Source organism: Carassius auratus, chromosome 6 (genome assembly GCF_003368295.1).
Source record: "Carassius auratus strain Wakin chromosome 6, ASM336829v1, whole genome shotgun sequence".
Classification (NCBI taxonomy): Eukaryota; Metazoa; Chordata; class Actinopteri; order Cypriniformes; family Cyprinidae; genus Carassius; species Carassius auratus.
In genome coordinates this window covers 27,386,621-27,509,825 of record NC_039248.1, presented here as the reverse complement: position 1 = coordinate 27,509,825, position 123,205 = coordinate 27,386,621, and the positions used below count along the sequence as shown (strand labels likewise).

Sequence of the window (123,205 nt, the reverse complement as noted above, 5' to 3'; positions counted from 1 at the left end):
CTGCATCGGGCTCCGCCTCGGGAACTGCATCGGGCACCGCCTCGGGAACTGCATCGGGCACCGCCTCGGAAACAGCATCGGGCACCGCCTCGGGAACTGCATCGGGCTTCGCCTCGGGAACAGCATCGGGCACCACCTCGGGAACGACCTCGGCCTCGGGAACAGCATCGGGCTCCGCCTCGGGAACTGCCTCGGCCTCGGCCTCGGGAACAGCATCGGGCACCGCCTCGGGAACTGCCTCGGGAACTGCATCGGGCTTCGCCTCGGGAACTGCATCGGGCACCGCCTCGGGAACTGCATCGGGCACCGCCTCGGGAACTGCATCGGGCACCGCCTCGGGAACTGCATCGGGCACCGCCTCGGGAACAGCATCGGGCACCGCCTCGGGAACTGCATCGGGCTCCGCCTCGGGAACTGCATCGGGCTCCGCCTCGGGAACTGCATCGGGCACCGCCTCGGAAACAGCATCGGGCACCGCCTCGGAAACAGCATCGGGCACCGCCTCGGGAACTGCATCGGGCTTCGCCTCGGGAACAGCATCGGGCACCACCTCGGGAACGACCTCGGCCTCGGGAACAGCATCGGGCACCGCCTCGGGAACTGCATCGGGCTCCGCCTCGGGAACAGCATCGGGCTCCGCCTCGGGAACAGCATCGGGCACCACCTCGGGAACGACCTCGGCCTCGGGAACAGCATCGGGCACCGCCTCGGGAACTGCATCGGGCTCCGCCTCGGGAACAGCATCGGGCTCCGCCTCGGGAACAGCATCGGGCACCGCCTCGGGAACTGCATCGGGCACCACCTCGGGAACGACCTCGGCCTCGGGAACAGCATCGGGCACCGCCTCGGGAACTGCATCGGGCTCCGCCTCGGGAACTGCATCGGGCTCCGCCTCGGGAACAGCATCGGGCACCGCCTCGGGAACTGCATCGGGCACCGCCTCGGAAACTGCATCGGGCACCGCCTCGGGAACTGCATCGAGCACCGCCTCGGGAACTGCATCGGGCACCGCCTCGGAAACTGCATCGGGCACCGCCTCGGGAACTGCATCGGGCTCCGCCTCGGGAACTGCATCGGGCACCGCCTCGGAAACAGCATCGGGCACCGCCTCGGGCACCGCCTCGGGAACTGCATCGGGCACCGCCTCGGAAACAGCATCGGGCACCGCCTCGGGAACTGCATCGGGCACCGCCTCGGGAACTGCATCGGGCTCCGCCTTGGGAACAGCAGCTGCCTGTCTCCTCCTCCGCCCTCTACGATGGGGAGTCGGTGGCGTTGAGTCGGCCATCTTGTGCTGTGGTGCTGGGCTGGCGGCCATCTTGGGCTGTGACGCTAGGTTGGCGGCCATCTTGGGCTGTGGGGCTGGGCTGGTGGCCATCTTGGGTTGTGGGGCTGGGTTGGCGGCCATCCTGTGCTGTGGGGTTGGGCTGGCGCCCATCTTGTGCTGTGGGGCTGAGCTGGCAGCCTTGTCTGGACACTCTGGTGTGGTTGTTGCATCCCACTGGGCACGATGGTGCAGGTAATTGGTAAACCCCCAAAAGTCCAGTATCTCTAACCCCTTCATCTCCCATGAAGGTAAAGGATCATCCAGGCAATTATTAAATAAATCCTTTAGTGCTGCATCATTGTAACCTAGCCCGACTGCCATAGTCCAAAACAATTGCGCCAGGCCACCCACCTTACTTCCCTCTTGATGAAGGGTGATTAAGTTCTGGTATCTCCCCCTCCGTTCCTCCATGGTGGCTGGGGAACCGATTCGAAATCCCACACCGCTGGATCTAGGCATGACGGAGTCCTTCTGTCACGATAGGTATTGGGGAAAAACACAAAGAGAGGGTAGATCCAAATGCAGGTAAGGGTTTTATTTAAACAGAGGGGTAAATACAAAATAAACAGTCATGAGAGACAAATCAAACAAAAAGGGAACCGGATGAAACGGGGAACTCGGAAGAACGGAAAGGTAGAGGAAGTCTGGTGGAACGAGAGAATGAGACACATAGGGTAAGACAAAGCAAGACTGATGGACCTGAAACACAATGACATCAGACAAGGACTCCGTAACATAGACTAAGACAGACTGGGTATTTATACACAGAAGGATAATTGGGAAACAGGAGACAGGTGGGGTGAACAATCAAACACGTAACAAGGAGGAAGGTGACCATAAAAGGGAACAGGAAGTGATCTGGGACAGACACCGTGAGAAGGAGGACATCTAGTGGAACCCCGGGGAACAACAACCCAGACACTGTGACACCAACATTTTTAATCAATCCTTGAGCACACAGTGAATCCAAAGACTGAATGAGTACACCGATATAAATTTCAAAAGTTTATAGATGGAGAAAAAAGTCAGAAAGAATACTGCAATACATGCAAGTTGGTGTGAAACAGCTTGTTCTGGGAAATGTGCCCTAAAAATATCAGCCCAAGCTTTCCAGCTATAAATAATCAAACAGGAGGGGCACTGCTACCTTCAGGCCCCATTAGTTTCAGATGTAACTCAGTTTAAACCTTGATTCTAATACTCTTTTTTGCATGCCAGATTACTTCTGCTTAACCAATGCAAACATCAGCGGTGTTGTGGGGCGACTCTGCTGCTGTACAATAGGCTGGCCAGATGGCTCCACAGTGTGAGACTGATACAAGTGTAAACGACTCTGGAGAGCTGGCGCGCACCTGTGAGAACTGTTGCGGAACTAATTAAGACGGGTGGCTGCGCTAACAGGCTGCTTCCAAAACTGGCAGGTACGGAGAGATCGCTTCCAAAATAGGTGGAAATCCTAGGTGGATATGGTCTGTTTTATTAGGAAATCTTTAGCTGAGGGAGTGACACTACTATAACAGGACGAGTGTCTCTCAAATAAATTAGAAGGACAGTCCCACAACCTCTATATGAAAACATTCTCTGTCTCTATTTATAGGGGCTTTTACTAATTTATACTGTCTGAGTGATGCTCTGGACAACATCCAGAACCCTTTATAGGCTCGATCCCTCTGGGCGAGCGGATCATTTCTGGCCTCATCGGGAACCCGCTGCTCAATCCTTTAATGGGTGTGATGCAGCAATGCAAACGAAGCAACTGTAGCCGGCTCCTCGTTACTTAAGGCAATTAAAAAGTAAAAGAGGGGGCGCACAGTATCAGAATACAAATAAAATAAAATAATTTTCTCATTTTAAACAGAAAAATAGGCCTGCATATATAAATAAGAAGTCTCTTATACTCACCAAAAATGCATTAGTTGGTTTAAAAATACTGTAAAAACAGGAATATTTTGAAATTTTACAAAAATGTAAAAAGTCAATTAAAAAGAAAAAAGTCAAAATCCTATTTGAATTGATATATTTAATTAATATTTTATTGTATTTGACTGAAATAGTAAACTGTACTATTGTCTAGAGTGGTTTATCATAAGAACATTATACATATACAAACATAATTGTAACATACTAATATTTTTTATTGCTTATGACTGAATATATATGTGATGTGTGCTCATATAATAGATTATGTATATTCATATTATATTATATTATATATAATAATTATAATTTTAATGAAAATCCTTTACATACCATCTCAAGACAGGAAAAACATCAAAATACTAACACTCACAAAACATCAGTTCACCAACCCTATCCATTATGATTTTCATCAAAAACATTCACTTTTGACTGTAGGAGTTTCCCTCATTTACTGTTTCTGTCTGGCACGATTGCAGTAGACTTACGGTTACATTCTTTCTCGTTTTTATCTCTTTCTGTCTCCCGTCTCAAATTCATGGCTGGCCGTTCATTCTGTTAATCTGGCGAACCCTCGCCTGCTGGCACCGGTTCTGCTTAAGTTGGCAAGTACGTCAAGAATGATTTACAGTCAGCCTTCCGGTGCAGGAAACTTGGGATGTAGAAAGAGGGATTCTGCTCTTACATGGAATATGACACTGCACTAATTGCCCCTCACAGTCCTCTATATGCCATTACCATATGCATAGACAAGCTCAAATGAATTCTCAATAACTACTTTAGTTGACATAAAAACTGCCAAGTGTGTTTGAATCAGCTTAGACGAAATTTGATTCATGACTGTTTTTCCCAGGTGTGGTTATTGTGCAGCAAACAAAAGTCATTTGTTGTTTTAAAGCACATATATTGAAAACAACAACAAGAATTGGGAACCTCAGCTATACAATGAATGGCACTTTTTTCGAGCCATATGCACATTATGAAGGAGAACAAGACTACTGAATCAATTCTGGTATTATGTAACAAAATGAGCGCCGGCAGAAGGATTAGTTCTCTAGTACTCTGTGTATACAGACCTGTGCGGTCCTTCAAATGCAGTGGGCAACAAATAGGAAATATTCTTAATAATATTGACTGTAATTTTGACAATATTATGTTTCCCCATAGTTTCAGTAATGCAGTTTTGCACACAGAGATTTTTGTAAATTGTTGCAGCTTAATCTGTCCCAGAACTACCCAAACAGACATGAAGAGTCAAAACAGTTTTGAAAGGTTTTGTCATTTTAGACTAAGATTAGAGCCAAAATAAAACTCTTTTAAACACGCCACTTCAGAGATGCAAAGTTCCAAAAGTGTTGCTAGTATCAGCTGGAGATATGCAAAACAACACACTACTGTTTAGGACCAGTAAAGATTTCTTGATAGAAGCCTCTTAAAATTAACAAGGCTACTTTTATTTAATCAAAAATACAGTAAAGAAAAAAACGAAATATTGTGAAACATTAAAAATTATTATTTTTTTTTTTTTTTTTTTTTTTGTGGAAACTGTGATATATTGTTTTTTAAATAATATATTTTTTATATATAATATAAATTGTATGCCAACACACACACACACACACACACACACAAGAACAGCATTTATTTCAAATATAATTTTTCTCTATTCTCTTAAAATTATTTTTTAAATAAACTAGTCCCATTAAGATTCCCACTGAGTTATAAAAAAAAAAACATTGGTTATGAGAGTGTTAAGGGAAGATTCTATTCCATTATTTTGCAAACATATTGGGAATCTTACTTTTTTGTTTTTCTGAACATAAGACACAAATATAAGCATTAACAAAATTGTTTAACAAAATCATGGTCTAACTAAAGTGTTTCAATAAAAAAAAGCTGCATGAGAGATATATAAATAATGTTTTTATGTTATTATCATTTTGAGAACATTCTAAAATACCTTGCAATATTGAAAAAACATTCTATTAATGTTACTGGAAGATAATTTGTTCATAATTTTGAGAGAATCTTTTCAGAACATTAGCCAAAGTTCAGAGAGCATTCCCTGTTAGCTAAGAGCCTGTTACATACCTTTGTAAATATAAGATGTCATGTTAAAAACCTGGGCACAAACTCTCACAAAGTGTGATAGCCAGCCATTGTTGTGTGCAACATGCATCAGGCGGTCCATGAACGATCCGTGGATGTGTCGTTCCTGAAACTAAAGCATGACATGAACATTGTTCAAGTATGATGGGTTAGCACATATCCAATCAACTGATACAGTGAACACTTAGGCCACCAATGTCTCGTTGTCTTCCGTCAATCAATAATTGGGTGACATTCAACTTCTCCTCACCTTTTGTTTGAGTTCCACATTGGATCATTCAGCACTTTTGCGACCTACTCAAAACCCTTACTCAGGCCTTGCTGTACATTTATAGAGACACGCAGATTGTTGGAACCAAATCAGTGTCCTGCAGCACTTAGATACATTCTTACCTTTTTGTATGTCTCATTTGCAGTTTCTAGACATCAGCAAGAGGCTAAAAGAAGACTTGATGAATGGCCCCTTTCACTTCTGCCTCTGGACCCTAAACAGAATTGCACTGGATCTCCTGTATAAGCAGTTTAACGTTCTGGACTGTGCCGTGTAGCTGAATCGCTGCTGAGCTCTGCTGCAGATGTTTGTGTGTGTGTATGTGTGCATGCTTGTGTGTGTTTGACAGTGATACTGGGTGCCGAGTCAGGTCCCCTGAGCTGATGGGGAGGAAGGAGCCCGAGATGTATGTGATGTGATTTGTGTGCGTTTCTATGTGAGTTAAAGTGTGTGTAAATGTGTGTGCTTATGTGTTTGACAGTGATGCCAATTCAGGTCCCATGAGCTGATACGATGGAAACAGGCCAGAACATATGTGATGTGTGCATTATACAAAAAGTGTGGAAATGTTCAGCATAGAATATAGCTTACTACTTACAGAACACTATATACTGTATACTTGTTAAAAGTGGAAAAAAAAGTGTCACATGTCACAATAGTGTCACATGACATTATACATTTATGTATAATTCAGTGAAGTGGCTTTGGAATTGTTTGTATTTTTAATACAATTATACATTACCATTTTTAAAAAAAAGAAGAAGAAGAAATGAATACTAAATTAAGCTGTTCTTTTGAGCTATATATTTATCAAAGTATCCTGAAGAAAAATGTATCATGGTTATTTCTTGCGGTACATTTAGGTAAAAAATTCTAGTCTAGAAAACTTCATTAAGATGTACTTTTTTAAAAAATGTATATTTTTGTTTTGCAAAGATGCATTTAATTGATCAAAAGTGACAGTAAAGACTTATAATTTAACAAAAGATTTCGGTCTCAAATAAATGCTCTTTTAAACTTTCGATTAATCATAGAATCCTTAAAAAAGTGAAATATTGTTTTTAGAAAAATATTAAGCAGCAAAACTGTTTTCATTGTTATTAAGAATAAATGTTTCTTGAGCAGCAAATCAGCATATTAGAATGATTTCAAAACAATCATGTGACACTTGATGGAATAAAGATGCTTAAAATTTAGCTGTGCATCACAGGAATAAATTACATTTTATAATTCTGTAATATAATATGATAGAAAACAGACATTTTTAAATTATAATAATATTTCACAGTATTAACATCTTTACTGTATATCTGATCAAATAAATTTTAACTCATTGAAACAATGTATTTGCTTTAAAGTCATTAACTTGTTAATCTCTTTCAATGCCCACAATGAAGTCCGACACTGAGTGCCATTCCATAGCACTTTTCCATGTGTAAAGTTAAAAAAAATGTCAACATTTCGAATTTGTCTTCCAAGTACTCTACACATTAGCATACTATACTGTACATATACTGTAACAGTATTATTAGTATGGTACTCCAAACATAGGTTTAGTGTCTGTGTAACTGCATAAGTCTATGCAACTTGCGAGTGTGAGTAAGAGTAATTGTAAGTCTGTGAGCGCGTGTATGTGTGTGTGTTTGTGCTATCGCGCCCTGGAGATGTTGCTCTGTTTGCTTACTCGGCAGGAGCTCAGGTCCTGCCATCCTTTACTCCTCGATGTTTGCCCTGCAGAGCTCTTGCCGGCTCCGGCACCGTGGGGTCCTCCTCTGACACCCCAACACTTCAGCACCTGAGCAGGCAGAAAAGCAAGAGAGACGCACACAGAAAGGAGAACCCTGTCTAAGGTTTAAAAAGCCATGCCAGATGCGAAAGGTAAGGTGTGTGTGTGTGTGCGTGTGTGTGTGTGAGTGCGTGCGTCTCCCTGATGGCAGCCTTGGGTCTCAAGTTACTCAGTAGGCATAAGATTACTGAAAGAGAGAGAGCTTAAACAGAACACAAGGGTGTGCAGAAATCTGATTGTAATGCAGGCTAAGAAGAGGAGCAAGGCTAGAGAGGGACAGAGGCGAAAAGAGGAGCCCCACTCTTCCTGGATCACAGCACTCACAGAAGGACCGTCCTGCTCCAGAGGTTTTCCCTGGTGGGTATTTCACCGAGCGTTTGTCTTTGTTTGGTTTTATCGATGGGCTTAAGCATGTACTTTTGGATTGTGGTTTAAAAAGGATAGAAGTACGGGTCGAAGTAAGTCTTTGGATCAAATTTGGATCTACATGAATTTACTGGATGTGAATGGAGCTGTTACAAAAGTTTAGAAAGATAAAATACAGTAAGATGTTGTTATTTGTTATCTTCGGCGAGCCACATTGTTTCATACAGTACAGTATGTGCTCAAAGACTGTTTTTAGTTTTAACTGTATTTAGCTTTAAGAACTGAGGAGTGAGATAAACATTAGAAATAGTTTGTTGTTTGATATGATATTGATTTTTGGAATAGAATAGAATAGAATAGAGTTTATGACTAATGTACGTATGTGGGCATTTGTGCAGTTTTAGATATCTGTGTTAGATATCGTTGAATTATGCGATTCATTATAATAAAGGGATATTGACCTTTTATCAGATAAGACATTCTGACCTGAATCGTAGTAGCACAGAAGTTATACATTTTCAATTTAAAGGGATAATTACTGAAACATTTAAATTCTGTCATCATTTATTCAACCTGATGTCTTTACAGCTTGCATGACTTATTCTTTCGTGGAACATAACAGTTATTTTGAAGCATGTCTTTGTGACCATGGACTTCCATTGTATAGACAAAAAAAAAGAAATTTCTCTAAATATTTTCTTTTGTTTTTCACAAAGGAAAGAAACCCCTACAGGTTTGGAATGACACAAGAGTAAATAAGCGATGACAGAGTTTGAATTTTTTGGGTTAAGGGTCACTTTAAGTTGAAAATTTATATGTTAGACTTTCTGTGCTGCTACCAATCAGATTTGGAAACTAAGACAGCTATAGCTGTGATTCAAGCAAGAGGGACGATTTGTGCTGATTCGGATATATGAAACCGCATTTTCCCAGAATTAAGAACACAATCTAGCACATACAATACAAAACTTATACAATGTGCCTTTACATGTGCACATGGTAGTGTCCTGCCCCTGAGGTGCTTGATACAAAACAATGGCTTTGTACCTGTGATGCATGCGGGGAAACTTTCCCACACGTTGGTGATCGATCTTCTAGACACAGGCGAGCGTACACACACACACACACTGCTGAAGGATATAGATGTCATCTCTGTCCATGGTGCATTTTCACATCTTCAGCATTTTCCCCAGACGAAGCACTGCAGGATAACAATGGAAGCTTCTGTCACTTGTAACCTTTGTCCATCCTGCCCTCGCTACATAACTGTACCCTCATATGTGGATCTGTAAACCCTGCAGTTGTGCTAATAACACAGAAAAAAATGGTGTAGAAACAATTTTCACTCAGAAGTTGCTATTTAAATGGCGTTTAACAAGTTAAATGTGAAATTCAGAAGTAGAAAACCTTTTATATTTACTAGGTGTAGAGTATATAGTTAATACTTAGCATATATAATGTATCAGATAAGCTTCTTACGGTCATTGAACAGGCATAATGAGGTTAGTTTCCTTTTCTTTCACAAGGTCGTTGCAGTTACAGTTGAATAATGTAGGAAATAAATAAATATAAAGAAGTTCAATAAATAATAAATAAACAAAAGGTGCAGAGTGCATGGGATACAGTTAACAAAGGCAGTGCAGAATATTACAATTGTGTAACATAAGTCTTTATGAGAAGATTATACTTTAAACAGAGGCAGCAGAACCATGTAAGGTGCAGAATTGGTAAAAATATATATTTTAAATATAATATTTGTAAAGGCATAGTTCACACAAATGTAAATTCTGATTATCTGATTCAACTTCAAGTTGGCTAAAACCCTTTATTTGTTCTTCTGTAGGACACAAAAGAAAACAAAGAAATAAAGATGGGCTCTAAACAACTTAGAATAATCACAATATCTTCATTGTATTACACAGAAGTAAGAAATGCATACAGGTATGGAAAAATATAAGGATGAATAAATTATTTTTGGGTGACCTATCCAACTATCCCTTTAAGTTATGCAAATATTGTACAGAATCATACTGTATATGGCCAGTATAGCTGGGTATATAACAATTTAAGCAGTACGATGCTATCATTATTCCTTGGACACTGGTCAACTTTTCTTTAAAAACTAAACACCAGCACTTTTCATATAAATAAGGCCATCTTGCCGCTGCTGTAAAAATGTGGCCACATGAAACAGACTGCCTGTGTAACCCACCCATCCAACAATACTCCTCTGACAATGGAAAAGATAGGCCCTGCTGTATACTAATAGGGTCAATGGAATATAACGCGGAGCGAAGGTGAGAGGTGTGCGTTACCTTCCAGTGCAGCCACACAAGCTGTCATGGAGCCAGAAGCTTTTCTCTTTGGTGGCTGTGGGTTCTATGGTGTCAAGTGGTACGAGGGGTAGCTCTTTAAATCCTCTGTTCAGGTGATGGTTACCTGTCTCCATTAAACTCTCTGGAAAATAGAACGCTGTAGATAAGAGGACCCTAGAGGACATAACCCTAACCCTAAACTGGACCTTTGACCTGCACCTTTAACCCCAAGAGGAACAGCACTGGAATCCAAAAGCTGTTTTAGTTGGATTTGGAATAAAGTGTGTTGAGTGTGTATATAAAAAGAACTTAAACAGTGTTAAACTGTCACAGATGCTTTCAGTTAATGCAGAAACTAACAACTAACCCATCAGATTGTACAAATTCAAAATACTTTTACAGTAATATTGTGCCATAGTGCTCTTCCAATTGGTTTAAATAATTCAAGCATAGTATGTTTGCAGAAATTAAACTGTAACACATTAATTATAAATATCATTCATTAACATTCTAAAAAACACCCATCATTTGCACAGACATGCCTAATGAACTATTTCGTTGCAACAGATGAATGCTACTCTGCGCAGGAGAGAACAATGCAGCATAATTAAAATGGATATTAATGGAGCATTTTCAATAGAATCATTTCTAAATAAGATTAGTGTAATTACTTACTAACATTATCTATGCAAATTATAACCTAGAACATATTTTGTGAACATGTAAATCTTGTAAACAGAGTAGCATTCACTCGATGTGTGCAAGGATAAAAGAACAGGAAGTGATGTAACAATGTGTTGCTTACCTGAAACTCCACCTAAAAGATTTACAACCTTAACTTTAATCTACCTAGTGGAGCATAGTCCCACAGATAAAAGTCTGATTGAACCAATTTTAAAACTCAAATACTACATTTTGGAAACAATTCAATTAATCTGTATTTTTTGTTAAACAATAATATTAATAATGCTAATCATTTATAAGCAAATACATTATTGTTTTTTTTTTTTTTACATTTAAAAATTTTTTTTTCACTATCTGTGGGAATTGATTGTTTCAGATGTCAAAACTTAGAGTTCAACTTATATTATGCAACTTATATTACACTCTCTCCCAAAAATCATGCTAAATGGGTCTGCAACCAATTTCTGGATCCTTTTGTTAAGCATTATTAATTCCATATGCAATGCAACCGTGTGAGTACAGCTCTATTGCTGTAAATGCTTGTACTACAATACAGAAGATGTCAATTAAAATGTGTGTGCATCTCGCTACAAGAGGCCATAAGGGAGAAATGATGATAAAGTGCAGATCTCAGCTCTCAAGCACACTTGGCAGTAGATACAGAGGACAGAAAAACATGTTCAGTTTCAATTCATTATTTGTGTTTGTTTAGGCACATTCAAGGAGTTTTCAAGGAGAGACTAAATGCAATCTGTTATTTGTAAAGTATATCCTTACAGGATATTGACTGTGCCAAGCTTGTCTAACTTCATATAAAAATGTCCCTCATTTAAAGTATTATTCACTAAAAACCATGACATGAGTTTATGAAAAAAGCAGAGACGACTGTAGAGGTGCTGGATTCATTCTCATCTCTGTTGAATTGTTTTGGGTAAATATTTTGTATTTAATTGACAGATTTAGCTAACAAGACAGGTTTGAATGATTGTTTTAGATCATTTGTTTGTTTAGACCATTAGACAGATCTGATGAGTGTTAGACTCACTGTACAATTTCAGTGTTCTTTGTACAAAGCTATCATACAGTGTCAGAACATTTGGAATATACTGTATTAGCACATCTTTCATTATATTTTAATAGTAGTTTTGAAAGCCTTGAAAAGGAGATTATACAGGTATTAAACAACAAAAGGGTAAACAAATTATGACACTCTTAATTTTGTTGCAATCGTGGCCATCATATCAGCCTACATTTTATTCTTCGAGTAAAATAATTGAGCTTAAAAATTAAATTTCAGTTTGTTCCCTTTTCATTGTCTTGTGGTAGAGTTTATATTACTTTATATCACTTTAATTGTTTCCTAGCCTAAGGTGCAACCCTACCTTCCATGCAGTAACACAACTGTTTTGTTCCCTTTGTTTTTATCTGCAGATCAAGTGACAGTATCCTGGGATTCGGCTCTCTGCTTCAGAACTAGCCTGAATCTTCTCTGATCTCTTGGCACTTTGAGGTGCAGAGTGGGCTTGCTGGTTGGCCTGTGCTTTTGGTTGCCCCACTGTCATTTCATCCTGGGTTAGGAGCCTGAGCTCTGCCCCAGGGAGGGGAGGGAGGCCATGGAGGTTCCTCTGGTCAACTTTGAGAACCTGGATGACATCGGAATCAACCTGGGAGACCCAAGTGACTCGGGATATCCGAACTCTCCCACCTCAGATACCCCGGAACCAAACCAGGGGACCCGTGGCATAAACTCACCCACACACTCACCTCAGAGAGGAAGACAGCCGAGGCACTCACTGGCCTCTCCACCAACACTAAGCAAGAAAGGAACATCAAGCTGTAACAGCCTGATCTCCAACTGGAAGGTTCTGATGAACAGCGAGGGCAGTCCCAATGAGGCTCTCCTAGGAAAAGTAGCCAAGGATTGTTGCGAGGACTACTTTGCTGAAAAGGAGAAATTTGAGGAGGGCGAACAAAAAGTGGTTATCAATGTCTCAGGGATGATGTACGAAACAACACTTAAAACTTTAAATCAGTTCCCAGATACCTTGCTGGGAGACCCCATGAGGAGGATTGACTACTTTGACCACATGAAGAACGAGTATTTCTTTGACCGCAACCGCCCGAGCTTCGATGGAATCTTGTATTTCTATCAGTCCGGAGGCAAGATTCGGAGGCCAGCAAACGTGCCATTGGATGTATTTGCGGATGAGATAGTGTTCTATCGACTGGGGCATGAGGTCATGGAACAGTTCAGGGAGGATGAAGGTTTCATCAAAGACCCTGAGCCTCAACTCCCAACCAGTGAGATTCACCGTCAATTTTGGCTGCTCTTTGAGTACCCAGAGAGCTCCAGTGCTGCCAGGTCAGTGGCCTTAGTGTCTGTTTTTGTCATCACTATATCTATTTGTATCTTCTGCCTGGAGACGCTCCCGGAATTCCGCGATGAGCGTGAATTTACACCTGCATTCGTCAACCTAACCCGTGACGCCAACGGCACACTTCTGTCCCCTACCCCTCATCCTAAGGCCGTGCTCTCTGTCTTTACTGACCCTTTCTTTGTGGTGGAGACCATCTGCATTGTTTGGTTCTGTTTTGAGCTTGTAGTACGTTTCATAGTGTGCCCCAGCAAGAGCGAGTTTTTCAGCAATATCATGAATGTCATTGACATTGTGTCCATTATGCCCTACTTCATCACTGTTATAACAGAACTGATGGCCACCCACGAGGAAGACCCCACCGCCAACCAGAACATGTCTCTGGCCACACTACGTGTCATCCGATTAGTGCGTGTCTTCAGGATTTTCAAGCTTTCCCGCCATTCCAAGGGCCTCCAGATTCTAGGCCAAACCCTGAAGGCCAGCATGAGGGAGCTAGGCTTGCTTATTTTCTTCCTCTTCATAGGCGTCATCCTCTTCTCCAGTGCCATTTACTTTGCTGAGGTTGACGAACCTGATACTCAGTTCGTGAGCATCCCGGAAGGATTCTGGTGGGCTGTGGTCACAATGACGACAGTCGGCTACGGCGACATGTGCCCTATCACTTTGGGGGGAAAGATGGTTGGGATCCTCTGTGCCATCGCTGGTGTGCTTACCATTGCACTTCCTGTTCCTGTCATAGTCTCCAACTTCAACTACTTCTACCATCGTGAAACTGAGCAAGCGGAGAAACAGATGATTGACGCTGCTACTGAAGCTGCTGCAAATCAGAAAAGCAGTTCTGAAGAGAAGTATGAAAGCAATTACTCGCTGGACAAGAGCAATGGGAACTGGCAGACAGGGAAAAATGGCATTCCATAAGGATTGGTATATTTCACATGACTAGCAATAATGACTGTACAACAATGCACTTAGAAACTCTTGTTTTTATGGTTTGAAAACTGCTTAATTAAGAGTTCTACATATGTACCTAATGCTATGCATATACAAACAGTACCTTTACAAAACATGCTGTTTCAAAGGGAGACCTCAAACAGGACGCTGTTTTAGCCAAAGGCTGCTAAAAACACCTTTGATGGATGACTATAACCTCAGAAGCACTATCTACTAAAAGGAAGCAAAATATATTGTAAGGGACATCCCTTTAAGGCTTTACAGTAATACAAACTGAAATGCACTGAAAGGAAAAAGGAATATGAAACTCGGGAAGACAAAAAAAAGTACTCATGTCATCATTTCGAGGCAAACGGCTGCGTTTGACTGAGGTCAAAACAAGCATTTAATTAATCGCGATTAAGTGCCTGTGTTGCCGAGTCCCTCAAATTAATGCCGAGGAATCATGAATCTGCACTCTGAGCATCCACCCAGCACCACCTTTTGCTGATGTTGCCGTTCCTTTAGAGTTTTGCACTGACATCACCTTTTGTCCCTGCTGCTTGTAAAAGAAAAAGCTTATGCCAAACTGTTATCCATCCTTCAATGTCACTGAATGTCTCCTCTAACAGTCCTGGTAGTTGTTATACATAATCAGGCCCATTTGGAATTTAAATACAGTATCCTACGCATGCAAGTATGTTATATTTGGATGACCCGCCGTTCTGTGGCAGCATCTGCTTGCTGCTCGTCCCACATTTTCTTCTGGTGTTTCTATTCTTGTCAACATACACACAGAATGAGACGCTAGAACTCTATCTTTAGAGTGAGATTTTTTTTTCGTATTTCTATGCTGAGTGAGTTCAAGTTTTGGTACACACCTTTGCTTGGCCATTCCATTCAATTCGTTTTACGTCATATCTTGTCTCTTGTTTGACCGACTGTATATAACGAGCATTGACAATAGCTAGTAGGATGCACTCACTTCTTTACATACAGCTTAATTGGCCTACTATCAGCCTTACTCATTATGCACATGGATATGTATGGCTGGAAAACGCACAAGAATTTAAGCATGGATTTATATGAGTTACCCACTTAAAACAATACTTATCTGTCAAACTGTGGACATATATAAAAACAAACAAAAAAAAAAAAACTTTAATTTAGGTTGGTTCTGTTGGTGGAGTAATATGTGTTATTTTTCCATCATACTAGTTAATGCTGACTTGACAAGCCAATGAAAGCAGAGAGCATGTTCACACAGAGAATGTACTGTAATAGTGAAACCAATGAATGATTAGCCACTTCAAAAGATTGAAAAGTTTGCAGCAAATATATCATCTGATCCAGCCTAACAACTTATTTGTAAATGTTTGCAACATCAGGAAATTTCTTGTGGATTTATCTTATAAACAGAACAGGGAGAATCATTATCTTACAAGCATTTTAATAACATTCATTAGCATATAAAAGAAATTACACAAAGTTTTTTCATGCAATAATGCACACATGTCTGCGTGTCTTTGTCCAGGATTTGAATCGATGATATGTTTTATTTCACTTATAAGATATTATTGTCTTTCAGAGGAGTATGATTTATTTCTTTGAAATAAGAGTAAGATGTGTTATGCTCATCACATGACATCATTTTTCAGTGATTTCATTATGCTTACAGAAATCTGTGTTTGCATAACTTGAGGTTTCTTTATTGTAAGGAATTCCCTTTTATGAGCGAATATTTCATGCTTTATTTGCAATAAAAATACTGCACATTTGCATGTTTTTGTAAAAAGCAAAGTTGAAAAAAAAAGAGAGAGAAAAAATATGTTTCCAAAGCAAATTTTGATTGTAGCATTTCAGCACAGACTAAAGCAAAGCAATAAAGCACTTTACAGGGAAGCTAAAATAAGTTTTCCAGTAAGCTTGAAAATGAACTTATGCCAGCAGGTAACATTGCATTTTTCAGACACTTAATGTATAACTGCAATATAGATCTTAAAATGCTTTTTATCATGCTGTTGTAAATTTTAAAAGATGCATGTAAACACTGAGATTAAAGAATTTGTTAAAATGACCATGCTTTGAATAGAGGTAGAAAAAATATATTTAAATCATCCCTCTATTGCGTCAATGGAAAAATCTGAAGTATATTCCCTTGTGCATGCATTTTATGTCATAGTATGGTGTAATATCAATAGTAATATTGAAAGTCATTGTTCAAAAAATCCTGAGAGTTCTATATTGATTTCTTACAATTATCCCACTGACGAAGGTGATAATGCCAGTGTTATGTGATCAATTTGGCGTTTAGCATCTCATGAATGTATGCTATTGCTGTATGATATATTTTGATTGTTTAAGCACTACATTTTATTCATGATATTCTGAGTGCCTTTTATTAAATAAATATTCAATTTATTGGCTCCAGCTTTGTGTGATTTCACAAGGACACATACATTCTCATTGTATGATTATGGAGACTCAATACAAAATAAAATATGCTTACTGTAAAAAAAAAAAAATAAAAAAAAAATAAATCCATAAAATAAAACATTGAAGACAGAAAAGTTGGTGCGTTGAAAAAATTTGCTCCTGTTTTTAATTCATTGCACTTTTTGCAACCAAAAACACTGTGCTCAGCAGAGCTACATGTAACATACATTCAATGTAGCTTGGGTCAATTTTTCTTGATTATTTTTTCCCAGAAAAAGACCAGCTGTCATTACAAGCTATTCTTCTCATCTGTGGTTTTGCAGTATTGTTATTCATAAATCATGATATCAACTCTTAGTATCTGAAAGGGTGATGGTGTGTGGTACATTAGGTTTTAATACAGTATAAGAGAGGTTAAAAAGTTCATCTCAGGTCACTGAGACAGGTGAGCTACCATGATTTGTTGGCACGACCTGTGGAGTTTTTCAGGGAAGGAAGACTAAACAGTGCAAGATCGACAATGAGAGCACATTAATCTTTAAGGCCATTTTGTTTGTGTATGTGTGCATGCATTAATGTTTCAAAAGCAAGGCAAGGCAAGTTTATTTATATAGCACATTTCGTACACAATGGTAATTCAAAGTGCTTTACATAAAAGAAAGTAAAATAATTTTACAACTTTTAAAATGATTAAAACAATTAAAAACAGTTTAAAAAAACATAATAATAATAAAACAGTGAAAATATAGTGCAATCAGTTTGGACATTGCACAGTGCTCATTCAACAAATGCACAGCTAAAAAGATGCGTTTTGCATCTTTTTAGATGAAACCTCACCGTCTATGTGCACCGGGTTGTTAGTAGATATGTAAAGTAAGTTGGTCATTCCTCAATAGTCTCAATACCTTTCCTCACTTTCATCAACTGATCTGAATTACCATCTTAAAATCAAATATTTTGGCTTGAATATTTGGTTTGATCTTCACTAAATCCTTACCAAATACTTTTGTCCCAAAAAATACCAATTTTGCTTTCCATATTTATCTGTTTATTCAGTTGAGCTGTGATTTAAAATCTATACTGAAAAAATGGTGTAGAAACAATTCTCACTCACTCTTATAGTAAAATTCAAAAGTAGAAGAACTTTAAGAGTATTTACTTGTAAAAATATTCTAATAATACCTGTTCTGTTTAAAGGATTTTTTCACCCAAAATTTTAATTTAGCCCATGTTTTACTCACCCTCAAGGCATCCTAGGTATTTATGACTTTCTTCTTTCAGATGAATCCAATCAGACTTATATTAAAAATGATAGGCGGGTGTTTTTGTTCAAAAGTCTAAAAGAAGTCAAATAAAGTGCATCCATCCATAATAAGATGTTCCTCCCACAGCTTTGGGGGGTAAATAAAGGACTCCTGTAGTGAACGGATGCATTTTTGTAAGAAAAATATCCATATTTAAAATGTTATAAACACCTTTCTCTCACTTCCACTGTGCAAGCCGTTTCAGATGGATGACCACTGCCTTCTAAAGTCTGGAAGAGCAAGGACCTTTTTTAATACAACTGTTATGTTGATTGGATTATTCTGAAAGAAGAAAGTCATATACTACACTAAGGATGCCTTGAGGGTAAGTAAAGCATAGGCTAATTTTATTTTTTTATTTATTTTTTATTTAACCCTTTAAAGCTTCAAAAAACTCAAAATGTACATCCAAATATTTACACATCTTAAACGTTTTTAAAGAGAACCTGAATTTGGAATGAATTAAGTATATGAATACACCCTAACTATTTGAATTGCATTCAATCAGCATTTGTTCTGATTGCTTTGCCTGTACGGTTATTTCAAGACGTGATGATTTCAATCATTTGAAAGGCAGAAGCACTTTTGTCTAGAGGGGAGTGTCCAGTTGAGATACTAAAATATTAAGCAGTGAGACAGCAAAGTAACCAAATACTGAACTATGTACAGTATATAGTATGTAAGAGAATGCTGTTACGTGTTTTGTGGTTATGTAAGAGGAATGCTAGGTATTATATGACTGTCATTTGAGTGGTGTCATTTCTGAAGTTTGATATCGCAATATTTGTTTGTCATAATAAAAATATAGTTAGGTGTATTTAGGTATGTGAAAACACAAGGGTTCCAAGCAAATCAATCAAATAGTTTAATAATATATTTTCATATATGTTAATTTAAGTAAATAGTTTAATGCGAATGGTCAAACTAGAAAATTAAATTGTGAAACAAATCCTTTGTAGAAAGAAATACTGGAAAATAGTTTTTCAATTAAACATACTTAAAATAAATAGTAAAAACTCCTCAGCAGTTACACTGGTCACACAGCAGTCCGGACTAGGTGCCTAATGATGTGTCTTAATTTTATCTGCTTTTATCTCTAGAGCCCGACCCTACACTGATAACCACTGGTAGGACCAATTAGGAGATTGGGGAAAGAAAAATCACACAAAGCACGCAAAGTCCTCCATACCCTGGAGATACCCTCGGTCACATATATACTTAACTGGTCAGGTGCATGGTAAGGTCAAACAGGTATGGAGAGAGATGTGGTTATAAACAATTAATGACCAGCCATTTTGTTCTAGTCTTGCACTATTTAGACCGTTCAGGTCTCTCTAGCTCTGTGGCTGGAAAACTTTACTAGCAAGTTAAGGCTTGGGTAAGACTGATTACATCTACAACAGGCAGAAAGCGAAAGAAACTGACCCCTATAACCCGAGCGTGGCTCGATTTGTACTTTCACGCAATCCTGATTACTGCGGTAACTTTAGTATGCAGACCAGATGATATTTGAGGTGATTGCAGGTTTAATCAAAGAAAGGTGACACTTACTAATTTGGGTATTATAGTTACTTACAAGCATTTTCACTTGAGATTTGAATTCATGCCAAAGTCATGGGTTCAATTCCCATACTTTCAGGAAAAAGCATACAGAATTGTCACTTGGGCAGTACCCTTTCAAAAAGTACTATTGTGTACACTTTAGGTACAAATATGTACCATTTAGGGTATAGAAATGCACAATCCTAATAACAGCTTTGTACCTTGTATGTATGTTTATTTTGAATGCACTATATAAAACTGTATTGCAATACTTTTTCTTAGACATATTTAGTCATGCTAAATTAAACATCCAGGTTAATACTTACAGGTGCATCTCAATAATGTAGAATGTAGTGGAAAAGTTCATTTATTTAAGTAATTCCACTTAAATTGACTAAAGTAGTTTACTTTTATCTGGTCATTGGTTTCTATTTTCCTTTTGTCTTGGGTTTAACTTGTGTTTCTGTGGAGCGTTGTCTTGTGTTAGAGTTCCTGATCTGTTCCTGTGTGTCCTGCATCTGGTTCTACCTGCCTGGCTCATGTCTGCTTCAGAGTCGGCGGTCATCAAGTATCTGAGCTCTGCTCTATAGTGCCTTGTGTGGTCTTCTCCATCAGCTTGGATTTGCCGCCCCCTCTGTTGCCATGGCATTCTTCCAGTAGATGTCTGAAACTGACCCAGTGGCCTTCCCTAACTGTTTCTCTTTACTGCGTTCCTGTTGTGGTATCTATTGTGCACTTTACTACCCTCTTGTATCAGTCTGTTGTCAATAAACCCTTGTTGTCTTACACTGCAATTGGGTCCTCCTTCCAAATCCCTGACAAAAAGTCTCCTGAGCCTTCAAAATGGTCTCTCAGTTTGGTTCCCTTGGTAACACAATCATGGTGAAGACTGCTGATCTGATAGTTGTCCAGAAGACAATTATTGAAACCCTTCACAAGGAAGGTAAGCCACAAACATTCATTGCCATAGAAGCAAGAGTACACAGAGTGCTGTATCCAAGCATGTTAAAAGAAAGTTGAGGAAGGAAAAATTGTGGACGAAAAAGATGCACAACCAACCGAGAGAACTGAAGCCTTATGAGGATTGTCAAGCAAAATCGATTAAAGAATTTGAGTGAACTTCACAAGGAATGGACTGAGGCCGGGGTCAAAGCATCAAGAGCCACAACACACAGACGTTTCAAGGAATTTGGCTGCAGTTGTCGTATTCTTCTTGTTAAGCCACTCCTGAACCACAGACAACATCAGAGGCATCTTACCTGGGCTCAAAAAAACTGGACTGTTGCCCAGTGGTCCAAAGTCCTCTTTTCAGATGAGAGCAAGTTTTTTATTTCATTTGGAAACCAAGGTCCTAGAATCTGGAGGAAGGATGGAGAAGCTCATAGCCCAAGTTGCTTGAAGTCCAGTGTTAAGTTTCCACAGTCTGTGATGATTTGGGGTGCAATTTCATCTGCTGGTCCATTGTGTTTTTACCAAGAAATTTGGAGCATGTCATGCTTCCTTCTGCTGACCAACTTTTTGAAGAAGCTGATTTCATCTACCCACACTGCCAAAAGCACCAAAAGTTGGTTAAATGACCATGGTGTTGGTGTGCTTGACTGGCCAGCAAACTCACCAGACCAGAGAATCTATGGGGTATTGTCAAGAGGAAAATGAGAAACAAGAGACAAGAAAATGCAGATGAGCTGAAACCCAGTGTCAAAGAAACCTGGGCTTTCATACCACCTCAGCAGTGCCACAAACTGATCACTTCCATGCCACACCGAATTGAGGCAGTAATTAAATCAAAAGGAGCCCCTACCAAGTGCTGAGTAAATGTACAGTAAATGAACATACTTTCCAGAATGCCAACAATTCACAAAATGTTTTTATTATTATTGGTCTTACGAAGTATTCTAATTGGTTGAGATCGTGAATTGGTGGGTTTTTGTTAAATGAGCCAAAATCATCATAATTAAAAGAACCAAAGGCTTAAAACTATACTTCAGCATGTGTGCATTGAATTTATTTAATACACGAGTATCACAATTTGAGTTGAATTACTGAAATAAATGAACTTTTTCACAACATTTATTGAGATGCTCCTGTAGGCCTATGATATTAACGTTCAGTTGGTATTCTCCAAAATAGCACCAGGATGATGCGAAGAAGACAAATTAATTAATAAAGTCTTTTTTTTCTTTTGCACACAAACCGTTTTCTCATATCTTCGTAAAATTATAGTTGAACCTCTGATGTCACATTGATTATTTTACCGATGCCCTTGCTACGTTTCTGGACTCTGATCGTGTAAGGACACTTGCTGTCTATGGGAGGGTCAGAGTTTACGGGTGCATCAAAAATATCTTAATTTGTGTTATGAAGATGAGGTCTTACAAGTTTGGAACAACATGATGGTGAGAAAATAATGACATAATTTAAATTTTTGAGTGAGCTATCCCTTTAAACTGTAATAATATTTTTTAAGCATTTACATTTTTAGTGACAATGATTTTGAGGCATTTTTATTTGCAACAAAAAAGTGACCAAACATCATTCACTTTCAGTGGCTCCCAAACAGAGGTTAACTTCATGCAAATAAATTATATATAAAAATAAATAGAAAAAACAATGCAATACGTTTTTTTTGGGTCTAGGCTATATGAGGCTCAGGTGTGGCTCAGATTTGGGGATTATTGTTTACTTAAGGCTGAGAATTGGCACCAATAATAAAAACCTGTTTTGGCCCAGTTCATGGCCAGCTAAGGCTGATTTACTGGCTGAGATTCGGGCCTGTTATGGCCCATGTGTGGCCCGAGTCTTTAATCCAGTCCTGGGCCACTTCCGGGCCATCATTCTTTGTGGTACTTGGCCCAGATCTGCGCCACAAGACATTTACTATGTGGGAAAGAACTGACCTACCTCTTCCACTCATATAGACCCCTTAATCGCCTACATCATTGTGACGTCACCTCTGTAGCTGGAGGCAAAACATAAGGAAGAACTCATAGCAGGTGCGCTAAAAGTTTGAGGTTTTGACTTTAAAATAGCATGTTGTTTTTGTTTTTGGCTGCCAGAATAGAAGGAACAGCATTTTTGTTTCAAAACTAAAGTTTTACCGGATCCCGACAGACATGCATTCACAGAAATCAAGAAGACAATTGTGCTTGAATGTGTACAGAGTGGACGGAGACGATCATAAATAATGGTCGTGTTTGCAGTGCACACTTCATTATCAGGTAAAATAATCTATGTATATGTACTGGTGTGTTGGTTTAATCTAATACAAATCAGCAAGTTTCTGTTTTATAGGCACTAGCTAGTTTAAATGTTAAACAAACATTCAGCGATAGATGTGTCTACCATCCTTTGAATGTTCCCTTAAAATAATCCACATTGCTAATCATAGTTAGCCCAGTGATAGGTTACATTAGACAATAAGCCTTGACAAAATTCCCCAAACCACCCGAAAGTAATTCATATGGCTGTATGGCATATGTGTCAGACAGCCTGTTTCCATCTGCGAGAGTTAATTTACAAAAATAGCTGTCACGGTCCTGCGAGTCAGTGACTGTATATATTCGGACAGTTCCAAACCTTCTTCTGCATCCATGTTTAATAAATCCCTCCTAAAACGTGCTAGCTTATGCTTGTCAACATTGTGTCCGTGCCTCTTTTTGCTTCCAGCTAAACCCGCCCACACAGAGACATTAGGCGTTTCTCAATGTCAAGGATACTTCCTTGGTAGGACTGATCCTTCCAAGTCACTTCTTTCAGAGGCTAGGTGAGACTCCTCTTTAGCATTCGGAGAACACCTAAATGGAACAGGCTAGCAAGTGCACGTAATTGCGTCATTACGTCAGTGAAAAGGTCCATTTGAATAATGCTGTGAATGGTATCATTAAATTACTTTTGACAACTTAACTAGTTATTTATAAAAGAAATGCCGATGACGCAACCAATTGTTAAATGACAGGTCCGGTTCAGTTAAACATTTGTATTTGTATAATTTACAATATCAATACGGTAGTAATTTGTACTGGCATTTAAACGTCAAACTTTACTTATATTTACTACAGTTATAACAAATGTTTGGTAATGTAAATAAAAACCTTTAACGCTCCGACTACGTTAACGTTCGACAATTTTATTTTTTAACTAACGTTAGATAGCAAAGCTGCGCGCATAGGATTGTGGGTGATTTGAGAGCCCGAAGAGCGCGAAGGACACACATATGCATCCTTTCCTGTGTATATTCACCCAGTAGATCACCCAGTTATGACATCGATTGTTGTAATTACAGTAACATGACTATGGGAATATTCTCCACCTGTGTTCACCTGGTGAACGTGCCGTTCTCCCTTCATCTTTAGCTGTAAAACAGATAATGAATGTTACTCATCCCATGAGGGATTTCCCCTATTGCTTCATGTCTGTCCCTCCAACTCTCTATTACCCAGCTTTGTTACACCCTCTTCATACATTATTTACATGATGTTTTGGTCTCACTCAATAATTCAAAATAGTCACATGATGGTGTAATAACTGGAGTGAAGTTCAGAATAAAATAAATATTATATCATTAATATGATGACACTCTCATGGTTGACTTGACAGTGACCAGAAGACATGCATATGAAAAAATAATAAGGACAAATGGGTGAAAAATGGCTAATGAACTTTCCGTTATGCATTCATACCCATTTAAACGTAACCTTCCCACATAATTTGCCACCTATCAACATACACAAGCACTGCCTTCAAAGATATTGAATGTTTTTTATTGGTTTTTAATTTTTGCATCATTAAGGTGTATCAAATAAACAGATTCAGTTTATACAGTAGTATTTTTAGTTATAAAAAAAAAAAAACTTCATTACAGAGCAGTTTAAAGAAAAACATTAGCAAGCATGTGTATTTTTAGCAGCAATATGCAGCAAACATTAATCATCTGTCTGAGAACATATGTGTGTTTGGAAGGTGAGCTTCCTGCCAGCTGTGCATTGTTAACCAAGGAGATACTTTTTCTTCTTTATATCCCTACATGTCCTTGACTGGACACTGAAACCTCCAAATCACAAATGCACTGTGAAGAATAATTTTTCTGTTTGTTTTCATGTTGTGCCTTCAAATAGATTGTCATATTTATTACAAATAAATATTAATCTAGCCGACACCAGAATTTGCATTAGATCAGCCTATTACCTGTTTGTCTCAATAGCTCAATGGGGAAATTTAAAAGAAAATTTAATTCTAAATATTGTGTCTTTAAGGTTTCAGCAACAGATGAGAGCACAGTCATCAGTCATAAATCAAAATCACATCTTCCAAAAAAAAATTATGCAAAGAGGAACTTCCTTATACATTGTTGTCTGATATGCATGGTGAATTTCTCATGAACCACATCACTGAAAGCCAGATCTGGTTTGCATATTGCTTACAGTGTCATAATTATTGTACCTGTGAATCATAAAGGTTCTTTCCCATGAATTATGTGTGTAGCCTGAAAGGCTTTAAAGGTGTGTGCAGGAATGAAGCCGTCATTCAGTGTAAAGTAGGTGAAAAGTCAATAATCTTCCTTCCAGGAAACTGTCTAAATAATTTCAGTAAAGCAGCCAAGGTCTGCCCCCACACATCCTTCAGATGACCTCTAGTGGACATATTATTGAACTGTTTAGTGTAAATGGACCACATAGAGAAAATACCCCAAAGATACATTACTTAATTCATCTTTCGTATATGAAAATAGATGTATGTGATATGCAGAAAAATAAATCAAGACAGAATGGCATTGTATCTTTACAGGATATGGCATATGTAAGCCATACAGGAAATATAGCATGTGATATGCTATTAAAAAATGTATCTGTCATCATTTACTGGATACACTGTAATGTACGCCTACACTGTCTGTATTGGTACTGTATACAAAAGAAAAATAATCCCCTTGGTAATTTTATTATCATCAATATAGACCTATGCACTCCCATAGCATGTTTCTTTTTTTTTTTTTTTTTTTTTTTTTTTGAAAGTAAGGAATTGTCTGCTTTAAAAAATACATTTAATTAATATGTATGTGGTTGTTACTGACGTTATCTAGCTATTTGTGCATTTATGTATTACATAATTCAGTCAGCTATGAATACAAAAAAATAGCAACAGACTATACAAATATGGGTGAATAGTGAAAGTAAAAAGAGCTAATGTCCTTTTTTGGTGACAAGCGGTCTGTAAACAAAGGGATAATTCTGCTGACAAACTGGTTTGACTTTAAAGGGATTTTCCTTTGTCTCATTTTAATGCAAACAAAAAATTTGACAATGTTTTAAAGTCCAATTTTTGGTCAATGTATGTATAACATTTCACTTTTCCCCTGATATTTATCTGTTTGCATTTCAGTGTATTCTTTGATATTAATTATTTATCACAATATCAGAAATGTCAGTCCCAGAAAATGTCTTTATATCGCAACACCTGAATTTTTGCATATTCACTTGTCTAGATTTCATTCCCATGTCTTATCTTAGACCTCCACAAAATGAAGGGTTCAGGAACTTACTGATATCATAAATAATTTAGTGTACATGTCATCTAACATAAAACACAGTGGCTTACTGGCTGCAGAATGATGAAATCTTTTCTTCATGTCACACAAATGCCTAACTCTTGGAAAAATAAATTAAGAATTCTTATTTCACAGCTACTTCAACTCAAACTCAACTGGGACTATAGGTTAAGTTTCGTTTAATAAATTATTTCGTGGTGCCATTCCCTTTTTCATCTTGACATTGAGAGAAAACATACCTCGAAACTGTAAACATCACCTGACGAACCTTTTCCCAGACTACCTGAATGACGTCAACCCCGGCTGCAACGTCTGCTGATAGGTGTTTTCAAAATGGGCGTCTTCTAACGTCGCTTACACGTCCAAGGTTCCTTAAAGACTTTGCACAAACAGTTGATCACAGCTGAAGATCGAAACAACATCGTAAAGTGGGAGAAATAGTAAGACAAAATCAATGTTTATTTCAATAATTTTCAAAAGTTCGTCTTATAATATCGTTTTGAGTTTGTGTTTTCGCTGTAAGCTGATTGCACGTTACCACGGTATTCAAAATGATTTTAAGGTCGACGGTTCTTAAAGGAATAGTTCCCTTAAAAACAAAACATATCGTCTCCTTTATGTTAAGGGGTGAAAATAGTGTAAACCGGTGTATTTCTTCCGAGCAACAGAAAAAAGGATTTGGTACAATAATAATGAATGGTGACATTCTGCCCACAGTAATATATAGCGATTAATCGGACGATATTTGACCGATTTTTTTGCATTGGACAATTGTCTGCAGATAATTACTTTTTTCTGTTTTCATTAGTTAATTTTTATTCAAATGTTTTGTAATATAAGTGTTAATGTACAGTTCAGCAATTTTGTTGCTCTCTCTTTCTCTGTCTATATATATATATATATATATATATATGTATGTATGTATGTATATATTAGATTATATTAGCTATCGGCCTTCTTGCTCACTAGATATAAGCATTAAAAGAAACACATATTAGTCAGTCACTAATAAAAATCTGTATGCATTTTATTGCAGTATGACCAGTATGGCATCCATTTCGGCTGACCAGAATTCACAGCCCACCCCTCAGCTGCTGTCAGTGGGAGAAAAGGACAGGAAACGGCTGCTGGAGGTGTATGTAAAGCGAAGTCTCAGCCTTAACGATGGATCCCAATGTCCGCTGAGACAGGAGCACAGAACACGCAAATGGGTTCCCATCACAGAGCGCAAGACAAGACATCGCAAGCATTCCAGTGATACATCTCTGAACTTGACTTCACAAGCCTCCTTCTCAGATGAAGACATTAGATACGAGACCTTCCCTGAACCGCAAATGGATAAAAAGGAGAGGTCATCTGAGAAGAAATCCAAAAAGTGGAGTTTTAAAGGGAATCTGCGCCTCAACGATGGCTCTAATGCATCGCAAAAGTCCAATAGCAAACCCAAAAAGAAGTTTCTACTTTTGGATAAGGGCAAGGAGGAAGGTGGGCAGAACATTGATTCTTTATCCTCCAAAACAAGTGCAGATACTGCTGGAAATAGGCATTCAAATGTGCAAGAAAATCTGGAGACTTCTACAATGGAAAAGAAGGACAAAGAAGGAAAGAAGACAAAGAAACCCACTATATGGAAGAGTTTCTTGAGCTGGTTTTCCAGGGGAAATGTTGAAAAGGAGCAAAATCTTCAGAGAACCGAAGAACAGCTCCCTCTTTCCCATCCCTCAACACCCCAAATCTCTTGTTTGCCTTTAGCTGACGCCCTATCAAAAGGCGATATCAACCTGCGCCGTTCAAAATCAACGAAAAAGAAATCATTCCACAGGAGGTCATTAAAATGGAGGCGAAGTGGAGATATGTCCACTGAAAAATGTATGTATCTCAGATGTATCTTTATTATGTATGTTCTTTGTATTAGTCTGAAGTTTGCATTTATTGGGGGGAAAAACTAGTTCTAATAATGTTTGATTTTTAGCAGCTGTTGAGATAGTGGAACCCACTAACTCATACTATGAGAAAATGTCAGAGGAACTGGAGAAAATTGTGCATGAAGTGAAAGACAGTCCAGCTGATGACAATGCCAATCAAATAACAGACCAGAATGGTGGAAATGGTGAGTGTTATTATAGTAGACTATTTGAATGATGCAAAAGAGGTGGGTTAAATATTACATACAGAGCAATACAAACTAGTGTGGGTCCAATGTCTAAATTACAACAGAATATGGCTGAGTTTAATGGATAGGATAGTTTACCTCAAAAATGAAAATGCTGTTATCATTTACTTATGGTCATGTTGTTCCAAAATCTTTTCTTTCTTTCGTAAAGCATAAAATATATTTGAAGGAGAAAATTCTCCTTTCCAATATTGATTGATTAAAGACATTCTTCAAAAAATCTGCTTTTGTGTTTCACCAAAGAAAGAATTGACCAATTGCATTTACTTAAACAATAATGCTTATTTTAGTAATACTTTAAAGAAATTCTATAACCATTGCTATGTTGTTCTAAAACCATATGCTGTTACAGTATTTTTTGTCGAACACCAGAGTGACCATGAAAGACAAAAATCTTATGAAGTGCCGTTAAAAGAGTCCATTATTTTTTAAGTAATACTAATTATCAATTAGTTATGAGCTTCCCCTCTTCTTTCTCAAATATCATTTTCCATTCTGCAGATTCTCACACAAAGTCTTCAGAAGTCTTTGAATACAACACGCGCATTATATGAACTACTTTTATGGTGTTTTATGTCCTGACAGACATCATCAACATGATCTGTCATTGTACAGAAAAGATGGATGAAAATGATTCCAAAATACTTTTTCTTTGGTGTTCTGCAAAAAAGTAACCAGGATACTGGTTTTGAATGATGAGTAAATAGACATTAGCCTCAGGTTGTAATTTGTTCTTGTGATTTTCTTCTTGCTACAGTATATAGAAACTATATATTTGCTAATTGTTTCTATCATATTTCTCAAACTAGTCTCACAAGAAGAGGTTACCAGGAAAATCATAGAACTTATAAAGCAGCAAGGAGACATAATAGATATCAAGGTAAGTGTGTCTCATCCCTTCTGAAATCACTAAATATTACTGAGACATTTTATAAGTATTGTAGATGATTGGCTCAGTTTTAAACAGGTATGAAATGTTTAAAACAACCCAAGTGTTGCCATTTTTTTGCAAATGTGTTATTTTAAAGAGATCCACTGATTGTCTTTAGATCACTAATGTTTTCTGGTCTCCTCCTCCTCCCTCCCCCCAGCTGAAGGAGAACAGCACCGTAACCACTTATCTGAATGGAATCACCTATAGATCCTTCCGGCAGATGGCTGATCAATACGTGCAGTCAGAAGTTCCCAATAAGAAAACCCAGCCGCCTGTCGTGGCACCAGAGCTGGTGAAGTTCGCCTTCACTCTGGATTTCACAGCCAGAGTGGCTAATCTACACCGCCAATCCACGGGCCAAATCATGGGCTTTGGGAACCAGTATCTCCAAGATCACTTCACTCACATGAGCGAGAGCCATCCGCACCTCTCTGACATTAAAGCAGAGGATCAGAAAACACAGAACTTTGATCAAGAATACATAAGCTTGTAGAAGCATGAGCTTCTAGTTGACTTAATTTTACTGCTTCATTTACCTTTGAAATGTAGCAACTCAAAACGAGCCATTGAAGGATTTATTAGAAGGATAATTCTGATATATTTGCACAACTGCAATCATTATGTTTTATTTACATGATGCATTTTTAATTTATATATTATAACTCAAATTTATATGCTTTACTCACTATATATATTTTAGATATGTTGTAACTGTATATGCAGGCATATGCAGAATGTTTACTAATAAATATTGACCATATTGAATAAATATGTTTTGTCAAGTGTTGTTGATTTCATTTATTTCCTTCTAAAATTAAGTAAAAATTATGGAAAATTGTAATAAAAACATAGGTATTGTTACATTAAAATATTTATGTATATTTTTATATACCAAATAATGATCAATTTAAGTTATTCAAGATTTTTAAAAATGAGCATGGCAAATTTATTAATGACAAAAATATTACAATATTATTAGAGCCAACTATTGGCTGATATAGCCTAGTTTATTGCTAATTTATAGAATGTTATTTTCATTGCTCTATATTTGATCCATCCTTGAATGATTTTTCTTTATATTTAACAATATGCACAGTGAAACAAGTCTGTCCAACATGATAATGCATTTATTAGATTAAAAAAATGCATAAAACGAAATATCACTATGGCCTTTTTATTATATTCTTACTACATTCAATGATTTTTATTGAATTATTTATTTATATTATTATTTCTTTATAGATTTTTAGTAATTTTAGTATTTTAGTAACTTTAATTTGCAAAGCAACATTTTCATTTTTATTCTTGTTAGGTTTATCAAAAATTTTCCAATTAATTATAATAACAGCACTGATATAAATACATTGGCATATTCAGAGTATTCACCGCATATTCAACTATTCTGCAGTAGAGACTTTTGTTTGCAATATAACACACACAGTCATTTAATCTTCCTCTTGTACATCCATGTCAGAAATAAAAGGAGAAGAGAGATTCTCGTCTACTTCTGTGTTTAGTAATAGACTTCCCTCACAATCAAGCCTGTCCTTCTGAAGCTGTAGTGGTTCACGATGGCTGTCCATTTCTAACTCTATGTTGAGCTGAAGGAAGAAGGCTGAAGATAGTGGCTCTGCATCTGTAAGGATGTCAGCTGTCTTTTTGGTAAAACCGCCGGATCCGGTGAACTGGAAGCAGAGGAGAGATCGTCGTCTAGACCAGAGAGGCTGAGTCTGGATCCTGCGCTCAGGCTGTTTCTTTGAGGTTGAAGTGGAGAGACACCGTGGCAGAAAACGCAAAGCAAGAGAAAGTAAAGGAACCAAAGGAGCAAAGGACTGAGGAAGGAAAGTAAAAGGAAGAGATGGGAAACAGGACCAGGGTGCAAGAAACAGAGCAAGCATGGAGTGCAAAGTTGGAATTTGCAAAAGCAGGAATCTGGAAAAAATCAGGAACATCTAAAATTGGTAAGAAGTTAAAAATCTGCAATCTAAATATGTATTCAAATTGTTCAGAAATAAGGTCAGATTATGGCAGTTAAATGGTTTACTGATGTCATTTCATGTTGATTAAATGGGTGCAAAACTTTGCTCTACTCGTTTTACCTGTTTGGCAAAAGTCCCCTCAAGTGTGTAAAGACTAACCGAGGATGTGCCATCACTTCCTGTTTGAATTCCCTGCCTGCATTCAGAGCCTGGTGGGGAATTTTCTTCACCCAAAACAAAAATCTGTTTGGAGTCCAAACAAATGCAAGGAAAAAAAAACAAGATTGACAATAGGCACTTACATATATATCTTCGTATCTCATGTACTGATAATATACATAGAAATGAGAAACACAAGCAACATATTTAGACTAAAGATCTGACCCATAGATGAATGAGATGACAGCTGAAGCAGGCAGAGTGTACGGCAGTAGGGTGTAGGATATGAGACGACACGGCAGGATGTAGTTGTGAAAGGCCCAGATGCCAAATCGCTCAGCTAAGTTACAAAGCAGAGCTGAAGAGAGATATCGCTTTAGCATGTGCATTTTTACATACAGCAAAGATGAAAGCAATGTATCAAAGTATAATTCTGATAATTATATTATTGTTTAATCATTGTGCATTATACAGCTGCCTCAAAGTATTAAATAGCTCCTGTGTTAAATAATGTCTCATTAAATAATATCAAACCAAGTGTTATCTGCAAAAGAAATATATATATTATTCTCAAAAATAATGTTTCTGAGCCATCTTTGCAAAAAAAAAAAGAAAAAAAGCCTGCAATATTTGATAAAAAAAAAATACAATTAAAACAATGATATTGTTTTACAATTTAAAATAACTGATTGTAAATTGCAATTGATCCCTGTGATGCAAAGCTGAAGTTTCAGCATCATTACATGATCTTTCAGAAGTAATATTCATTTGCTCCTCAAGAAACTTTTTTCTTATGTCATGCAGTAAATTTTTTTTCACTTTTATGAAAATAAAGTTCAAAAGATCCGACTTTACTAGCTGTTGCTTTTGGTCAATTTAATGTATGCTTGATGACTAAACGTATATATTTCTTTAAAAAACCTTTTGCTTAGATATTTTTTAGCATACTGCATTGATACAGCATTATGAACATGACTTTGCTCTTTAAATACTTTTCAGGCCTGTACATCACTAGATACTGTATATATTTCAGTCATGAACAACTGGTACCACAAAAACATTTGCCCGACATGATCCTTCTGTAGAGCAGATGGATATAAGGGGCGTAATAAGGGTAAGAGTGATGGAGGGCTGCCCGCTGGCCCTCATAAAACTCTGATTCAAGGACTCCTGCAGAACACCAATGAAAGCTGATGTCATTAACTAAAGCTGGAAGTGCACTGAATCTTCTTGAGTGATCATGTATGTTATTGGGCCACTCGCCTCTTTGAATCCCTGCTGGCAGGCTGATATAAAGTAACTGCTCCAGTGAGTTCAGGCTCCAGGGTAAATCCTCAAGCCCGTGATAGTACTCCTCTGGTAACTCAGTATCCGCTTTTATTTCTTCAAAACGCTCTGCTTTGTCCCACCTTTTCTCTTCTCCTTTATTTATCTTATTTCCTCTGAATTGAGCTCTCTTCATCTTCACATCCTCAAGTAGGATTGTGTTAGATCATACCTCCACACCAGAGCGATCAGATCCAGCCCCGGATGTCAGATCCTGTCAGCAAATATCTGTTTTTGTCTGGTAAAAGATCAACTAGTCAGCAAAGTTGTCTAATACAGACTTACTCAGACTGACTGTTAACAAGAAGTTGACTGAGTAAAGCCAGTGTTGAGCAGAAGCAGAAGATGAAGTGATGATAAAAAAGAGCAGACTGACCAGTACAAATCTAACAAATGTAATTATTCCACAAGCAATGGGAAATTACTGCTTCACGACATCCCATGATGTAAAAAAAAAAACTTGAAATGTCTGGTGGAATATATCATTGTAGCAAGCAGATTGCAAGCTTGTTGTCTTTCATAAGGACGAACAAATTAAAATATTAAAAACTTAAAGGGACAGTTCACCCAAAACTGAAAATTGCAGTTATTTACTCACCCTGAAGTTGTTCCAAATCTGTATGAGTTTCATTTTTTTTATAACACTAATTTTGAAGAATGTTGGTAACCTGATTTCAAAATATCTTCTTCTGTGTTCAAGAAAGAAATTCTTATTAGGGCCAGTAAATTGTGACCATTTTTTTCAAGTGAACTGTTAACCCTTAACTTAATACCTTTTTAGCCCCCCCCCCCCCCCACCACCTTTATTTAAACCTGTAAACCCTGATTATTACATACATTATTATGTTTTTAAAGAACTATAAATGTTCATTTTAAATGGAACCGATTACAAATGTTGACAAGAAAGACCTCCAAAATATATACTCTTTATATTTCACATAGAAACTGCCAGATAGTCTCAGTTACCCTCAAAAAACTTGAGAACGAACCAATGTGTAAAATTTACTTACATAACAGTTCATAACATCTTTCATGTCCAGAGAGAGAGGAGAGTAGCAGAAGCTCTACTGAAAGCCTGATTTTGCCTGAGCAGTGAATTAAGCTCAAGCTTATTTGAGAGAGAGAGAGACAGTGGGCAGTGAGCATGACAAAGCATTGGCAGTTTATATTATTTGGCCACCTGGGCCTATTTTTATACACCACAGACTAGTGATTGATGGCTGCAATAATGCAATCGACTTCTGACCAGCGTATGCTCAGAGGCTTTTGCCAGGCACTCGTGTTTTTCTCTAAGCAACATGTCTTATTTTAGAAAAGTCACCCTGACCTTCCTCCAATGGCTTATTTAATATATTTTCTCTTATCTCAGTTTAATGGTTTAATTATCATGGTTTTCTTGATTATTCTGACATGACAATTAGCTCAATTAATGCTATGAATTTGGAGCAAACGAGTAGAAATGATGAAAAAAAAATCCCCTGCCCATTTAAAAAAAAAAAATGCATTATTATTGAAGACCAATTCCACTGAGTACTGAGTAAAACAATTCAAAGTAATTCTGACCATGACTTTCAACTTAAGATTTTCTTAATTATGAATTAGATTTTGCAGCATGCCTTCATATTTCGTAACTGTCGATTTACAATGGTTTACAATGTGACTTTAATGTGACAACCATAATACCATATTATTCTTAGAGAAAACATTGAGTTGAATTCAGAACCTTTTTTATGAGATCTATTCAACTATATATATAGTGTATATGTATATAATAATAATAATAAAAACAAAGTACCATTTTGCAGACAAATTATCATTGCAGGCAGCTGTAAACACAAATGTTTTCCTTTTTTTATTGTATTTTTACAGGTACAAAAGAAAAATTAATCAAAGAGGCCAAAGCCCATGTCTTCATCAGACTCTTCAGATTCTTCTTTCTTCTCTTCCTTTTTCTCTTCCGCTGAAAGGTAAACATGCAAATGTGAAATTACACACCACAAAGCTCCCTGCTAATTTCTGACTTCAACCACAAAGTACATAATAAGTGGACCAGATCAGCCTGTCTGTAATTAAAGTTTGGACTGCCGCAATTTAGCATGAGGGAAGGCGGCAGGAATGCTGCTATCTGATCAGATAGATTACAAACTAATCAGTGTGTAATGAATGACGTTCAACTACTAATGAAAAACAGATCACTCACACCAGGAAACGGATCCGAAACGGTGCAAGGGGACATTTTGCTAACAATTAAAGTGTAATGCATCTGGAAAACTAAACAATTACATATTGTTTTGTAGAACCTATATGATCAAATTAGAATGAAATAATTATTTGTACATGAACAAACTGGTGTCAGTACCAGACAGTGTTATTTTTTTGATAAGATACTATTACAGTTGTATTCGTTTTTATTTCAGTTAAAATAAAATATAAATATTTGTCATTTAAAAAAAAAAATCCTCAATGTCTACATAGTTGTGATTAATTTCTGTTTCAGTTTTAGCTTTAATTAAATGAAATTAGAAATGTTTACAGTTTTCTGGTTTTAACATAGTTTTTGGTTTAATGGTTTCAGTTTCAGTTTTTCGATAAAAACCTTGGTAGCAGGTTGATTGAACTACCCACCTGCAGGTGCTTCCCCAGCGGGAGCGCCACCACCGCCACCAGCGGCAGCAGCAGACACCACCACTGCACCACCCGCTGGAACGGAGGCTAACTTAGAGAGGCCTGTGGCAAAATAATAAACAAAGTGAGACTTCTGAAGAAATCCTGCTCACGAGATTTTCATATTATGTAGGTCAAACAGTAAATGCAAACCAGCCTTACCGGAATTCATGACTTCATTGATGTCTTTGCCATTCAGTTCACTGATGACCTGTTGAGTAACATCAGAGACTGAATCATTTGGGGAATTCGATGCTTATGTGAGCATTCATCTAAATGATTAAGAACGAGGAAAAAAAAGCAACAGAGTTGCATGTGCAAAACCACCAGAACTGTACTGAAGTCCTTATAATAGCTAATAACTCAATAGAATATTCCCAAGAGATTTACTTAATAGACCTTTTTCTTTTTACATTTCCAGGTTTCTCAGTAGCAAAAGTCATCATAATTGGGTTAACTTCAAGAGCAGTGAATGGAAGGCTACCACAAATATAAGTTTTGCATTCCTGCACGATAGTGTTTTCAAGAATTAAAAGAAAAAGCAAAACAGAATTGAGAGACTGATAGCAGTGGTCAGGAGAGAAACTGGTTAACTAGTTCTGTTGTAATTTGATGCAAAGATGATTTAATGCAAAATATAGTGTTATAAATATATACATAAAACTTTTGAAGGTTTACGACGCTGATGACCATTTGAATGCATCATCAGTCTTGGGAAAAGGGTCCATTTGGCTCCTGACCATAAATGTAGGTGGAGCAGTTTTTAGGTCATATCCATGAGTGCACAGGGAACTGGGTTATTTGACAAAACAAACACAAACAAACTATTTACAGGCGATTTTTTATTTTTATAATTGTTTATTTATTGTTGCTGATATCATTCATTTTATTTGTAGGCCTACTGAGCACGTCTGAACTGAAGAATTTATGCTTTCATACTAATTTGATGAAATTTATTTTGATAAGATTTTGGCATGCTGTTTTTCAATGACTTCTTTCTTGAATTCTGGGATCTCGTGTGTTTTTCTACCGAAAACATCAGCAAAGCATTTTTCCTGGGTCAGAGTGTTTCGCAGAAATGTCTTAATTCGTTTAAGTGAAGAGAGAAACATCTCTCAGACTCGATGGTTGTCACTGGAGCTGTGATCGGAATGCGTAGGAGTTTCAGTGTTTCTGCGAGCACATCGTTCAAGTTATTTCTGTTTATAAATGTGAAAAATGTGGTTGCACCTCCACACGCACAGAAGTTTGGATCGTTATAAATCAGCGAGAGCTCTGTGTGGAGACGTGGTACATTTACCACAGGGTGCGCATCTACAGACCTTTTCAAGATCACTTATGCAATTTTTTTTTATTCACAGTAACGCACATTGTCAAATAAGATCGCAGCCGACAGATGACCTGAGAAATCAAATCTCTCTTTGTCATTGGCTATTACAGTGTAGCAAACTTCATGTGCAATCTGCTGTAAATTGGGTGTGCGCTTTCGTTTAGGCTGACCGTGGTAGCCATTTCCCTACTATTTCATCCAGAACTGCTGTTCTTTTTGGCGATCTCGAAAAAAAAGATGAAAAACCACCAAGTTCAGAGAAGAAACATTTGACAGGTCCCATTCCAGAAACAGCATGCTCTATTATAAAATGTAACTGTTGTACATAGCAATGCACAAAATGTTCATTCGGATAAATGTCCTTTACTTTCTTACGCACTTCTCCAGATGCTCCTCTCATCACACTTGTATATTATATTCATTCATTACACACAGACTGATATATTTCAAATGAGGTAGAAAAAATGTACAAGCAATATGGATAACCGCACCCTGGAGAGGATTGTGAAAGAACCACTATGCACAGACGTATATGCAAAACATGGGTTTCAGCTGTCGCATTCCTTGTGTCAAGCCATTCTTGAACAGCAGACAGCGTCAGAAGCATCTAAAGATAAAAAGGACCGGACTGCTGCTGAGTGGTCCAAAGTTATGTTCTCTGATTAAACTAAATTTAGCATTTCCTTTGGAAATCAGGGTCCCAGAGTCTGGAGGAAGAGAGGAGAGGCACAAAATCCACGTTGCTTGAGGCCCAGTGTAAAGTTTCCACAGTCAGTGATGGTTTGCGGTCCAATGTCATCTGCTGGTGTTGGTCCATTGTGTTTTCTAAGGTCCAAGGTCAACCCAGCCTTATACCAGGAAGTTTTAGAGCACTTCATGCTTCCTGCTGCTGACTAACTTTATAGAGATGCAGATTTCATTTTCCAACAGGACTTGGCACCTGCACACAGTTCCAAAGCTTCCAGTACCTGGTTTAAGGACCATGGTATACCGTTTTTTAACTGGCCAGCGAACTCGCCTAACCTTAATCCCATAGAAAATCTATGGGGTATTGTGAAGAGGAAGATGCGATATACCAGACCCAAGAATGCAGAAGAGCTGAACGCCACTATCAGAGCAACCTGGGCTCTCATAAAGCAGTGCCACAGACTGATCGACTCCATCTCACGCCACATTACTGCAGTAATTCAGGCAAAAGGAGCCCCAACTAAGTATTGAGTGCTGTACATGCTCATACTTTTCATGTTCATACTTTTCAGTTGGCCAAGATTTCTAAAAATCCTTACTTTGTATTGGTTTTAAGTAATATTCTAATTTTCTGAGATACTGAATTTGGGATTTTTCCTCAGTTGTCTGTTATAATCATCTAAATTAAAAGAAATAAACATTTGAAATATGTCAGTCTGTGTGTAATGAATGAATATAATATACAAGTTTCACTTTTTGAATGGAATTAGTGAAATAAATACTTTTTGATGATATTCTAATTATATGACCAGCACCTGTATACAGCCCTTAACCGAAGTAATGCGCTAAATTTCAAAATATCCATCTCACTTTATGACTTTAACTAGTAGAAACTCTGAAAAATTCATTTAAGACTGGTTCAGTTCATGTAGAGCTCTATGTTTTTAAGCGGCTGAATTTTTTGCCTGGGTTGTAAGGCAAAAAACCATTTAACCGTTAGTGTCAAGAAGTTGAATTATAAATAATCTGTTAAATTGAGATGAAGATTAAAACACTGGTTTATTAACCTTGTTAAGACGCTCATCATCGACCTCAATTCCAACACTCCCCAGGATGTTCTTGATGTCTTTGGCGGATGGGTTGTTGTTGCCACCCAGAACAGCCAACAGGTAAGCGGCCACGTAACGCATTCTAGAAGAAAGTTACAAATATTACAACTGTTTAATGGGTTTGTTTGTAGTTAACTTTTATTCATATAATCTAAAGTACAATTTTCTTATATAAATAGTTCATTAGATTTTAAAATGCAGCTCCAGTAGATTTTTACATTTATGCATTTAGCAGACGCTTTTATCCAAAGCGACTTACAGAGCATTCAGACTAACATTTTCTACCTAACATGTATACCCTGGGAATTGAACCCACAATCTTTGCGCTGCTAATGCAATGCTCTACCACTGAGCCACAGGAACACATAAAAAACAAAAAATATTTAAATTGAGAATTAAGTTTTTGGTCCAACAGCAGGTACTAGAATTATGAAATCAAGATATTAATTTACAAATAAAATATGTCTTATATATTGTAACCTAATGAAAATTAACTTCTATACTGTCCCAAAGACTGAAAAAAGCCTCCAAGTCAAGTCAAGTCATATTTTAAGTTGAAATTCAAATATACAGAACATTTTTCAAACCTTTATTTTTCAAAACTTATGTTTTAATAATTATAATTATTCTAATCAGGAGCGCAAGGAAACAAAATGGAGTAACGTTATGGCTATATCACTTGATAACATGTGCCTACAGAGGGGGAAGTTTTTTTTATCACAAATTCTACTTAAATATAGTTTAACACATTCAACATATAAACGAGAACTCAACTCAGGATTTAGCGTTAAAATGTTAAGAAAAACATACTTTAAGTCTGCGAAAGACACGAAACGTCGGTCACGCTGCAATTTCCGGAAAAGAGAGGACGAGTAGAAGGAAATAGCTGAAGAATGCAGCAGTATGCGATGATCTGATTGGCTGCATGGTGCGCCCTGTCAAAATGGCAAACATTGATTGGCCACTATTTGTTCCTCGTTTATGGCGTGCTCTCAGTGCAGTGAGCTGGCTGTGAGTCAGTCATCTATTATTTTAGGGATTTGTACCTCTATGAAGGCGTTTTCCGTTACAAAAAGAGGAATAAAATTTATGCCAAACTTGATTGAACTAAATATGAATTTTCTTGACAATTGTGGTTCATTAACCATCTCTCTTTTTTCAATTTAAATGTTTTAAGCTACACATTCAACAACACCTCTTATAACTTAGCGAACTAAATCTGAAAAAAAGTCAATATGAAAATAAAAAAAGTTGAACTTCTATGATTTTGTCTTTTGTCACTAATGGCCTTAACCCTTATTAAGTTTTATTAATTGCATCCCTTTCTAGTAGAGGCAAATATGAAAGGAATGAGGGATGACATATCTCCATATGCTGATGTAAAGAACCCTTTCTTTGTATACACTGACAGAGCAATCTCTTGTAATGACATGACATCATAGCCAAATAAAAGAATAGCACCTATTTAGTAAGTAAAACAAACAGTTCCTGACATGACCACATTAAAAGAATACAAAATGAATAGACATAGAAGCTTTTTATTTACAGTAACAAAAGCTCACGATGGGAAACACAAACACTGACTCAGAATATTAAACAGATTTCACAATTGTACAGGTAATCTTTTATATTTTACTGAAAGGGTTTCAGCTCCATCTTGATGTAGAAAGCAGTGGAACTCTGATCAAGGAAAACCAATGTGAATTTGAGAAACGTCTACAGTTCTATTAGCTCTTCATCCTTCTCTTGTGTGAAGAGGTAGGACAGGGTTTCCAGAATGAACTCCAGGGTTTTCCTCCAGTTGGTCACATACCAGATCTTATACAGGAATTCTCCGAAAAGCACCAGCAAAAAGAGTACCATGAAACTCAGGAAGATGCGATCGATGTGGTAGAGCACCCTCTCTTTGAATGTGCGTTGCTCCCATGGCAGTGAGGCCCGAGCCTCACTGTATTGGCCGAAATGGAGGAAGGCTTCCTCATCACTGTTTATCTCCTGTGCCTCCATCTCCTGCTGCTCCACAACTCCGTCACCTTCTGCCATCCTGCTTAAAGCTCCCCAAAAGTCAGGCCTTTGGAAATTGCTTCTGTAATGAAGTTTCCAATTTGTGGAGACAGGCCTCTTCCTGGCGCGTTCTCTTTTGTTGGTCTTCCCTGGGCGCAGCTGAAGAATAAAGCCTCAAGTAATTGAATTGGCAGCAGCTTGATTAGTTCTCAGTCTCTTTTAATACCTGAAGTTTGAGAAAATACAAAGGATGCCTTATTTAAATGATTTGAATGAAACTAATTAATTAACTGTAGCCATTTTAATTGAGTTGGTTCATTTCCATTGTCCTCGTCAAGGCTGCTGTGCGTATCTGACTGAATAAGGCAGATGATTATGAACTCACACCTCACTAAGGAGATCACTGGGACTTAGTGACGCTCAGCACTTTTCAAAATCCTACAGGAACAGATGGCAAATAAGTACAATAGTGCTACACGATGCTGAAAAAAAGGCATCGTTGAAATACTTGTCCATTAGAAACTTTCAACTGTTATTTATTCTGTAATTTGACTTATTTAAACTGTATTTGAGAGAAGTTAATTTAAGTAACACTGGACTTTAAGTGTTACTTTTCCACCTGAGAGTGACTAAAGGAGTTTGGATGCAATTATGTGCATTTACAAGTGCACAAATATTTATAGAACAAATGGGTATATTACTTATTATATGCAGAAAATCTCGAAGTCACAATCTTCAGATTATGACATACTGTGATTGTTCTAACAAAGTTAGAGCTGCAGTTGTACAATCCTGAATTTAGTACACCCGAGTTCATATAAACATAAAGCAAGTTACCTTATGCGTATAGTTTTAAGATCATAACATGGAGTCTGTCCGGTTCATTATGAGTAATATAAACTAGCAACAAGCTGAATGGATGACATTTATTCAGATGAGCAGTTATTTAAAATATGAATGTTATTTCATTGAAGTATCTTAAAACATCACATAATTAACTTATTTTTAATATTTTCAGTACATAATATTACATTTTAGATTTGTTTCATATAATTAGAATGTAGCCATCACTTAACACTTTTGCTTTTATTATTCCTAACAGCTAAAATAATTAAGACCTTATAAGGGAAATATTAACTAAAATAAAATATTAAGACCATCTCAAAACCACATTTTGTTATGTAAAATAAAACTGGGTGTATGTTTATCTATTATAACAACAGAAAATTCTAAATAAGTTTAATCATTGATTATAAAATAAAAAGTGAAGGATTTAGAATTAAAGTGGACAGAGCTCCAAAATCAAACTACACAGAAGTAACAAATGCACTCAAACCATCATGCAGCAACAATCAAAATAATGAAACATCAGGACCTGTTTTAGATGGTTTTTTATTTGTCTGCATTAAAATGCACAGAATGTGATGGCTGATTTGCTTCACATGGGCTTTGCAGGAGCTCTTGGTGGAGCACCCTGCAGGAGAAAGGAAAACAGAAATGCTGAGATGCACATTAAACACCAAGCAACAAAACACAATGCATGCACTTTAACCCTACTAATAAATATTCAGTAACTTTCAGCCAAACAGAGTTTGATTGTACTTACACCAGGCCTGAAGCGGGGAGGTGGTGTTCGATCCTTGCGGGCCTCCCGGGATCTGTTTCTCACCACCTTGCTGTGGATGGCACAGCTAACACAGTAATGCAGCTTCACGTACAGCTTGGGCAATACGTATGCTACACAGGAGAAGGAACAGGTATATATATAAAAAAATTGAAATTACACAAAACAGCACACATGAGGACTTTAACAATGTTTTGGTAGTTAAAGCAGTCACTTACAGTCAAACACACTAGCTTCTGAGATGTCCCTCACAGCGGCCGCCTCCACAATGTTCCTGATGACAAACTTCTTGATGGCCTTATCCTTGGGAACACAGCGGGCACAGTTGGTGCAGCGGATGGGCTGGACATGACCACGGCCCTTCTTTGCGCGTCCGTTGTTCCTTCTCTTCTTAGTCTGTCAATTAAAAATGGAAATATTGAATCATTAGGTGTATAGATTCAATTCAACATACTACAGCTGCCAGCATTTGCACAATGAATCTACAGAAATGTTCCAGTTGTTCACAACAATGTAAACATTCCATAATATAAACGTAGTTTTTACACAAACCTATTCTAGAACCATTTCTTGCTTATGCTAAAATTAAATAACTTATTAATTTGAATTCATCAGAAATTCACATTTTTCAGTTTTCCAAAGATTTTTAAATTTAGATGGAAAACTATTAAAAATTTAATATGAGCTCTGTATGCAGTTTGCATAATAATAAATCAGAAGTCTTAAAAAGCTTTATGGCCAAGTATGTTTGCACTTTGCACATACAAGGAATTTGTTTTGATGTCTCAAGCTTCCAGTAGAGATGACAGAAACAGAGACAATAACACAGATAATAAAAAATATATAAATTATCATAAATAAATAACGAAAATATTAATACATTGAAAAATAAAATACATTTTATGTACAATTCTGCAAATATAAGGAAACGATAATATTTTTTTTCTCCAGGATTTTTCCTTTACTATAGAAACCACTTTCAAATCTCAATTTAAATGTTAATTTTATTTTATTTTCAATGTAAATAAACAACCAGTCAGTAAATAAAAATAAAATAAAATGTAGAACGTTTTAATTTCCAGGATTTTCATTACTGGCATGACATTTCATTTTATTTATTATTATTTTATTCATTTTTAGACATTTAAAAATTGGGTTTTCCCAGGTCTTCAATTACCATAGGTACTAACGTTACGTATAGATTTTTATTTCATTTCCAAAGAACAGACACATAAATATTGGTATTTTGAACAAATCAAATTAAATTGCTGCCAAAAGTACTAAAACAATCACCTTGTCAATTTACTATTGCGTGTTTACTACACTAAAATATCTAATTATATCTTCATGTCAGCTCAGTTTACACTCGAGCATTATGACAATAACTTATACGCTAGATAACGACTATAACACAACCATTATCAGTACGCTGAAGAAAAAATGAAGACAAGCATAGAATGGAAGTGTTTTATTTCATATAAACAGAGCAGGCAGCCTGTCCATGCCGCGTGTTACAGCACATGCTAGCCACCTTCGCAAACGTCTTACTAAAAAGCGGTTTAATAACCTGATACAGAGAACCACATTTTTATAAAATCAAATACGTTACTAACTATACTTTGCTATCACACCGTCTTCTTCAGTGTATAAAAGAGATTTCGTACACTGAAACATATTCACGCATCAATCGCGAAGGCTCGCGACTCACCATCTTGAGCGGGAGGCAGGAAAAAGGACCGGAAAAGGCGAACCGGAGGTAAAATGTCTCTCTGCTACACAACAAAAGTCTTTTGAACGGGAAAATACTGCTTTAATGCGATGCAAACGTATATATAAACGTTTAATATAGGTATTCAATATACATTTATAATTTAAGTACATATGTCACTACATGATTATGGGGCTAGTTTAGTCATAATAGGGAACTAGTTTACTGCGGAAGGATATCGGAGCTGATGGCGAAGGCAGCGTAAAAGTCATGTAATAATTATTATAAACGACAAAGACTAAATTTCATTAATGTTTTTTTCTCTCTCTTAAATGTATAAAACAACATTTCATTAAGTTATATGTAATAAGTAAAAACTTTTGAAAACATGTTTACAATAAGTCCAAATGTACAGCAAATGTTAACTGTACTTTAAATATTACAATAATGAAAGAATGCGCTTTCTTAATATGTAAAGTGCAAAAGAATACGTTGATTTGGTGATTTCTAGCTGAACTGTCTACAGAATAAAAAGCACAATTGAGAAATGATTTCAAATGTATATTATTTTAATTAATGAATACTAAAAATAACAATACATAAAATGTATTTAAAGCAGATGTACAGAAAATTACAAAGGTTGTAACCTGAAAGGTTAGGATATAAAATCTTTGAACATGATACACTGAGAAGATTAAAAGGGGGCAAAAGAATCGAATCAGATGCTTGTATCATAATATTGTAACATTACTGGAAATCTACTGGATCGGTACATGTGCACAGTTTGAAGTGGTTTAGTTGACACATCAGTGATGTCAGTGCCTCAGTAAATCACACAGGAGAATTTATTGGGGAAAATATAACAATCTAACAAAATATATATCTACTTTCAACATGGTCCATACGGGATTGAAAACAAAAAGGACAAACAGCCACACACAGATGCATGCAGACACACAAACACACATGGGAACACAGAGAAAACAACTTCTCCCGCTATATAATTCCACACCAAATATCGCCATAGGAAAAAAGACTGGCCTTGACTCCTGTAGATATCATCAATAAAATCATATTATAAATTTGTTTACAGGCTGTAGTTCAATTTTTTTAACCATTCCATATAAACAATCCATAAACATATTCCATATACACATCTTTGAGAATAAATGCAACGGATCCGAGCACCACTTGAGTTTGGTCAAGAAAGTTGCCTTATTTTGAAAATCTGAACCACTGATTTATCATGATTCCCCCATTCCAACAGATTTATTTATTAATTATTATACTGTATAAAACAAGGACCTGCAATTCTCTATCCATTGAACCCTTAATAGTAAAGTGCTCTTGGCAAAGTTTGCCTTTACATGCTGATGTGTGTCCAGTCCTCCTAATTTAAATATATAAACCATAAAAACAGGCATACTGATAACCGATCAGCAGCTAGACGTGAGTTAACTGATGCCAAGAGCAGCACAACCATGCTTTGTAAAAACGAATGGTCCGTCAAATCAACTTCAAGCACAAAATAGCTTATAAATAGCAAATTTGTGCGTGCTTTGATTAACTAGTGCAAATCTGAATAAACCGTGTCAGAAGTGTGGCGTTTTCCACAGACAACCAAACAGCGCTCTCTGCAGGTCAGGCCCTCTTTGCTCTGAATTAACCAATCAAGATTTCATTAATGTTTTAATGTTAATTTCGTCGGACAAGAGGATTTTCAATCTAAATGTCATCTAGTGGCTGTAAAGTTTGCTTGAAAAGCAACTCCTGACACCACTCTAAAATACTGGCCCCTTATATTTATAAAACGGTGAGGAAAAAAAACAATCTCCACCAATCAGGGAAGACGAGGAGGTTATGTACAACTAGACCACACTCAAAACACGCAGAAAAAACATGTACATTAAAACAAAGCGAATTCTTGTGAGCTACAAAAGGTTAGAGCAAAAAGAGAGGGAGGTCTTCAGCTCCTGAGCTGCAAAAATTCGCTCATTTGCCATTTTTAAACACCGTTTCCTGCAACGATCTGGGTGGATCCTGAGGGACAGGTAAATGAGAGATTGGTAAATGCAGCAAAAGTTCTGCAGCATCACTTGGGCTCAGCTTGAAAGCATTTTGTGGCATTGCAGCTTTAAAAAAAAAAAATCTGAATATCAGGTCTCCCTGAGTTAGTAGCACTTCACTGTGTCAGTCTGCTTATGCATTCTTAGTCCTTTTTGTTTCAAGAAATCCACAAGAAAAGGAAATGGAGAAAAAGTAGCTTTGGAGGGGCAGCTGATAGCATCTCAACGGTCTGATGAAGAGGAAGATGCATCTTGTGTCTCCAAATACTTTCTGCTGCCGCGAAGGTGCAAAAAAAAAAAAAATCTTGCACCGTTCAGAGAGGTGAGATGGTTATTCTGTGTTTGAAAGTGTGTGTGTGTTTGGGTGGTAAAACCGAGGCTGTGTAAGGGAGAGGTTGAGTGGTCCTTGACTTTGTAATTGTAATTTGTAATTGCTTGACAAGGCAATCTCACAATTTAATAATCTAAATGGTAAAAACCACTGTGGAAGATCAAATTTGCAAGGCTATATTAGTCGTATTACCATAAATACGCACACATTTGCATATTTTAAGGATCCAATTTAAGATTTAGCTAGCTACATCAGTAGAAACGTTTTACAAATGAGCCGTTTTGTGTATACATGCATACTATATGAATGCACTGTCAAATGTGGAGCGTATCAGGAGAGCATAAGGATACACTGTGTGTGTGAAGGTCTTTGTCAGTAGTTCCTATTTGTAAACACTTCGATTCATTTAGTGTTGTTCCTGCTGGTGCTTGTTCTTGTGTGCGGGCAGTACATGGTGCTAAATTAACGCTGCTGTGTCCATGACGTTTCTGTTGGGATCCAGTGTGGCGAAGAACCGCACGTCCCTGTCCTTGTCCATCCTTAGCTCAGACAGAGCCTCTTCCAGCTCATCCGAGTAAGCGCTGCCTGGGTCCTTGAAGTATGCTGAATCAGAGCACAGACATAGGGGATTAGAAAGAGTGACTAATAGTGACATTGTGATTAAAGTTATGTTAAATGGTCACTAGCCTACACTAAAGTTAAAACAAAAGAACTACAAGAACTTCAGATAAAAGAAGAAACAATATGCTAAAAATATAATAAAAATACAAAAACTGAACTAAAAATAAAATAAATAAATAGAAGAAACAACGATAAAAACAAAACCATGCAAAAAAAAACAAAAAATGCAATAAATCAAAACACACACACAAAGAAAATAATAATTCTAAATAAATGACCTTTACTTTAAGTGCAACTACACTTGAAAACTTGCACTTTGGACATTCTAGAAAGCATTTCACTGGACAAAGATAAGTATACATCCTGTGCAGGAAACTACTTGTAAATATAGTCCATTAATTTAATTTAAGCCCTTGGAGGGCCTAATGACGGAGTGGATGCATGCATAACATCCTGTAATGCAGGCATCTTCTAACTTGTCTTTATAATGTGTTAGTGTGCCTTACGTTTTTCCAACACACTCTGCCGTAACGCCTTGGCCACCAGCACACGTACGTTGGGTACAGGATCTGATGAGAGGCTGAGCAGACTGGGTAGAAGGTGCTGTGCAAACTGGTCCATGGGCATACAGTCCTCCTCCACAATGGCCTATGTGAAAACGTAAGAAATGAATGAATCACTCTCACATATTGTTAGATATAACATGATGGATTTAACATCCAAGAGTCCACAGTGTCTGACTTTGGTTCTCTTTTGAAAATGCTGCATATTGCACAAAACAAAACAAATATAAGCAAACAAATGTTTGCTTCAACTTGACTGGTTAAAGTTATTTGAAAAACAGTTTGTTATTCTGATATCATCTATTTCAGAATTAGTAATCCCACAGTGCCTTGAAAAAGATGATGTAAATTTTACCTGGCAAATGAATGCAAATGCCTGACGTCCGACCCATTTGGGACAGTGGCAAAATCTCATAATGAGCTCATTAATGAAATTCAGACCTAGATCATGAGCTTCACAGGCATACAACTTCTGCAGGATCTCCACCACCTACACACATTCACAAGACAAAACTTGTCACTAAACGCAGGTCTGGATGGTAATAATAGGTGTAAACAGCCTATGAGCCAAGGTTAAAACTGTCCAGTGGAGTTACTAAAAGCAGAAAACAAACTAAAACAATACAGCTAGTGAAAGGTATTGTAATGTTGTTGCTATTTCTGGCAACAAGCTGAAGGCCACATGACTCACCAGTTTATAGGAGATCCATCGCACTTCTGACACTTTGTCAGAGCAAAGGTTAAGTGCGATCTGTCTGAGGTAGTCATACACATCGCTGTGGCTGTACAACTCAATGATCAGGATGAGCTGCCTGAAACACAGACACAGACAAATGCCACCAGAGTGAGATCACACTTCAGAGCTACAAAAGCTACATTGTCAATGAAGCACTTACTCAGCTAGCTCATAGCGGAATCTCCAATTTCGGCTGTTGTCCGTCACCATGAACTCCTGCAGCTGATACAGATACTCCCGACGCTTATCAGCATGAAGAAGCTACAAAAGACGACACAGAAAGATCTGTTAGAGCAAGTGTTGTTGAGGCCATTTTTAACTAAAACAAAATTAATACAAAAACAAAAAAATTGTAATTGAAATAGAAATGAAATATAAATATTAGATGAGAAATGTTGCATCGGCAGCTAACTGAAATAAATAAGGTTAAGATGAAAGAATTATTAAAAAAGAAAAATGAATAAAAATGACAAAGGCCCATTACAAAATTATTTAAAGCCGCGGTCCGTAATTTTTGCCTCTTTGTCAAAATCTCTGTTTGATAACCCCCAATTGCAGCGGTTTGTAGAATTATCTTCCTCGTGTGGGTTGTGCGCCGACACAGCTTCGGTGCAGATGAATTTAATGTTTTGAAAAGTATGTGTGTGGATATTTACTGTACTTCACAATCACAGATTCTAGCCTATGTCTTGGAATTTATGACCAAAATAAGCATTTTCACCGTATATTGACATCTGAACAAGCAAGTAACAAGTCTGCCACGTTTGTTCTGACCAACCGAGGAAAAAAGCATTACTATAAATTGGTGATTAAACTACATTGGTGATTAAATCTAACGATCGATTAGCTCATATCACATCAAACCATGTAAATTATTATTGTTATTCTTTAATCTCAAATTATTAATGTTAACAACATCAGCATTGCCTATAGTGTGTATTAGTGTGTAGATTAAAATTTCTGTACAGCCTAATCTCTAATTGTCATACCTCTCAAATTTCATATAATAAAATTATTTTAACCCAAAAACCAAATTATGCTCCCTTCAAACTGGTTGTCTTTAAAATACAAATCTTGTGTAATCCCAGGCTGATCTGTAATCAGAAACTGGAATATAATTTAATTTCCTTCACACATTTCATCTTTTCTGGATTACAATCCGCCATTAAAATAATACATTTATTTACACTAGCTGATGTGAGAAAAGGCTAGAAACGATCCGCCACCTGCAGGATCCTCACATGCGACAGCCTACTAGCAGTGACAGCTTCTTTATGTTTACAGAAGTGACGTAATGACGCAGCAGCATGCTTGAATATCCAGCAAAAACCAACCCGTACCACTCAAACGAGAAAACATTATTATAAGATAACCTGTGAATCAGGCTAAAGTACGGCAATTGGCTGGTTATGTATTTGCTCAAATATTTATTTAGTATCATTTTTAACCCCCCAAAAAAGTTACAGACTGCAGCTTTAAACTAAAATAAAATAAATAAATTATATATCTAAAATAAATAAATAAATAATAGTATATAAAAAAAATACTAAAATAACACTGTTTGGGACAGCCATGACTAAAAAAAACTATTAAACATTTATAAAAAAAAATCATATTTTCACCTTCAAGAAATCATACAGGTGTTTGAGGACTCCTATCCGCACCTCATCGAGATCTTTGAGGAAGCCGTTAAATATGGGCACCAGGTCAGCTGCAGTCAGCTGATCTCCCAGAATCACTGCCAACTCGTGGATAGAGAACGCCAGCGTCCGCCGCACCTTCCACTGTAACATTCAATAGCATTTCATTTAACAACTAGATAAACTTCACAAAATAAAGACAAACAATAACAAACTAGAATGATATGGTACAGAGAAAATATTGTTTCATTAACAACTATAAAGTAAAGTGTTACAGTACTGTACTTACATTTGACACAGAGTTTTGTTAGACCTTTCCAACAAATAAAATCAGCATATAGACTGAGAGGATTTTACCTGTACGTCTGTAGCAAGGGTCTCATATGTGTCTTTGAGGCAGTGCCAGTTCTGTCTGCCCAGAGTTAGGGCAACACCTGGCAAGCTGAATGCACAGTGTTTGGCGATCTCAGTGTCTACGGTCTGAGCTCGAGCGGGGTCTGTCATGGACAGATACTGATCCAGCAACTGCTGTGGAATTACATTCTGAGAAAGAATGATTGTTAGGAAACATCATAGATTTAATAAACTACTGTGAACAGTCTGAAATAGTATGTTATTTATAAAGGAGTTTCTTTGAACATTTAATGTGCTATTGTCATGAATAATTCATTAATGACTTCAAATAACACCTTAAGGATTGTTGTTTGTGCAACTACCTCAATATCAAGGCCAGTGGAAAGCTCGCAGATTTTTATGTTAAGACATGCAAAGATTTTTTTAATTCTGCTTTAGTCACTGTATATATCCAGAGCAGCACATTACCTGAAATTTAGACTTCTCCTCTTCACACATTTTAGCTGTGTCTGAATCTTTGTCCTCCTCCACATTTTCTATTAGGACTGACTCCTGTGTGCACACACATAACTGCATATATAATGAACTTTCTACTGTAGAGTTACTTTGCCAGCACTTCCTTCTAATGACATTTGCATAAACAGATTTACATAAAAATGCAGATGGAGAATTGCAAAGGCATGTCAAATAATGGCAGCAGTTTAAAAAAAACATTTAAAGCAACATTATTCTCCCTGCATTATTGTTATAACTTCGTATTAACTGACATAGTATTACACAGAATATTTTTTCAACAATAATGTAGATTCTTCATTTGGGGGCTTTTCTTAGCAAATACTTCTATGGAATTAATCTGATTAAATATCTATTAATAATAACACTCAAAATACTAATCATCAAGATATTATATTAATACCAAGGAAATTTAAACTATAATCTTAACATAAAAAAGGGTTTTTTTTTTTCATTTGAATTATCAATAAATCGAATGTAGTAATTATTTTATTTATAATCTTTTAAATATTTTATAATATAAAATTGTATTATTATTAGGGCTGTGAAAAGATAAAAACTTTAAATTTAATTACATATACTGACAGTATAAAAACAAGCCAAACTTTTTAAACATTGTAAGCATTATTACATTAATTCACTTTTATAAAACATGTAAGAATAGTTAAATTGCTGAAATCACTTTTATAGTTTAGTAACTATAAATTTGTCCTCTCACCTCAGGGCTGTGTTCAGAGTCGTCTACCGGCACTGGTGAACTGGAGGGTAAATCTGAGGTCTCTGCGTCTGTCAGTGAGAGTTCACTCATGGCACTGAGCTCATCAGATGTCGGGGAGCCTGTGGAACCATTATTCTCTGACACAGACTCATCGGCATCTTCTGTCTCACTCTCTAGTTGGGCAGCTTTCAGCGCAGCGGACAACACCTTCACTTGAGCTGCGAGTGGAAAGCACACAGGGAAATAAATAACTATGTCCTTATGTGGAAAAGATCTAAAGAACATGGGCTCTTTATGCAATCACCTTGCACATCAGGATCATCCAGGTGAGGCTGAAGACAGTCCAAAACCTTCTGGATCTGAGAGCTGGTGGCTGGGCCTTGTGAATCTAAACTTGGCACGTCTTCTTTCCCCTCACCTTCCGTCTCCCTCATGGTCTCATCTCGTTTCTCTATCACCTCATCTCTTTTCTCTTCTTGTAAGAGTTCCAGCTCTTCAGTGATGTCAGGTAGTGAGGCTCTCCAGAAGTTGAATGAATTGAACATTGTGCACTCGTCCGTCTGCTGGTGGGACAGAGGGGCTGAGTGTTCAGGGTGGCCCAGTCTGATCCCATCTTCTTGGGTTTGGGTAGAGGAACTGCCTTCTGGAGGATGTGATGGTGGACCCGTCAGAACTGGAGTGGATTGTTGCTGCTCTGAATGGGACTGAATGAGACTGTGTGGAGAACCATCGATGGAGGCATTGCGGCTGTTACTGGAGTTGCTGGTGGTCATTTCTTGTCTGTGGCTACAAAGACATTTAAAAAATATATATATTCATTATAAAGTAGTAACTAACATTTGCAGTTTCCAAGAGTTCTTAATGTTTTTGATAGAAGTCCCTTACATTCACCAAGGCTGACTACAACAACTAGTCAATTATAAACATGTATTTTTGCCCTACGAACCCAGTCACAAGAATGTGCATTTACCTCCCTGAGCAGATCTTCTGTATCTCACGGAGAGTTCCATCCTCACAGAAATGCAATCCTGTGATCGAAGGGTTGGCAAATGTGGAGATGAAACGACCTAGAGACTGGAACGCAGCCTGGCGTACCTGAAAAAGAAAAGAATATAAGCAGATGTTCCATTCCCTTTAAAAATTATTTAATTTGAAATGTAAAGAGATTTCCTAAAACAGGTGGAAAAACAAAGTCAGATGTTGACTTACTAAGCATCAAATAATTACGTTCACTTTCAGAGAGGACAAATTACATGCTGAGTTATGGTACGTTAGAACACAGTGTCAGTGTGTGTGTTTCTTTGCTCTTACCCAGCGTGACTGATCACTAATGAGGTTGATGAACAAGGGGGACAGTTTAGTACGCCGCACCTCTGGAGAAGTGCAGTTTGAAACAACCATGAAGCACTCAGCACAGGCTTTCCGAATACCCCACAGACTGTCTGAGCACAGGTCGAAAAACTTGGGCATCTGAGGTGAGGACAAAGAGAGAGTGCTGGTTAACACATTTGCATGTCGTGTCAACCAAAATCTGCACAAAGACACAAACAGACTTTAAGGCTTTATAAGATGAAAGGGGTTTTCTGGGCCTAGCACTCAGATATAATTAAATGCATTCATTCTGGCTGTGACTGCAGTATTGTTCTAAATAAAAGCACAAGAGGAACGCTGCAAGTCTCACCAGAAGTTTCTCTGTGGCTTCCTGGCCAACAATAGAACAGAACTCGCCAAAGTTTGCAGCACAAACCTGACGGTGGGAAAAAAATAGAAGTGTATTAGAAGTTTTAGACATTTGCAATGAGGTCAAATTCAGTCTTCTGTTATGTTGTAAACAGAGGCCTGTTGCAACTCAAGCAACACTGCTTCTTGCCAACCCAGCACGAGTTGCAAAAGTAGATTAACATTCTTCACAACTTCTTCTACACAGTGTACGCCTGAGCTTTATTACTGCGGTTATTTGAATGACAAAACAGTTGCAAACATGTGCATGTACCAGAACACAACTTCACTGTGTCAAGGCTTCTCATTTTTGGAAGCCATTTCTGTCCACTGTGTTCTGTGGATTGTTACTTATTTGTCTCATGATACTGATATAATATAATAATACACAGACTTGACATTTCCATGCTTTAGTAATAAGGGAAATACGCTAATGTTCAAAAGTTTGGGTCAGCAAGTTAATATGATTTCTGAAGGATCAGCATATTGGAATGATTTCTGAAGAATCTTGTGACACTGAGAATGCTGAAAATGATGCTTCGCAATCACAGGAATAAATGTATTCAAATAGAAAACAGCTAAACACTGTAGTATTTCACAATATTATTGCTTTTACTGTAAGCAAGAGTCTCTCTCTCTTTTTTTTTTTGAAACATTAATACATTTTACCAACCACAAGCTTTTGAATAGTATTTTATATTTTAATGTCACTGTATTAGGAACAAATTAACAAATGTGACCCTGTACCGCTGGGGTATATTTGTAGCAATAGCCAACAATACATTATATCTGTCAAGATTATCTTTTTCTTTTTTTTTTTAAGTAAAGATCATGTTCCAAGAAGATATTTAGTAAATTTCCTACAATAAATATATCAAAACTTAACTTTTTAATTAGTACTATGCATTGTCATGGACTTTGCAAACTTTTTTTTGTACCCTCTAGATTTTCAAATAGCTGTATCTCGGACAAATTTAGTCCAGTCCTAACAAACAATACATCAATGGAAACTTATTTATTCAGATTTTGTATTAATCTCAATTTCAAATTGACCCTTTGGAAAATTAAAAAGTCACCAATTGTCACCTGCAAACAAATTCTTATGTAACTTCCCTTTTTGAGTCATTTCTGGTGATTATTTTTGTAAGTATAGCATATGACTTTCACAAACAGTACAGTTCATCACATCAAGTATGACCATGTTCCACAAAGACATGTTCCAAAAAACAGTTCTAAGCTCTTCCACAAATTCCGAAACAGAGAGTATCATTCATTACCTTGCGGACTTGAAATAGTTTGACGTCACTGCAGAGTTCACAAAAGCGCAGCAATAAAAGGTGTTCCACCGTGTCTTTAGTTAACATGGTCACCAGCTTGCACATGATCTGCAACAAAACATTACTCCCCATCAACACAGAGATAAAAACATGAACGTTCAACACAACCCACAAAACAATTAACACCGTAAGACAGTATCATCCACACAGATAAGCATTCCGTCATAGATGGAACGAAGTTATGACAGGAAGTATAACAAGTTGTTATCTTTTCAGTCCTATGAAAGCTCGTGGCTTACATATTTTTATGATGAGTTTTTTTCCACATCCAGCAATCAGCAGCGCATTCTCTTAAACACAAAGACTCACCGCGACTGCTTCGATCTTGTAATCATCGTCACTGCTGGGTTCAGTGAGCTCCAGAATCACAGGGCAGACCTTTCCCTCCATATCTGCCTTACTCATCAGACCCTGTTCAAGTAGCACTAGCAGAGCAGCCTGGCTCGTCTTTCGCACCTACAGGAAAAGCACAGACAAAACTGACTTGGTGGGTTGTCTGAACAGCTCAATTATTAGTTGGTGTAACCCTCAATTAGGCTTCAGGATCAATACAACACCTAATACTGATGATATATATGGACACCAAACATGAAAGCGACACATTTAACAAACCAATAGGCTAAACAACAAATACTACACAAAATGATCTTAAGCTGTGTCCAAATTCAGGGTCTACATCCTTCGGAGTACTCATTTGAAGGATGTTACGTCACAGCACCGCGACGAAGGCTGTCCAAATTCGTAGGATCCTTCAAACGCGCCCCACAAATGCGTCCTCCTTTTCCCCGAATTGGAAGGATGGGTGTGGGGGATCCTTTCGCGTCCTACCTATCCCATAATTCTTTTCGGCAGGACGAAGCGAGCGGTAGCGGAGTGGGGGAGGAGTATTATTTTCGATGTTTTTTTAAAAACTGGCTTTTCAAAAATATATATTTTCAGTGGTTTTCTAGTTAGGCATTTTGTTTTAGCGTTAAGCATTTTTTTTTTTGCATTTGTACGTGTATATGTAAAAAAAAAAAACGTTTACTTTCGTAAACTAGCTTCTTCCTTACTGCCTGTGTGAATATCCCCTTACACACAGCTTATTTGTTAGTGATTGAAGCTGTTTTTAACGCTTCTAAGGACGAAAGAGCAGACAGAAGTGTTTATAAAGCTCCGGGGAGAGAACGATGAGCTCTTCACCCGCGTCTTGCTTAGCGCTGTCACGGTTGCTAGGCGACATGATATGAGCAACGGGTAAGGGAGGGAACTGAAAGAAGGGTAGGCTGTACAAATTCACAAACACTGACTTCCGGTTTTTGCGGTCGTCGGAGGACCCCTCCTCCTTCAACCAGGTAGGAAGGATCCTAAGGAGGATGCAGACCCTGAATTTGGACACAGCTATAGTCTTCACTGAAAAAAGGAAGCCTAATGATCATGCAAAATAATAGGACCATTACTTAAGCAATCTGATAATTGTTGTGAAACTTACTGTAAATATTACAAAAAAGCTTTTTAGATGGCACCGTGAGTATTACAGAATAAACGATAAAATGGTTTGAATTTAGAATTGATATATATTGTTATTCATTTATTTGCTAGTGCTAGAAGGTTGACTTGTTTAACCCCTTTAAACTCATCCCTACAAAAATATCTGTCATCATTACCTATTCAGATAAACAATTCAAAGAAGAGGCAGTTTCTAAAAAGTATAACTCACCTGGTTATTAGGGTCTGTTAGATACCGGACCACAATGGGTACCAGATACCGTGAGAAGGCTTCGGGGAAATTGGGCCGATTTTCATGAAGGAACATGGCAATGTTTGGTATCTGTTCCATCAGCTCTGCTCGCACTGACGGTTCTGTAACATCACGTTACATTCACAATATTACGTACAGTTGAGTCATTCTGAACAAGTCAAATACAGTCAAAAGTCATACAAACCTCCATCCTCAGACATTCTGGCAACTGTTTCCATGACGCTGATAAAGTCATTTTCATTATCACTGAACTCCCGGAGCACATCCAGCAATCCACGAGCCACAATTTGCCTGAAAATAAACATCAAACGTATCAAGCACACCATAACAGTCCACATCACATGGGCCTTTACAATTTAGATGAACAAAACTATTTGAGAAAAAAAAGAGACCATTTTATCACACAATTTTCCAGATGAATGTTTATAATGCTTCCAGCCGATATATATCAGAAATCACCAAAGAAACGTTCAGTCTAAGCCAAGTTCTTCTACAATGACAAGTTTTGCTCCTTACTAAGTATTTCTGGTCCAACATCATATCAGGTTCGCTTTAAGCCATTAAACTTTTAAAATTATATATATAATGTTCCACCACTGTGCCATAAAAAAAAGTTATCCTCATATTTTCTGTATCAAATCTCACTTATATTCCAGTGATAGTTACAAGATGGACATATACAATTTTACACTACTCCTAAGAAAACACTGAGTATTGCATTTCAGAAGAAAAAAAAAACAGCCTGAAATCCATCTCACATAACATGTCTGATATTATATTTATATTACATGCCTTTTTATATTACAGACCACACGCTTTACATCTCACCTGTTGAAGACGTTTTCACTGAAAGCATATTTCTCCAGCCGACCCAGAGGGGTGAGATTATCCTGGCCTGCATCCAGGAATGCTGTTATCCGAATCCCATCACACTCTGAACCATAGTCATCGAATCCAACTGCAAGACAGATTCATACGGACATAATGACAGAGTATAAATGAATGTTGAGATTGCTAGTACAATATATTAATTTGTATTTGTATTATTTTTAAGGTAATCCTCTTACTAATATATATATATATATATATATATATATATATATATATATATATATATATATATATACACACACACACACACACACACGACTTTGACATGTTCTTGAGAGGTTTTATATGATTCACCCAGTCACAATGATGAAGACATATCGATATGTAAAGGTGTTGAAGATTTCTGTATACTTACAGTCATCTAAATCATCATGACCATCTTCAAAATACAAAGACAGACCTGAGGAAACATAAACCATAAACTGAAGATCAAAGACCTACAAGTGTCTAGTAGATAAACTGACAGGTTCAAGCCATGCTGCAGTGACACATGAAGCTCGGCTGTGACTCACAACTTAGTACTCTACCTTACTTAACACTATTTTTTGGTCTTTTCATTGCAAGAACGTTGAGTGCATGTTCTGTTAGGTAACAGTTAGACTGCTCACTAGGTTTTGACACAGAGCCTTGGTATGTATCGAAGTGTTAGCTTTTATCTCACGTATGTCAACTCAGGCTTGTCTACATCACATAACCTGCTTACTAGGCGAAGATGTCTGTCAAACACCTTTTCTATTGTATTGTGCAATAACATACAAACATCTCTTGAGTTATGATAATTTAGAAATACATTTTAAAAAGTGACCAGTTGATCAAATGTGTTATCTTGAATCGACCCCGGTCAGGCTGGCTAACAAAATGACAGTCCAGCTCTTGTCAGCTCAGTTATGTTCTCTTCATTATTTACTCAAATGTATTATATAATTTCCAACCTAAAGTATTTAATACAACATAAATAATCTTAGTTCTTTATCACAGTTTGTACTTTTTATAATATCCCAGTTGGTCCTGCTAGCTCCACAACTCGCAACTAGTGTTAATCCACTTAAAAATTCACCAGGCTCATGACCTTTTGTCTAAAATACATCAGAAAATTTGAAAAGGCATTACGCGTCATGAAAGTCTACAATGATAACGAAGCCGATTCTATTTAAAACGCCTCATAACGCTTTAAATAAATGTACTAAAGCACGTTACCTGCCATCTTGATTTACAGCGGGGCTGTCACTCCACTTCCTCAAAAGATTTCCTGCTCTTATTTCAATCCCGGCATCTATATGAATATCAAATACTTAAAAAACAAACATAAACTCATCGAAACAAAACACTTTTGCGCGCGGAAATATCGCAAATATTCGTTTCGTTCAACCGAACGCTCGATGAGAAAAAATAAGACAATGTCGATCACGTGACTAGTCTAGCGACGTTCGATTCGTGTATGAATTGTTTACGTAGAGTCGGATCTTTTTAGTGAATCAATAGAACCGGTTCAAAAAAATTGACTGAATGATTCTTTCATGAAAAGCCACGGTTTCATGAGCTGAATCAGGATTGTGACTTTTTAAAAATTAATTCCATTATTCTCTTTGGCAATTCTCTTATTACCATAGAGTTTATTAAAAATTAATAATATAACTCATTAATTCAAAATGTAAAAAATGCATTATTTCTTTGCATTATAATACTAATGATTTGTGGAGTAAATGTGCTTAATTTATATTATTCATATACATTTACCTTAATAATGGAGATATATTTTAAACTTTATTTTATATTTTAAACGTTATTTTTATGTGTCTTGTGTTTTTTAGTAACCACGAGATGATGTAATTAGTTACTTTGCTGAAACAACAGTTTTTGAACGGTTCAATGAAACGAACTGTTCGAAAGAACCGATTCGCGGGAATCACTTCCCTTAACTAGACTCGTCAATCGGAGTTCAAGATGGCGATCAGCGAGCTGCTAATATCGCAACTTATCGATCATTAATATAGCATCTAAGTCATCATACTATTATAAACCATACGCGTTATGTCAGTATTTCAAATCAGCTTCTTATACCGTCCTAAAGCAGTGGATATCCGACACTAGTGTCTAGAGAAAGATTGTGTTTGTTGTTTTTTAGCTTACGTCAAATAGAAATAGTTGCTGATCAGCTTTATGAAACTGTTTGGAATGATTGGGAAGTTTTCATTAGTTTGGAGGTCAACATGTCGCTAAGAGAGTTAAAAGTATGCCTTCTTGGGGTAAGATTTTTTATTTGCTTTTTATGACTTTACGTGTATTGCAGTTTGGGTGCGTATTTAATGTTTTATCACTATGTTTATGTTCTGTCATAAATGTTATTGCATGCTATAAATAGCAATAAAGTGTGCCGGTGGTTTTACCTATTGTTCAAGCTTTGATGATCTCTTTTAAAGTGTTCAGTAATATTTCTGGGCTGGTGACGTATTTAACCACCCATTCAGATGTGGATGATAAATGTCTAGAGAATTTGAGAAGTTACATTTTGTTCAGTACATACATTGGATATATTTATATAGTTAAGGTAGTGTTGTCAAATTAAATCTTCTGGCATAAGGATTTCATATGGCACAATATGATATTTTTTACCTAACCCGAAGCCATTTTTTGTGACTATGACGATTACTTTATTTAACATGTGGTTTTGACCTCATATTCCAAACTTTTGACAAAAACTTTGTACAAAACACAGATATATGCATTTTAACTATACATAATGTATATGTATGTATATGTATATGTATATGTATATATATATATATATATATATATATATATATATATATATATATATATATATATATAATTAGTTTAATAGGTTTGTGTATTTTGTGACTGATTTTGATATTGTGTCTTAGGATACAGGGGTTGGAAAGTCAAGTATCGTATGGAGATTTGTGGAGGATAATTTTGATCCCAACATTAATCCCACAATTGGGTAAGCAAACTGCAAAGCAAACTCAGTGGGGTCAAGCAGACTGTGATGCAGGTTTTTCTGATTTCTAACGTGCAAATTGTGAAGGATCGGCACATAGCAAACACAGCAAGTGGTGACATGCACTGAAATGAAAGCTGTTTCAAGCAAACAAAATTGATACATAGCTTGTTGAAATGTCCTAAGGATTAGTGTCAGAAAGCACTGTAACAAAAAACAACTTGATTTATTATTCTTAAAACAAATAATCTTAGTAATAATAACTCAATATCTTATGAAAAAAATGTAAATCAGCATCTGGAACTAGTTACTCCAGCTGACCTGTTGTTGCTGATAAGTCTGAATGTAATAGAGATTCACATTGCATTAAGCGATTTAATATACCACATTGATTGTATAATACATGTTGCATCACAATGTGTTAAAGATTTAAACTGTGACCCCTTTTAATTAAGTTACATAAGTGTGAATCCAATTGACACTTATTTTAGGGCTCAAAACAAAAACGATTTTTCTGCTGTCCCAGTCCGACCAGTCATTCAGATTTATGACCCTGGACTACAAAACCAGCCATAAGGGTCAATTTTAATAAAATGGAGATTTAGACATGATATGAAAGCTGAATGAATAAGCTTTCCATTGATGTATGGTTTGTTAGCATATGATAATATTTGGTTGAGATACAATTTTTTTGGAAATCTTGAATCTGAGGGTGCAAATTAATCAAAATACTGAGAAAATTATGCATTTACAATTCAACAACTATGAATCCACAAAGAAACTTTTTGGCATACGGTGGCATAGGTTGTTCAGTGATTGCAAGACACAAAATTAATTCTAATAATAATTCACCACAACATCTGTTACATAACACAGAACCTGGTTTTTAAGCTTGCAGGGGCAAAACAACACCATAAGACGTTTACAAACAACAGGCAATCCTTATATAACTCATTCATGTCTCGCGTTTGTTTTGTGTGTATTTGCACCCGGCAAGACATTTGGAAACCCTGCATGACATCTACACGTTTTCATAATATATTGCTTAGATTTTGGGAGGGGGGGCAGTCTGGATCTATTATGGTAAAATACATTAAACAAAAACTGAGAGAGTTATTGTAAAATAAATGCATTGTAAAGACTTCTGAAATATTTAATAAACAAGATCAGCAGATGTCTCGGATTCCAAGCCAACTTATCTATTGTATCCCTAATGTTAACATTGATCGTGCCAATTTTTTTTTCAGAGCATCATTTATGACGAAGACTGTGCAGTACCAAAACGAGCTTCACAAATTCCTCATTTGGGACACAGCGGGACAAGAAAGGGTAAACAGTAACAATTAGTACAAGAACTGGGGTGACACATACACAAGCTGACTGCCATGAAATACAATGTTTCTGCTTTCACTTCTGTTTTTGCAGTGTCTTTTCTATTCAGACAGGGGGCAGTATTGCATGCACACATGTATTTGTGTGCATACAAGAGGGGTAAATTAAATTGGAAGGGGGACATGTATCTTTACATGCTCTGTATCTTTACATTTACATTTATGTGTTTAGTGAGACGCTTTTATCCAAAGCGACTTACAGGACATTCAGGCTATACAAATGTTATTTATTTATTTATTTATTTTTAACCAGCATGTGTGTTCCCTGGGAATTGAACCCACAACCTTTTGCGGTGCTAACACAATGCTCTACCACTGAGCCACAGGATCTTTACACGCTTCCCTCCCAAAACGCTCTACTACGTTAGTTAGGACAGCTGAAGTGTATGGGTGACATTGCGTAGTTTGAGTTGTTTATCACCGCTCATGATTTGACTGCACTCTTGAGGCTGTTTGGAATATGATCTCCTCTTATGTTTGTCTGTGATGTTATGTGATGCTAAATGTAGAATGCCAAGCGGCCCACACAAGCTGCTAGAAAAAATAGTATCATACCAAGTGTTAAGGAATAGCTTGTCTCTTTTATGCAACTCCATCGAAGATATAGGACTTTTTTACATGTAAAGCAGGAAAACAAAAAGAAAATGAACTGGAAAATAAATGTTTTGCACTATGTTTAAGTCTGCTCAATATGAGAGAATGAACATATGGGAAAGTCTGACTTATCTAGCCTCTTTACCCTCATCTGGTTCTGTTTAGCGCTTTGATGTATTCCCACCGGTAAATATGGTGCAAGTTCATCATCATGGCCTTTGAGTTGTTAAAGAGGTCAGGTTTTCTTTGCTTTTCTTTGCTTTGTTCGGGATGCTCTAGAGCCTGATGGGATGAAATGCTAGGCCATGTCAGAGATAGCGGTTTTTAGAAGAGCAATCAAAGGCAGAATCTCTCTCTCTCTCCCTTCCTACCTCTTAGTGTCTTTCTTCTTTCTATTCGAACTTCAAGCTCTATTGTGATTTTGAGAAGAGAAGACAGTTTTGTCCACAGATTCCCATATTCCAGTGGGAGCTGTGATCAGGCTTTTCACTGCATGTCAAGTTCTTGATTAGTTAATTATCCCACACATTGCTTTTTAGAACAGCATTATAGAAACCTGCCTTGTTTTGTAATCTTTGGTTTTTGCTTTAGTGGTTTTGTGGGTGCATTAAATTGATCAAAATAGACAGAAAATACTTTCAAGTTAATGCTGTTCATTTGAACTTCCTGTTCATCGAAGAATCCTGGGGGGAAATGCATTATGGTTTGCACAAAAATATTAAGAGGCGCAACTGTTTTCAACATTGATAATAATAAGAAATCAAGACATTCCTTGAGCAGCAAATCAGCATATTAGACTAATTTCTGAAGAATCATGTGACACTGAAGACTGGAGTAATGATGCTGAAAATTCAGCTTTGGATCCCCATAATAAATGACATTTTAAAATATATTAAAATAGAAATGTATTTTCAATTGTAACAATATTTGAAAAAATAAATGCATTCTTAGTTGAGCATATGAGGGTTTTGTTTTTTTAAAACATATATACATTAGATATAGGCAGAAATAAAAAATTGCATATAGCCAGCAAAGCGATTTCATGAGGTCTTTAAAACCGACAAATCGACTTAATGGCAAGAGTAATTTGACTGGAGGAAGTTGGATGAGAGAAAATGCAGGAGCAGAGTTGGAGAGAGACCACACAGTCTGGAATCCTGGGATATGTCTGAGGAGACATCCTGCAATTTTAGTCAAAATCTAAACTGAAGCATTTCCTCTTCCTTGTGCAGCGAGCTTTGCCAAAAACAGCTATAAATGTGAGAAACCGTGTCAGTCAAACTTGATTTATTCATTTTATTGGCGAAAAAGATGGATAAAGCAGAGCTCCGACCTGTTTTCTTAACTTAAATCCAATTTATATTGGATTTCTACAGCGTTTTCATGAATTAAATAATAAACTTTGAATGGTGTCAAATGAATCAGTAGAATAGTTATTAATAAATGTGATCTCACTTAGTACTGATGCAGTGATCAGCAAAACCAGTTAAGAACTACAGGTTCGAGTTCCGATTGGTTTTAGATATTATTTGTAAACTATGTCTGTTCACGCATATTGCTTTATTGACTTTTATTGATGAAAACTAGCAGTTCATACAATTTTGCAAATATATTACTGTGCACCAATTTGCAGCTCATATTGGTTAATTGTTAAGATTTCAGTAATTTGAAAAATACATTTCTAAACTGTGTATTTGATTTGAAGACTATTGCTCAGGGTAGCTCACACCTAAATTTACGAAAGTATGTAAAAAACTAAACTGCCAAGGCTTCTTGCCATGTCTACTTTCCCTACCCTGTCTCTCTCTTAATCACTCACTTTCTAATGCACTTTTCCCCTCTTTTAGCTTTTTTTTTTCTTTTCTTTTTTTTCTCAGATGAATGGCATACTGGATCCAGCTTGTTTTTATTAATCAGAGCCTTTTTGGTCTATTTTTGATGACCGGGGTCGAACAGCCCAACTACGCTATTTTATAATGATTAAACGCTAACTTCTTCTGACACGTCGCGCTCATCTTTCCCCTGATGGCTCCCACATGTGTTGATACGCCTTTCCATGCAGTTCCTCAACTCAAGCCCCCTTGGCATGGCCGTCTGAAACACAATTCTCCTTTAGGTTTTAACAGTGGCTCACGTCTAGGGTTTTTCACCGTGGTTTTCCCTAACCGCCGCCTAGAGTTCTGTTTGAACGGAACAAGTTAGAATAACATGCGTTTGTTTGTGTTTTAGTTGTCCATTTAATTCTGCATGAAACTCGAAGGAGACCTCTGCCAAAGCGAACAAATTCCTTCAAAGCTTTGAAATAAGCATACGCAGGTTGAAATCACCCGGTCGGGCCCTAAGAAGGGATGTTGAGATGTTATCAGTGATGATTAAGTCTTATTATATATATATATATAGTAGAGGCCATCATTTTTCTCTCACATCTGCATGTTATCTGTTTCGCTCTTAGTTTCGTGCCCTGGCTCCCATGTACTACAGAGGCTCTGCTGCGGCTATCATTGTGTATGACATCACTAAAGAGGTACTGAAATATTTCTTCATTATTACTTCACAAATCTTTCTGCTGGTAAAGCCATTAAAGGTATAGTTCACCCCAAAATGTAAGTTCTGTCATCATCTACTCAACTTCATGTCGCCTGAACTATGTGGAACAATAAAGGAGTTACTGGATGAGTTAAGACTTTTAGTGAGTAGTGGGTTAAATGTCAGTCTGTTCCTCACATAAGGCTATCATATGGCTTTTGAAGACATGATATATCATGCACAAGTCATACAGACTAATTTTATGGTGCTTGACAGCCGCTAGTTTGCACTCACGTTCAATTAATGGAAAAGGGCAGCTTAGACAGTCTGCTAGGTAACTCCTTTTCCGTTCAACGGAAGAACTGTTACCACACAGGTTTTGAGCAACATCAGTAGATAACGACCTTAAAGGCTTATGATTTAGCATTGTTGCTTGTCTTAAAGATCTCTCCATCTTTCACCCAGGAATCATTCCAGACGTTGAAGAATTGGGTGAAGGAGCTTCGCCAGCACGGACCACCCAACATAGTGGTGGCTATCGCTGGCAACAAATGCGATCTCTCCGATGCCAGGTGAATTCCACCATTCCTTGCCACAAAAGACTCCGCATCCTGTCATCTCTTTTCAGTTTGAAGGGATGCACCCGCGGTGGCTGTCAACTCAATTTGACGTTGGGAAAAGACCCGCATATTTGCTGTCAACTTGTCTCGACTCATTGAAAACAAGCTCACACACGTACCGTTACCATAAGCATAACTTGTGATGAAAAAGAAATCCACTCTTCAGTGGTCTGTAATTTATCTTTCCACTTTAAATTGCTTCACTCTTCCCACAGGTCCAATGATGTGTCTTGGTTCACCATTGCTTTCTTTGGCAGTATAGTCGGCTGTCAGTGCGGTTGTATTTTACTCTTCGAAACCATACAGACCGAGACATCGAACCTGAGGAATAGCGATCGCACCGCAAGCCATTCAGGCAATAAATATCAGGGAAAATTCTTGCAATTGTTCTGTCTGGCACATAAAGCTTAGATATTTGGTTGTCTGGCACAGCTGGTCCTGTTCTCGGTAATCCACAGCCATCATTTACTTCACTTTTAAACATTGAGTTAATTGTTTCTTAATCTTTTTTTTTTTAATCTATGTTAAAGAGATAAAAATCTATAATGATACTGATAACATTACCCAACTTAGAAATCCTAACCCTAACCCTAAATTAAACTCTATTAAAAGCATAAGTAAAACAGGCAACTTTATTTTAAGGTCCAATTCTCGCTATGAATAAACAATTAACTATGGCTTTTACCTCAATAATCTCATAATTTGCTGCTAATTTATATTTAGCAAGGTTGTTGTTAAGTTTTGGAATTGGGTAGGATTATGGATGTAAATTAAAATTCATTTTTTAGGGATATGGAATATAGTCATGCAGTATGTACTTTTATAAATACTAACAAATAGGGAATATTTGAATAATAGACATGCTAATAAGCAACTAGTTAATAGTGAGAATTGGTCCCTATACTGAAGTCTTACCAAAGCATTACTTAGTAGATATTTTATTGGATTTTTCCACATTTGTTGGCACAAATCCCATAAACCTGCGTTGAACGAACCCTATTTATGCCTAGTAGACAAGCACTTACTAGCGATCACAAACTTAAGCATTTACCCTAGTTACAACAGTCACCCAAAACATCCTAGCAAGGTGGCAGGCACTTTTCCACAAACAACCAGCAAAACTCATGTTAATTGAAATGTTTAGAGAAAACATCACCAGCTGGGCAGTTGATGTAAGAGAGAGCGAAGCGTCAATGGAAAATTGATCCATTGTCAGTGTGACCGGCCTGATACATGTACGTGTGTAATGTGATCAGCACCTGTGATCAGGTGACAGGTGCACAGAGAACCGGCACACAATAGTTTACCTCCTACATGCTGCCGTGTTCTAGTTAAACACCACCATCATGAAAAAATACGTGAGTTTTACAAGGTTCTGCCCACTCAGATAATCTCCCACACATGTTCGGTGTCAGTTTAAATCTTTGTAGTTGAAAATCTCCAGAAAAACACTGACATGCAAGTGTTGTTGAGAGTTTTAAATGTTAGATTTGTTCATTTATGAAACTGATGACCAATTAGTGTGGTATTAGTGTTGCAAAATAAGCTGCTACTCTTTCTTTTTTTTTTTTTTTTTTTTACTCCACTCTCTTATTTCACCTATTTTCCAATGTTCTATCCTTTTGTTTTCCAGAGAGGTGTCAGAGAAGGATGCCAAGGACTACGCTGACTCCATTCATGCCATATTTGTAGAAACCAGTGCCAAAAATGCCATTAACATCAATGAGATCTTCATTCAGATAAGTGAGTAAACTAACTATTCATCAGTGGTATGTAATTGACAGGGCTGTAGAAATCCAGAATCACTCATTTAGGCCCCTGTGATTTTAGATTGTTTTGTCTTCCCTTGATTTTGATTCTTAATCAAGCAGGTTTAGTTTGAATAAATGCTGTTTATTGCAACACAGTATATTCTTAAAATGATAATGAATGCATGATCTATAATTGATCCTGATGGTGGTGAGAATAGTGCTTCAGTGGATACTTGTTCTTGCCACTTGGACCCGGGGCAGTGGATGAGTTACAGTAGATACAGATCTTTTACCATGGAGCTTGGCAGTGGCCCCATTGAGGAGCAGGCTTTCTTGCAGGTGCATGATACTGTGCTTGTTACTTTTGAGGAGGAACTGAAACAGCAAATCGATTTTGCTTTATGTTTTTTTCGTATATGTTTTGTATTGCTCATTTTCATTTTTATTTGATTTCCTTTACAGGTCAAAGGATCCCAGGTATAGACGCGGGTGGCGGGTCTGCAGTCAAGGGCTTCAAACTTCGTGGCCAGCCATCAGAGTCGACCAGGGAACGCAATTGCTGTTGATGTAGCCGTAAACAATTTGGCCAGATCCTCTCCAGCCGCTTGTTTTATTTTCGATTAGTAACCAAGCAGATGACGAATGTGATGTCATAGGGGAAGTTACGTAACTTCCTTTTGGAGCCAAAAACAAAGTTCAGTTAAGAATCGAATTAGATATATACAGCAGTATGAATCCTGATGCAATTCCTAGAGAAAGGAAGTCGTTGTACCTTATCTTGCCTGTCTTCAGCCCCCCGTTCAAATGTCTTTGGGGATCCATTTCTGTTGTAGATCACTGCTCAGAAACAGACAGCAACTAAAAACACCTGCTTAACAGATCAGATACTGTCCTGTCTTGCTCTCTTTCTCTCTCGTTCATTCTCATCCCTGTGCACCAACCACTGCAAAACTATATGACGATTCCAGGTGAAGCTGTTGTCTGTCCATCTGTACATTTTCAGATTTTCAGCAATCCTAATGCAAGCAACACGGCGTTCTTGTCTCACTATTTGCAGATTTTTAGTGTGTTTGATAAAAAATTTTTTTTTTAAATTCAGGTCTCACTTCAGTCAGGTCAAGTGGAAAAAAATAGGAAATTATATTTAGCAAAAAGTGAAGGTAAAGTCCATTCTTATGACTATTAAGATGTTTTTCATTTTGTAAAAGTATAAAATTAATTTCAACTCTAAAACAGTACCTAATATAGCTGTATTGCATTAATGATGAATGCAGAAACACATTATAAAAGTGTGCTTAATTGTCCTAAAAGTAATGTAACAAAATGCTCTTAAAAATAATCCTCATTATCGCTCCTTTTTATTGTGATTATGAGGGTAAAATGACATGGACATGTTTTCAGTGACATTTACTCAAACACAGATTTACTATTATAAATATCAAAATATGTTTGTATTTCTGTTACACAGGACCAGACATGAGGTCGTGAGCACTTCTGTCTTTCCTATATTTTGTATATGAAAAAAAAATATATAATCATTGGTAGTACTAAAAATATAAATAAAGATTTAGCAAGAGATGTCTGAGCCTTGGCCAGAAGCCCTATTTTGAGATTAGTTTATTAAATAATATATGAAGAATGTGCCAAATCTTTTTTGTGACATAGAGTTGCAGATCAATAGGTCGGTCAGCGTGTTTGAGTTCAGCAAAACCTTCTGCTTATCAGTTTGCAAGTCAAGATAACAGTAGTAACACATTCTTTGCTCGAATAAGCCACATACTGGGTTGCCAGATTCTTAGCTACAGATCCAGCCTGTTCTTGGATTAACAAACAGTTAGAATGGACTCTTATGTTTGACGATAAATGTCCGTTGTTACCACTTGCAGTGCATTATCGTGGCATTAGAGAAGTTCAACGCTCTTGATTTAAAGCTAAAGTTGTCCAGTCTTCTAGAATGCTGACAAGAATAGCAGATTCAAAGTGTTAGATTTGATAACTTTTCCAACTGTTCACATGTTTTTCATTTCAGAAATTTAATGTTAGTGGGAAGGAGCCATTGCTGGAATTCTGTTACACGAAGTGGTGCAATTTAGGCGTTTGTCCAAGACTTCGTGAAGTGTGCATTATGTCCGAAAAACGTTGCATTTTAACCATTTGTGTTAGTTGGCAGTTGTTTGCTTCAGATCCCTTGCCGTTCCATTTTGTGACATTTTACTGGATTGAATGATTTTATGACATTTTGCTGGATTGAGTGATTTTGTGAGGACCTGCCAAATGGCCTAATTGTCTCATAAACATTTTTCATCTTTCTCATTCTTTCACTGGCCTGCACATCCAACATGCTTTTATTATCTGGACAGGGATAAAAAAGGAGCATATCTGGAACCTAGTTTAAAGAGACTATGCTATACCAAATATTCTGCTTTGATTTTTTTCCTCTAACTCATTTTTGAGCCTAAATGTTTTCTTTAGAGCTCTACTGTCCGTTTTGTTGAAGAAATACACTTAATTTGGGAGAAAAAGTCTTAAGAATTGCAGAAAACACCTGAGAAACTAGCATTTAAATGATTTGGAGTAATGTACACACTATTCATTCAAAACCCTTAAGATAATGTGGTTGAGTTGCTCTTTTTGTATACATCATGTAGAATTTACATTGAGGTTTATTCAACCAAAATGTAACATTATCTTTTACAGTTTGTCATATATGTGAATATAGAATACATACATTATGATTTCTTAACTGCATATACCCACAATGTCAGTTTTAAGGGTAAAATGTGCTTAAAATGTGTTTCATCTACTTGTACATCAGTATAAAATGACATCATCTCTGTTGTTTTTAAAAATAAGTATGTGGCTTGTGTAATTTGTCTTATGATGGTACTTTAAAAGTATGTCATATATTATCACATATGCTTTTGACACATGAAATTGGCAATATAGGAGTGTTTAGTGAATCAGAATGTATATTATGGGCATCGTCAAAGTCTTGCGTTTCTTTTGCCGTGATTTATCCTGTAATTTTATATGCAGTGATGCCAATTCAACATAATGTTTTCAGGAATTCACAAGTGCAATAATAATACTTTTCCCCTCCAAAATGTGTGCTGTCAGTAATAATAGCTGAGAGATTTATAGACTTATTACAGTAATTGTACTTAATCCATGAATTTTAACACAACAATATTTTCCTTTAGAAGACAGTGCTTGTTAAATGGAAAAAAGGGATTACTTGGAACAATACTTAGGGGATAAAATTGTTTTTTATTTTTCAGAATTGATATGTGGCTTTCGCCCTTGTTGAAACAACTTGGAAAAATAACAGTCCTAAGCCATTTCTATTGATGTTTACACAGAGAATAACATTCAAATTGATTCTTCCAGTGTCTGTAATATACCGTACTGCGAAGTAAAAGTATCTTTCACTCAAACCAGAATCTTAAACTTTTTTTTGTTCTGTCATGTCAAACTAATTGGAGAAGGAAACAGTTAAACTAATGTCACGTCATGTTAGTAAACTCACTGTAGGGTCTTTACAATGTATGGAAATACATTACTAGCTCTAAATGTTTTTAGAATAGCTGTTTTTTGTCTTATGCAAAGCCTGTGATCCACAAGGAGACCAAATGTCTCGTTTAGTCTGGTTGAAGTTCTTGACTTCTTAGCCAATTGAAAAGGACTTGCTGAATTGCTTGTCCTCTTGCTAGGGAGCACAGGCTTTGCGTTAATGCCTTTGATGGGAACTACATGCTACACTTGAGTCAGGAGTATATGATATGCTGTCTGTTGTGGTTTGCAGTGGTGTTTAGGATGAAAAACAATGCCAACAGTCTTGGGCTGGCCCCAAGAAAGTTGTCAAATTCTGCTTATGTACTTTATGTCCTTGTTTATACCACACAGATGAATTGTGTAAATTAAGTACGGAGTCTTTTAATGTCAATGTCATACTTACCATTGTAATTCAGTATACACAAAAGTAATTTAACCCAATCATTAAGTATTCTTGCTATTTAGCTTTTCTCTTTTATTATTTTGTTATACTATTAAGGCTTGAAAATAACATTTTATTTGTTCATTTGTGAATGTGCAAAGGGGGAATTGTAAGCTTTTTATTAGTAATAAAATTATACAAAATCTGTTTTAATTTTTTATGTTATGTAATCAACATACAGCTTTCCTGGTTTGTGATCAGGGACAAGTTACTCCTAATTATTCTAGTTTTAGTTAAAAATAAAAATGGTGTAAATGTCTGCCTGCAGTTTAGAAGGATTGAGAATCTGTTGGGAGCAGGTGATGGTTCCTCCTGAACTGATGAGCTATATATATAAATATGACACTTGTGGTATGTGTCTCCTTTGGCAGGGGGTCCCTGCTGAACCTTTAATTGTGCTGAGGAAAGTAAAACGACCCTCTATGAGCTTGTGTTCAACTGCCAAGCTGAGCATAAATTAACTCACCTAATTCAACTTGATGCAAGTACAATGTGATCCAGAAACTTGGCTGAGGATTAAGTAATTCATTGTAATTCTTAGTTTCCCCATGTATTCATTTGAATTTATTCACTGTATTTGAGTAATAGACTTAGATTTCCTCCTCTAACATTATTATTTGTGTGCTACCGGTACATTATGATTAAGTATAATCTAAAAACACATTCTAAAATCTACATACAAGTCAAAATCCATGTCTCGTGTATCAGAGCATTGGAAGTTGGCATATAGCCTTTTTTGGGGGGTAGTTAATTAGATATTTAACTATTTTGATCTGCCTTTAAGTTTTTTTTTACTGTGCCAATTATGATTATAGCGTGTTTTATTTGAATTAATATAATTATAACTATATGTGTGTGTGTGTGTGTGTGTGTGAATGTTATATTATTAATATAATTAAAATTCTATAATTAAATATTATATTTTGTAAGTATATCATTTTAAAAGTATTTCATTATTACCTTTTTAAACTTTTTGCTGTATCAAATACCTTTTTGAGGTACAAAAACATTTTTTACATTATATTATTTTTTATATTAATCTATTTATTTTATTTTTTAATGTCCCTTATATTTAAGACATTGAAAAAAAGATTGTCTTATGTCTTCATTATATTATATTATGTATTATAACAGTTGTTAGCTATAACAGATGTTATTAAAAGTTTACCTTTTTGTTAATATATAACTTAATATCATTCATATGTATATATATATGTATATAAACTGCAAAATAGTTTCATTTTCTTTAATGGTCATTGCATGTACACAAATGTGAAAATACCACTGTAAAGTTACCATAACATGGTTGAAGATGAAGACTGATGACCCATAAAGACCACCCCCACCCTCAATCTACACCCTTCTCCTCACATCAGTCGCCACTACTCAGTGCATACTGCAGGGGCAGTGACGTCACGGCCAGCCTCTCTCTCTCTTTCTCTCCCACTGTCCCTTCCTGCTGCATCACAACAGTCGCTAGTGGATCGGGTAACACTGAGCTATTTCCACTGCCTTGTGGAGTTTTTATTTCAATAAATGTAACAGAAGTCCTCAACGACAGCCTCAACCGTCAAGCCCGTCCCCGTCAGTTCTAGCGGACGTCAGCGCAGCAGTCGAGTAGTTTGAAGCGGTGGGAGATGGCCAGGCAAGAGCAGGTCCTGCTTCTTGAACCGCAGCACGAACTGAGGTTCCGAGGTGAGCTCAGAGACTGACAAGGCCGTGAACTATCATCTATAACGCCCAGCACAAAGAGGGAGGGTCAACCGACGTGTTTTTTAGGGGCTAAGGGCAGAAAGAGGCGGTGAGGTGGCGTTTCTGACAGGCCTCAGTCCTTGAAATAATAATAATAATATGGCGCAGAACCGTAATGGTGAATTATTTTAGACTCCAAACTCGCATATAAATATCCTTCATGTGACAACGACGGGTTAATCAAGTGTTTCTCGTTTTAGCTGAAGACTGACAAGCACGTTAGCTCGAGCGAGCCTGTATTAGGCCTTGACATACAGGCTGTTTTGATGGGCTGGTTAATTCGGTTAGTATGAATCGGTGCAACCGGTGTTGCCAGGTCCGCTTATTATTAGCGACGCTGCGTTACATTTGTAAAATAAGAGTCGCTTATAGAAACGGGCTGTCGTGTTTTTTTATGAGGTTATTTTCAGAATACAACAGGGTCTTTTGTATGTTAGTGTTTAGCTTTTATACAAAGTTTGTATGTCGTTATTTAATGTGATATTTCTATGTCACTAACGCTACGTGACTTAATTTCTCTGTTTGAATGAATGCTGTGAGTAAACTTTCAAAGTCGAGCTTCATTTCTCCTCGTGTTTATATGAACAGAAGGAGAAGTAGTTCCTATATTAAACAAGAAAACCGTAGTCGCTTATTTTGTCTTCTTTTGGTGGAGCAAGCTGATTAATTTTGGTTTATTTTATCACAACTGGTAGCTTTTTTTCTAGCAAAATCTGGCAACACTGACGCCTACCTTGAATCTGCTTCTAGTCAGGAAGTCTCTAGCCCCAATGAGAAATATTTGACACTTCTATTATTTTACTGCCATTGTTCATAGTTCCACCTGACATAGACATAATTATTATAATTATGTGGTAAAATGACTTATGTTGGGATTTTTGTGAAAACACATAATGTTTTATTGAAACTGCATTTCACAGATGTCTGGAAGGTTTGGGACTTTTAGTTCATGTTCATATGCAATTTAATGTTTACCCAGTTTTAGTGTAAAAGATATACGTATCACCAATTGCTATCAACCGCGGACCAATGCTATATTGTTGTATGTTTACAGCATATGCCTAATATTTATTAAAGTAGGCATGAAAATAAATCCATTTTCTAAATGCATATTATTGATTATATGATTAATTTAAAATATATTATCCTTTAGCTGTAAGCTCACATTCATCCGCCTCCTATTTTTAAATGCAATTTCCATATCTCAAAATCCAATCAACATTTAATGAAAGAAACAAGTCCCCACCCTATGATTTTTTTTCTTTCAGTAATCCATCACATCCATTTCAGATCTATCATCACTAAATCTGTTTCATCACAACTTTAAAATCAAATAAGCGTCATTATGTATATATTTTTCCTTTACACTCCAACAATCAATATTTGCTAGTATTAACAACTATTCATATATTATTAATAGTAACCAGTCCATTAGTCAAGAAATCTTCTGTATACACTTCATCTGTAAGTGGTTTCCGGAGCGGAAATGAACTTGCTTAAACTGCTTCTTCCACAAATATCTGAGTGGGTATGTAATTAGTTAGTCGGTACAATTCCACTAGTATGACCCATTCAGGCTGATTTTGTGAACATTATAAGCAGCACAACATATCACATTGACAGGATATTCAGCCAATATGATGCACAACTTAAAGGGATAGTTCACTCAAAAAGGAAATGATCATTTACTCATTCCCAATCAATCCGAAATGATTATGTTTTATGTGATATAAGATACATTTCTTTTTTTTTTCATACAGTGGAAATCAGTGGGCTCAGATATTGTTTTGTTCCCACCATTTTTCAAAATACCTTCTTTGTGTTCTACCAGATAAAGACAGTTATACAGTTAGGCCAATATAATTTTCGGGTGAACTTTAGGGAGCTCAGTGCAGATATAGTGAGCTCAACTTTAAATTCACATTCATGCATTTGGCTGAATCTTTTAAACAAAGCATCTGGTATATTGCGTTTAAGCTATATGTATATTTTATATACTACTAGGGCTGCACGTTTTCAAGTTTTTCATTAACCGTTAACCGAGGCCCTTAGCGGTTAATAATCGGTTAACCATAGTGTGCGCCAGGGTTTCCGTTGTCCGGTAATTTCCAGACATTGGCAAAAAAAAAAAAAAAAATGTCCGACAAAATTTAATCTCTCCGGTCAAATTGTCCTATTAAAACTACCTAATAATCCCGCCCACTAACACAATCTGAATTTGAGAATAAGCCTAAAATGTATAAAGCAAATATACACCGACCTTTGGCTATGTTATAAAGGAACAGGCTCTAGTAATGGTTATGTAACTTTCCGTGTTTAGGCGAAGGTAACAAGCAGGCTCCGCGGCCGCCTCGCTAAGGCTATGACTATGATATGTTTGACAGGTACAATATTTGAAAATCGATAATTATTTTTTTTAATTACATTTATATCTGAATTTATGTCAACCTATAGACTTTAAAATATCAAAATGTCATGAATTAATATGTATTTGTGTACAAAATGACATATAAACATATTTTCCTATTATATTTTGCCTGGAAACGCTTCCAACAAGGCGTCAGTTCTATTTCAAGCATGCACGCGTCGAGCCGGGCCTGAGCCGCGCGTCTCACGCAGGCAGTCGGCAAGCTCTAACCTGTTAACATGGGAGCCGAATTAAAAACAGACACGCCACGCAGCTGAGATGCTTTCGCTCATCGCCACGCATCCAGTGTGTCCTGACCGGCCTAATGATGCCCGGGTGTTGGCTGTTGAGATTACAACAACGAGGTTGTACTTGAAGTATATCTAAGCACTGTATTGCAATACTTGCATTTTGCCCCGTCACTCTCAATTTTAAAGTGCTCCAACGCTGTACTTTTTTTTGCCCGCTTCATATTAGAAAAATGACTTCTTCTTGTGGACATTACAAATGTCTGGGAGCGCTCTGGCGGTCTCTGGTGGTGCAAAAATGTATTACAACTAAATTCAATGCACGCCATTGACGTCACTTAACCGAGCAAAATGTTTCACTCGGTTACGCAATTTTTAACGGTTAATCGGTTAACCGGTTAACCATGGACACCCCTATATACTACATATAAAAACTTTTTTTTTTCTCGGTTAGGCTAACCAAGACTTGTCACAGCAGCACTTACATATTATTGCTCTTTTGTTGGTTTCGACTGCTTCTATTGTCATCACTTGTAAGTCTCTTTGGATAAAAGCGTCTGCTAAATGACCAAATGTAATTGTAATGTAAATGTGAATCTGTCTTAGCAATGCTGGGAATGGGTGAAAGAGGCTTTTCCTCCCTCTGAAACTTTGCTGAAAATAAGTACGTTATAAACTAGTTGATCTCAAAATATTTCTCATTTTATTATTTTGCTATTGATTATATTCTCGCCTAGAATTTCTCATCCCTGGGCCATTTCTGTCATGCTTTATTCTGCTTTGAATTCTGTAAAAATTTAATATGCTTGACAATTCTGATCTAAGGACGTATTAGTATGCGTAATGGAAACAAGTGCTTGCGGTGTTTGGCCAATCACAATGCACTGGGTCAGTTGGCCAATCAGAGCAGACTGTGCTTGTCTGAAGGAGGGACTTTGTAGAAAATTACATGTTTGAGAGAGGCGAGGCATAGAAGACCTACAATAATGTACAGTATTTGAAAAATAATGTGTTTTGAACATTAAAGCATGTCAACACATATGACAAAATAATGCTCTTTAAAAAAGCATAATTTGACCCCTTTAAATTTTGGGCAAATCAACTTGCAATATCAGTGAATTAGTTCTCCTTCTCCACAGAGTCTTCCTTTTTTAGTCATTTATCAGGACATGCCTTGTAAATTGTCTTGGGTTAACTGGGACATTTTGTAAACCTAATGTTGTAAATGTTATTATTGTTCATGACGGGATAGTCTTTGGTTCATTGTTTAGGCTAAACGTTTTTAGGCTAAACAGTTCCCCTACTGCTTGTGAGGTGACTTTAGACATGTTCTTGGCTGCAGGATATATATATCGATGCCATTTGCTCTCCCCAGTGTATTTAGTTTGTAGTCAAAATACTTATCGTTAACTGTTTAATCTAGTGGTTTCCTGTCTAAAGCTTGTCTTATGTTAATTTATGAATAAACTAAAAAGAACAGCTCACACACAAAGTCCTTGACGAGCCATGCATGAGCTTTGCTTATCAACAGCCAAACCTTTCATAAGCACTGATATTCAAGGCTAATGAGTGTGCACCTTTTTATTGCTTAGTTTTCCTTTGGTGATCTTGCTGGTTGAGCAATAATGTTCTTGTGTACAGTTCCTCTGAAACGATTTTTTTCAACTGATGTCACCTAAGCCACAAGGATATTTGGTCAATGCGAAAATCTTTAAAAGTGAGTGCAATGTTGATTCAAGCATTGCTCGTTTAGTGTGAATGCTTATTTATGTTGAATCATTCAAGTATTTGCCAGAAATAGTAAAATGCTCTTCTAGGTTTCGTTTTGGTTTTTAATCATACACTATAATTGAGGAAGAAGAGACTAAGTCAGTTCCACTGTGGGGCATGACCAGTTTAAAAATGCTTAAAAATTAGTAGTGCACATTTACAGGGAAATTGTTGCCTGATGTCATTGTCAAACTTTTTTTTTTCTCTGACAGGTTTTTAGGTCTGCTATTGTTTTTTTTTTTCTATTCAGACAATGATTGTGATTTACTAGATTAATCAAAATATAAAAAGCCTTAGGAAAAAGCAAGGTTATAAGGGCTGTGCTGCATAAGTCATTTTCACTATATTTTTGTCTTGATTTCCACTAACAATATCCATAAATGATAAATTTACTTGAAAAGCAATATAACATTAAATATAAAGTCTTATGTTCAGAGAAATCATATGTAATTTAGTTAGGTTTATGCTTAATCAAGGAAACAAATATATTGCTTGGGTTAAGGACAATAAACGTATGCAAAAGAGAACAAGCTAATTTTTTTAAACCACTTTGGATAAGTAAGAACCATTGTTTGCATAATTTTAAAGATGCAGTTCATTTAACCAACTTTACATTAAAGCATTCTAACACAGCTGTGGAGATCTCAAATCCATTGTGTAGTTGTTAGGTGTAGTTTTAAAGCACAGTTGCAGATTTATGTTTTATATTGAGGTATAATGCGTTTATTTCTCAGCACTGGACATGGCTTTTCCCCCTGAGGAGGCTTCTAGAATGGGTTGTTTGCCATAAAGGAGCCAAAGCAAAATAAGACCATGCCTCCTGTCTCAAACTCGGCCCACTACAATATACTTCATTGAAAAGTCTGTGATGCTCTGGATTGGCATGTAACCTCAGGTAACAACCCATCTGTCCAGACATGCCACTTTGCATTTAAAGCATCTGAAGCAGAGACTCATCTGAGGAGTTCAGGAAGTAGCCCCCGCCAGTAATTACATGGAAGTATAAAAGGCGGTTTGATCCCTCTGAGATTTTAAGGTGACCCAGTTGTAGTAGTAATGTGGCAAAGCTGTTAAAATATGGTGATGTCTGTTTGATTTAGCAGGGCTGCACCTTTTTGGCCTATTAATACCTTGACCTACGTGGCGAAATTACATAAGTGCTCATTGATTCAGACCTTGGATAACTGAATTATTATAATGATCGTGAAACGGTCGTGTAATAAATATGTTTTAGGGCTATCAAGCAGGGTGTAAATGAGAGGCAGATGTTGAAATGCAGAGTTGGAAAGACGAGTCACATCTGCACACGTGCGGATGCCAAGTATCTCTCTGTGCAGATGAACGCTGCATCACTGCAGACAGATGTGTTGGGTATTTCCGAGCCGTACGAAAGGCACACATTATCGCTTGAGGCTTTTCCGCCGCTGTACCTTGTTTGGCAGAAAAACTTCTTCAGCAGTAAATGATGTGTACAATGATTTTTTTATTTTTTTTTAGTTTCTCAAGAGAACATGTTTTGTGTCTGCAGAATATCCTAGAACTTTCTTGACACTCAGCCTGACTGCGAAGGTCAAACTGAAGATCTTAAGAAAAAATATGTATTAATTAAATGAGACTACGCAATTACTTTATTTATGATAGCATACTCGGTATTACTTAATATCAGCAATTTTTTGTATATATGATTTATATATTATTTTTTTGTTTATCAATGCATATTGCATTATTTTTCTAAATATTTTATGTAGAAAAGTTTTAAAAACTATACATTTACTGTAAGTCATAATTATTTTTTTACTTGTCTTGATGAAAACAGTTACTGAAAATGCCAATCCCTACAATTCCTTTTTCTTTCTTTCTTTTTCTCTTTTTGGCTGTTGGTAGTGATTGGTGATGTTATGATTTACCTTATGAAATTAATACAGAGAAAGATGCCTTTCTGCAAGAGTTATGCTTTGCAATGACTTATTCCCTAATTGTATCAGTTTTCTCCGTATAGGTCTGTATGAATGGAAATGACATGGAGCGTAAGGCTTTTGGCCAAGAGATAGTCCATTGTTAGGCCTAGGTTATAAAGGCCCAAGGCACTTAGTTCATTTGCGTATTTTCCTTCTTAACACACAACATAAAGTCTCAAACAACATAAGGCGCAGAATGGGTTTCAAGTGTCACAGCCTCTCAATAATTTAACTGGTTTAATAGAATCAACCCAGATGAGGTGTTGCATACTTGATGTGTGGCACTGCTGCATCACAAATTGCGAGGGATGTCTTATTTTTTAAACCCATATTTTTGGGAATATTGGGCCCAATCTCATTATCTACCTTTGTAATCGATCATTAAAAAGTAATAACAACTTGCACAAAATTCTATTTTCTATTTGAAAATCCTGTTTCGCATGGAAATATGTCACATTATTGAAACAAAAAACATTGCTAATCATGCTGTTTTGTGTTGACTTCAATACATTAGAAGAAAAAGAAATCTTTGTGAATGAGACAAAATCTTGGCAGCACAACTCATCTTTGACGGTCAGAGATTTTATCTGCTCTTCCTGTTTGAGCAGAAACCGCTGCACCATGAAAGGGAAACCAAATGATTTGCCATTCAAAACTTTCAATATAATGTCATAACATATGTTATCAATTTCTCTGGATTTAGCAGTGGGTAAACAAATTCATCAGTCTTGTCTTTGGACTTCAGGATTTATGGTGTTACTGCAAACACATTTATAGTATTATTGCATTTATTTGTTTTTCTAAGTTTTTGTTAATTTTTTGTTTGTTTTAACAGAGAAAAGCATGTCTTGAACAGCCATTTCTAAGTTTTGATCTTTTAGCTCATTCTGATTAGAAATGTTTGAGCACTATTTTAATGTCAGAATGAGACAAAACATGCAAGACGATGTCGGATGGCACTTGGTTTTATCAGGAATTTATTGACTTTTATCCCTTTTAAGTAAGTGTGAAATTTTTAAAAGCTTTGTCAATAAGAAATGAATAGGCTACTTTTATTTAGCAAGGATGCATTAAATTGATCAAAATGCATTTATAATGTCTCATAAGATTTCCGTTTCAAATAAATGTTGTTTAAAAAAAATGCATTGATTTCTAAATGATCATATGACTCTGAAGACTTAAAAATATTAAAATATTAAAATAGAAATCCATTATTTAATATTGTAATAATACTATTTCTAATTTTTGTTTTTGATCAGATAAATGCAGCCTTGGTGAGCGTAAGAGACCATTCAAAATCATTAAAGATTTTCTCCAAGATTTGGAATCACTGTATTGTTTTCAGCTCTCCGCTCTTTGTTTATCACCACAGACATTTAAATAGTTTGATTCTGTGATGTGGACTGATTAGAATCAGCCTTTGGCAGAACAAATTCAGTTTGTTCCATTTTCCTGAAAATCACCCTTATTCTTTGCCGCGGTGTAAAGCGAGTGCCAGGGTTGAAAACATTACTGTGGTCTTCTGGCCTTTGATGTATCGCTAATTTTGTAATGTGCCACTAATTTGATTTGTCTTGAATCATTATGTCTAGGTGGGCTGAAATCAGTAATAAGGTTGTAAATCGATGTGGTCACTTAGAGCAGTCTGGCTGCAGATATTGCGCTTGATCAGTTTGAAATGTTTTTGCAGTAAGCCACCACCCAGCGCACCCTAGAAACCGAATAGCAATATATGCCCTAGAATCATTTCAATGAATTTAGAATGTACAGTAATGTCCTCTTTTTCTCCCCACAGGTCCATTTACAGATGTGGTGACCGCCACCCTAAAGCTTGCTAACCCCACAGACAGAAATGTGTGCTTTAAAGTAAAGACGACTGCACCGCGTCGATACTGTGTGCGGCCAAACAGCGGTGTGATTGATGCCGGGACCTCGATCAACGTCTCTGGTAAATGCACCTCGTTTGTCTTTTAGATGTTATTCGCAATAAATGAAGCCTTTAAAGCTATGCCTCAACTCCACCAATTCAAATAGCAAAGCCCACATGTTGTAAAGTTCAAAGCATTTGTTGATGTATAGATGAGGAAAGTTTGAGATCTGAAATGTGAGCTCTCCATGAGCTTTTAATGGTTTGTCAAATTAGCATTTTGAGACCATTGGTCTCTTTTAATTCACAGAGAATTTCCAAATGATTACAAAATCACAAGAATGTTGTTACTTTTATAGATTTCTTAGTCAATTTACAATAATAATAATAACAGTAACAATTTGAATATTAATATAAATAAGAATTCTTAAGCTTTCTCAGGTAATTGTTCTGTATGAGCCGTTAATATTTGGGCCATTTTGAAAGGGATTGTTTAATATTGAATCATATTTGATCGTTTCTGTTGATCTGTCAAAGGAAGTCTGTTTGTTGGAGCTTGACTTGTATCTGTTGGCAGTTCTGTCTGTGTGGATCCAGACTCCTGTCCTTGTTATAAGTGTTACCACTTTTTACAGACACCTTTAACAAGGTAACAAGGTGATGCGTCTGTATGTGTGAAGCTTCAGGGAAACATCAGAAACCTTTTGTTTTGTTGTTTTTGAATGGAAGGGTGAGAATGACACAAAAACTGACAAACTCAACAACGAACAAAAAATAAGATACTAGGAATAAGCTAATTCAAATCCCAAATTCAGGCTATTATGAAACCGTGTTGTTATTTGGAAATGAAGCTAACAGCTGTAAAATGGTTTTGAGTAATTAAAATGCAATTAAATACAAAAATACCAGATGAAAAAGATGAATGAAAATTAGAAATGCCTCCTTGACAACTAAACTGAAATAAGTTTAAGATGAAGTACTGAAATTGCTCTAGCTATAGACATATAAAAATAAAATAAAAATACCAAATCACAAAACAAAATTACTCAAACATTAAGAAATTAAAATGAAAACTTAATATGAAAATAATTCTAATTCCAACTATTAATACATTCTATTAAATTATATAAATAATGAAAAAATACCACTGATTTGAAGGCACATTAGCAAAAAGTGATTAGCAATAAAATTCATAAATTTTGTGATTTTCAGTTTTGGTAACATGAACTGGTGACTGTTGATGATATGATATTTTTGTGTCTATTAATGATGCCAAGTTCTATTAGTAGCTATTTGGAGTGAATACTTTGGAGTACACATACTTTATCTTCTGTGAGATGGCAAAATGAAGGAGACGTTTATGTTCCAGCACCTTTATAACTGCTCTTTGTGCATGATGGAAGCCTTTACATAACCAAGAGTTATTTTTGTAACAACAGTTGTTGGTGTTTGAGACCTTCGAAAGTTTTCCTAATAACTCAACTCGTTTGAAATCACAGAGCCTCTTGGAATCTCATGGACATCCTTAAATTGCTCTCATTATTCCGTGTTGATTCCAATGTTTTGGGATTTCTCTCCATGGTGAGATGCCTGGTCCCTGTCAATATATACAATAGCTCTGACTCACACAGTTTTGCTTGACTGGCTAACTCTTCGCTGGCGTGTTTATCGCAGGGGATGCACAACAGATTTCGCTTGATGTGCTTTTGACTTTTATCCAGACTTGTGAGATGAGCCTCACGTCTCCACCCGTTCTTAGACATTACTGTCAGTCTGGTTCTCAAGTTATTTGTCCACAGTTCGAAAGCAACAAGCTCTGAATTCCACACAAATCTGTTATGATTGAAGAAACTCTACCTCTGTCGAGTCCTTTATATGTCCACTTTATTATATATATATATATATATATATATATATATATATATATTTATATATATTTATATATATATATATATTAGGGCTGTCAAAAATAGCGCGTTAACGGCGTTAATTAGTTGTGTGTCGTTAATTACGTCAATTTTTTTAACGCATTTCACGCATGCGCAGTGTGACAAATTATTCAGGTTAGGAATGTCTCGTCGATCTCTGAATTCTCAAGACAGTAAAAAACAGCGGCGTGCGCCGCAACGAAAACACCGAAGAAGCTTAAGGTTTTACCCCAGTTACTCTCAAATACATTCATGCCAAGCTCGATAAACAGAGATGACTTTGATAGTTGATACGCTGCAGCTTCTTCTTCCTGTTATAGCGAGTTTCCTGCAGAGTTTAGCGCAGACTCCAATTAAAAACACCTGCCTGTGATTTACTAATGATCCTAAAGACACTGATTAGCAAACTCATGCGTGTTTGAAGGTTAGAGCTAAACTTCGCAGGAAATACATTCTCGCGAGCCAGATTTGAGGATCACTGTGTTATAGCATCCTGTGTTTCACACTGCACATGCGCAGAAAGCCTACATGCAATGCAGCGAAAATTACAGCTGTTTGGGAAAGCATATGCATTTTTACTTGGTTTTACTGGCACTTGAAGCCTTCAGAACGTGAAAATATCGATCCTAAAGTATTGTGGCAGAGCAAATGAACACCTCCCAAAAACAAGAGTGCCCAGAGTGCTGCTTATGTGATTGTGGCGCATGTTTTTGTTTCTGAGTTCATTCTTTCGAGTTTCTCTATCCATAATTTCATAGATATGTGGCTATATTTAACCACTGGTTCACCTAAAACTCTTACACTATCTGTAGTTAAATGGCATGGTTTGATATAGTGCTCAGGTAAATTTGATCTAAGTAAATGTTAAACTTTTGAAATTCAGAAAAAAAGAACCACATGATGAAACAATACATGAAAATTATGTATCTGTGTCCTGTTATTTATCTTTTGGTATGCATTTCAGAAAAAAAATGGTTAGGATTCAGGTGTAGTGGCAAATAGTGATTAATCATGATTAATCCACTGAAAATTCTGATTAATTTTATTACAAATTTTAATCATTTGACAGCCCTAAAATATATATATATATATGTACAGACACCTGTAAATTTCAAAGTAAATATGGTTTATTATGGTCAATCTTGTCATGATAATATCCAATTACATGTTGGGTATACCTACTTGTTAATACATTTCACTGACTCAGAACCTTTGCTTTGGAACTAAGTTAAGTGTTTTTCCAAACCATTAGTGTTGTCTGGATTTCCTCACATTTTCTCCCTCTCTCCATTAAGGCTTTGCAGTTTTTTCCGAGGGGATTCCGAGGTCATGTTTCATAATTAATGGAGTTGTTCACTTTTTATCTCCAGGGATCCAGTTAATTACACAGTGCAATGATTGTCTGCAGTCAGGTGTTTTGTTGTAGTTTTTATTTGAGATGACCGAGGCCGTCGCTTGAATTCACATGGTCCAGGGAACATTTTATGCAGTTGTCCTGCCCCCAGATAACGGCCCCAAAGATGACCGCTCAAGCTGTGACCACACAAGCTCAGTGTGATGAGAAATAGTTCTCTTCTAAGAATTCAAGAAAGAACAGCATGTGCAGACAACTCATAAAATTTGTGTAAAAGACAGAGATTGTGCCAAACGTGGTTGCTGTCAAAACAAACAAAAAAAGAGATTTAGAAGGACCTTTCTGTACATGAACAGTCCTCATCTTTCAGCGTCTGCGCAGAGATTCCTAATAAACTGTGTGCATACATGAGAGCTTAAATTAGTTATTATTTGCGATGTTAATCAGGTTAATCACATTAAATGGCCATATGTAATCAGATTAATTCCAGACTGCATTGGTGTGTTTTGTTTTTTCTAATATTTTCTTTCTTGTAATTTGTCAACCATCTTCAGGATAACACTTTCCATATTTTGCGAATTTAAGCATCACATAAAGATGTTCTTTGTTAAAGAAAGAATGCTCTCCTCCTTTAAAAATCATTAAATCACTGCCTTGCTCTGGTTGGATTGTGTCAGAAGTGAACTGCCAGAAAGAACTGTCAATCACAGTCAGCATGGAGCCGCCCATCTTATTGTTCAGAACAAGCACACTTCATTCTTAGACGATACAGTCTTTGTTTAGACAGGCAGCAAAAATGAGATTTTTATTTTTTGGGTGTGTCCGACTCGTATGTTCTGTTATTTGTAGTCTAAAAGTTTATTTTCATTTGGAATGGGATGTGCATATTACACCATATACACTACAGTTCAAAAGTTTGGACTTGGTACAGTTTTTTATGTTTTTGAAAGAAGTCTCTTTTGGCTGCATTTATTGGATTAGAAATACAGTAAAACAGTAATATTGTGAAAAATCATTACTGTTTAAAATGACTATTTTCTATTTAAAGACATTTAAAATGTCATTTATTCCTGTGATGCAAATCTGCATTTTCAGCATCATAATTCCAAATGAAATCATTGTGTTATGCTAATTTGTTAGCTTAAGAAACATTTCTTATCATTTTCAATCTAAAAAAAAAATTCAGGTTTCTTTGATGAAATCAAAGTTCAAAAGAACAGCCTTTGTTTGAAATGAGAATATTGTGTAACATTATAAATATCTTTACTGTTTTGAAAAGTGTCGTTGCTGAATAAAAGTGTTCTTTTACAAACTTTTGAACAGGAGATATATCAGATAATGACTGACAACAATTTTGGTGAAATAAACAGATCACAGATTTCATTTCATTGTCAAAATGACAGTGTGAACAATCGGTCCTAAACATTGACTTTATTAAAAAAAACTATTTTATTTATATGCAGTGTGAACGAAGCCTGTATGTTCATATAATAATATAACTTTGCTACCATCAATGACAAATCATAGCTTGAACTTAGACTTATTTGGTCAAGGATAGCAACAGTTATGTGTGAGAAATATGAATATTTGCCCTGCAGTTTTTTTTCTCTTTTTTTTTTCTTTCTCCGAAATATTAATGATGTGAGCTGTACAAATAAAGCCATGTCAAGACTCATTTAAACCCTTTTCCTCTTAGAGGAAGGTGCTTATGGTGAAACACCGTTCTTTCTTTCTTGCTGTCGGGAAGATTGGGACTGACAAAACAGGACATTCCCAATCTGTCTCCGCCGTCTGTTTTCAGTTTGCAATATCGACGGTGCTTGATTGCCATAATGGCACACAAAACCAGAGTGAGGTTTTTAACTCGCGGGGGAGTTGGCGTGCACCTTCTGTGAGCTCGGCAGTGGTAGCCACATCTGAAAGAGTCTTTGAAATTAAGAGATCATTTGTTTTTAATGAAACTCAGCAGCAGTTTTCCAAAATCACGCACACATTCACCCCTAATGTTAAAAAAAGACCCTTTTGAATCCGGATTGTGTCTTTTTAAAAAGTCGATGGGGGTGAAATCGGCCTTCAGTACCTATCTCACCCGTGCCAGGGCCCTCGCACGCCAGGCATAAGAAAGTGATCATTGTAAATCATGGTAACAGCTCTAAATTAGCTTTTTCTCATTGGAATGACATCAAATAACATGGCCTTCTTTTGGATGGTGCTGATGGGGTTGTAGACATGAACTTCCTCACACTAACACCTGGTTTGAGTTAAAGGCTGAATGTGTTATTATAAACGTGAAAAACACTGTTTAGGAGCTGTAAGAAAAATTACCCTTCTGGGGTCACTGAAGTTTTATCAGTAACGTTTGTAGTGGGATTATGAATAGCTAAATCTTTTATTTTTTTCTTTTATTTTTTTCTTTTCTTTTTTTTTTTTTTGAGTAATGCGATTCAGAGTAATGCTCTACACCCAAGTATTTTATCACATTTGGACTGTTGAGATGCCTTTGTTTCATGCTATTGCTAATAAAGTTTTACTGTGTTCTTATTCTGTAAAATACAGAAATTATGTTGGAGCCTTGGCCTAGCATTTGGAGCTCATATAGGCAGCACAGGTTCGAATCTGGCCCAGAACATTTCCAAAACTGGTTCCTTCTCCTCCTCGTGTCCTCTTTTGTCTGTCCTGCCAATAACAATCTGGAAAATGCTCAATTAATTGTTCAGTATGTATTTATGTTCTTGTGTCTGTTTGTTTCTTCAGTGATGCTGCAACCGTTCGATTATGATCCGAATGAGAAAAGCAAACACAAGTTTATGGTGCAGTCTCTGCTGGCGCCGCCTGACATGACCGACACGGAGGGAGTGGTGAGTACTGATCCATGCCACCTGCTCTCTCAAGCTTTATACACATTCACTTGTTCAGAAGCATTTCCTTCTGGTTGCATATGCTCCCTTTTAGTAACACTGTGAAGGTTGTATATGTAAGGTATTAAAAACAATTGTTGATGTCCTAAAATCTGATGTCTTACCAAAATGTATTTTAGAATTGCCAAGCGAAGGTGAATTCATAAATATATAAATATATTATTTATATACCTCTATGGTATTTGTTAATATTTAAAATAAACTTTTATTTATTTTTATTTTTATTTACATGATAGGTAAAAATTGATAGCCTGAATTTAATTTAATTAGTTTTTTGTGTTTCTAATTTTATTTATGGTTTAAGCTTACATTTTTCAACTGATATTTGTATAACATCACTGGTCATAAAACAGTATTTTGCATTATTTTAGTGTTTCAGTATAAAAGCTTCATAGAGAACGTGCTGCAATGCCAGAGAGCAATAATATTATGATAACCTCCAGCATAGAACAACATGGTGTGAGTTTTCTGTTCAAGTAATACAAACAGATGTCACATAACTCCAACGGTGTTTGACGGTGCCCAAGAGTACGATCCAAATCTCATGTTCATAACGCTTTCTGAATGATGCCCCAAATAGAGCATACCGAAAATGTGTGTGCACTTGCAGATGTAACGATAAATAGGTTATGAAAACGTCAGGAATGGAGAAGCTGAAGGAAAATGTAGAGCAGAGATCTGGCTACTTATTTGTTGTCCTGAGCTATTTCCACTATTCCTGTTGATGGCTCTAAAGCGCAGCTCCAAAACCGAGCGAACTGCCTCACCATCTGCGGTGTATTCTGAGATATAACTACAATGACTGATTTGAAACTCTCTCAGTTGGCAATTTAATACAACTGACATCCACAATTGGCATCAGTTTGCTTTTCATATATTCTATTTTCTATCAATATGCTGAAGTACTTTTATTAACTACATTTCTTTCGGAAAATCTTCCCTGGCTTGCATGTTGGGAATGGGCCTAAATATGTGCTGTTTGTACTCAGGTCGCTAGGGTTTGTAAACAGCTCACGAGGTGTTTATTTGGTGTATAATCATATGTATGCGTGTTTACATATGTTGTTCTTCACTCATGCAGTGGAAGGACGCCAAGCCCGAGGATCTGATGGACTCCAAGCTGAAATGTGTCTTTGATATGCCTGCTGAAAATGAGAAAACAGTGAGTGGATGGGTTTTCATGTTCTTCCTCATGTTAGTGCTGAGCTCTAGGCAGTTTATGAAATAACAAAGACAGCAGGCATGACGCCCTGTCCTAAAACAAATGAGCAAAACAGATTCTTGGCTCTTTTATAAATGCATTTGCTCACGAGTCTCTATTTGTGTGTGTGAACCTGATTGTGGCCACAGCATGAAATGGAAAGCAATAAGATATCCACCAGCCTCTCAAAGTCGGAATCATCCACATTGTCTATGAAGTCCATGGCCTCCAGTCTGGATGATGGAGAGGTGAAGAAGATCATGGAGGAATGTAAAAGACTGCAGATGGAGGTGCAGCGGCTACGAGAGGAGAACAAACAGATCAGGGTGAGTAATGTTTGCTAATTGCGTTCTCAAAAGTGTTCTTTAAAGTTCAAAATTGCAATGTTCTTAATGTATTTTTCAATTCTCCGAGTAATATTACATTATATACACTACATTTTAGAAGTTTGGGATTGCTAACAGTTTATTATGTTTCTGAAAGAAGTCTATTAATGCTAACAGAGGCTGGATTTATTTGATCAAACATACAGGAGTATTGTGAAATTTATTATAAATTCAGATATTTTTTAATTTTATTTATTCATCTGATGCAAAGTTGATTTTTTTTACATTTAAAAAAAATTTTGTTACATTTTTTATTTATTTTTTGCAGGATTTTTGTTGCATAGCATTTATAAAAAAAAAATAGAAATTTCTGTACATTTTATTTTAAATCGTAACATTATAAATGTCTTTACTGTCACCTTGAATTATTTGAATGCATTACATCCTCCTTGCTGAATATAATTATTAATCTATTGCATAAATAAGTAAATAAAAATCTGACCCCATACTTTTGAATGATAGTGTGTGTACACAGAACAGTAATCTCTTGAATTAAGATTAAGTATACTTGAAATAAATAAATGACTGGAAATAGAAATTACATTTGGGTTTTACACATAAGTGCTTTTTGGTCAGTTTAAGTATGATCGCTTAATTTACTAACTTGATTTTAGAGGCAATTTATGCTTAAACCACCAGTAGGCCGGGACAAAAAATAAAATGTTGAAAGTGGAGTTAAAGGGTGCACTTACTCTAAATGCCATGGAATTTTCTTTTCTTTTAAAGCTGTTATTATGGATCTTAATTGATTTTCTTCCTCTGAGGTCCTCTTTAAATGTTTTATTGTGCCTAAAAAGGAGTATTTAAGTTTTTTCATGGCAACTTTAGCCCTTTGTCAATGTTCAGGCTGCTTTTAGGGGATGCCATATTTACATCTGCCACCCTACTCTCGAAGTATGGACAGTACAGAACTTACATACTGATCAACCAGATGACTTTTGTGCTTGTTCACATATTGTTTAAATTTGTAGCGGCCACAGGATGTTGAACATACTGAGAGACGGAACTGAAGATAACCTGGCTTTTACTCGTCAGCGCTGTGTGATGCTGCAGCTGGGGACCATTACTGCTGCTTGTTTAATGAGACAAGCTCAGGGCCCAAAGCGCTTTTCATAACTCTCCGGATTATTTCTGTCATCTAACTATCTTTATCTCTCTCTCTCTCCGCCCCTCCCCCCACATCCCCTCCCCAGCAGGAAGATGATGGTCTTCGGATGAGGAAGAGCACAGTAATGTCCGCTCCACACTCATCTCCAGCGATGAGAGTGAAGGAGGAGGGGCTGAGCACCAGGGTGATCGCGCTAATTGTGCTGTTTTTTGTCGTGGGTGTCATCGTAGGCAAGTTGGCCTTGTAAAATCCAAGAGGGGAGCGCTCCAAGCATGCATTGCGGATGAAAACAACAAAAAAAGAAACCAATGCAGAATTCGTTTAATCCGAATGCCATATCATTTGGGTAGTTTTGGATTAGCGAGGTGTGTGAAATTTATAAAGAGATCAAGGAATCATCATGTTATGTGCAACAACAACAAAAAAAGAATAATAATAATCTGACACAGTTCTTGCCTCAAAATTGTGAAATCATTCTGGCCCCTCTTCCTTAATCATTTCTGATGCAAGTTCAAATGGATAACAAATGTCATCGATTTTAACCACTAAAAATACAGTAGGGATTTTCTAACACCAGATGTGCGATTGAGTTGTGGTAGAGTGAATGTTGTTTCATCACTTCTTTTTCTCTTCTCAGTGGGTCAGAAGCGAATTGAAACTGTGTACAAATGCTAAACGTCTTTGAAAAGTGTCACATGTGCGTTTGATTTATGCATACCCACACATCCTGCATTAAAGCAGCAGTTCACTGAAGTTCAGCCTGTATATTTTCAATCACTGTCCAGGTAAATGATAAAACGAGCCTTCTAGTATCTTCCCCAGTCACACTGGTGTTAAAATAACATGCATTTGAAATCTTCCATCCACTTCTGTTCAGTCCAACTGATATGATTGAGTACCAACAGGTACGATTCAACATCTAGTTCTTCTGCAAATTATATAATTATGTCACTAAATATCCACATTTTTGTAAAAGGTCATCACTGTTTCACTTGCAGTCAGCCACCAATTGATGTTCAAATGTCAGATCCACCACAAAGTCTTACTTTTAAGTAGCTTTGGTGACACAATTTGACTTTTAGGTTATTTATTATCTTTAATTGACAGCAAGGAAACGGACTGTTAGTGACAGATATATCAAACTGCCGTTACTGGGGAAGTGTTGGTGAAACCATTCAGCCTTTCACCTACTCATTAGAAACAATATTTCTCTGTGAACTGCTGTTTTTCAGTAAGGCGCAGGCTGATGTCTGAAACTTCCGATGAAGCTTTGCACAAACCGAGTTCCCTGTCAGAATCAGAATAGATTTTTCACCTTTCTTTATTGTCGTTTTCTTTTGGTAAGGGATATGTGATTGAATGCATGGCTCTGTTGAGAGCAAAAAATACTTTATATTTTATTAAGCTGCTCCATAGGTGAAATGTCCTCTTCAGGCTCTTTTATCACACATCGATTTCCATTCTGCTGCCTGTAGACCGGAGTTAATTTATTGATCAAGTCATTATATACAGTAATAGTGCAGCTGCTAAGCATACTTTTGATGCACCATGTACATGCAACTGGTTGAAGGTCTCTCTCCCTATGAACTTTCTATCTGAAGATGCCACGAGGAGAGTTTACCATCAGGTCCATTAACACTTTACCCTCCCAAAAAAAGAACAAAAAAGTCATTAAAGGTATAGTTAACCCAGACTTTAACATTTTGTCATAATGTTCACGTTGTTCCAGCTCTTTTTTTGTGAATACTCAAAAGGAGATGTTAGGAAGATCTGCTCCGTTTCCATATGAATGAAAGTAGATGGTTATTTATGCTGCGAAGCATGAAAAAGCACCATGTAGCTATCATAAAACATCCTTTGCACTTTATTTAAAGTTGTGTGAAGCCATTTAAATAGCTTTGCATTTGGCATTCAATGTGATATATTTAAGAGATTTTGCCGATGTTATTCTATGTTAATGAGATTTGGTTTACTGTATGAAATGATACATTGAGATTTGAGAGCTCCATTGTAAGGTTATAAGTGAAAAAAAAAAAAATTTCACTCATATTCTACTCAAAGATACGTATGTATGGCTTTAAAATGTAGTGCACAGTTCACATTTATGGTGTTTTTTTGCTTTATTTTTGTCCTTTTTTTTGGGCCTTTTCAGGATAAATTCCAATTTTATGGAAAAGAGCAGCTTGGACATTCTGCATAGCATCTTCTTTTGGGTTTCATAGAAGAATCCAAAAAATGAAGTCGGAACAACATAATAGGGAGTAAATGCTGACAAAATGTTGATTCTTGAGCCAACTATTCCCTTAAGAACTGACTCGTGAGTATTGTTACCTGTATTTTAGCCATGCCAAGCCTACACCTCATTTCCAGATAAATGCATGGCTTCGATATGCCTTGTCGGTGGTCTTAAATGTACACAACACTGGTTTATCTTGTAGCGTAAGGCTTTAAAAAAAAACACTCCTGGCATTTCTGCACTGTTTTCCTGAGCCCTCTGTTTCTTTGCTGTTCTATGATGTTAATTTAGCCGTTTTGTTTGGATTTAAGTTATGAATAAAGCTTTTATTGCACAGAACTGTTTATATAAAAAATGCACTACATAAAGAATGTCATCTTCCCATGCACAACGGTCTGAGCTTTGTGAAATAACCGAAATGACATCAGAAAAGAGACTCTTCCTGCAGGGGACCATTTTGTGACCTGATATGTATTTGTGTCATAGTTTGGTGTTGTGGGGGGTGTCTTTCTGTAATGTTCCCCCCCCCCTCCCCCCTTGAGAAGCTTTTGTTTCAGTTGATCGTCTTTGACTGATACTGGATTTCTAAGAACAGAGGAGCTTACGATAGTCTAACGGCAAAACTTTGCTTTGTAAGTAAATTTAGGAGATGTTCAGGGTATAGTGATTTTTGGACTGCAGTTTATATATAGTTCACCAAGGAGTATGATTGCCATGGAGAGGGACTGATTTGGGGGCCTGTTAGCCAATCTGCTGGCTCAAATTATACCTAAAACTTACTATAGTGCCCCAAACTTTCACATATGATGTAAACATGAAGGTGACCGTTTTGTATGTATATAAATAAATAAATAATGAGTCTAAGATGAAAATTAAGGTTGATATTCCTAGTCAAGTCTATAATGGTATATAAAGAAACCCCAACTTTGTTGGACTATGTAGCATCTTAACAAATTAAATCAATAAAGCCCCAGACCAAAACTTTCTGTGATGTTTGTTCTTTTGTCCAGTTTCCATTGTCCACTTAACTGAGTAATCCACCCAAAAATAAAAACTTCCTGAAAGTTTTTCTCCCTTAGGCCATCAAAGATTAGTTTGTTTCTTCATAATACAGATTTGGAGAAATTTTTAATTTCATGACTTGCTCACCAGTGGATCCTCTGCAGTGATTGGGTGCCGTTGGAATGAGATGCCAAACAGCTGATAAAACCACACAATAGTCCACAAGTAATCTACATGACTAAACGAAAAAAAAAAAAAATCCATCAAGACATTTAACATTCAAACCATTTCGTCAAAGTAATGCCTTCTCCATTGAAAAATTCTAAATCTGGAGAGAAATATGCAACATATACAAGCTAAAACAGTTCAGGACAACATGGACTGACTTTTCACTGGAGTAAGCATTATTATGGATTATGGACATTTTCTTTTTTTATGAACATTCATGAACACTCTTTATTTAATAAGACAATTGATGTACTGGATTTGTGTGGATTGTGATCTTTTTTCAGTTGTTTGGACTCTTATTCTGATGGCACCCATTCACTGCAGAGCATCCATTGGTGAGCAAGTGATGGAGTTCTCCATTTCTCCAAATCTGTTCCGATCTTGAATTGTCTCAGGGGGAGGATTATCAGCCCATTTTTTGCTGAACTAATACTTTAATACATTTTTCGTTACTGTGAATTGTGTGTTTTTAAGTTGTTAATATTTTTAGTAGTGACAACAAAATGCTGTCTGTCAATGGTCTTCCAGATGATTTTTGAGGAGATTTCTGTGTCAACTGCTTTTTTAGAGACTCTTCATATGACTTGAGAAATTGCACTTTTAAAAGTTTTAGTTTTCACTTTGTCAAACATTACAGCTGTGGTTAAAAATGTATAAACCTCTGTTATAGACCTGTGACATCATTAAACTCCACCTCAGATCTACCGCATTGCTTCTGATGTTAACTTACCCACAAGTAGACATGTTCAAGTTACAGAAAATTACAGGACACCTGCAAAAATGTATACATAACTTGCAAAAATAATGTAAAAAAAGATTTAGGAAGTCTGTTCCAGCAAGCTTATAAACTGCACGTATTTGGATTTTACACATTTGACCTTGCAGGACTGCAAACCTCAGTTTGGTCTTTTCTATAAAATGCAGGCCCCCTTATTCTTTTTATTAGATTTTAAAAAAGTACAGAGCAGATGTTGGTCTTTACTTACTAAACAGAAGCATTTTAGTTTCTGTATTCATCTGTATTTACAATAAAGTATTTTTACTGATTAAATAATGCAATACCAAGAACATGTAGAGACATATATAAACAAAAACATTTAAATAAATTGCAACCATGCATAAATGACTGCGTTTTTCAAATGATAAATGGTTAGTTCAATTAAGCATTTTTAAATTGCACTTTTTGTGCATTTGTTGTAAATAACCCAAATGTAACTGTAAATGAAACCGTGATATTTACACTTTAATGGGAGTTTATAGTTAAATGGTGATTGAGTATAGTCTAAAATTTTTATTATTAATATTATTATTCGCTTTCAAGTCCAACTTGGTTTCTGTAAAGGTAAAGAGTATGTACTGCATCTCAAAAATAAGAACAATAAATGCCTTTTTGTTTGATTGATGACCTGCTGTGAACTTTAAAACAATAAGCTCACTTTGACTACATGAACGGAATGAGGTCAGTCTAAGCAAAATTTGCCCTGGTATTTCGTAAGGATGTAATCTGATCTACTACAGGACCTCACACTTACACTTTGAAAACAGATACCATAGAAGAGACCTTATAGATATGTAATGTCTTTTAATATTTCCTGATGTCAGTGGGTCTAGTGGATGTTGAAGTTTTATTAGACAGCTGTAGCTCATATACTGAGCCTTGTAATGGATGTTTCTAATGGAGCTTGTGAGTGGAGGTCTGTAGTCGAGTATATAAGATGGCAAATATAGCCCTGACGTAACTCTTCTTTGTGAGTTTTAGTGAATTGAGGCTGTTACTGTACTCTGGAAGACTTTTATGAAGCAACTTGCTTATACTGTACATGCACGGTCTTAAGTGGTAGTATCATTTTGTGGGATGAAATCAGTTTTATGATGGTTTGGAAAGACTACCATCAAATAATGACTCTTATAAATAGTGCAAATGCTTACCATGTGTGAAGAATACTTTTGTAATGAGATACAATAACACTTTTTTTAAGCATCTCTGCTACATCTAAAGCAATGTCAGTTGTCTGGCCGACGGAGGGGATTTTTCGCCGCTGTTAAGTATGGAATGTTATCTTTGTACTTTTATAATTTCTGCATCGAAGGCTGGATTTCATCAGTCTGTTAAAGAAGTTGGTTCACATTGTTTCCTTACTAGGGAATTATGACAAACCCACAAAGATTCTGAGGTTTGGACGCATCGATTTGCTGAAGGAAAACGTTTTACTTTGGCATTGTGTTATTGTACCTTTTTTTTATTATCAATTCTCAGCCAGAAACATGTTAATCTGCGAATGCATGATTGCAAAATGTAAACTTACTGCCACATATGGATCACTCCACCCCAGTGGACTTTGCATGTCAAGTCTAGTTGATTTAATTCTTTGGTTCATGTTTTTCTGAGCTGCATAGTTTAAAAATAGGCTAAATTAATATGATAACCTATTCAGATGATTGGGATTGATACGATTTTTTTTAAGAAGTCTCTTAGCGCACCAAGGCTGCATTTATTTGATAAAAAGAGAGATGTTGACTATTTTAATGCACTTTAAATGTAATTTATTATTGTGATGCAAAACTGATAATGACTCCAGGCTTCAGTGTTCAGTGAAATCCTGAACAGTGAAAAGTAGTGTATCTGCTGTAGAAAATTTTTATTTTACTCTTGCTTTGACTTTATAGAGTTTCAAAACGTCTCTTGAGTTGTAATGGTTTCATGCTCTCAGCAGCCAGTAATTTCCCACACCATGCACTTTCCAAGTTCGTCCTCTTCTGTAGTGAATTTAACACAGTCTGGGTTTTAGTTCACCTTGCATAGTTTTGTTGGCGGTTTTTGAGGATGTCATGTATTCTAAAACCTTTGAAGTCAACAACAAAAGACATGTTTAAAAGTTGATAAGTCGGATTATTTCGTCACCCTGACTCTGCACGACCCACTAGTTTAGAACGGCGGCTCTAGATTATTGTTTCTGATCACAAGAGCCAATGATCAAAGCCACCCATCCCATTAGCAATAATAATTGGAGCAGTAGAGCATGGCGCAAAGACATTGTAACTAGGACACAGTCATGCTGTTATGCTTCGTAACTTTTCATTGAACAGTGCAAAATAGGCCTTGTGTTAAATCTTTTAATAGATTCTTTTGACAAGCAAGAAGCGTGATTACAAGCCAAAGGCTTTTTTTTGCAATATGATCTCCCGACAGTTGGCTTTTATTAGTTTTACTGTAACCACAGTCCTCTGAAAATTGTCACTTATTTTTAAGCAGTTTTGCTGGACTTCTACAGTCATCTGCTGTTATTGGCGAACTGTCAGTATGGTGACTTGTTCTCCTGCTCTCTGTTTATTATTTTCAAATTCCCAACTTTCGGATACTCTTGTTACAACTAGAAAGCATTACCTCATGGCACCCAGAGCCACCGTCACAGACACGATTTAATACAAACAATCTGCTGCCTTTTGGATGTGACTCGCTGACTCGCTTTGCCCTCCACGCTCTCTTCCGTTACGTCCCTCGGCCAGCGACCATTATTTCATTACTTTTAACAGAAAAACCACAAACTTTGAGTTGTTTAACAGGAATACGCCTGCAGATGGTTTTAATGATGTAGTTCTAAGATAAGTAAAAAGAAATCAAGTAGAAAGCGGAAGTCTCTTGAGTATTTTGGGTAATGGCTGGCCACATGACAATGCTTATTAAGGCTAAGCATTTCAAAATTAAGGGTTATTCCAATTTCTTTTCATTTTTTACTGTTAGGTTTGAACTCTGGATTTGGCTGTTATCAAGTGCAAATGCAGAGAACATCTGTGATTAATAAGACACAAGACTTTATAGGATTGTCATTGTTGCATACAAGCAGTTTTTTTCCCAACACATAACGCAACAGTGCAGTTTTTTCAATGACTTTGTTCTGTAAGTATTTGTGCCATTCATTTTCTCCATAGGGACTTTTTTAATTGTGACAAGCCATAAAACAAACCACCCATATATGGGAATCAAACCCATTTTTATGATCCATCTTGATATTTGAAGCCAAAAAAAGTATATTTTAAGATAGAATAAAAATGTTAAAGCTATGAAATCTTGTGAATAATGTAAAAAAGAAAAGAAAACACCACATATTATAAAAGTTGATATTAATTATTAGAAAATATTTGGATACATAAAAAAATATATGTATTTCGATAGTGTAGGGAGACTTGATTCATTTAAAGTGTTTCATGGGAGCACTCGGATGTTGTTCTTTTGCTGTAATTTCCATGACAGGATAATAGGTAATGTAGTTATTTACAAATTAATGTGGCTTTTACAGAAGAATATATCCACTTCAGTAAAACATATTGAAAGGTTCACAATGGAGAAAAAAATGGGATTTTGCGATATACCAAATCTGAACATGATATGAACAAAGGATTTCATGAGATCATCTGATTATTTCAAAATTGAGGCATTCATGCTTATGCATTTAATTAAAGATCAACTTATAAAATGATTACTGTAGATCAGAGTTATTCAAATCTTGTCCTGGAGGGCCAATGCACTGCAGAGTTTAGCTCCAACCCTGATCAAACTCACCTACCTGTGATTTTCTAATGATCCTGAAGACACTGATTAGCATTGGCCCTCCAGGACAAGATTTGAATAACCCTGCTGTAGATGCTAAAAAAAACATGACTACAGCAATTGTTTCTTAACCGTATAAGCAAATATCTTTTTTTTATATCCCAAATTTATTTATTTTATATATTTATTTTTTCTTTTTCTGAAACTATGGCTAGGGTACAATTTTGGTAGGGTCGTGCCATATAACAATCAATATCATGCATTTTTATGTTTGACAGATTCCTTTGGACGTCTTGGAATTTTTTGGCTTCTAGAGATTGCCTCCAGAACAAGGAATCACTCCACTCTGTAAAAACAGAAAATCGCACGCTCTGCTAAACTAAGACTGAATGAGTTGAACACTTCCTGTTCTTCCAAATAAACAGAGGGAGTGAATTGTACACAGAGTTCTGAGAACTTACGCTTCAGATATTGGCGAGCGTGAGCATAATGTGGAAGCCATATGACAGCTCCGTTCAAATGTCTTGCACATGTATTCAACATTGGATGTGAATTGAACCATTGTGCAAGACCTCACCAAGCGCCCATAGTCACACACAATACATTTTGTACAGTTCTATATATATATATTTATATATATATATCGCGATTAATCGCATCCAAAATAAAAGTTTGTGTTTACATAATGTGTTTGTGTATTTATTATGTATATATAAAAGCACACACAGACAGTATATATTTAGAAAATATATAAATGTATTTTCATGTATATATTTATATTCTTATCATTTTTATCATGTCAAAATATATTTAAAATATAAACATGACATATTTTATTAAATATATACATGCATGTGTTTGTATTTACATATAATAAAACAAAACAGTACACACACAAAAAAAGCATCCATGAAGTTTCTTATCAAAATTACTTTAATGGTAGCAATAAATATGTTCACCCTCACCATTATTAGAAGATTAAAGCTACATAAAATGTATTAGTTGGAAAAAATAAGCTAAGTCTCCTTGTCTTGAAGACAGCAGCTCATTAAAAGAATACAGGGTAGTTTATGTTGAATGTAGTCCATAAATGCACTTCAGATCATTTAATTAAGATCAGAATTTTTTTTCTGTTGTTTTTTGGAAATCTTCTTCATTTACAGTTGAAAGGGAATCTGAATGTCTTATCTGTATCTCCCACATCTGGTTTTAAAGCTGAAGGATTGCAGTTATAATGACTGTTTTCAAACAGGTTCCTCGAGCACTCCTCCCTCCCGTTGGTCAGTCAAACAGATAGTCCCGCCCCAAATTCACACCATTAGTTGTAGTATTTGAAGTATTTGACATGTAACTGGATGGAATGCAGGCAAATACAGAACATTCAGGTTTTGAATAGATATCCATGTAGCGTTCTTCTGGAGTTCATATGAAGCAACACTCCAAATGACAGACATCAAAAATTTATGTTGATATACTATATGATAAAAGGAAGTTTCTATGTAAAAATTTTGCTTTATGAAAATTTCTTAGATAAAAAAAAAAAGTGTCATATTTCAGAGCATTTGCAGCAAGCATTTTGTTATAGCACCAAAGAGAACAATCCTCCTCCAGTCTATCAGATTGTACAATGCCCGGAATAAATGGGTCAGAATTTGATCAGTGAATGTGAATGGCACATCATATTTTAGAAAAGATAAATATTCCAGCACCATGCATTTAGAACAGTGAGCAGAAACAACGAAGAGTGCAGTGCATTAGCAGAGCTTATCTTAGGTCCCGTTGAATGATCACTGAAGGAACTGTAGCGTCGCTCCACCCCAACCCTTGTGCTGCATTGCACCATTGGTGTCTGAAAGGATGTTGGTCTTTTTGCAGGTCGATCTGGGCTAGATCCATCCGTAGGCCTTTTCCCATTAAACAACAGGGGGCGCCCTTTATTATCCACCCCCATCTTAAACAGCTCATACTCTTTGTGCGGAAGTCGTATCCCCAATGCGTCGCATCCATTCGTCCAGGTTATGTCTTGCTCGACGCCCGTCTCCCACCCACCCGGCTGCCCACATCTCCCATTGTGCATTGAATTCAGTTCCCGCAGCAGTGCTTGGTCATACAAGATCACTTTTGCTTGTGTTACCTTAAAGACGAGCGCGGTTGCCCCGTGTACTTTAGCGGACTGTCCCACTTTAACATAATGACCTGATGCCAATAGTGTAAAGCTGGGCTGGCGGCACATTGGGTCGGAGTAATGTTGGTAGGTCCCCTCCCAAGTACGTTGCTCCTCGTTGAAAACAAAAAGGCGAGTGAGGAAGAGGGCGGCTGGGTGGGACTCGCAGCGTTGACTCACCCAGTTTCCATTTAGATCCAGAGGAATGGAAGGGGATGGAGGAAGGATGGGTGGATGCTGTTCAGAGGCTCGGTATACCAGGGCGCACACTGGGCATGGGTGGATGTGATGCTGAGAGTAAAAATAAGGTTTTTTTTCATTTTAGGGTTGGTCAATTAAATTTTTATTTTTATTTTGGAAGAACTTAATACTTCTATTCAGCAAAAAATCATTACATTGATCAAAAGTGACATAAAATATATTAAAAAGTTTATAAAAGAAGAAGAAGATCTGTAATCCTAAAAAGATTTTCCCCACTATAAAGAACCTCTTGTGGGTTGTAAATAATAAAGGTTCTTTATTGGCATATATGGTTCCATGAGGAACCGTTTTATCACCTGCAGAAACTTTCAGTTCCACAAAAGATTGTTTACAGTGGGGGAAAAAAGCTTCTTTATTGTATTAAAATGTTATTTACACAAAAATTGCTCTTTTAAGAACTGTTCCCTAAAAGGTTCTTTAGGAAACCAAAAATGGTTCTTCTGTGGAATCATTGTGAAAACTTCCATTCGGAAACTCTATTTTTGAGAGTTTATGGATGATAAAGGTTCTTTGAGGAACCTAAAATGTTTTTTCTATGGCATGGGTCCCCAGTCCTGTTCCTGGTGATCTACTTTCCCACAAAGTTCAGCTCCAACCCTGATCAAACCCAACTGAATTAGCTGAGATCTTCAGCACTCAATAATTACAGACGGGTGTGTTTGATCAGAGTTGGAACTGAACGCTTGGATTAGGCACCCATGTTTTATGGCATTGCTTCGAAATCCCCATTTTAGAACCTTTATTTTCAAGAATGTAGACATTGAATATGGTCAGCATTTTATCGTAGCAGTCCTAAGCAGTTTTTAAGCAAAACATAATTGGTAGTCGTAACTCTCACCATAGCATTCTGCAGAGGCTCCTGATAACCAGTTGGTCTGTGGTGCACCCTTTCGTTCCAGTCTGTGTGCACATCCCCTAAGAACAGCTCCTGAGTCGGCCTGCTGTGCGGATGGTGATGGTTCTCCACCCGCAGCAACTCCAGTTCCATCATGGAGAACCCAAGAGCACCCAAGCAGTCTTTCTCTGCTTTGGCATTGAAGAGTTCATAGAAGCGCTGAGGCACCAGGTGTCCTCCAGATTTGAGCCCCAGGCAGGAAGAGGGCAGGTGGGTAGAGAGATGATGAACGGCCTTCTGACTGTGAATGACCAATCCTACTTTATGGAGGTGGTGCTCTGCTTCAGTGGCTCCATGGGTGATCCATGATGCCTGGCGTAGCCGCAATTTACCCCTGATTACAAGAGAGTAAGTTGGGATGTGGCACTCGCTGTCAGAGTAATAATGCTGGACGGCCCTGAAGAGACGTGTGGGGCTTTGGTAAAATATGTAAGATCGAGTGAGGAATTCTGGGCCAGGTCGCACTTCACATCTGAGAAGAAATGAACAATATTAAATGTCAAAAAGTCAGTTAATATAACAGTTGCGGACTATTTTAATTCCACAATGTGGTGCATTTTCAATTGATGGGTATTCAATTAAACAAAATGAATTTTAACTATTTTAAATGTCACTTGGCTTGTTGCTTCACAGGCTTCAGTTTCAGAGTAGGTTTCTCAACACTGATAATATGCACTGACAAATCGTTCATAATGAGACCTTGATTTTGGATTGAAACATAAATTGGATTAGGTGGAACAGGTCTCTTACCTGCTTGACACCCAGTGGCCCTCCAGTTTGGGTGGTATGGTGGCTGTGATTGTTGCTTCGTTCTGTAGATGGCGTAGCTGAGTCTGGCACTGTGGCTCCCAAAACAGTCTTGTGCTGAGATTGGCATGGGGTACGAGTGGAGCGGTGGGCACTTCCCACAGCTTACTGCCCCTTACAAACAAAACTGAGGAGAGACAGGGAAATTATCATTCTGTATGTATGTTAATGCAGACATAATTTATATTTTGCAAAGAGAAAAAGCTGTTTTGTAAGAACTAATCCATCAAGGCACTTTTAGCTTCAAACTGTCACTTCCTGCCAAAATATGAGTAATAATAATGCTTCCAGTGAAAAAGTCTATCCTGTTTTGCTCTCACATCAAAATCCACTGACATATTTTTCTCCTAATTCATATGAGATGACTTATTAATTGGAAAAAAAACACTGGTTTAAAAAATGCCTTAATGAATTAATAGTCTCAATTAACAGTTTATGTGGATTGTTGTTAAGTTACCAACATATTAAATCCATAGGGCTTCGTTGAAATAATTCCAGAAGATCTAAGTTTGCAATAACGTGCTGATCTCTTTTCTTGACTCTGGCGCCACATTTACGAATAAATTAAATCTTTAAAAACCTTAGACACTTCAAAAAGTGGTACCTCCAGCAATAAAAAAAATTAAATGAAACCTCCAAGAGGAGCATTTTACTTGATGGTCTTTTATGGTCCATAAACAGGATTTTGCTAAACTGGAAGTGGTTGAAGGATTTTGCATTTCTGTAATTTTCCGTGTAATGAAACGTGATGAGGTCTATTAGAGCCATATATAGATCCCAATCCTGCTCTGACCACGATTTGTGGTGAGGGGCGGGAGGCCAGAGGTTTGGCATGTCACTTCAATCAGACACCATCTTCAAGGGAATGGGAAGGGATATGTGGCACTGGCCAATGAAAATAAAAAATCTTGACATTTTTTTTTAAACAGACAGAAAAGCAAACATGATTTCCAGCTCATGAGGAGTGAGATTTGTTAACATGGCACTGGACATCTTTGTTTGATTGGTAAATATCCTTGCCGTTGGCCTCACCACAGAGCTGTTCTTGAGTAAGAACATTTTAGATATATGGTGAAGTAAACCTCATTAGCAGAGGGAGAACTTTGGGAAGTTACATGCTGAGAAGTGCTTCACTATATGTGTACACAAAAACATGAGCTCTACTATCAAAAAGAAAAAACTTTATTTGGGACTTAATTTACTCTTGTGGCAAATGTCAAATAATTATTCCAAATACAAACATGCTAAATAACATGTAAGTCACATTTTACCCTGAAATCAAAATAAAATGAAGCTTATTTTAGAACAAATAAGATTTTTTATTTGACCGTTCATGACAGTTTATTTTGAGAATAATAAAGTACATTTCCTTGCAAAACTCAGGAAATACTTTAATGATAATTTAGAGGTGTGAGGTTTTTAATTTAATTAAAAAATCAAATACTTAAAAAAAGAAATCATTTCAATATGCACTACCATTCAGAAGTTTGGGGACAGAATGTTTTTTAAAAAGATTTCAAAAGAAGTCTCTTACGAATAATTGAATAAGAACACCATTTATTCAAAATAGAATTATTATTTTTTTAACATTATAAATGCCTTTACTGTCACGTTTAAGCAATTTAATGCATTCTTGCTGAATAAAAGTATTTTGCAAATCATATTTAAGTATTATTTAAAAGTATTATTACTAGAAAACACTTATGAATGTAAGGTTATGTATCTTTGCTCCCTGTTCTTTTGATTTGAAGTCAAATATATCACCATGTATTAATTTATAGTTTTTTTATCAGTTCGATGGAACTTATAATCAGATAAAACTTCTCTCAGAGAAGCACTTAATAAAAAAAGCTTTTATTCACATTTGTTAACTGTAGCCCTTAAATTTCTCTGATTGCATAATTACAGAGCATTTATTGAGCATGTCAGGCTGGGTCTAGTTGTTTGCCCTAAAGAAGGGAATTATTTCCTCATGCTGTTTGGGAGGGATCCAGGCTCTGCTTTTTAAAGTTTTTTTCCCCCCAGTATAGAGCCAATGTGAAAGCATAAAGCAGACTTGTTGTTCATGATAACAATAAAGTGATAATGCTAGATAGAGTTAGCATGTGCTTTTCAGCAACCTGTTTACGGTTGTTTTGATGGTTCAGCAGCCTCTAATCAAGTTGAGGTTCTCTTGTATGTTTTTTTATTCAATGCAGGCCTGTTTTATGTTAGCCTACAATCTGCATGTGGATTAGAAATAGGCCTATATAACTTCTGGGCTGTTCACACTTGAAATTGTAAGCTATGGTCATTTTCAGCCTAGTTTTTTTTTTTACATTTAATGTTTTAATACTTTACTGTCAGATTTTGTAAGAAGGCATGTTTCTAAAATAATATTTGCGTTTGCCCCTTTTTGACCATTTCAACGGCTTCTCTCAGAGTTCAGGGCTCATGAATATTTAATGAGTCAGGCATTCTTCCGTTTATGATTGGTTACCTGTTGCAAAACCTCTGGATTAAAGTAAATTTTCAAAGTTTGAATGCTGCTGTTATTACCATTTAAAAATTAAAAGTGCTCAAACTGTCTGTAAACGTCATTTTTACACTTTTTAATTCCTCTAATCGCCGAAAGATATTGTATTTTTCGTTAGAATTTTTTATATTACGCTCCTGTATTTGCATAACGGTCGCTTTCGCTAATGTTTGGAAAAAATCACCCATACATGAAAATTAATGACTTTGGAATACTTTTCACGGTGAGTTATCGACTATTTAAATATGTGTGTGTGTGTGTGTGTGTGTGTGTGTGTGTGTGTGTGTGAGAGAGAGAGAGAGAGAGAGAGATGCCCATTTAATTGGTTAATAGGAGCGCTGAATTTGTGTTGTGTTGGGTTATATAACTAGCTCTCGTAGACATTGTGTATATTTTGTGAGGATTTCACAGTGAGCTCCTATCTGTGTTATAATCTCACTCTCTTTCTCTTTCTCTTTCTCTTATCTTTCTACCTCCCTTATAAATGGCACAGAAGCGCTGTGCGTCACAGTCAACGCGGCAGTGCGTGATATTGAGCAGCAGAGGGCGCTGTGGTAGAATGTGTGTGGTCTCTTTGCTTACAGCCAATTCCCTTTAGTGTGAGCCAAAGTAAACTACCTGTCCTAATATTCCAACCATTCAACACCCCCAGACACACACACACTGGAGACATTGATTTATAGAAGAAGTGAGGCTAGCAAAAGTACCTCTGTCGGTTTCATGTATTTGTTTTTATTTGTCATTTCAATTTGGACAGCTCCTCTCTCAACCCTAATGCGTCATTACTGAAGAGTGGACAAAAATAAAATATCCCCTTCCTCTCTACCACTGTTCCTCCTGCCATTTTCTATTGCCTATTTAATATATTGTAAATGAAAATGAGCCTGTGAGAGAAACAGCTTCAATTTTGATACCTCATTCAATAAAACATTAAAAACATGTTATTCCAAAGGACAAAAAAGTCTATTTAAAAGTCCAAAATATTGAACAGACTGTACACATGGCTTCATTTTCAGTCACATCAAACCAGTGTTATTTTAATACCAGTCATATTCATTTTTTGTGTCGATTTTTTTTTATTTAATTAAATTTTTTTAGTTTTCATTTTAAATTTCATCACTTCTAAACCTTCTTTTTTTTCTGTTCTCATTTAAATTATAGTTGAATATATATAATTGTTGTGTAAATGTTTTAATTATTTAGGCTAATACTTCAACGTAAACTGAACATTTTAAGTTGTATAAATCACTTAAATAAGTGAAAATGCTTCTGTTTTGCATTATTTTTAATTTAATAATTTTTTTAGGGTAATTGTTTTTTCAGTAAAACTTTAAAAAATCATATTAATTTACAAATTATACTATTTGAATAAATACTAGTTAATTAATAGTAAATACTAATAATTTCGCATTTTACTTGTATTTTAGCCTCGCTTATAGTATCTTGTTTTAATCAAATTTCTTCATTTTACATTATACATTTATTTTACATTTTCAAAATCTATAAGCGTTCATTTATTTCCAAGTAAAAAAAAATTCCTAAGTGTTCTCAGACATTTGAATCATACTGTGTATATAAATATGTTAATAATTCAGAACCACTGCATATATCAAAGCCCCATAGTATCACCATCTGATACCATCATCACTGTACAGTATTCCCACATGCATGAAATGACCCCTTTTCAGTGTTGAACTGCCTTTGTGCCGCTCATCCGCCTCTCTCTCCCATCGGCCCCTGCTTTGATAACTGCTCCCTGATGAAAAAAAACTCCCATTTACACCTCATTTACTTTGGATAGAGCTCAGATTCCTTGCTTTCTCTCCCTCTCCCTCTGTCACAATCTTTTTGTCTGATGAAGTACAGTTACCAAAAGGTAAAGTTTCATATAAAGAGTCAAGTCTGCATGTATGTGCATGCATATAAGTGCTAGGGGCAACAAAGGTGTGTGAACGCTTATGTTCATGTGCATATGTTTATGAAAAGGGTAGGAGAATGTGTTTGTCTGATGATACGTGCAAGTGAATGTGAATACGATTTGTGTACAGAGCATATATCTCCATCTGTGTAAGAAATGGTGGGTGTATGTGGGCTTTTTTTCCCCAGAATTTTTCTCATCACTCAACTTCCTTACAATTCTGTAGCATTGTTGTCTTTTCATGAACGTTAAACCTGCTTAATCTAGCAGTTGTTTTCATTTAGATAAGGGATTATGAGAAAGTTTCTCCCTCAAAGTAACAGTTACCCCTAGGGTTAACTCAACTTCACTGATAGTGACTAACCAGCAGAGCTCTGGTTTTTTATTTTGTAGTTCTGTTAGGTATTTGGATCTAGTTATTGCAATATCCTGCTAGCCTAATCTCAAACAACAACTATTTGGTTATTAATTGAGTGTTAAGGCAAATTATGTCAGAAATGCAGTTAACTTTACAAAATTCTGACCTTGATCTGAACACAACTTTCGATAGATCTTAAAAAGGTATTGTGTTACACTTACTTAACTTCAAGTAAATGTCATGCCAAGTTCCACCCTAATAAAAAACTGCATTATTTCAGTGATATTTAATAATTTCATCTAATATCACTTTGACATGTATGATGGTATTAATTTTTTTAGCCCAGTCTCAGGAAAATGCATATAAATAGTACGCCAAATGAAAACGAAAACTCGTGGTATTGATAAGCAAAAATGGACTTTGGCATTCTTATGATATGCACGTGTTTGGGGTGCCTATAATACGCAGTTTTCACACGTATATGATACAAAATTTGTTGGCATGCATATGATATGCAGTTTTTGCGTGCATATGATACGCATCTACCCCAAAACCCAAATCCCCATTGTGTATAGCATATACACACCAAAGTCAATTTTTGCATATTAATACCACAACTTTTTGTTTTTATTTACTATTTATATGCACTGAATATAATGCTATTGAAAGTCTCTTATGCTTGCTATTATATGTTTGTTGTTTGATCAAGAATAAAGTAAAACAGTGGTAATATGAAATATTATTACAATTTAAAATAACTGTTTTCTATTTGATTACATTTTAAAATGTAATTTATTCCTGTGATGAAAGCTAAACTTTCAGCATCATAACTTGAATCTTCAGTATCTCATGATCTTTTAGAAATCATTGTAATATGCTGATTTTCTGCTCAATAAACATTTTCTATCATCATTAATGTTAACCGCAGTTGCGTTGCTTAATATTTCTGTGGAAAAGAAGATTAAATTTGGTCAAGATTGAAAAAAGCTTGAAAAAAAAAAAAAATAGAAGACATCTGTACAATTATAAATATCTTTTACTTTTGTACTGTTACTTTTGATAAATTTAAAGCATCCCTTCTATTATCGTGTTAATTTCTTTATTTTATAAATTAAGAATTTAGAAATGTGTAATTTAGAAATGTATCTAAATTAAAATCTTAACTCAAACTTTTAAATAGCATTGTATATTATACATGTCATGTACATATATGGGATATGTTATCTCAAAATGTGAAAAAAACAACTTTTTTTTTTTTTTTTTTTTTTAGTTCACCAACATTAGTCAACCATATGCAGTAATCCAACCTGTTACTGACTACATACCAAATCAGTTAACGAGACAGTAACTGATCTGATCTAATGCTCCTAGCTGATTGATGATTTTGAAACGTTGTGCATCAGTGAAAGTCTCTCTGACAAGCACTGGGCCTCCTTTTATCTAAATAACTGACAGCCTCTCTCTCATGTCATCTGCTTATGAATATTTGTCATGCATCTGAAAGCAGACATATATTTTTTTAAACGGTGGAATGAGAGGATCAGACAATGCCAAACAGCTGGAATAATTATGGTGGTGATTCCTTGTAATGCTGGAAAGCCTTCATACTTTTTTAATCAATGTTGAGGCGTAACTTCTTGTAAAATCACCTTGTGATAAATAATTTTCAACTTTAAATCGAAGTAGACAAAGTATAACAGCCAACTACAATACATCGTTGCTTTAAGCATCTGTTTTGACAGATTACTCAAGCGCATGGGTATGATATTAATCATTTTCGCAGATTTAATTCCGCTGTTTGATGAAAGAAGCCCATGTTTTGTAAGAAAAGAGAAAGTACAGGCACACAAATGCACACAAACTGACCTCTGAGGTCATGGGTAACTGCCATGAGTCATTGGGGGTGGGTGTAATTGCGCCAGTCTTTCCCTCTCTCTTGTTCTGTAGGCGGCCTGATAGTGAGAACAGAAGCCTATTGCTTTCTTCATCACCCTAACCATCCCTGACTGAAAGCAACGGGAGGGTAGAAGGAAAACAGCAACTAAATGGCATACAAACAGAAGGGGTCGTTAATGGCGCTGGCCTGTTACTCTAATCATTATTTTAATGATGGCATTAGTTCCACAGCTGTGATCTGCTTTCACAGGAAACAATGGCCTCCTCTAAGGCCCTGCTAACTTTAAAAGAGCCTGGAACAGACGGGGCCCGTGGAGGAGACTGACAGGTGAAAAAGAGCGGTGCATGGGGATAGGTGAGAGTAAGATCACAGTGTCGAGCCAAACTCCTTGCTATTTATATTTAAAGCTCTTTCAATTTCACCTGACTAACTTACAGTGATTTTCCTGGAGTACAAGCCAAATTTCTGTTACTTGTGCACTCTTAAAAATGAAAGTTATAACCTTACGCCATTGGAGAACCTTTTAGAGTTCCTAAACTGACATTTATTCTTTGTTTCATTAGAAAACCATCTGTGTGGTGCTTTAAAGAAGCGAGGAACTGACATGCTGATCTGAAGAACCTATAAATGTAACATCAAGAACTTTTTTCATCTCAAAATAACTTCGTAGACCATACATATAGCGTAAATGCAGTAGTTGATGAGGTGCTGCACATTTTTTATTTATTTTTTTAAGAATATGGGCTTCAAAAATGTGAATTCAAACATTCTAAATTTATGATTTGATTATGTCATTTGCATATAAACCAGAAGAATTTTTTGAAGCATGTTTTATGCATGCACAAATGTCCCACCAACTTCAGCTTAAGTATTCAGAAAGGGTGTAAGTGTGAGTTGCATGTGTTTCTTTTAACAATTTTAAGTTTAGTTTTGTCACAGGTTTTATTAAGGTTAATTAAAGCTGGAATTACCTCTAAAACTTTCCTTCAGAGATGTTTGTCATCCTTTAGATCTTAATTACTCTTAAGAAATACAGACATAAAATACAGAAGAAATTGCTCAGACATGTTGGTCTCGATAATGGAGGTGCTTTGCTTGGCAGCTCTCATACTTTCACATAATAACAATAAGCCATTCTTAAACTAGCTTATACTTAAGATTCTCATTATTCATGTGATTATTTGCATTTACATAAATACCATAAGAAATATGAATTCAAATGTACCATAAAACTTAATCATAGGTATGTTTCTGATTTATAATGATTGTTTTGCCTTTTTGGATCTGTGATAAATGCAGGCTGTACAAGTATGATAAAAATGAAGGTCCTTCAGGTTCAGCAAAACTTTTTTGGCTGAATAGTTTTTTGAGTTGCTTTATGGTGATTTTTAATTAATGAAGTTAATGCAGTTGAATTGTACGTTCTTCAGATAAGCAAATTTGGTTTCTCCACAACGGTGGTTCTCAGTCCTTGTTCTAAAGAACTGCACATTTTGGATATCTCGCTTATTTAACTCACCCAAATTATATCATAGTTTTAGAGGATAAAAAGCACATTGTATGACTCTTTTTTTTTTGCATCAAAATATAAAAAACATTTTATGATTCTAATGTATCAGGCATATATGATCACGCACTTTCATGATTTTTTTATTTTTATTAAATGATGTATTACTATTTTAAATAGTGTCTTGAAATGCTTCATTTAGAATGACCTAGAGAAAGAGTATAGAAGACAAGTTAACTAACCTTGCATGAGAAAAACCATCCAAGATGTATTCAACAGGTGAATAAGTCTCTCCCCAGCCATGATCAGGTTGAAGTCTCCAAATCACTTTGCAATAAATGTAGGGTTAAAAAGAAAAAGCTTTGGAAATGCTCCTTTCCTGAATGTTCACATCAATGAGAGTGTGTCAGATGAGAGATTACCAGCTATGCAGATCAATTTAATCCACTTAATCCAAGTTTAATCTTCAAACGTGAAGTTTTCCATTCATGGTAGCACTCATTGACTGAGTTTGCAAGATCTCCTTTCTCGATGGTGCTTGAAAGTCCGTCCCTTGTTGATTCTGTGCTCTCTCTGGTGATGATAAACCTGTGTGGTGCTTGTAAGAGTCTGTCTTTGAGTTACTCAGTTGAGAGGAGCTAGAGAGCGGAGTGAGACTCTGAGAGGGAGGGAAGGAGAGAGAGAAAAGAGGAGGGAACTTGTATCCTCCCAGCATTAACCCTCTGGGGAGCACTCAGGGTAAGGTGCAAAAGGGCACAATCAAAGCCAGCAAGTTGAGAAACCTGCTCACATTAGATTAAACATAAATGTGTTAATCAAACACACAAACCAATATATAAACACAGTTTGACAGATGCAAAGTAAGCAGAAGGTTTCCTGCATTAACTTTGTAATGCTTTAAATCTTTTCTCCCTTTACCTCATATACACATATTCTATGGGCATAGTAGGTGTTAAAAAGTGATGGCACAGTGCCATCTGAGAAATAGTTTAGGTATATTGAAATTATAACTTGACTGCCAACTGCTATGATTTTTAAATGCAATACAGCAGAGATAACACAGTGAAAATACAGTCCAAAGAAATAAATCTGTTAACATATGACGTATGACCCTAGATAGCATTAAAAAAAAAACCAGCTATAAATAATATTTACTATAATGATATATTAAATAGATTTAATGCAGTAAAATATGAGTAAAAGTTTAGTCAGATATTAATGGTGTTTAATGTGTTGGTGAGAGTGTTGTTAAACTGGCACTTTTTTTTACTTCGATGCTGCAGCCAATACATTGAAGAGTTTATGATCTGGGTGATTTGGATTCTGTGTTATGTTCATGAGGTCAAGCTGAAGAGTTAACTTATATGCTTGGATTCACAAATGCATAGAAATTGTATGGAATAGAGTGTGTTTTTTTGTGCTAGGTAAGGTAAATTAAATGTGTAGCCCACTAAACAAAATATATTTTTGCATATGGACGGCCGTGTGAACTCATTAACTCTGAATCTGAATTCTTGTTTAGCCTTTTGTGATATCATTTTTGGCCACAGCCTCAAAACTGTTTGTGACTGCTGTGTCGATCAGTCATTCATTTAGTAATGTGTTTGTTGCAGTAAAGAAGTGACGAGTGAGAACAGAGTTGGACTGTGGACATAACCCTGAGGAGCGCCAGACCATGTTGCTGAGTTTCACCACTTGTGGTTTGCTGTGATGATAAAATCCAGTGTTTAATTGCCAGACAAGCTGCACAAACTCAGTGTTTCACATCTCAAAAGAGTTTATTTGAGGAAATAACAGATGAATTTCAGAACTAAAGGTAAGGGTCAGTACAGTTCATGTTTCATAATGATCATCAGTGGTTTTGCTAGTAATAAGAGATGGCACTACCGTGTAACTGATTGTTATTTCAATTGATTACCGGTAAGTCAGTTATTTTATACAGTCTGTTATTTCAGCATTTAGGCAAAACAAATCTGAATGGTTAAAGGTGATAAAATATGTTTTTATCCCAACTTATGCCAAAACTAATTTTTAAAACCCAACAAGTGTCTTTGCCATTTTTTTGGTTTGAACACCAAGACACACCTAAAAATAAAACTCAACCAATAGCATGAATTTGGGGGCGGGGCTATCTGTTTGCCCAATCATTGGGAGACAGTGTTTGGGAAACCTGTTTAAAAACAATCATTATTTTTGCAGGTTTTTTTTGGTAACTATAGTGGTGCCAAATTACATACTTTACCTTTAACCAATCTTGTATTGGGAAGAAACTGTTATATTTAACTCACATGTAAGAGTACAATAAGTTTTACATTATATTCCCAAGACATGGTTACAGTGCCCCCCACAGGACCTGTTTAGTTTCTACACACATTTAGAGATATTTTCTTGGTCTTGTTTCTTTTTCCACTCACTTTCTGACTTTCCTCTTCACATTTCTTTCCCTACAATGGAGGCAGCTTCCAATCTAACACACCCATGCACCCAAAACCACAAACAGCTCTCTAATCAAAACCTTTCTGTCTCACTGCCTTCTTTGTCACACACTCTTACACACAGATTTGATGTCATTGAGGTGCAAAGCTTCTTTGCAAAACCACCATGCATTTCATTCTTTATCCATTCATTCCCCTGAGGCCTCTGCAATCAGTCATCTGTTTGATCATGTGGAGATGTGGCTTTAGTGTGTGTGCTGGCTTGGTGCGTAATTCTGTCTTGGTGCTTTGAGATATGAAAGAGAGTATTTTTTCCCCCTCGCTTAAACCAGAGATGCCGCAGTGGTTCCAAAGTCTAACACATGGCGGTCGTCCAAGCTGCAGGAGGTCCAGCCAAGCCCAGGTGGGCAAGAAGGGGGTTTGGCACAGATAAAAAGCAGAATCGTGCCCCTGTGCATAAGATAAGATCCACTCTCTAATCATCACACATTCGCATCCCTGCATGCTATCAGGCAGCTGGGTGACTGCAATTGCACACTGACACAAACACACCACACCGATAGAGTTGCCAAGCATCTCTTACAAAAAAATGTAAGATTCTTTATGGGCATCTATGGTTCCTTGAAGAGCCTTTGACATCCATGCAACATTTCCATGCACAAAAGTTCCTTTTATAATAGAAAGGTTCTTTAAATTATTGAACTATTCTTTGCATTACCCAAAATTATTCTTCTTTTATTGCACTTATACAAAAACCATTAAAATAGCATTCACGTGATATTAAAAGTATATTTGATTTTTTTTTTACATTTCCAGTTTTCATTACTTTTTTATTTTATTTTGTTATATGCTTTTGTAATTTTATTAGATGTTCTAAACATACTTCTAAATAGTTTTAATCATTTTTTTTAAGAGTCATTTAGTCATTTTAGTACTGCAGCTTATTTGTCTCAGTTATTTGCACTTTCAGCTATTAACATTTTATTTTGTTTGTTTTATTTCAATTGCCAAAAACATTTTTTTGACAGTTTTTATTTAAGAATTATAAACACTGCTCTCTTTTCATCTTCCTCTATTTACATTCTCAATTATCTTGTGTAGAGGACAGAAGCTAAATTAGCCCTTCAGTATGACATAAAAATTATTTTTTTATTTTTTTATTTTTTTTACTGATGCAATGTAGTATGCATTTCAGCACTTCATTCAGTCAAGGAGTGATTGTTTTTCTAGCTGCAGGCATCAGTCTCACATGCATATGTGATGCATAGAAAGTTGGCAACCCCTTCACAAGAACTAACCCTAAAACACGTACAGGACATTTAGAATAAATATAGTCTGCTTAATGACTCGTAAATATCCTTTCATTACACCCACGGTTGATTTTTCAATATTCAAACAAGCTGTAGCTGTGGTTAAAACGGTTAGCTTTAGCATGTTTGCGCTTTGGTTGTTAATTGAAATACTTGCGTCAACAGTTTGCTGCTCAGTCTATTTACATTTAATAGTGTCTATTTCTAGATGAGGAGAAGTTGCCTTGTGGGTATGTGGACCTCCTGCTATGGATTCCCTCAGTGGTGGTCCTGGACAGAACAGATTTTGCCTTTGCTCTTTTGATATGCTGCTTTTAGCCTTTCTCTATCTGCACTGATGTTTATCTGCATGTCTTTTTTGCATAATCAGAGCACAACAGATGCCCAAACAAGTCAGAGCATAGCAATCTGGGAAGCATCCCGGCAATGTTGCCCCTCTTTCATCGAGAATTCCACACAGCCATAGCCTGGAATATTTCAATTCCTGTTCCGATGCCACATGGAAGATACATTAGTCAGCTGACCTCTGACCCCTTGTGTGTTTCTTTGGCTCTGTGTGTGTGTGTGAGGCACAAAAATAAACATTTGTATGCACAAACATGCAGAGTAACAGGCATTTAGACACGCACAGAGTGGCTCATTAATGCAGTGCTGTCAGTAGAACCCTGCTTTTTCTTCCAGAGGTTACAACAGCTGCAGCTTTCAATGATCCGGAAACTAAAATAAGTAACAAATAATGATGCTGAGACATTTCATAAATCCCCCTTATTACTTAGTTACAACTACTCTGACCCAAATTAATCCATAAGAAAGTAACTGTTGTGTAATTACAGGTATTTTCAAATGTAAAATAATAGAATTCTAAGTACTTTGTTTTTGGAATCTTATTATGTAATGCAGATCACATGTAATTAGTTACCACTGGTTTTGAGTGTGTTTTAGCTTGTTGCAATGCAGTGGATAATCTCTAGGCAGTTTTTTTTTTCACTTAAATGTAGCCGCTTCCCTTAACAAAAGGAAATGGATGTACAATATTAGTACTATTTTGGATATATTTTTTTAGCCTAAATAATCAGTAGTAGCCAGTACTGGATAGTTAATCGTTCTTGTTAATTTCCTCTATTTTCACATTTAAACTCTTTTTGTTGCTATAAAGGACTAATATTAAAGACTTTTTAGTACTGTTAATGTAATCTTTAGCAAATGAATGTTAATTTATTATCTAATTATGATACATAATATGAGTATATTATAAAATTTATTAAAATGTAAAATATGTTTCGTGTTCTTTATAATATAATGTTGTGATTCCTAAATGTACCTTTCATTGAAGTGTGTAGTGTTTTATTTCTTACTTATACAAAACTTTATATAATTTACTTTTAATGTAGAAATAATGTTAAAAGCATGTATTTGTTAATGGGCATAAGAAGAAAATAATAATACTCTAATATCAGAATTTTAATGTTGTATCTTTACTAACAATGAATCTACTGGCAGCTACATGTTTAATAAAACATGAAAAGAGTGCTTTATAACTTATGTTTTCATCATTGTTACAAGTTATTATTATACATTATTATTAAGGAGATTATCTTGAAGTGTTAGGGGTGATGGACGTGTTTTCTGCAAGAACAAAGGCTTTCTGTAATAACGTGGGATTATAACAGATTGGAAAAATGCAAATGTTTTTGAAAGCTCTACTCACAACACATTTCAAATTATGTTGGAGGTTCCTCGTCTTGGCTCAAAGACATTCCCCAAGTGAGAACACGTGAAAAGTAAAACCCCGAGATGATTGACTTTATCATTAATCTCTGTAGATCTGTGAGCAAACGCCTGGAAAATACAAACCCCTGTGGCATGTTTGCTTGCTCTGACTCTTCTTTGTGTCTTTCGTTCACTCTCTCTCCAACATTTGCTGTCTAGTGTTAGTGATAAGACTTGTTGCCAGGAGGTTGAGAAGATTAGCCTGTTCTGAAGTCAGCGGCTCTCCCGTCTGCTAGCGGTTCGTGACATGAGTGTGGCTTGATATGCTAAGCATCTCACTCTCAACACTTCATCGTGCACTGATCTGAGACCAGCTACCCCAACCAGACCTCGACCATTGTGTTAAAGAAACCTCAAAACACATCTGATATCAGCAGTGGAATGCATCTCCAGCACATCGCTTCTCACTACATCTACAAAGCTGGAGATATCAATGGGCTCTCTGTAGATACATAGATTAACATGCCACTGGCTGACTAATTAACTGCCTCCAGTTCAGACATCATTATCTAAAATTGTCCCAACCGTGAAGCCAAGCATCCAAGAACAAGCCTAGTTGTTGTCATGCTTATTTAAAGCAACATGAACATATATATTATGGGATTTGATAATTAGACTATGACTGTAATATTGTTTCAAAGCATTTTTTCTTGATTAGTTTTAACCATAAAAACAACAGTTTTAACCTAACCTGTTTTGTTCAGAGTTTGGGTGGTTGAGGCAGAACGGGTTAGCTAACTGCCATCTGTCTGTAAAGAGCAGATTTTCTTTTTTATTGTGATTATTTACAGTCAGATTTGACCAATTTCATATTTCACTCCTGAATTAAAAACAAACAAACAACAACAACAAAAAAAAGGTAGTATATCACTGCTTCCACAAAAAAATAAAGGCAGTAAAAACTGTTTCCACGATTTTTAAAAGGTTTCTTTAAATTAATAATTATATTTTACAATATTACTGTTTTTGCTGTATTCTTGATCAAATAAATTGCTCTGTGAGCATTTTTTTTTTTTTTTTTTTTTTTTTTGGTGCAGTTTGTAAAAGAGAATTCTTTAAAAAAGCATTTAAAAAGCCTTAAAGATTCCAAACTTTAATGATAGTATTTTACTACATTATAGTAGGTCTTTAATCAGTAAACCATTCTTACAAATTCATAAAAGTGTCAAATGGATTTTTTTTTCTGTCTGTCTGCTGACTGTGACGTTATACAGCTCAGATCTAAACAATCTTGAATGTCCTGTGTCAGCCGAGCAACTGCCTTTGAGATGAATGGGAACACTAACGGACAGCTTTTTCCAGGTGTTATAGACCTCCTTGATATTAGCATGGTCATAAAATAGTTTCCTTTCCCGGTATTCCCAAATGACTCTTTCTGTGCCATGTATGTGTTGTCCGATGTCAGTTAAAGACAAGTCTGTTGACATAACTACATTCCCACTTGTCCTGAGAGCCATTTTGCAGATTTTGACACCATTGATATTACTACACATATGTGTGTTAGTGGTGGTGAAGCACGGTTCACGGGTGGTACAAAACATTTACTATATATATAAATTATTTATAATTATACATTATTGAATTAAACTATATAATTTAATGTACCTGAATCTCCTTCAGAAACTCAGAAAGGCCAAATGGAGTATGCAATTTTTTGCCCACCCAGGCTAAACAAACTGGGTATATAGGATATTTACTGTACTTTTGTAAATTATGTTGGTGAGTCTGTTCAGCCATGCTGCTTATCTTGAAAATGTTTCTTTCATTATTCACAGAAATGTATCTGTTGAAACAGAAACGTCCCATGACTGTGGGATTCCTCCAGCAGTCTGCTGGTTTCAGCTGAACAGATTATAGAGGAAGCCTGATGCGTGGTGGAAGAGGTCACAGACAAAGCCATAATTAGCTGTGGCTAATTGCTGTGTGGCTTCACTGGTTTGGTTAACTTCAGCTTTTAGCCCTTGCTGGTAGATGCCTGAACTACATCTACATATTTCTCCATTGACAACTATTCAAAACTAGCTGGGTGTTCTGGTAAATATTTTGCATGGAAGCATTCTTCATGTTTGCTATGGAGAAAAAAACTGCAGTTGTGAGGGAGAGGAAAAGGTTGAGGCTGGGTGGTAATGGAAGGTAAACGGCTTGTTTGGGAGTCTTGCAGCAACAGGTAAAATGCCGCTCTGATTTCACACCTGCCGACAGGTGCTTGGCAAACTATGAAAATGGAGGGTTACTCACAAAGAGGATCAAGGACAGTAGTCACACCCTTCCGCCCTCACGCCACAAACATCCTCCTTTAGAGGAAGGATGTTATCATGCACCAGTAAACATCAAATCTATATCAAAGACATTTTTCCGCCTGTACTTTTACAGTTTTTTTTACATAATGAAATCTTCAAATACAAATTGTAAAGTCACTGCAACTTCTTTGTCAGCTTACTCTCAGTTCATGACCCCTTTAAGATGCCTGTTAAAACATGTCCCAATTAACCTGAATTCACACATACCTGTATGTATCTTTTTAAATCTTTGTTTATTCAGCTACATATGAAATAATAAATTCATATTTCAAGCTATATTTTTTTCTTTCTTTATTTCTGTTGATTCTAGGGTGAAATATGACCCAGATATGTGCTTGACGGGTTTAATGAGAGTCAACCGCATAGAGAAAGTCCATTGATCTTTATGTTGGTTACCTTGGCCTGATTTAAAGATGCTGACACACAGAGGCATCTACTGCATGTTGGTTATGGTGTCATTCTATCTTCATAGTAATCGATCCAACATGCTCACCAGTGCAAGCTATCATCTCCATCCCCTGCTTGTTAAAGAGTCTCTCTGCTACCATTTACAACAATACACATTCTATTTCCATCACTTTGTGATGTATGATTTATGAAGCATTCCCTCGTCTCGAGATCATGAAGTTCCATCTGTAACTTTTTTATCTCGCTTCTTGGGGAATTTACGACAAACAGCCGGTTTACAGTTCTCTGTGCTGTATAGAAATAACAACCCAGTGTAATGGCATGTAATGCACATAATTATTTACAATCACATTTTTACTGCAGGGACGCTCGGCAATGATACGGGAAAGAGAGTTTGTGGGAATAGAATTACGTTTAAGATTTAGTGATCCTTAAAAGAAAGGCTTCCCTTGTTGGATTGGCTTACCTCTCCTATGTGGAGTTTCCCTTCTGGAAATGGTTGGAGGAATAATCATAAAAACAGCATTGCAAGAACAAGTGAAATGAGAGTTGCTCATGTCGGGTCATGCGTGTAGCCACAAAAATACTTGTGTATTAATATATGAACCTGTGGGATTTTAGTATGAGTGTCAAACCGTTAAGAAAATCCATATTAAAGCAATACAAAATATAATATTATTATGATGTTTTTTTAAAGAAATGAATACCTGTATTCAGCAATGATGCATTAAATTGATCAAAAGTGACTTCACTAAAGGTATCTATTATGAATAAACGCTATTCTTGGAAATTGGAAAAAAAACTCTTCTATTGACTGTGGGAACTGGAGACGGATCAAACAGGCCGTGTGCAGGGGGAGGGTCATTTCAGCTTCACTGGTATGAAGCGTCTCCCACGGACAAACCCACAGGTGCCTGATCCACCAGCTTAAGACCCTCTAGTCCCCCTATATCCCAGCATCCTCTAATGTTTGTCTACATACTGTACTATGTATAAAGAGCGCTCTTGAGCCCGTGATTAACAGAGAACAGAGAAATGGAGCTCCAGCTCCAGAATGGAGAATTCTCTGCTTGATATGAACTCAAGGCCTATAGAATTCCCAAGATTCCAGACTCAGTGTAGCAAGGAGAACAGCTAATGGTCTGTTCCTCCTCAAAACCTTTCAAGTCATCCTTACAGAGTTAAACGATGTAGAACAGATATAGAGTAGCACAGGACCTCTTCATATGGCAGTGGTGGATGCCACAGAATTAAGTTGTTTTGATTTTATTGTTTCATTTTTAAGGGGCTTCTGGATGATTAGAAAGCAAGTCTATCTATTCAGCAGATGTTTGCACACACACTTTATTCAGAGGCATATTTATAATCACAGAGAAGTGCTGGTGATGAAAAACATCGAACAAGTCAATCAAAGTGGGACAAAAACAGGCAAAGAAAAAGTATGAGACATGTGGTTTTTCTTTTAATTCCATCCGTTTATTTTAAAACATCCTCAATCTTAATCAAATTATTTAACCTCTTATTCTGTTTCTGCGCAAAATCTGCACATATGGCAAAGCTCAATTTTCAGCAGTCTTTAGTTTCACGTAATATGTTGAAATTTTGTTGATTTGCAAGAAATATTTATTATTATTATCAATGTTAAAAACTGTTTTGTGGAAACTTTTATTTAGGATTCTTTGAATGCAGAGTTTAAAAAAAAAATTTAAAATATATTTTTTTGTAACAATGTAAAAGCTTTTACTGTCCCTTTTGATAAATGTAATGCTTACTCACTGAATCAAAGTATTAATTAATTAAAATCTTACTAACAGAAAAGTTTGCAGAAAAAAATATCATGCTGATGAAGTTCATACAGTCGCTGCTTTAAATGATGTATATTTGTACTGGTTTAATGCTATATCATGCTTTATACTGAAGTTCGATAAGTATATTAATCTAGTGATGAGAGATAGTTTCAGATGTAGGAAAAACAAGCAGCACTGTAAATGATGGTAATCCCAGACGTTTCACACATACCACGCAAAACATCTGTTGTGTTTGGCAAGAGAACTGAATATCTTATTCTGAGACTCCTCTGCTACGGAGGAATTCATACATGTGTGTGTGTGTGAGAGAGAGAGAGAGAAAGAGAGAGAGAGGGAGGGAGCACACATTAGTGTACACACAAATATACGCATTTTATGTACCATATACTATGGAGAGGAAGGTTTATCTGGTAGATGATCACACTGTTTCGTTTGCTGGCTGATTTGCCTTTGTTAAGAGTGGTATGTCTGTGTTTAATGGAGTGTGTGTGTTCATGTGCAGTTTCGTTCCTTTGATCTTCAACGTTGATGGATGATGATAAAAAAAGCTAAGTTCAATGTACTCTTCCTCACCACGGAAAATACCTTCCACTTTCTACTGTACATGACTTCATTTCTTTATTCCAGTCTGTCATTTGAGTCAATTTCCACAGTTCTCAAAGATATTTAGGCCTCAGTTTAAATTGTATGTATTTCAGTTGCACATAAAATAACAGTTATGCATAAATGAAACAGGTGAGATTTTTAATAATATACTAATAAACTAAATGTGTTTTAAATACACAATAACCAGTTCATTTATCATTATTAAATGCACTTAGTTTCAGTCTATATATATATATATATATATATATATATATATATATATATATCATTATTTTTTTTATTTAATTGAATATTGCTTATTTCAAAATTGTTCATACTTTTTCATTGAATAAATGTCATTTTCATAATCTTACCTGTTTAAGTATGTACCATTTATGTATGTATATGACTGACAAATACTGCGTCACAGTACATTTATTATTTTTGTTTAGTACAAATGGAATGCGTAAATCTTTTTTTTACATCTTTTTTCTCTTTTTTTAATAAAATATTTTTTGAGTGCAAAACAAATAATTTTTAATCATTCAGTAAATTGTTTGGCCTAGCTCATGGTTATATTTATACTTTTCAGAATTGGCACTTTTGGTACAGTTTTGGGTCACCACCGTAAAAATCCAGTTGAGCACCACTGTTCTGGCTTTGCAACCTTTCCTAAAACTGTGTGTCCTTTCTCTCCCTCCTTTGTCTCTCTCTCTCACACGCACAGAACCTCACATTCTTTATAGTCTGAACCTCTGCCCTTCAGATTCCATCCAGTCTGTAACACCTTTATAATCATGCCACTACTGCGCCCCCTCTGTGACATGTGGGCCAATAATAGACAGGCCAGGTAGCTAAGCGATGAGGAATTTCACATTGTTATTTGATCCCACCGGCCCATGTAGCATGGTGAGAGTGTATGGGACACAGTGCATGTCAGAGATTGAGGTTTCCTCAGCTCCTGCCCAAACATCTAGTGAAGTGAAGTGAAGTGAAGTGACATTCAGCCAAGTATGGTGACCCATACTCAGAATTTGTGCTCTGCATTTAACCCATCCGAAATGCACACACACAGAGCAGTGAACACACACACACACTGTGAACACACACCCGGAGCAGTGGGCAGCCATTTATGCTGCGGCACCCGGGGAGCTGGGGGTTCGATGCCTTGCTCAAGGGCACCTAAGTCGTGGTATTGAAGGTGGAGAGAGAACTGTACATGCACTCCCCCCACCCACAATTCCGTCCGGCCCGAGACTAGAACCCACAACCCTTCGATTGGGAGTCCGACTCTCTAACCATTAGGCCACGACTTCCCTTCTATAGGAGCTCATAAAAGAGTAATGGATGTTTTATCAAAGCTAATAACATATGGCAAGCAAAGAAAACAAAAGACACTGAGAATGTTGTTGCTGAGGTGTTTGATGTATTGAGGGCACAGAAAAGGAAAAATAAGAGTCCCCCAAAGAACTGGTGGACTGGTATTAACCTCCTGATTAAGGGACATATAATGGAAAAGGCGTAATTTAGTGGCTAACATTTGATGTTCATTAAAAAATGGCACAATTTCACTTCAGTTCATGTTTATTTGTATAGCACTTTTCATGATACACTTTGTTGCAAAGCAGCTTAACAGAAAATAAATGTTTCAGATTTGTCAAAGTGATCTCCATATTGCAGAAATAGCTGATCATGCAGTTAGTCAGTGACATCTATTCAAACAGAAATGGTGAACTTGAATATCAGCAATAATTATATGTTAAGAATAAAAATTTGTAATGAACTTGTAAAGTTTTTAAGTTTCTCAGATGAATTGTAAATGCACAAATTTTATAATTGCATTATGAAATATTTGTCAGTATGTCAATGTTTCTCATATGCTCACCAAGCATGCATTTATTTGATCAAAAATTAAATGTAAATTACTTTTTTCTATTAGATTTTTTTTTTTTGTAGTCATTACTCCAGTGTGTTAATTATTAATTTCCTTCACTATAATATAGGCTATAATTTGCACAGTGAGAAAACAAATACTCAATAATGATCGTTTAAAGGTGATTCATGGACTGTGACAGGTGTGTTGAGTTTCGTCTGGCTCTGGAAACATGATTCGTTTCGGTCCTCATGTCATCAATCTCTTTTAACTCTTCTCATATCAAAGTGTCTAAATAGCCAGTCTCTAAAAGTTTACAAAACAAAGACATGAGTTCACTTCAAGAAAGACAGCGCAGCTCAAATGCACCAAAAACACTAAAGATAACACAAACACCCATCAAAAATAACTGTCGTATAACGTTTCTCTTGTAAAAATGTCATTAAAAAGCGTGGCGTTGGGTTTGAGCGAGGAGATCCAGCTGGCGGAGCTGAGTGTCCGGGTAATGGTGATTTATGAGCGCTGTGGAAGGAATGTTTGAGGAACACATGTCTACGGCTCCGCTTCGGACCGCTGCTGTGTGACAGGTGCTGCATGCGAGAGGCAACACTTTCTGCTCATATCAACATTTCTCATTTGTGCTGATGAGTCAATAAAAAGAAGAAGCAAATGCTGTGGCTATTTATGTACATAAAAGATGACAGAAAGGAGATTGTATTCCATTGTTGTATATTTGTAGTATCTAAAAACATGTTATTGTTTCCGTTATTGTAACATGCTACCATTTATTCATTTGCTAATAGTCCTTCTG

The 123,205-nt window shown here is 36.5% G+C and overlaps 9 protein-coding genes and 1 long non-coding RNA gene across 15 annotated transcripts; 5 read left to right on the top strand and 5 right to left on the bottom strand.

Moving 5' to 3' along the window:
- The first annotated feature begins 12,218 nt into the window (after nt 1–12,218).
- LOC113105111 (potassium voltage-gated channel subfamily A member 10) lies at nt 12,219–15,813 on the top strand. Its single transcript, XM_026266237.1, has one exon. It carries the CDS (start codon nt 12,389–12,391, stop codon nt 14,069–14,071), a length of 1,683 nt encoding a protein of 560 aa, XP_026122022.1. The 5' UTR covers nt 12,219–12,388; the 3' UTR covers nt 14,072–15,813.
- A 10,008-nt stretch (nt 15,814–25,821) lies between these two features.
- LOC113105110 (uncharacterized) lies at nt 25,822–29,640 on the top strand. 3 transcript variants are annotated; one of them, XM_026266235.1, is made up of 5 exons: nt 25,822–26,349; nt 26,946–27,778; nt 27,885–28,019; nt 28,892–28,962; nt 29,174–29,640. In XM_026266235.1, exons 2-5 carry the CDS (start codon nt 26,947–26,949, stop codon nt 29,507–29,509), a joined length of 1,374 nt encoding a protein of 457 aa, XP_026122020.1. In that variant the 5' UTR covers nt 25,822–26,349; nt 26,946; the 3' UTR covers nt 29,510–29,640. The 3 variants fall into 3 exon arrangements, with proteins under 3 accessions (XP_026122020.1, XP_026122019.1, XP_026122018.1); XM_026266234.1 differs by having other exon boundaries at nt 25,824–26,337; nt 27,882–28,019; XM_026266233.1 differs by having other exon boundaries at nt 25,828–26,349; nt 27,882–28,019.
- Nucleotides 29,641–30,293: 653 nt separating this feature from the next.
- Nucleotides 30,294–31,607, bottom strand: LOC113088897 (uncharacterized). Its single transcript, XM_026255862.1, has 3 exons — nt 31,380–31,607; nt 31,116–31,238; nt 30,294–30,948 (listed from the first exon to the last, which is right to left on the bottom strand). Exons 1-3 carry the CDS (start codon nt 31,541–31,543, stop codon nt 30,462–30,464), a joined length of 774 nt encoding a protein of 257 aa, XP_026111647.1. The 5' UTR covers nt 31,544–31,607; the 3' UTR covers nt 30,294–30,461.
- A 2,702-nt stretch (nt 31,608–34,309) lies between these two features.
- On the bottom strand, nt 34,310–39,237 carry LOC113105109 (60S acidic ribosomal protein P2). Its single transcript, XM_026266232.1, has 5 exons — nt 39,081–39,237; nt 38,229–38,352; nt 35,307–35,355; nt 35,106–35,207; nt 34,310–34,440 (listed from the first exon to the last, which is right to left on the bottom strand). Exons 2-5 carry the CDS (start codon nt 38,349–38,351, stop codon nt 34,364–34,366), a joined length of 351 nt encoding a protein of 116 aa, XP_026122017.1. The 5' UTR covers nt 38,352; nt 39,081–39,237; the 3' UTR covers nt 34,310–34,363.
- Nucleotides 39,238–41,648: 2,411 nt separating this feature from the next.
- On the bottom strand, nt 41,649–43,759 carry LOC113105108 (40S ribosomal protein S26-like). The gene is made up of 4 exons (XM_026266230.1): nt 43,607–43,759; nt 42,117–42,294; nt 41,881–42,011; nt 41,649–41,748 (listed from the first exon to the last, which is right to left on the bottom strand). Exons 1-4 carry the CDS (start codon nt 43,607–43,609, stop codon nt 41,713–41,715), a joined length of 348 nt encoding a protein of 115 aa, XP_026122015.1. The 5' UTR covers nt 43,610–43,759; the 3' UTR covers nt 41,649–41,712.
- A 674-nt stretch (nt 43,760–44,433) lies between these two features.
- On the bottom strand, nt 44,434–58,262 carry LOC113105107 (serine/threonine-protein phosphatase 4 regulatory subunit 1-like). Of its 2 annotated transcripts, none has more exons than XM_026266228.1 (20): nt 58,034–58,262; nt 57,192–57,236; nt 56,774–56,903; nt 56,130–56,236; nt 55,904–56,046; nt 54,514–54,660; nt 54,145–54,252; nt 52,830–52,895; nt 52,460–52,618; nt 52,119–52,243; nt 51,453–51,934; nt 51,149–51,366; nt 50,386–50,469; nt 49,921–50,106; nt 49,546–49,707; nt 48,084–48,184; nt 47,879–47,999; nt 47,543–47,677; nt 47,131–47,272; nt 44,434–46,606 (listed from the first exon to the last, which is right to left on the bottom strand). In XM_026266228.1, the coding sequence occupies exons 1-20, from the start codon at nt 58,038–58,040 to the stop codon at nt 46,461–46,463; spliced, it is 2,814 nt and encodes a 937-aa protein (XP_026122013.1). In that variant the 5' UTR covers nt 58,041–58,262; the 3' UTR covers nt 44,434–46,460. The 2 variants fall into 2 exon arrangements, with proteins under 2 accessions (XP_026122013.1, XP_026122014.1); XM_026266229.1 differs by having other exon boundaries at nt 49,588–49,707.
- A 499-nt stretch (nt 58,263–58,761) lies between these two features.
- On the top strand, nt 58,762–70,111 carry LOC113105106 (ras-related protein Rab-22A-like). The gene is made up of 7 exons (XM_026266227.1): nt 58,762–59,082; nt 59,719–59,798; nt 61,043–61,124; nt 64,233–64,304; nt 64,772–64,878; nt 66,560–66,669; nt 67,140–70,111. Exons 1-7 carry the CDS (start codon nt 59,047–59,049, stop codon nt 67,241–67,243), a joined length of 591 nt encoding a protein of 196 aa, XP_026122012.1. The 5' UTR covers nt 58,762–59,046; the 3' UTR covers nt 67,244–70,111.
- A 1,923-nt stretch (nt 70,112–72,034) lies between these two features.
- Nucleotides 72,035–92,785, top strand: LOC113105105 (vesicle-associated membrane protein-associated protein B-like). Of its 2 annotated transcripts, none has more exons than XM_026266226.1 (6): nt 72,035–72,366; nt 80,602–80,754; nt 86,710–86,813; nt 87,955–88,035; nt 88,224–88,400; nt 89,657–92,785. In XM_026266226.1, the coding sequence occupies exons 1-6, from the start codon at nt 72,309–72,311 to the stop codon at nt 89,813–89,815; spliced, it is 732 nt and encodes a 243-aa protein (XP_026122011.1). In that variant the 5' UTR covers nt 72,035–72,308; the 3' UTR covers nt 89,816–92,785. The 2 variants fall into 2 exon arrangements, with proteins under 2 accessions (XP_026122011.1, XP_026122010.1); XM_026266225.1 differs by having other exon boundaries at nt 72,037–72,366; nt 89,654–92,785.
- A 5,664-nt stretch (nt 92,786–98,449) lies between these two features.
- On the bottom strand, nt 98,450–110,560 carry apcdd1l (adenomatosis polyposis coli down-regulated 1-like). The gene is made up of 4 exons (XM_026266223.1): nt 110,148–110,560; nt 101,654–101,837; nt 100,847–101,375; nt 98,450–100,038 (listed from the first exon to the last, which is right to left on the bottom strand). Exons 1-4 carry the CDS (start codon nt 110,206–110,208, stop codon nt 99,268–99,270), a joined length of 1,545 nt encoding a protein of 514 aa, XP_026122008.1. The 5' UTR covers nt 110,209–110,560; the 3' UTR covers nt 98,450–99,267.
- Nucleotides 103,568–114,537, top strand: LOC113105104 (uncharacterized). Of its 2 annotated transcripts, XR_003292297.1 has the most exons (4): nt 107,665–108,752; nt 108,962–109,027; nt 111,519–111,721; nt 114,021–114,537. It is a non-coding gene; the product is annotated as an uncharacterized LOC113105104 (long non-coding RNA). The 2 variants fall into 2 exon arrangements; XR_003292298.1 differs by lacking the exons at nt 107,665–108,752; nt 108,962–109,027 and adding an exon at nt 103,568–104,448.
- The last annotated feature ends 8,668 nt before the right edge of the window (nt 114,538–123,205 follow it).

Bases quoted from the DNA above. Each gene is read 5' to 3' on its own strand.
- LOC113105111 (XM_026266237.1), top strand. From the start codon at position 12,389: ATGGAGGTTCCTCTGGTCAACTTTGAGAACCTGGATGACATCGGAATC.
- LOC113105110 (XM_026266234.1), top strand. From the start codon at position 26,947: ATGACCAGTATGGCATCCATTTCGGCTGACCAGAATTCACAGCCCACC. The intron at 28,020-28,891 runs GTGAGTGTTATT...TTCTCAAACTAG, and splicing joins AGACCAGAATGGTGGAAATG to TCTCACAAGAAGAGGTTACC. The intron at 28,963-29,173 runs GTAAGTGTGTCT...CCCTCCCCCCAG, and splicing joins GAGACATAATAGATATCAAG to CTGAAGGAGAACAGCACCGT.
- LOC113088897 (XM_026255862.1), bottom strand. From the start codon at position 31,543: ATGCACATGCTAAAGCGATATCTCTCTTCAGCTCTGCTTTGTAACTTA. The intron at 31,239-31,379 runs GTCAGATCTTTA...GACTCCAAACAG, and splicing joins GTCATCTCATTCATCTATGG to ATTTTTGTTTTGGGTGAAGA. The intron at 30,949-31,115 runs GTAAAACGAGTA...GATTTTTTCCAG, and splicing joins AGGGGACTTTTGCCAAACAG to ATTCCTGCTTTTGCAAATTC.
- LOC113105109 (XM_026266232.1), bottom strand. From the start codon at position 38,351: ATGCGTTACGTGGCCGCTTACCTGTTGGCTGTTCTGGGTGGCAACAAC. The intron at 35,208-35,306 runs GTAAGGCTGGTT...ATTTTGCCACAG, and splicing joins CAATGAAGTCATGAATTCCG to GCCTCTCTAAGTTAGCCTCC. The intron at 34,441-35,105 runs GTGGGTAGTTCA...TTTACCTTTCAG, and splicing joins CGCTGGGGAAGCACCTGCAG to CGGAAGAGAAAAAGGAAGAG.
- LOC113105108 (XM_026266230.1), bottom strand. The intron at 42,012-42,116 runs GTAAGTGACTGC...TCTCCTGTGTAG, and splicing joins AGAAGCTAGTGTGTTTGACT to CATACGTATTGCCCAAGCTG. The intron at 41,749-41,880 runs GTAAGTACAATC...TTTCTCCTGCAG, and splicing joins CTCCCCGCTTCAGGCCTGGT to GGTGCTCCACCAAGAGCTCC.
- LOC113105107 (XM_026266228.1), bottom strand. The intron at 48,000-48,083 runs GTAAGTGCTTCA...TCTGTGTTTCAG, and splicing joins TTCCGCTATGAGCTAGCTGA to GCAGCTCATCCTGATCATTG. The intron at 47,678-47,878 runs GTGAGTCATGTG...GAATGTGTGTAG, and splicing joins GATGGATCTCCTATAAACTG to GTGGTGGAGATCCTGCAGAA.
- LOC113105106 (XM_026266227.1), top strand. From the start codon at position 59,047: ATGTCGCTAAGAGAGTTAAAAGTATGCCTTCTTGGG. The intron at 59,799-61,042 runs GTAAGCAAACTG...TTTTTTTTTCAG, and splicing joins AACATTAATCCCACAATTGG to AGCATCATTTATGACGAAGA. The intron at 64,305-64,771 runs GTACTGAAATAT...TCTTTCACCCAG, and splicing joins TGTATGACATCACTAAAGAG to GAATCATTCCAGACGTTGAA.
- LOC113105105 (XM_026266225.1), top strand. From the start codon at position 72,309: ATGGCCAGGCAAGAGCAGGTCCTGCTTCTTGAACCGCAGCACGAACTG. The intron at 88,036-88,223 runs GTGAGTGGATGG...TTGTGGCCACAG, and splicing joins CTGCTGAAAATGAGAAAACA to CATGAAATGGAAAGCAATAA. The intron at 88,401-89,653 runs GTGAGTAATGTT...TCCCCTCCCCAG, and splicing joins AGGAGAACAAACAGATCAGG to CAGGAAGATGATGGTCTTCG.
- apcdd1l (XM_026266223.1), bottom strand. From the start codon at position 110,208: ATGGCTGGGGAGAGACTTATTCACCTGTTGAATACATCTTGGATGGTT. The intron at 101,838-110,147 runs GTTAGTTAACTT...GTCTCTCCTCAG, and splicing joins GATGGTTTTTCTCATGCAAG to TTTTGTTTGTAAGGGGCAGT. The intron at 101,376-101,653 runs GTAAGAGACCTG...ATTTCTTCTCAG, and splicing joins GGCCACTGGGTGTCAAGCAG to ATGTGAAGTGCGACCTGGCC.